Genomic DNA, 144,179 nt, shown 5'->3' with positions numbered 1-144,179 from the left:
AGGGATAGAGGCTATTAAGCTTGGAACCTCTAGCAAAAACAAGACTAGCAAGAATGATCTTCCATGCAAAATCACCAAAAGATACATAGTATCTATCATCATATCCAACTATCAACTAAAATAAAACTTTTAGTCAAAGCAAGAACATAACATATATCATGAAGCACCAAGGGAGAACTAGCACCAAATTGCAATCTAACATCACCTATGCCAATGATATCCAATACAATGTTATGTCCCAATCCAACAAAATGCATAATAGTATAATAGCTATGAAACCAATGATTATGTGGGGTAACATGGAATAAAGCCCCTAAATCAAGAAGCCAATACTGAGAGAGAAAGAAGATGGAGCATTAGTATCATCAAGTGATAAAGCAACATGTATATAATGATCGATACTATACTCAAAGGCATTTATCTCATTTAGCTTCACACTAGACTTTGGCACAATCATAGTGGACTTTGTATTTTCCTACACTTTCTCTTTGCCTATTGTGTAATTTATGGCACTACAACCTAATGTGACCCTACTACCCACAATAATGACATATCATAGAGGACTTACAACTACTAGACTTACTGTGGGATTGCCCATGAAACTGAGACTTGCTCCTATAATTGGACTTTGAGTCTCTATCGCAATTATTATTGCCATTTTCACCATTTCTACATCTCATTCTAAGTACATAAGAAGTGTGGATTTTGCATCAACATTCTTCACATTTACTTATTCTATAAGTAAAGCACTCTCTATGTCATTGTATTTAAAACTAACTTCAAGAGGATTAGCATTCATAATAATGTATCCCATGACTCTAGCATTGTGATGACAAGTAAGAATAGGGACGTTATATTATCTTCGAACTAAATGCCTTACATGATAAGCTTGTTGAAAATAGAGTGGAACTCATTCAAATGAGTAGACATATGGGGTGCTCTCTTTCATATGCGAAGGTCCTTAAGCTTCTTGTGGGAGATTTCACTCGAACGCCAAGACCCATGGACCACTTATTGCTCAAGCATCTCAAGCTGAATACCAATGGCTACCTCTCACATAGCCATATATGCTCTCAAGCCTATGAGTGTAGTAAGCTTACCTCCACTTATTGCTCAAGCATTTCAAGCTGAATACCAATGGCTACCTCTCACATAGCCATACACGCTCTCAAGCCTACGAGTGTAGTAAGCTTACCTCCATGCCCAATCGAGTACCCTTCTCTCACACACCGATAGCTCTACGATCCGAGATGTGAGCTCAAGTAACCTCAATCCTCCACCTTCAATCTCCATGCTTCATAGATGTGTATGAAAAATAAGAGAAGAGATGAGAGATGAAGAGAGGAGAAGATAGAGAGCTTCTCCACCACATCCCTCACCCTCACACACTCACTCTCTCTCTCAAGCACAAGCACACGCAAGCAAGAAGAAGAAGAGAAGAGGAAGAAGAGAGCCACTTTTGCTACACACCAAGAATGAGCTTCTGTATTTACTTTTTGGCTTTTATACATGCCCTTATCCCTTTGGACACCCATCCCCTTTTTTGCATGACTGGCCATCTTGTCAAGGTCCTCTTTTTCTATTCTCTTCTATTTACATTATGCCTTTACCTATGCTTGGCTACTCTTTACAACTTGCATAGAAGGGAGCCTAGCGCTCTTTTACAAAACTATGGGAGCACCTTTACATTTTAAAATACGCCTTTGCCTTTGCCTTGACTTTTAAGGTTGCCCTTGCGCTCTTGGCCTTTTCTCCTCTTATCCTTTTGTTGGACCACCTTTTTCCGCTTTGCTTTGCATTTTTAACTTTTCTTTTGCTTCCTTTTTCTATCTTGTACTGGGATTAACATTACCCCCCTCCTATTGGAGTGCCAGTCCCATGGCACTTGCAAGACTTTGTTGATGAGGGCTCGAGTGATTGAAGGAGGGCGGTCATGTGAGTCGATGATGGGGTGTTTATGGGATTGTACATGTGAGAGAAGTGTATTAAAATGGTTGAGATTGTGCAGACAGAGGGTATATTAAGTGCGTGATGGGTGCCTCCAAAGTCAGTGGTTAAGCATGGGTTGTGAGATTCACCTGAGAAAAAAAGAGAGTGCACTACCTGGGGGGAGGGTGTGCCTACCTCACTAAGCATTGCATTGTGTTTGTGCCAGTGGAACTGGGAGCTAGGTCAAACACCTGAGGAGTTGTCCCACACTTGAGGACCAAGTTCGTGAATAGGAAAAGTATGGTGGATGTAGCTTAGGGGGGGAGACAAGTCTAACCATAGGTGAGTGTGACCTTTCTAGGTGTGTCTTGCCCTAGGGAAATCATAACAAAAGTGGATATCAAGGTTAAAGTCCACTCCTCCCCTTCTTGGATACAGCATGTATGTTGGGTCATTTCTCTCATAGGGTAGGGTGTTACAAAAGGACATCTGTGTATCCATATTCATGTCCTAAATTCTTCTTCTCCACTTTAGCTGTGACTCCTAGCCCTTCATAGTCTTGGGAACCTCCATAACTTTGTCTCATCAATATTCTTGTGCCTCCATCCCCCATGTTATTAGATTTTTCTCTCTTTCTGTGCTCCACCAATCTCCAAGCCTTCTGCCCATGCTTATCACCTCCTCCATCACTTTAGGGGATAAGTCTTGGCTCGGTGTGGGTGGGTATCAGAAAGTAAACTCAAAGGGATTGCACTTATTTTCCCACTATTCTCATACTACGAGTTCCATGTTCTAGTTGACAAGAAAGCATTCTTCTTTTTGTGGGATAGCTTTCAAGATTGCTAGGGGTTGCGCCCTTAGCATACTTTGTGCTTGTTCCAACATCTTCTTTCTCTTTTTCCTAACTTCTGCTTTCCTTTCCGTAGTTGTATCCTCTCTAGTGGCAGTTCTTGTTAAGCTTCTAATCTTGGAGAGGGTGGTTGTGGGACTTGTTCTTTGTCTTGTTGCCCCACCTCAAAGTCATGCCCTACTTCAGGAAGTGATATCTGCTATTCTTCTTCTCTTGCGCAAGGTTTGTTGGCAAGATAAAGCAAGGCTTGATGGTCAACAAAGAAGGTAAAGGACGTAGCTAAAAGATAATGCCGAAATTTGTTTACAGAAAATACCATGGCCCTCCATTGTGAACTAGTTGATCTCCATATCCGTGAGTTGTCTACTAGCAAAGCTCACTAGATAATCAAGGTTATGTTCGCTAGGCTGGCAAAAAATAGCTCCAACGGCAAACTTTGATGGATCAATATGCACATGGAATGTCATGCTCTAGTCTAGGGCTCATAAAATTAGTGTAGTAGTGAGATCCTTTTTCAACTTTTCATAAGCGCATTGACACTTCTCGATCCACTCGAATACAATTAGAAACTTGTAGAGTGATCTAGCATTCAATGCTAGTTCAGAATGAAGGGTTGATAGTACCCTATGTGTCCTAGGAAGCACTCAACTCCCTTATAGTTAGTTGGTAGTGGCAAGTTGACAATAGCCCTAATCTTAGATGAGTCACTCGCAATGCCATTCTTGGATGCCACGTGCCCTAAGATACATTCGTGTTTCACCTAGAATTGGAACTGTAGGGGGTTCAAAGAGAGACTATAGAGTCTACCTCATTCATAGATTGTGTGAAGCTTATCTAGGTGTTCTTTCTAGCTAGAGTGCATGCATAGATTGTCGACAAATTCTTCTAGCTCCCACCTAAGCATGTCTTTGAAGATGGCATGCATTAGATGCTAAAAGTTAGCATGTGCATTCTCATCAGCCCGAAAAAACTATGTACTTGAATACACCACCTCATTACATGGAAAATGCAGTCTTATGCTTCTCACGGGGTGTACTTGAACTTGGTTGTAACTTGAGAAGCTGTCCAGGAAATTGTAGGCCTCTTTTCCTACCATTCTTTCAAGAATATGCTCTATGTAAAGAAATGGATAATTATCTCTCTTAGTCGTTGCTTTGACTTTCTTGTAGTTCATGCACACTCGAATATTTCCATTTTTCTTCAAGATGATCACAATGGGTGACACCCGGTCCATGTGCTCAATCTTGTAGATAAATCCAACCTTCACAATGGGTGACAACCGATTTGTGTGCTCAATCTTGTAGACAAATCCTACCTTCACAATAGCTTATTGATCTCTTCCTTCATGGCAGGAGTATGCTTTGGACTCATCGAGTAAGGTTGTTGCTTTACTGACATTGCATCATGAGCAATTGAGATGTTATGTGTTACGACCCTCGAATCGACTCCTTTGAGCCAAGTAAACACACTATATACTCTCGCAAGAGAGCAATAAGATCAGTCTCCTCTTTCTTGGTCAAGTTCACTACAAGATACAGGCCTTATACTGACGTTCAAAGCAACGAAAATGTTCATAAAGAAATTGGCCCCTGTTGTCGCAAGAAACGTCAGTATTAGTGATGCCATAGAATTGTTCCTATCAGCATCATTATTAGAGTCGCTATTTGCATCGCTATCAATGTTGCATCAGATAGCGGCGATGATAGAGATGCTTTGTGATGCATATAGCGATGCGTGCAATAAATTTGCAACACTAATAGCGATAGTAACATATAAAAAAATGTGTGGCAGGGGAGCAAGTTACCCCGCCACAAATAGCACTATGTGCTTTATTTGGGTCATATAAAAGAGTTTCAGTAATATGTACAATGCTCATATAAATAAAGGCAAAGTGTACTTGAATCATAACACTAATATATAAAATAAATACAAGATCGCGTAATGAAAGCGTCGATACAATCATGGCAAGATACTACTACTACATAGAAAATGCCTACACAAATCACATGATCAAAAAAGAAGAGCATGTGCACTCCACGGATCCAAGGGTGAGGTATAGATCCTTGTCATCCAAAACCTCATCCTGCCCCATAAAGAAGCATGAAACAAACTCTGAAAAAAAAGAAACAACTACACATAAGTTCACTATACAAAAATATATTTTAAGTAAAATTAGTAACTACGGACAAGAAAGATGAGTGACTTACAGGGCTGTCGCGTCCATACAATCGGTCGATCAATGCAGTGAGACCGTGTCTCTCTGCATATCGAGTCTCTACGCCGGTGGGATCCCGATTTGTAATGAAGTGCTGTAAAGAAAACAAAATACAACTGTTAGAAACACGATTGTTAGTACAAGGGATATTGCAAAAAAATAAGTAAGTGGAACAAAAGAAAAACTTACAAAGTCCTCTAGATATGTCCTGTGGCCACCATCCCAATATGATGAACCACTCCTGCCTCCAATCGTGCCCTCGCTGCCTCGCACTGCTATCTCCAATGCCTTGGAGAATCTATAGCCTCCTCCCTGAGTCAGTGTGAGTCGTCCACGTCTAGCGAGTCAGGCTTTGAGGCTCCACTCTTAAGTGCCTTGCGTGCGTTCGATCGTCTCTGTGACATGTACGCACGCATGCACTCCATGATCCAACCTATGAAAAACTTATCTGCTGCGATAGGTACCAAAAACTCCTCATGCAAGGATGCTACTATGTAGTCCTTGCTCTCCTTCGATATGTTCTTCCAATGATCCAAGACGTTATGCCGAAAAACTTGTTGGCACAACTCTCTCATACGAGTCATCACCCTCCTCTCCTCATCATTCATGATGATGGCTCTTGTTCTATCATCTACAAGGTATCCATACCCCTTTGGGGTATACCTAAGATGTGTCCTCTCGCACCTACGACCACGCTCCTGGGCATATCCAGAAGACCCATATACATCTGGTGTAGCTACGGGGGTAGTATTTGTCGGAGTAGTACCCATAAGAGCGCCACATGCGGATGGTTGAGAAAAAGCTGGAGTGACTAGAGTAGACGTCCCCACAAGTGTGACAAATCCCATAGGTGACACAACTCCAGCAGCACGACGAGATAGAGACACTATGTCGGTACCTCCACAATAACCACCTGAGCCATGATAACTACCACCCACGAGAGATAGGAGTAGCACCTATATCCCGAGTCGATTGTCGACTCATTGCATCCATATCTCCGCAGCATCCACAAGAATCACTCCCTCCGTCTCGGCCCAAGTCTAGAGTGTCAACCTCATCTACTAAAAACTGAAGCATCAGAGTGCACCGAAGAAGATCTAACATAATGGCCTCATGGTGTCCGAGACAGCTTCTAGTCCGCCATATCTCTGAATCGAGTCATTTGATCTGGAGACATACGCGGAAAAATCTCCTATAGCTCCTCGTTGCTGATCCCTCGACTCATCGTGGTGATCTAAATACCCATAAATATCACCTGCACAGACAAAAATTGATATTAGCATAATCAATATAAATCAAGCAAAGCACTGTAATATAAATCTTTAAAAAATGATCTTACTTAAAATGCATATCTTATGTACCCTTATAAGTGATTCGTCAACAAATTGAGTAGATAGATGCTCCACGTATGAAGTATCATATGGTCCCATGTCAATCTCTTGACACAACTCCGCATACGCTGAAAGGTCAATAGACATGTCATCACAAAAGGATGAGTCCACCTTGTTCTCAATCTTGGGCTCTTGTATTTCCATCATTGTTACCCGATTCTAGCTCCTATACATGCTCCAAGCTTTCGATGGCCTCCATCCCTTACAATATCGACCCCTCTATTTACATATTGTCCTCATCTACGCTTGGAACATCGATTTGATCATATACTCTCATACTTCAGGAGCTAAAGATAAAAGATACCACCATCGAGGTTGTCGAGGGTTTGGATAGAAAATTACCTTTCAAAATCACATATAAGAGAGATTTAACTTTTATGATATGTACCATGTCATAATAAAATTTAAAAAAACATGAGTTCATGCACTTATTCACAATAGACCGACAACATAAATGTATCGTGCAAATCCGTCCATATTTTTTCGAAATCTATTTTGAGAAATCCAGATGGACCTCGTCGAACTATTGCCCTAGCTCCTTCAAGTACCACTTTGAACCACTGCACATCGAATAGGATCATGGAGAAGCTGCGGTAATCCACCGTGATAATACTTTGCAAGTTTCCAAAATACTTCATCTCATCTATAACTGTGTTTGGATCTATTGCTCATCGTCGGCTCTATTGCTCGAACTTTACCATGATACCACAATTTGTTGTGGAACGCATTTTGTCGATACGCTCCACGCAGAAATGTCGTCCGTGCGACCATGCCACACTATATATTTTGTATTGTACATTGAAACACTCAATCAGTTGTCGCATATAAAATATAGATATGACAAACCCTAAACACATTGTCACCTTTGGACTACATCCCCTTGAGAATTTCCACTCAATTAGTTGTCGCATATAAAATATAGATACGACAAACCCTAAACACGTTGTCACCTTTGGACTATATCCCCTCGAGAATTCCCACTTCTCGGTTGAGACCTCCGTCCCTTTGCGAGACGCTACAGTCAAAGCTCCATGCAACCGTCGCATTGACATAAACCACGACATCTCGTCCATGCCCTTGGGATATCGAATCGGTCAATGGCACATACTACGTCAAAATTTAGATCGCGCTTCTTCCCAATCTTTCCTAGCTTGCTCATATCTAGCGAGCCACATCTCCATGGAGGCATGGTGCAACATACAAAAGTGATTCACTTTCTCCTCCATTGCAACATCCATTCTTTTTTCTACCCCATTTTCAACCACCACATCTTCGGTCAATCTATCATCCTTCAACGACCATAGCATACCGTTGTTTGAATCCACCATTAGTAGCCACTATGAAATATGCATTAACGCCTTAGACACCAACCAACCTTTAGCCATGCTACCTTTTGGCCGAGCTCGTTGTCGCACAAAGCCTTTCAGGGTTTTCATGAAGTACTCCAAGAAGAACATCCATCACATATGGACAGATCTAGCAATCTCCACTTCATCTACAAGATGCACAAGAACATGGATTTGTATCGTGAGCATGCTGGGAGACGAGTATTTCTCAAAGAGACTGACTATCTCCACTGCTTCCTGCCTTGCAGATTCAATAGAGGACGTCTTAATCTCCTTCTGTGAGATCCATTGCACTAAGTTGACAACCTATAAATCGTCCTGCGTATTTCTAGAGTAAGGCATCTTGGGATCACGATCGGTAGTACAAACTGCCACAAATGAGGAAGCATTATGAACAACGAATACACTCCAAATAGCAAAATATACAGGCCACTTACAATCCATTCGTAGTACAAACCTGATATATCTTATGTTAATCATGGGATTTTAGCCCTGATAATTAGTCATCTTTAGAAAATGCGGACATAAGAGTACGCATCATACCCGTCAAAGTACAGATAGACTTGATTATTTGCTTCACAATACACTCTTCTTTAGTGGAAAAAATCCAAGGAGCGCGAGATAGCTGCAAATGACAATCAGCACTCGACTGTAGCCAAAGTACCTTGCCTACCTCCTTCAAATCCATTCGTGTCCCTACAGTGTCTCTCTTTCCTGTGATGTGGTCCCATAATAAGCTACCCACATTCTTGAAAATATGCATGGAATCCAACAAGTGGTTGATCTGTAAGTGGGTCCAATACGGCAACTCATAGAAAACTGAGAACCATCGCTTTCCATTTGGATGTTGGATGTGACTTTGTGTGGACGATTTTCAGCTCGTACCAGCTTTGGGCATTCATATGTGCTAGAGATCATCCAAGAAAACCTTCCCTGAGTTCACGATCCTCTAGCAAGAAAGCGGCATGTCCTTGATATACCATCTTCTTCGTGGTTCCTAACCTTTGAGAGTCTAGCTGTGGCCCACACAATGGACATGCATGATAACCTAAGGTAACCAAACTTGTCCCAACATCTCTATCTGGTGAATACAAACTTGAACATGCTATGATAGATATTACCAACCATAATGGAAGCCTACTTACCTAAGCACTCTCCAAATCTCGAAAAGTCATGCATGGTCCACATGAGAATGGCCTGAATATTGGTGGACCGTCGCCCATCGCGCTTGCTCATGTCTTCCACGGTGACCCCCTCCTCCCACAAAATCTTAAGCTCATCGACTAATGCACGAAGATACACGTCCATATTTTTAACTTTGTAGTGGCCAGGAACAAGCAAGCTAAGGACGAGATGTCCTTTCTTCATAGAAAGCCATGGAGAGATGTTGCAGTTGACAAGGACTATAGGCCACACACTGTAAGAAATTGAGCACAGACCGAATGGGTCCACGCCATCCATAGCAAGACTGAGCAAAAGATTCCTTGGCTCTCGCGCAAAGCCTGGAAAGGTAGATTCAATGTGGCTCCATGCGCATCAATCCTCTGATATTCGTTGAACTCCATCTGTGGATCTATTGTATGCATGCCACATTGTCAAGCTCACCATGCTGGACGTATGAAACATGTGGTTTATGCAGGGGATAAGCAGAAAGTGTCTAATATTTTTTTGAGGGATAGTTTGCCCTTGCAAGTCCTATCAATTCCTGTGAGCACCACACTTTGGATATGTCTCCATAGTCTCGTATTCTCCTCGAAATAGTATGCAATCATTGATACATGCATGGATGCTGTTGTAGTCCATGCCAAGCTTTCGTAAAACATGTCGTGCATCATCATGAGACTCAGGCATGGTATTTTCAAGTGGTAATATATTATACTTCAATAACCTGAAAAAAATCATAAAACACCTTGAAAAAGTACAAATATGTTTTATGATAGTGCCGAAAAGAAATCAACAAAGCATACGTACAAGATACCTGAACAACTCAGCCACACTCGCACTGCTTCACCCGTATTTTGCTTGCACACTTAGGAGTGCAAGCAGTGTCTTCAGGCGAGATACTCGGCACCCATCATATAATGGTATGGATGTTTTCTCTCTAAGTGGATCATATGTCTCAACATCCATGGGCATCAATGCATCAATCATTGCCTCCATCTCAAGCTCCAAGATTATAGGAAAGTCTAGAAGGCTGCCTCTCTCCTCTGGTATTGACGGTATAGATTGGGTAGTACCTTCCAAGTAGTGGATTGGCTCAGGCACTCCATCCATTGCACACCCACGAACTCTTCTATCTGGCCGCAAAGGGTGCACTCCTCCTTGTTTGGGACGAGATGTCACCTCCCTGGATAGAAAATTTTTCGGCCCCACCCAATGTTTTTGTATATGATATTCAACTAGCTTACAAATACAATGCATGATTGATATACACTTTTCTTATCATTTGCTCAAAATCTGAGATCATCTGATCAATTATCTCTGATTGAAACTCGCCGAAGCGTCGTATGTGTTCTATAGACAATCGACATTTTCATCTAATTGCCAGCTTACATTGAGAGCAAGGACATGGAACACACTGATTAAGATACACCTCATGATCTTGAACATCACGATCTTCATCGTTTTCCATTTGGTCTACATTACGACAAACAATTTGTTTTTGTTATCATTCTTTTTTTCTTTCTTAAATTGTTTGAGAAGGGATTTCTTCTCTTGTAACTCAACAAAATTAACGCATGTAAAGTCTCCATCCACTCACAAATTAACGTATGTCAGAGTGTTTCCCATCTCGTAGTATTTAACCGGACCTCGCTACCACCACCACCACCACCACCCCTACTACTACTACTACAAACAAGAAAAGAAGAAGTTAAAGAGCAAGATCTTATCCTCTCTTTGTTTTTTATCTATTCATTCTCTTCTCTCCCTCCATCTCTCTCTCTTTCTCTCTTTCTTTATTATGTTGTATGTTTATTTCCACTCTCTCGTTCATTCTTTCTTTTTCTCTCCCTCTCTCTCTCTCTCTCATTTTCTTTAACAAAATCTCTCTCTCTCTCTCTCTACTACTACTACTACTACTACTACTACTACTACTACTACTACTACTACTACTACTACTACTACTACTACTACTACTACTACTACTACTACTACTACTACTACTACTACTACTACTACTACTACTACTACTACTACTACTACTACTACTACTACTACTACTACTACTACTACTACTACTACTACTACTACTACTACTACTACTACTACTACTACTACTACTACTACTACTACTACTACTACTACTACTACTAGGACTACTACTACTACTAGAACAAACAAGAAAAGAAGGAAAAACAACAACAACAACAACCACTACCACTACCACTACCATTACCACTACCACTAGGACTAGGACTACCACTACTACTACTAGAACAAACTACTACTACTACTACTACTACTACTACTACTACTACTACTACTACTACTACTACTACTACTACTACTACCACAACTACCACTACTACTACTAGAACAAACAAGAAAAGAAGGAAAAACAACAACAACAACAACCACTACCACTACCACTACCATTACCACTACCACTAGGACTAGGACTACCACTACTACTACTAGAACAAATAAGAAAAGAAGAAAAAAAACAACTACCACTACCACTACCACTACCACTACCACTACCACTACCACTACAAACTACTACTACTACTACTACTACTACTACTACTACTACTACTACTACTACTACTACTACTACTACTACTACTACTACTACTAGAACAAACAAGAAAAGAAGAAAAAACTACCACTACCACTACCACTACCACTACCACTACAATAAAAAACAAAAAAATAAGAAATTAAACAATGACTACCACAATAACAACAAACAAGAAAAGAAGAAATTAAACAACTACCACTACCACAACAACAACAAACAAGAAAAGAAGAAAAGAAGAAATAAAATAACAACAACTACTACTACTAATACTACTACTACAAAAAAAAAGGAATAAATTAAAGAACTACTACTACTACCACTACTACTACTACAAACAAGAAAATAAGAAATTAAAGAACTACTACTACTACCACTACAAACAAGAAAAGAAGAAATTCAAGAACTACTACTACTATTACTACTACTATAAACAAGAAAAGAATAAATTAAAGAACATGATCTTACCCTCTCTTTGTTTTTTATTCATTCATTCTCCTCTCTCCCTCCCTCCCCCTCTCTCTCTTTCTCTATTATGTTTAATGTTTTTTTCTCTCTCTCATTCCTTCTTTCTTTTTCTCTCTTCCTTTCCCTCTCTCATTTCATCTCTTTCTCTCTCAATACACATGATTTTTAACAAAAACAAGCAAAAGAAAAGGAGAAAAAACAAAAACAAAGCAAGGGGGAACAATGCACTCACCGCAAAGGCCCGAGGATGGATTCGGCGGCTCCTCTTTGCCCTCTGTACACTTCCTCCTCTTCTTCACAAGCGGTGGCGGCGGCGGTGAGAAGTTCTCTGTCCCCCTCTTTCTCTCTTTCTCTCCCTCTCCCTCTCAAATGCAAGATGCAGTTCGCTCTCCCTTTCGCTCCCTCTTTCGTTCGTTCGCGCAAAATGACGCGCTTGGGTTTTGGCCTGCTTTTTTTCGCCTGACTACCATTGCTATTTGTGATGCAAATAGTGACACCACTAATTTTCATCAGAAATGGTCATCGCTATACTCCTGTATCCTTGTAGTGGTTGTTAGCTATAGACAGGGGTCGAGGCTTCTTTCCTTTCCCTACTAAGTTGACTTCCTTGACTTTGGCAGGTCCTTCAATCAATTCACTTATATGTCCTTGTCTCTTTATGCCCAAAAAGATCACTACCTTGTCCCCTTTCTTGAATTTAGCAAAGCACTTTGGTAGTTCTTGGGATTTCTTTTGTTGTTTGGATTTTAACCCTTTTGGTTGTCCTCTCTTTTCCTCCTTCAACCGTCTATATCTTAGGTGGACTGGCCCCTTTGGTACATCTAGTTTTAGGTGGTTGAGATATCTCTAGATCACTCTCAGAGCTTACTTCTAATTTCTAGTTGAACTTATAACCCTTACTGGAGGATGGAGCTTCCCCTAATAGTCACAACTTTGAGATTGACTTTGTCTTAAAGAGCGATGTGACACTTGGTTGGACTAGTCCTATGCTTGCTCATAGTCTATCACACCTGGATGATCCAACCAAGTGTGATCACAGTCAATTTTGAAGATTCCTATTTTAATTTTGAATGCATTGGCTCTTCATGGCTTGTAGTCTACCTTTATTTTTTCAATTACTCAATTTTCAATGTTGTACTCTATTGTCTCGACCTCTTCTGCATTGCTTTCATTTGAGGAATAGCAATCCTTGTACTCAACATCTAAATTGCTACATTATTCTGACTTCTTGTTGTCATCTAGGTCTCCATTCTTGATTCTATTTTCATTCGTGATCAATGTCCAATTGTACATAAGGTTTAGGCCGTGTACTTTAGTCCATCACCATTTCAATACATCCATGAGATCTTGGAGCAACTTGAGATTAGCAGCTAGTTGACTAACTAGCTCCCTTGTTGGATATTCAAGAATCTCCTAGAGCTCAAGTTTGTTAGGTTGAGATATGGAAAGGGGTGGGTATTTGTTGTCTACTAGGGTTTTTGGCCATCATACAGAGTGGCAATGATGGTAGGGTCTTACCCCTTGGAGTTTGAGGTGAGGTGGCTTTATGGGACTCACCAGCTGTAGTTGCAACCTGCCTATAATCTTCTTCCTCATTAGAAAAGGGGAAGTTGATGGCGGTTAGTGAATACATCCAATCCCACTTTTCTTTAAGGCAGGGAATGTACTTCGTTAATGGTCCACACAGATTCCTAGCTTGGGTATCTCCTTTTAAGTTAGAGGAGATGGTATCTAAGTCAACTGGTGTGGTCATCTAGGTATCCATCTCAACTCTTACTGCCTCCAATCTCTTACCTAGGAATATGAGGCCGTTACCCCAGTCTTTGATTACTCGTGCATTCCTCATCCATGGTCAGCCTAGCAAGATATTATAGTCTACTCCCTTCATAACAATGAAGTTCATCTCCCTTCATAACAATGAAGTTCATCGAGAATCGAACACCTGCTATCTTCAAGGGCCAGACCTTCAATACCGCGAATGGCTTGACTTTCATGCCATTAGCCAACATGATGTTAAACCTTGTGGTCTCCACTGGCAGGTTACCCCAAGCCTACAGGACTAAATGGCTAAGCCCACTAACTCACGCTCCTATGTCTACAATCCCCTTTCTCGTGACATCTTCTATTGATGCTGGTAGGACCGCATGCATCTCTGTGCCTTCCTAGAAAGCATTCACATTCAAGGACTTAGGCATTGAGTTCAACGTGAGGCTGGGTATCTATGTGGTTGCATCATATCCGTGCAAGTCAGCTACTCTTAGCTCATTAGATCCCTCTACCCACTACTTCAATTCTCTCCATAATGAAGGCCTTTGCCTAAGTAGATCCCCAATCAGAAATGTTACAGGGGGCGATAACAATGTTGTAAGTAGGCCATTAGTTGCTCGCCTTTTATCTTGCCCTACACTCTTTTGCCACTAGTCTTGGGTAGCTTGCCTATTGATGGCGTCTAAGCCTTGTCTTTGTGGTTTTGCATGAGGTGCAAATGCATCCCTTGAGTTTGTGTGTGTCAGTGAGATAGGTGTGCTTACACTGGAGAACTCGTTGATCTTGTCTTCTAGGATGGGCTCGACATCCTTTAGATGCTCTTGGGCTTCTCTCACCCACTCCTTAACCTTGTCAATTATTTTCAATTGGTGCTTTGGATCAAGATACTCCCCAACCATGGCACTCCCCTTCTTCACTATTTTAGGTGCTAAAGCCTTGGCCTCTACATCTGCCACTTGCTTTCCTCTTGTTAGTGTGGTCGCGATGTCCATTTTTAGTGTCACCTCAGCATCAACCCTCTTTTTCTTCCTTTAGTGAGTCTTCTTTCCTATTGAGGCTACATCTAGATTGATAGGTCTTGACAAAATGAAATGCTCGCCTACTTCATTTGTGCTCTAGTTTGTGACATTCAATGAGATGGAAGTGGCCTCACCATCAAGTGTTTTGACTCCAAAACAATCCCAAAGGTACAAAATTTATGATCGTGGAGCTAGGATGGATTTTACCTAGGACATTCGGCATATAAGTGAGTGATTCCACACTGGGAGCATCTCAAGTCAGCCTTTTCTTAGTTAGCTTGTTCTCATTTGGGGAAACAAGATGAGATATGTCCTGGGTGGCTGCAAGTCAAGCATGATATTGGGTCTTGGCTTTGCCCTCCTAGGCCTCTACCCCTTCCCCAACCTAATGCCATCACCGATACTGGTCTAAAGTCCATTAAGATGGGATTTCCCTAATTTTCATACAAGATGTAACAGTTTACGTATGTCTCATCCTCATTTATCTCCTCCACATAGTGTATTGGTAACTGGGTGGATGGGTTATGAAGGGTCCAGGTGGTCTAGGTATGCTTATAGGTTGATGTCCATTCTGGGGACAGCTGGCTTGGCATCATTAGACATTGGGAGAGCTAATGGAGCTCTTCTTTCAAATTGCTTTGGTCTATTTCCCAAGTAGTATGAATGTTGTAATGATGTAGATATGGCAATCGTCGGCAATACATAGCATCATGACCGAACCTATTCTAGTTGGCACAGGGTCTGGATCTAGGATTTGTGCACTCGAGCTGGAGGTGGTTTTCTCCACAATGGACACATTGCACATGAGTTCACGCATGTCTTCGAATCATTTCTTGGAGCTTGGCTAGCTCTAGCTTCACATCTGCCAATTCTTGGCTCGGGTCAACACTCTTCATTTTCTCTTGGTTACCATGACTAGATCTCTCGCTAGCGGTGGTAGCTCTCTTTGAGGATCTAGAGGCTACATTATCTCAGCTTATGGCTCTTGATCTTCTCTCCTTGAGCAAGTCGTCTACACATATGGCTTCTTTAAAGACCCTAGCATGTCCCTTTGCAGGTTCAAGTTACCTACCAAGGCCTTGTAGAGCTTCTTTGCAAGCTAGGATTCTCTTAAAGAGACTCCGCACGTGGGTGACATAATCTCTAATGTCCTCCTTGTCCCTTTGACTAACATTCATTAGCCGAACAATAAGGTTATCCGAGTACCCTACCTCACAGAATCTCTTCTAATGAAGAGACTCTTAAGAGTATTGAAGTTGTTGCACTCGGTGTTATCTAGACTAGTGCCCCACGTCCATCCTTTATCTCTGAGACAAAGACTAAAAGCTTGCGTACATTGAGTAGGGTCTATTGGGCCATTCACCTCGCACACCTACTCGAATTGCTCTACAAAACCATACGGATCATTGTCAGGATGGTACTTGTCGAGTTGCTTGGCAACTATAGGTATCTTTGTTTGGCTCTTTGAATTTGGTGTGATTCATAGTCTTGCTAGCAACGAAGTTGCTAGGGCCACTCCACTCTACTTTGCAGCCGTGTTGTCTATGAGTCGCTTTGTGAAAATCTTGCTCAAAGTGAGATAAGCTTCTAGCGCTCTTTCCCTCTCTGCATTGGTCCTATCCTATTCCAACTGGCAAGCGCTAAAATTCACTAGACCTCTCGAAATTCTATTTCCTGCCTCAACCTTTGAGCTCATTGTTCCTGGTTGTAAGTAGCTATACCTTTCAGTGCCTTCTTGGCTAATCTCTACTCTTGCTCAAGGTCAACTATGATATCCTCAACCAGCCTATTGTGATACTCCATCTTGGTTTGTAAATCATATTGATTGATCATCTGCTAGATTTCGACTAGAAGATCTCCCAAGACGAGTTGGTCATTTTCATGATTGGAGCTTGGTCCTAACATCTGGTCAGCCTCTTGGTCCACTAGGCTATCAATTAAAATTATCAACTTAGATAAGGTTGAGTCCCTAATTGTGCTAGTTTTCTCACTCTCCAAGAGGCTTACTTTTGATACTTGGTATCCTTGGTCATGCATTTGAGATTTAAAGATCTTCTCCTATTAGTGGGTTCATTCAAGTCGCTTATCTTGCACGTGAGTTCCTTGTTAGTTCAACTAGTCCTCAAATTTAAGTGCGCTCAAGTGTTCATGGGGTACTTCTATTTGTGCATAGTGCAAAATCAGGCTTTTTTCTTTCTCAGTGCACTTCAAGTGATTATTCATGCAGTTCATACAATGTGTGACTGTGACAAAAACAATGTGATGCAACACACTTTTCTAGTCCAATCCCTCATGTGGTGGTCACACACTTTTCTAGTCCAATCCCTCATGTGGTGGTCACTCTAACTAGTTTGGTTTGGTCCTTTAAGACGTCTCAGATGGGTAGTCTGAGAGGCTTTGTTCGAGGTTGCTTCTAGCTAGGTGGCTGAGTCCCACCGACCTTTGAATTCTGGAGGCTCTATGAGCCATCCGATGTGTATGGATGTCTATAGGGGTGTTTCCTTGTTTTTGGGTCAAGCTCTACCTAGCCTACAATGTGTGTTGGATTGATCAGTTTCCAAGCCTTGGTCATTGTGTCTGATTATCATATGTCGGATCCCCAAAATAAAACTATCTGATTCTAGATATGTTCAAGTGAGAAAGTAAAATTGTTTGAGTTTGAGCTAATTGTTCAAATTGAGCAGCCATGCAATCAGGTGGGGTCTGAGTCTAATTGTCCAAGCTGTCTGGTTGTCCAAGTCCGCATCTATCTGACTTGGACTGACTAGTGACATCTGATCGGACGAGAAAGTGTAGGTGTCTGAGTGGGTCAAATGGGACTCTATCCAAGTCTGAGTGGTCCGATTCTAGGAATCAGACCCTGCGACGTGTGTCTGATTTTGGTGGTGCGAACAACTCGAGAGGCCAAATTTTTATTCGTTTGATCTCTGTAGTAGTTGATGCTAGGCCTTGGGGAATTTCAGAATCAATGATCAAGTGCTAACTTAAAGGAAGGTTTGTGTATACCTAGGATAGTCAAAAACCTCCGAATTAATGAAGTCGATCTTGTCTTTTCCCTGGAGCTCTCTCTCTCTCTCTCTCTCTCTCTCTCTCTCTCTCTCTCTCTCTCTCTCTCTCTCTCTCTCTCTCTCTCTCTCTCTCTCTCTCTCTCTCTCTCTCTCTCTCTCTCTCTCAAAGCCCTAAAAATAAAAATGAGCTCTCATCCCCCTTCCTCAGGATTTTAGACCTCCTCTCCAACACTCCTTGGATACCTTTTCCTCTTCTTTGCCAAATTTCAACCTTGTTTTCCTTCGATTTAGCTTGTTGTTACACAAAACCCTACTACGGTTTTATTTCTCTTCCCCCTATTTTTCCTACCTAAATGCTACAAATGCCTATAAATCACAAGCTAATGCTAATGCTAATCAAACCAACATATTTGAACCTCAAAAATCCAAAAACACTTACTTACAACGAAGATCAAATGCCCTTTCTTCCTACCTATTTACCTCGAGTAGCGATTTGTGGAAAACCCTCCAATGCTCGATTCAAAGTGTGCAAGCACTCAAGGCTCGAATCTATTGGTCCCGACAGCCAACAGAAACCAAAATCTGGAAGCTTTTGCTCGACTACCAAGACCCACAGACCGCTTATTGCTCAAGCATTTCAAGCCGAATGCCAATGGCTACCTCTCACATAGCCATATGCACTCTCAAGCCCATGAGTGTAGTGAGCTTCCTTTTTCTCTGTCTTGTACTGGGGTTAACACTTCTTCAATCAATAAAATTGAGATGCATGACTCTACTTGTCATAAATATGATGTGTTTTTCCATAAGTCATATACACTACCATCAATTGAGATAACATTGAAATACACCTACTTTGACAAAGACAATATGATAGTGGACTTGCATAACTCATCAATCTCATCCCAATCATCTCTATCCTAATTTTTTGGCTTTCTACCCTTGGCTTTACATGGCCTAACTTGCTTCTTCTGCACCAATACATGCTATAATTGAACCTTCTAATATTAGAGGTTGTTACTACTTCCATTATGTCTGCAAATGACTACAAAGTACAAGATCATGAGCTATTATAATCACAACAAAATAGATCCAAAAATGTGCCAAAAGGGACAAAAAAAGTGGAAAACAAAAAGGTATATAGCTATCCACAAATAGTAGACAGTAGAGTGCTCAAACAACACATCTACTCTCAAAGAAACTGCTCATAAAAATAGTATTCAACATTACAATGAATAAAACTATAGTAAATGAACATACATTTACCGCAAATCTATAGGTGGATGACCAATGGAATAGGCTCCCATTTCTAGGAATATTCGAGTAGTAATCGGGATATATAAAATCAAATAGCAATGTAGAAATCAAGTATTAAAGATTATCAAAACGTACAAGGTGTCAAATATATAGATGTATACAACAATGCATATGATGCATGTATCCACCACTAACAACCCGTTGAGAATGATAGGTACAAGGCATCCAAGTGCTCAAAAGAAAATCAACCCACAAGAGTCAGTATCTGCAAGAATAGTATATGCATAGATCAAGTGAGCATGTACATAAGCAAGCGATTCTTGACTGTCTCTATTAAACCAAGCTCAACAATGTAAATACAAGTGTCTCCCACCACTAGAAAAAAATCTAGAATGTAAAGTGAGTAGGTAAAGCTCTAGATATAAGTGGCATATCATCCAAGAATACCAAGTACATCATAAATACTTTCGAGACTATATATATCCAATATGTCTTCAACCCACAAGTGAAAAATAATTAAAGCAAATGTCCAAAGCCCAAATATGTCCAGTGGAGCTCAAAGCACATCATAAGAATATCCATGCACATATATTAATGTCAAGTATCGATATAAACATGTAGAATCCCCAAATGTCCGGCAGACATTCAAAGCATCAAGCCACTACTGTATGCTTGCTATCCAAACTATATTACAATAATAAACCTTGCTAAAACTAAGCTAAATAAGCTCTATCCAATAGAAAATATCACCTCAAGGCATTAACATAACATTCGAGCATTGAAATAGCATTCCAAAAGCATCAAAGAAGAATGAAGGAAGTAAATGCTTACTATCTCATTATGTAAAAAGCATATCAATCCACTGTAATAGCAAAGAATTGAGTTCTTTCAATTAATTATAGTGTTGAAATGCAAGTTACTAAACCGAAGGATTAATCCCAGTGATCTTCTAAGGTGCCAAGAGCAATGGAAGTGATCTAGAGTAGTTGTAGGTGAAGAATAGATGGTCTTCCCTATAAGCATAGCCCACAATGATCTAGTTGGGGCTATGGCACTAGCCATAAACCACAATGGGGCTTCAACCAATTCCCAATGAGTCTCCATAAAGCCCTAGAAGAAGCTTTGATAAGCCTTTAGAAAGTTAAGACTCAATGCATACCTCAAAAGAATGAAAATCGAGCTATCATGAAAGCTTCAAGTCAAGCTTTTCTTCCCAAGCTAAAGCAAGTCATGAAGAATCTCCTTGAATGCCTGCTTTGATACCAATTGAAAGGTGGAGCAGAAGTGCCAACAAGAGTGGAAGCAAGAGCTATGGAGGTTCAAGTAAGAAGAGAGAGGTAGCAAGGTGTGTGGTAACTCCAATAGTCATAATATGGGACTTTCCTTCCCTTATTCTATTTCCACTAAAAGAATAAATAATAAATTAATAATGATGGATGCTCACTACCTATAGTGTATAGGTATGTAGGTACAATGTACAAGCAAATGTAGGTGGCTACTCACAAGTAGCCTTTGATCCCCAACTTTTCATACTCATGAATCTATGCAAGCATCTACTAGAATAGTGTACTTGTAACACATATTTACTTAATAGCATAAGAGACATATTTATGGTCAAGTTCTTACAAATCTTGTACACATAGGGTATTTATGGGGTCACAATTGTAAGGGAATTTATAATACATATGAGCATGTTTGTAAATATGGCTACAAGTACATTTATACTAAAGATGAGTGCATTTATAGTCACGACTATGGCTATGTTTAAAACACATTAATAAAAAAATTGCAGCATCTACTAGAATAGTGCACTTGTTACACATATTTACTTATTAATAGGATAAGAGACACATTTATGATCAAGTTATTACAAGTCTTCTACACATAGGGTATTTATGGTCACAATTGTAAGGGAATTTATAGTACATATGAGCATGTTTGTAAATGTGGCTACAAGTACATTTATACTAAAGACGAGTGCATTTATAGTCACAAATAAGGTTGTGTTTAAACAACACATTAACTGAAAATATTGCACCCATAACCACATCTTGTAGGTAAATATTCACAAATATGAAAACTACAAACAAGAATAGAAATCTACACTTAAGCTACAAGCCCTAAACAAAGAAAAGAGAAACAATATAAACCATGGATTATCAAAACCAACAAAAGAAGCCATACCTTGGATCTTTCAAAATGAGTTTTTTCTTGGCACGAAGGGAGCTCTTGCATCTTGCATCTCTTATATGTTACACACACACCTCTCTCTCTCTCTCTCTCTCTCTCTCTCTCTCTCTCTCTCTCTCTCTCTCTCTCTCTCTCTCTCTCTCTCTCTCTCTCTCTCTCTCTCTCTCTCTCTCTCTCTCTCTCTCTCTCTCTCTCTCTCTCTCTCTCTCTCTCTCTCTCTCTCTCTCTCTCTCTCTCGTTACTAAAGGTGTGTTATTGTGTTTTTTTGCTTCCTTATTTGGATTTTTGATTTTGAAAAGAAGAAGCCCAAATCCAATGCAATAGAAGTGTAAAAATTTTCACATTTATAATTTCCTTTATAAGTATAATCTCAAATAATTATGCATTTATGGGCATGTTTAAATGTGCATGAATTCTTTTAAGTTGCTTATGATTTTCAATACACTTTTAAGTCTATGCTTTCATTTTGTTGAGAGAGAGAGAGAGAGAGAGAGAGAGAGAGAGAGAGAGAGAGAGAGAGAGAGAGAGAGGATCCAAACATCTTTACTAGATGTTTTGAAGAGATTTGCACAAATACATTAACTAGGAATCTCACACACTCCTTTGTGAAGCCAATATCCAAGATGAGATACATGTTCTCTTGGGAGAGCTATAAGGAAAGAATGTGAAAATGTTGAGATAGATGCTAGAGTCACTTTTGCTACCATTTTCCTTTCATATGATGAATTAATTCAAGAAAATAAATTGAAATGGTGTTTTAATTATTGATGTAATGGAATGCAGAATCCATGCTATTAGGTAGGCCTCTGTGACGGCCTATTAGCATAAGCATACTCAACACTATTTTACCTGCAAAATGCAAAAGGTAAGGAGTTTTTATGTTTTCTATCAATGAAAAACCAACTAATGTGAAAAGTATGTAGGATGAAACACTTTGTAATTCTTTAATCTTGGTTCATGATATACATTTAGGTAACAAGTAACTTACCAAAGTCACTCCATTTACCCGAAAAACTATAGGACACATCCTTGCAATTAATTGCACTTTGTGACACTAAGTGCTGATGGGAATTGTTTTGTAATAGTGTTTCCTTTTGTTGTTCTACATGCAACATAGCCAATTGACAATTGTACCCAACTGATAAGCCTACATTTCCATAAGCACTACATATACAAATTAAGATATGTTAATTGTAATTGGTAGCCTCACACACAATCACAAACATGATGATCATACTTAGGTAAAATGCAAGAGGCGTTAAATTATGCACCATAAATGAAATGACTATACTTGGGAGAAATTTACCTCATGATTTCAAAGACCATATTGAAAATGGAATAATTGAGTGGATCTCCAACCATATTCTCCTTCTCAATAACACATATAAGTACAAGGGAAAGGAAAAAGTAGGTTGAATCAAGTGCCAAGAGTTTCCTTGCTTGCAAAATAATCCTAAGATCATAAGTTGCCTTTCCACTTGGGATACTTATCGTACTTTGTCTAGTTAAGAAGACTGGATAAATTGACAAGTACCTGATTTTAGAATTACAATCACAAAACGTACTAAGATTTTTTATCATTCCTATTCCATATATTTTCATGCTTCACTTTTTAGGAGAGAGATATCAATTAATATTGTATCGATTTGTTTCTAGTCTTTCTAACATACGTTTTTTATTTTTTAATTATTACACCCAAAAATTTTATAAATAGAAATATTGAATTTTTTTTGTTGACCTATTCAAAACCCCTCAATCATAATTGGCACAATGTTAAGTCTATATCTTAGATAATCCATTGTGCAAGTGAAATTTTACAGGAATCATGTGGCTTTATTATGTGCTCCATGTGGATGTCAATCTAGTTTATGATGCATTACAATAACTACATGAAGTCTAACTTGCAAATATCAAAGTAACATACATTCATTTGAATTAAAGAATGATTTTTATCTTCTTACTACACAAAAAGACGATGTAAAATTGATTTTGCAAAGTCAAAGTGATATCTAAGGCTTATGCTACCAAAAATCTTGTGTACAATACGCATTTGGAGTTATTCAAGAACCCCTCACACTACCATGTTGTTGTGAATAAAATTACCCTTTGGTTTACTTCGTAAGTGCCATAATGTGATTAACCATGACCTTCTTGTCATAAAAGGATGCACTTCTAGCTCTCCACTAAATGTCGATAGATGTACATACAATAAACATAGCCTAAAACGCACATCTATAGCTTGAACTAGGCCTCAAGTTTGAAAGTTTCCCATTAAGCATCTTTATGCAACTTGAATTAATTGTATTTGGAGATCCCCCTACCACTTGATTAGGATAATATGAGATAATTGCCACTATCACATGAAAAGGCCTTTCTATGTTTTCTTGCCATCGTACAAGCTTCACTCTTGCATTTATAACCAATCCTAAATTGTAACATGCTTAATCTTATGCATTCCATCGAGAGTGCAACAAACCTAGTGTGGCTAGATATCTTGTGCCAAATCTTGTTAATTCTTACTTTGATGATGGACCATGGTTTAACTACTTTGATATTTCATATGTTGTTCTTAGAATTTTTTGTAAAGAAAAACACCATTCCTCCTGAATAGTCATCCATTAGGATGCACTAATGTCTACCACTTTTGAAATGCCTAAGTTAAGGAATACAAGTCTAGTTATCTTCTATTATTTCTTTGCCCTTATATTAAAATACTGAAAAATAAAATTGTTTGGCAACCAAATTGGTACTAAATACAAACATAATGTCCACTTAATGTTAGTACAATGCAAACATTTTATGTTAATATAATGATAAGAATTACAAAGTTAGTACACATATGAAAAATATAAACTAAATGTGCCTTTACTCATAGTTAAGCATTCTTTCATTGTTTTGAAATAGAAATATTATAAAAGTAGTGATGACATGATAAGGATGAGGACTATGATTCTTAGGATCACCACATTATCAAAGCTGTGACAATATCAATGATGCAAAAGATATTTACATTCATTAATTTAAACATTTTAATGAGAGAGAGAGAAAGTGTTAATGGGTGAGTGTGGGTATATCTATATACAACTACATAGATGTGTGTGTGTGTGTGTGTGTGTGTGTGTGTGTGTGTGTGTGTGTGTGTGTGTGTGTGTGTGTGTGTGTGTGTGTGTGTGTGTGTGTGTGTGTGTGTGTGCACGCGCGTGCGCGCTCACACACAAAATGCATCCATACACATGTGCACACTTACAACATGCATGCACATACACAAAATGCATGTATGTGCATGCATGCACATGTGCACACACACACACACACATAATTATGTCTCTTAAGGAAGAAACATACCTTATATACCGTTTACAAAAAACTATGTAGATAATAAATACAACATGAACATTTTCAATCAACAACTAATGGGGAAAGTGGATGTCTCCTCCTACACATTTGCACACTAATGTGATTCACTAGTTCCATTAAATGCTCATATGTGATAGTTGCATATTTTGGGTAACATGTATGTGCATGTTACATCACTATTCAAAAAATGGAAGGTAGTTATTGTGAATGAAGCCAACCTAATATTTAACATCTAAAGACTTATATGGCATGGGATTTTGAGGATTTGATTATATTTTCCTTATATATGTGAGAACATCCATGAATATGTATTATAATGTGCAAAATGTTGGGTCGAAAATAGGGAGTACCAAATGGTAAGTGGGATAGTCAAATCATTTAGAAATCCCATTGATCAAGTGGACACAAATTTTATCATTGGTTTATTGAGGACAAGGAGAATGATGAAGCTATTAGGGGGTAAAAATGGATAAGATAACATAGGGGGCCTAAAGGCAAGTGAAGTAATACAAATACTTATTAAGAATTGGTACAAATGGCATAAGTTGCCTTAATCATTTGTACACACAATCCTATTCAACTCTTTAGGTTGGAATTGGAATTTTTCTTGGAAATAAATTTATCATAAAGTCAAAAGGAATTTCTAGGTTTCAGGAAATTTACAAAATTTTGATATCCTTCCTCATTAAGGAAATCAAAGATTTGTGTTTTATTTCTAGTAAAGGTACACAAGGAAACAAAAGTAACCTAATTTACAAGATAAAAGATATGTGATGTTTTTTAGTTAGGGTTCACAAAGAAATACATATAGGTCTAAGGGCCATCAATCACTTGTAGATATGAAGTGGAAGCTACCAATTTACAAGGAAAGCTTGGATGTACCATGTTAAGTATCAATGTTGGTATAACTATGGGTTGTTGTGGTGACAATGGACATCCCATATTAGTTTGGCATAACCAATGGAGTCATCACAACTTACACATAAAAATTTGATAATGAATTTATAATGATATTGGCATGTGTCCAAACCATGGAATTATCACATAGATGGGACACTCAATGTTGATATTGTTTAGTTTATCTACCATGTTTGTCACCTTTAGAAATTAGCAAAGCATCATTAGCTCAGGTTTCTTTTATTGAGCCTAGTCTCAATCACATGAATCTTATTAGTTCTACAAGCATCTCATTAGATTTTTTTGTATAAGTCTAACCCTTCATTCCACTATTCAATAATCATAATGCTAATTGATGAGGTTTTGATGTGGGATGGATGCCTATATATTGAGTCATACATATAGTTTGGGTTTCTAGGGAAATTTGTTGATGGGATTTTTGGATTGGGCCCATCAAGTCTAAGGAGGAAATGTATGTATGTGTATAACATGCTTCATGATTGGTGGATGGGACTATAGATAATGTCTCCTTTAACTTGTCATGTATCTTTTTAACTATGAACTACAATGCATAATAAAGGCTTGAGGTCATGTTGCTCTAGTCCTATCTAAAGTGCTGCACCATTTGTGTAATATATACCCAAGATGTAATGATAACAATTCGATAAACATGATAATTCTTCATATTGAAATAGAATGATACAAGTGCATTTTTTTTTAATCTAATGACCATTGAGATTGAGTTCATGAAGATGTCTATAAATTGATTTTTGGTGCTACACTTAGACATGATGATAAAAAATGTACGATGCTAAAGGGCATGATATCAATTTTGTCACAAGCCCTCAAGTCTTTTGAAGGTTCTTTGTTTGTTCCACTTCTTTTTTACTAAGTTCTAGCACCATATAGGGACAAAACTACATGCCTTCCTATAGTCATCAAGCATTTTCAAAGGTTGAAAACTACCATTCTATAAGTCAATAGGGATTCTATAGTCAATAATCATTTTATAAGTCATAATGTTATCATACATATTACTCTATAACAATATTTTTGACCTTCTCTATGCCTTAGAGCAAAATAAGAGGTCAAGTAACATAATTTACATTACATATACATGGATGACATGTGTCTAAGCACAATAGATGTGATTGTAGGAGGCTAGGTAGGGTCACATGCATAAATGATTGGTAGTCAAGGAGCATACATGGTTAGTAGTTGAGGCCAATTCCAAGCAAAGCATGGGATGGATTCACAAAAGTTTTTCAAGTCATTGTATGACCATTGGTTGTAGAAGGCTCCTACATTAGAGTGGGATCCAAATATGATGGCCTTGGATGTATGTGAGAATATGGGTAGATGGAGAACTCATTCTACACTCGTGATTTCTCACATAAGTATTAAAGAAGTTGTAAGCTTGAGTTAGGAGACTGGCATTATGTAAAAGCCTTAATGAATAAGAGATAACATCATTTTGTTATATGCACCCCTTGAACTTGGTTTTATTCTATTCTTTCTTTCATCTCTTCATTTTTTGCACATGCACCAATAAGAAAAGTACAAAGTACATCACAAAACAAGTTGACCAACTACCAACCACTAGACAACACAAAAACAACTACCTAGTAGTAGGATGGGATAGATTGCATGATTTTAGGATATCATGACCAAGGAATAGATTCATCTTACACGTGAGGCTGAACACCTTAGTCGCTCAAACAATTCAAATTGCTAATGGATAGATTCCTCATCTCTTGAGTAAAGGTTCTTGCATATGTTTTTTTTAGTGACGTGTACTCATGTTATCTCTATAGCTATGACATTGTCAAGGAGTGTAAATGAGCATCCACACAATATAATGAAAGGTATTTGAGCATGTTGACAAAAAAGAGCATGGCATTTTTTATCTTTAGCACACATTCCAATGTGCTTTATAAGTGTGTATGTTTCAAATAATCAATGTATTTTTCTCAAGTTTTGGATTAGATACATATATTAAGCATAACATCTACCTTAGGGCAATAATATTTATTTTAAGGTAAAGGGATAATTGACAAGAAAGGTTCATCTAAACCTTTATGATGATATGTCATCATGAGTGAGATTTAGACAGAGAAAAGCATGACATAAATGATGGTCTAATGGTCACACAGGAGTTCATTCATCTTGAGAAGAAAAATCGCGCCATTAACTTGCAAGTGAGAGAGAGCTTGAAGCATTTGAAAGAGATTATTTCCTTGAGAAACCAACCTTATGAAACCCACCTACATATTACTTGTATTCAAGGCCTATTTAAAGACAAAAGGTTTATCTAACCCTTCATGATGATAGTATCATCATGTAGAAAAGCATGACATAAATGATGGTCCAATAATGTCCATGAAGCAGTTCACTTATGTTGAGAAGCGAAATGGAACCATTAAGTTGCAAGGTAAAGAGCGCTTGGAGCTTTTGAAATAGATTATTTTCCTCAATGAATTCACCATTTGTAACTTGCCTCCATAATATGTGCCTTTCCTCAATGAATTCACCATATTATGACTAGCCTCCATATCACTTGAGTTCAAGGCATATTTAAATTTGTGAACTTTTTCATAAATAAAGTACACCTTTTTCTTTCAATCACGAGTACTCATTGATAATGGTACCATTTTGTATTAAGAAAGTGTAAGAAGGGATTGAAAAAATTACGTTAGTTGAACCACACTAATCACTTACAAAGTTTTGAGGGACCCCTTACTCAATCCAACTTACATAAATTCATTATACAACACATGAAAACAATGTCCTAATAAAAGCAGTTGATTCTCTTTCTAGTACTTTTTGCAATACTTTTATGAAGGGCCCTTGCTATCTTGTGGTAATGGAGAGAAAAAGAGAAAAATGAAGGTGCAATCAACATTTTCTCTTAAGGTGGAAGAACTTCCAACCCTAGTCTATCTTTGCATAGAGAAGTTTATAATTAGTGGGTGAAATTTCCATATTTTAGGTCAATTTAGTAAGACTTTGGAAATTTAGTTCATTAAAGCATTTCTTCAACCAATTACTCATGAAGAAGTCAAACTTGGGCTAAATGGGATTGTTGTAAAACTTGATAACTTATCACTCATGCAACTTGTATCACCCTATAGAGAAGCCATCAAAAATATTAAAGGTACCTTGATTTATATGTTGTCAAGTTTTAACTACTTTACGAAAGATGGAGTGGTTAGAAGGTTGGATGGCTTTTGTTGAGTTGGAAACTATGTTTGATCATGAAACATTGCTATCATCTTGTCATGGATTTAGAGAACTTGTTGAAAGCTATAAAACTAACTAAAATACGATTGTTTGGCATGATTTCACTTATTTGATCATATATTTCATATGCATTATAATTTTTTTCAATCGATTAATTTTTATATAAGTATGATTGAAAATTTGGATGATGTTATTTCCTAAATGTGGTTGATTTTAGAAAATTGATAGTATAAAGAAAGTCATATAATAGGTGGTCATTTGTGTTATTTTTTCCTACTCCTCAAACTTTAAATGCTTCATATAGTAAATGGTCTCTCTTCTAAGAGAGATATTATCTATATGAAAGACTATAAATATATCAATTTTTTGTAAAGGTTATCCATGGATTTTTCAAAAGGCATATGACAAATTTGGGTAACCACATCCCTAAAAAATGTATTTCTTAAAATATCCGAATGTTTTTGCAACTTCTTTCTTGTTTTTAATAGTAATCTCATTCTCTAAAAGTAATCTTATAAGTTTTTTTAAATAAAGTATCCCTTTTGTTGATTACATGTGGTACACTTACATTTTTTGGATGTGCCCCCGAAGTTAAGTGGTTGGCTAACAAATTAGAGGTGAATTTAGGGAAGCTTGTTGAGCTTACATCAAGAAGAGTGTGATATGAAGCTAAGATACATTATGTGAAATTTCAACATGATTATTTATCCATTAATATCAATGAACCTAAACTTTAGACTTAAATTCATCTAGTGAAAAAGTGGTATATTTGACCTCATGAAACCCTTATATGAGTAGGATGTTTTAGATGGTGACATATAGAAAGTCAATTTTTTAGAGGGGAAAAGGATTGAGTTTCACCAAATGCATATAAATTCTCTAGCTAGGTCTTAAGGATTCATTGGCCTAGAAAGGGCTCAAATACAATAATCACATTGTTGATGATAATTTACTTTAGTATTAAGGTAAATTTGAAATTTGAAATCCAACATCACTTGCATTGTCATATTCTTGCCATATTGTTGGGATGAGATCAAGCATGCAACTTTGCTTAACATATACATCTCAATCCCTATTATGTAGATTTCATAAACTTGAAGCAAACTTTAGCAAATGATCTTGCTTCTCTAAAAAATAAGCCAAAATATTTAGCCATATAGTATACTATCTCACCAAAATGAGCATGAGTAACCAAACAATACCAAGATATTCAAGTAAATGAGGTAGTGCATATATAGTTAATGTAAAGAAAATTTTAGCAAGACAAACATCTAATGGTAGCAAAATGGTAAAATGTATATAAAGGGAGGATTCTACAAGTAAAGGTTCCCCCACTCACCCTACTACACTAGTACATGACCAAGGTAAAAGTGGGATCTAAACTTATCCCCCTACTCATACCATATATTCCTTTGTTAAATGTGGTAATAAGAATGCTTATAACTAAGTTTAAGCAACATTGCATTGTTACAACTGCTTCAAAATCTTTTTAGAATGTTAGATGTTCTCAATATTTCATTAATTGTATTTATGATCAACCTAGGGTGGTTAAAAGATGACCCTTGCCCACTCATCTTATATCTTTTGGGCAATGTGGTAGTGAGAACACACATAATCATGTTTAAATGTGTTCTATAAATGTCTCAAATTCTTCTATAGCAAAGTTAGACACCTCAATACCCTAACTACCATTTGGGCTAAATCGAGGGCGGTTAAAAGATGACCTTAAAGCCCTTGTCTTAATAATAGGGTTTATGACATAGATATGCCCTTTTAAGGACATGGATGATTGATGAGTGTTTGACATGTAACAAGTACTTTCGTTGGTGTTATTGACAAGGTGTCCCTAACTTAGCCTAGGTATGATACGGGGCAATAAGAAAATAGTGTAAAGTACTACGAGTCTAAGAGCAATTTTACATGGGATCTAATCTATGGAACCACCTATTGATGAGCCTATTGATGCTTTTGCCTAATTTTTGGGCCTTGAAGAGGTGGGTGTGTTGTAACTAGTGCACATGTCCTACTTGTTGGATAATGATGGCTAGTTGCATTCTAGCTTCGCCAATCAAACTTAAAATTTGAAGCCAAACTCAAACCTTCATTTTGAAGGCCTAAAAATTGCAAAGTGCTTATTTTATCTTTAAATTTGATCATTATGTGGAAATTTAAATCTTCCTCAAAAATTTAGCCTTCTTAGGCAATTCAAGTTTTCATAATGGTCTTCATATGAAGACTTTTGACATTGTAATGCCATAGGAAGGCTTCACATTCCAACACTATCTCCAACATCCAATATTGCCAACCACACATTAAAAGCAACATCTAGGAAGTGATGGGAATCACTTCCTTTGCTTACACAACTTCTAACAAATGCAAGGCAATCTAGAAGGATATATCATTTGACTCTTTGAAAGGAGACTCCTCATTGGGCTAGTGAAATGAGTCTTTGACTTGAGATGGGTCACCAATTATGATTTCATGTTGGCACTCTCAAAGGCATTTCATGTGAAGTTGCTGTAAGAGCCATTGGGCATCCTCCCCCTCTCTCTCTCTCTCTCTCTCTCAAATGAAACTTCAATTGGCTAAGCCATCTTAATTTTAAGGTCAAGCTAAAAGATTATTGGGTGAAACTTGCACAATACCATGCTGCCATTATCGAAATGCCTAAAGTAAACACTCCCTAATCAATGGGCTCAACAAGAGATGGCTCATTAATTGGAATAGACAATACTAGGGACTCTTATTCTAACAAATTTTGTTACCTACAATAGCACCCAAAATTTAAGGTCTATTATGGATGATTTTGCATAAAATGTTTGAACCCGAGATAGGGCAATAAGGTTCGGGATTGACAATGTAGTATGTGTTGAATGTCGATGGGAGAAAGAAACCAAACACACCTCCTTAAATAAGGATGGACTACATTGGCTACATAGTGTGATCTTACTAGTCCACCCTTATAGGCTAAGTTGGAAGGAAATTCTACTAAGAGAAGCTAATTCTTATATCTTTTCTCTTGTGGATATGCATAAGAAGCATCTACTTATGGAACATATGGTTGAACAAAAACACAATTATTCTCTCAAGTACATACATCAAACAAAAATTTAGCAAACTTAAGAATCAATTTTGTGGTGTAGGCTCGGCAGAGGTATTAAGATTGGGAGATAAGTGCATTCAAAGCATACTAGAAAATACTATTTCCTTACATACTATAACGTAATAGAAGGATCCCTTTTCCTTTAAGAAACTTACAAAGTTTTTTCAAGTTGTAATTAGAAAACCCCTTTTATAAATATAATCATGTAAGTTTTACTAAATAAAATAATATTTCTATTGATCGCATGTGGTACACTAACATTTTTTTAGGTGACCCTCCCACCCTCGAGTAAGTTACTCATGAATATATGTGTGCATCACGTGGGTTCAAAATAAAGTATTTTTAAAATACTGTTTTTATACATTTTTTACATACAAAAGGGTGTAGTATAAAGGAGTTATTTACAAATTAAATAGAAAAGAATTATATTTTATTCATGAAAAAATTACACACAAGGATATTTATAAATAGGCCTTGAATGCAGGTGATGTAGAGGATATACATATAGTAACTTCCTCTCCCTCCCTCCCTCCCTCCCTCCCTACTCCTCCTCCTCCTCCTCCTCCTCCCAAGGACACCCCACAACAGCAGTAACAAAGATGTTCTATTTACATCAAAAGTATATACAAATCCCTACATCCATGTTAAGTAGCCAGCCTAATTTTTTGAGGACTAGGGCATGGTCAACTTCATATGTGCCCGACCCATTACAAGAAGCTTTTGACATATTTCATTGGGACAAAAGGGGGTTTTTTGCTACGTTTTTTCTTGTAGTATTCAACATTATGAGCTTCTACTTGGGAGGCACTAGACACCTAGCTAGGTGCGGTAGGGGGTCAATGGCTTGGCAAACCCCACCCTAGGCCAATGGCCCCCGGTGCCCAAGAGTACCTAGCTAGTTATGCAATTCTTCCCTCGAAGAAACTCATGATGTGGACATTAGTGGGAATTCGTAACTCATGATGTGGACATTAGTGGGAATTCGTAACGAGAATCTATTTTGAAATGGGCAATGCCGCTACTGTTGTAAACATTTACTCTAATTCCCGAACACATCATAAATGTAAGCTTTTCTTTAAAAATCAATCGGCAAACTAGCACTTACATCAGTCCGATGTAGAGGATGAGCACGGGAGGAGAGAGCAACGTGATGTTGAGGACGTTAAAACCGGCGTTTCGGTTAGCCACGGATTGGAAGGTGATGTCCATGAGCTTCTGCCACCACTCGGTCACTCCATCGCCGAACGCCTCCGAGCGCCAGTCCAGCAAGCAGAGCGCCACCACTTGAATCGCAGCCAGGCCGGCGGCGCAGCCAACAAGCCACAGGGTCTGCTGGCGTGGGAACAGGTGCGTGTAGCACCGGCGGGGGTGTCTGAGAAGGTATGCGTAGGCGCAGCGCCTGGAAATCATCATGGCCTTATGGTCGACGTCGTTGTTGCAGTCGTCATCATGAGTTTTACGGCCCTCATTATTCTGACGATTCGTGTTTACACGGCCCTCATGCTTATCATCTTGCTCCGTCTCACGTGCCTGATTATTGTTTGTATCACACTGCATTTTGATAGTGTGATGATTATCCGCGCCTTTGATAGCGGAATGATCCGCCCTGAGAGTAGGAATATGGGGTCGAATCTGCAGATGATTATCGGTTCCGTCGATTTGTTCCTTTATGATGATGTCGGAGTACGGATGTGTATTATAGCAATCTGTACTCTTACGGTCCTGACTATTCTTATCATGATCGATTTTGATAGAATCATGACGGTCCGTTTTGGTAGTAGAATGGCGCGCTTTGATAGCAAGGTGATGTTGAATCTGCAGGTGATCATGATCGGTGCAGTCGATTAGGTCCCCCATGATGATATCGGACAACGAATCGTGTGGCGCGCACGCGTGGAGGAGCCACACGAGGAGGCGGAGGCAGGGGGGGAAGAGGGCGTTGCCCATGACGATGAGGGCGGAGAGGGCGAGGAGGAGAGGGAGGGAGAGGCGGAACTGCACAAGACTGTCGTCGAGAAGGCTGAACCCGGAGTTGCCGAAGGCGGAGGCGGCCAAGAAGGCGGCGAAGAAGCCTCGCGGGATTCCCTTGCGACGCAGAAGGTGGTGCGCCGGCCGGCTGAGCGTGAGGCCCGCCTCGATCGCCGCATATCCCAATACGTAGCCGGCCACGAGGTATCCCGCCACGACCGACATCACGACCCCCAGGGCCTCGTACTCGATGCGTGCCGTCATCAGGATCTTATCATAGTGATCACGATCCTGATCACGACCGACAACAATATGGCCATGATCGTGATATCGTGCATCGTGATTTATGATCCGATCGCGCAGCAGCCTCCGAGCCATCGCCACTGGCCCCAGCGATGTCACCGCCTGGCTTCCCAAAATGGAAAGCGCCAGCACCACCAGCTTCTGGGACAGCGCCAGCGTCTCCATGCGCACGCACATCAGACCCGTCAGCGTCGCCGCCGACACCGCCGTGTACAGGGCGTCCACCCAGCTGATCAGCCCCTCATCATCACGACGATCTGTCTCCGTACTGATATGGGCGGCGCCGTACTTCTTCATTACCCTCGGCGACAAGAAGATCGCGAGCGTCCCCAGCGCCACCAGGATCAGGAAGTAGAACACGTGGAGCACATACAGGACACTCGTCTGCCGCAGCTTCACGAGTCTCCATAAGAATAATCTACTCCACCACCGGCAGCCGAACTGCTTGTCCCGCGCCATCGCATTATTGTCTCTCCTTACTATCCCATCATCGGCCGCAGTATATATTTTTCCTGTGTAGCCGCCTTCAATGCATCCATTGCTGCTGATCATAGTGCGCCTTAGTACATCATCACTATCATCGCTACCATCGTGGCCTGGATTACCCCTATGACTAATCACATTATCGCTTGATACAGCTGCAGTATCATGATCATGACCTGGACTATAAGCTGCCCTATCCAGCTGAGCCATCTCACTGCAGCTATGATGGTACGATTAATTCAATCCTGGCTACTGAAGAACTTCTTTAGATTATCTGAACTGACAATTGGATCAGGGCCGCCAACTGATCAGCTATATGAAGCAGCTCATGAAACGACATCCATGAACCAATAATAGAATCATGGTGATTCGTCAGATTACTTTATCTTGCGCAGTAGCTGTGGATGATAATTGATCACTGATAGTGGGTACGTCCACCTCCTCGTGCCTGAATATCGAAACGCCCCGCTTCCCTTTGATGTGAGCTAATGATGCCGGTGATGACGATTATAATAATCGGATAACCTACCACACCCACCATTCCAATAATCACACCCACCCTCCGACGTTGCTGATCCGATGTGTACCGGCCAGTACTATAACCTTTATGAAGTGCACCACAGTGCTGGGATGATCACGCCGATCGCATGCGAGCTCCCTGGATCTCTATTCTCACATCTTTGGTTCTTCATCACAAACTGAGGCCTGACGAGGCGGCATTTTAGACTAGTTTATCTCACAATTGCAAACCGGCAACGCCGGGCGGCACAGCGGCAGGCCTCTGCCTTTTGATTCGTGTTGGGAAAAATATATTCGATAAAGGTACAAAGTCTCGAGCAATTTGGACTTTAACGTATTCGTATCTGATTATTAATACCGGTTGGAAGTTTGTTATGCTTTTTCGAGTATTTTATATAGATTTTCAATATTAGAATCGGTTGTATTGGGAATTTACTTTTATTTTTACCGTCGGGGAAAAAATTTTAATGAGCATTGGGTTACATGTTTTGCAAGATTACCCTATTTCCAAAACTTATAGAAGAATTTATCGAGCAATTTGGATATATATTGTTCAAAAACATTTACACTATTTTAAAATCTTCATTTACAAGTTAAATTTCTTGAAGGGTTTATGTTTCATAAGAAAACGTAAAAACTAACCAGCCTTGTGATAAAGTGAGACACTACCTTCTTGAATAGTGAAGTTTTGAATAACAAAATTAAACTTCCACATGATGGAATTGGTAATTTACAAAAGAAAAATATGCAATGCATTTTTTCCTTAAGATGCAGTGGTTTTTAAATGTGAAGTTCTATTAAAGCAATAATATTTGCAAACTTGTAAAGAATAGTGTGAAATACTCAAGAAATGAATCCAAGATTGAACACCACAAAGAATTGCTATTTCCTTCCATTTAGGGGTGTTTAAATGATACATGTTTCAAAGTTGGGCCGGCCCAAAATACCTATATTCAATTACACAATAGGGCGCCTGTTAGCTTTTAGGCAGGCCCTTTGTCCTCAACTTAGGAGGCAAACTTCCTCCATGTGGATAGCCTTTTGTCTTGAACTTCCTCCATCATATAGTTGTGGGACATGAATGTTAGACTATTAAATCTTCTACAAGAAATTTGGTGAAATTGCGTCTGATAACGCTTTTAACTTTGCACCCACATGTAAGATACTCCTTTACTACTATGATATATTTATTTCCTTTGTATGTTTATGGTACTAGGGCTATGATGTCCCATGCTAGTAATTCAAATGGCCTTATCACTTTTATAAGCTCGAGTGACCCTAACTATTTGCCCATAAGAGGTTTTAAGGTCTAATAGTTTGAATAACTTTATAAATACTAGGCTATGGATTGAGAAAGTTTTCACTAATAGAATTGTTTCTTTATGGATTTTAAGCATTTATGAAATCCAAAATGCTCATGGTTTGTAAAGATTTGGAAATCACTATTTTGGATTCTTTAAAGAAGTAATCTACATAGTACAACACATTATTTTTAATATAAGAGTATTTTTATATTTTATTATTTTTACATAATAAATAATATTTTCTATTTTCAAGATCTTATTATTGATATCACACATCTAAGTGCCATTGGGTAGTGGTAGACATTTTAAGTTTCATATTTCCACCCTATATTGTAGGACCTTTAGTAGCATGTCAGCTATAATAGCAGACAATAATGAAACTAGTAAAGGGCACTCTTTTTGTATTGATCTTTGTAGTTCAAATAGATCTGACATGAAACCATCTACCCCTAAATTTGCCAAGGTGTTGGTGAATAATGTACTTATCATTTTGCAAAAATTTGCACCAGCTAACCCTAGCTTCTTCATTACATTCAATAAGAAATCCCACCTGAGCCTATCACACTACAAGGATACGGAGGCATAATGATGGCGCTTTCTGACGCAAAATAGTGGCATCGCTATGATACTCAGACGAAAAAACGCAGGTCGAAAACCGAGCGTTTTATTTTGCGCGAACGAACGAAAGAGAGTCAAAGGGAGAGCGAACTCCATCTTGCATTTGAGAGGGAGAGGGAGAGAAAGAGAGAAAGAGGGAGAAGGAAAGCTTATCACCACCGCCGCCGTCATTTGCGAAAAAGAGAAGAAACTATACGGAGGGCGAAGAGGAGCCGCCGTGGCGAAGAGGAGTTGCCGAATCCATCCTCGGGCCTTTGCAGTGAGTGCATTGTTCCCTCTTGCTTTGTTTTTATTTTTTCTCCTTTTCTTTTACTTGTTTTTGTTAAAAATCATGTATATTGAGAGAAAAAAAGAAGAAATGAGAGAGTGAGAGGAAATGAGAGAGGGAGAGGAAGAGAGAAAAGGAAAGAATGAATGAGAGAGAGAGGGACAAAACATTAAACATAATAGGGAAAGAGAAAAAGGAGGGGGGAGGGAGAAAGGGAGGGAGAGGTTGTTGTTATTGTTGTTTTTTTTTTCTTTTTTTTTTCTTATTTGTTGTTATTATGGTAGTCGTAGTAGTAGTAGTAGTAGTGGTAGTGGTAGTAGTAGTGGTAGTGGTAGTGGTAGCGGTATAAGTGGTAGTTGTTTAATTTCTTATTTTCTTTGTTATTGTGGTAGTCGTAGTAATAGTAGTGGTATTGGTAGTGATAGTAGTAGTTGTTTAATTTCTTCTTTTCTTGTTTGTTATTGTTGTGTAGTCGTAGTCATGGTCGTAGTTGTCGTAGTCGTGACTGTAGTAGTAGTAGTAGTACTATTAGTTTTCTTATTTGTAGTAATAGTAGTAGTAGTTTTTTTTCTTTTCTTGTTTATTGTTGTTTAGTTTTCTTGTTTTTTGTTATTGTTATTGTTATAGTAGTAGTAGTAGTAATAGTAGTTTTTTCTTCTTTTCTTGTTTGTTGTTATTATAGTAGTAGTTGTTGTTGTTGTTGTTGTTGTTTTTTTCTTCTTTTCTTATTTATTGTAGTGGTTTGTTATTGTGGTAGTCCTAGTCGTCATAGTCGTGGTTGTAGTAGTAGTAGTAGTTTTCTTGTTTGTTGTTGTTGTTGTTGTTGTTGTAGTGTTAGTAGTAGTAGTTTTTTCTTCTTTTCTTGTTGGTTGTTGTAGTAGTAGCTGTTGTTTTTTTCTTTTCTTTTCTTGTTTATTGTAGTGGTAGTGGTAGTGGTAGTGGTAGTGGTAGTGGTAGTAGTAGTAGAGAGAGATGTTTTGTTAAAGGAAAGTGATAGTAGAGAGAGATATTTTGTTGAAGAAAATGAGAGAGGGAGAGGAAGAGAAAAAGAAAGAGGGAACGAGAGAGAGGAAATAAACATACAACATAATAAAGAAAGATAAAAAGAGAGAGATGGAAGGAGAGAAGAGAATAAATGGATAAAAAACAAAGAGAAATTGATGGCGAGGTCTTGTGAGGTCCGGTGCAATACCACGAGACGGGAAACACTCCGACATACGTTAATTTGTGGGTGGATGGAGACTTCACATATGTTAATTTTCTCGAGTTACAAGAGAAGAAATCTCTTCTCAAACAATTTAAAAAAGAAAAAAAAATGATAACAAAAACAAATTGTTTGTCGTAACGTAGACCAAATGGAAAACGATGAAGATCGTGATGTTCAAGATCACGAGGTGTATCTTAATCAACGTGTCCTATGTCTTTGCTCTCAATGTAAGCTGACAATTAGACGAAAACGTCGATTGTCTATAGAATACGTACAACGCTTCGGCAAGTTTCAATCTGAGATCATTGATCATACGATCTCAAATTTTGAGCAAACGGTAAGAAAAGTGTATATCAATCATGCATTGTATTCCCGTAAGCTAATTGAATACCATATAGAAAAACATTGGATGTAGCTAGCAAATTTTCTATTCAGGGAGGTGATGTCTCATCCCAAGGAGTACACCCTTTGCGGCTAGTTAGAATAGTTCATGGACATGCGATGGATGGAGTGCCTGAGCCAATCCACCACTTGGAAGGTACTACCCAATCTATACCATCAATACCAGAGGAGACATGCAGTCTTCCAGACTTATCTACAACCTTGAAGTCTAAGATAGAGGCAATGATCGATGCATTGATGCCCATGGATATCGAGACTTCTGATCTGCTTAGAGAGAAAGCATCCATACCACTATATGATAGATACCGAGTATCTCACCTAAAGACATTGCTTGCACTCCTAAGTGTACAAGCAAAATACGGGTGGAGTGATGCGAGTGTGACCGAGTTGTTCATGTACCTTGTACATATGCTTTGTTGATTTCTTTTCGATACTATCATTAAAAATATTTGTGCTTTTTCAATGTGTTTTATGATTTTTTTTCAGGTTACTAAAGTATCATATATTATCACTTATAAATACCATACCTAAGTCTCCTGATGATGCGCGATATGTTTTACAAAAGCTTGACATTGACTACAACAGCATCCATGCATATATCAATGATTCTATACTATTTCGAGAAGATTACGAGACTATCGAGGCATGTTCAAAGTGTGATGCTCACAAGTATCGACAGGACTTGCAAGGGCAAATCATCCCTTAAAAAGTTCTTAAACACTTTTTGCTTATCCCTCACATAAACCACATGTTTCATACATCCGGTATGGCGAGCTTGACAAGGTGGCATGCACAGAATAGGTCCATAGATGGAACATTCTTAGCTTACTCGTTCACGGCCCTTACAAAGTCAAAAATATGGGCGGGTATCTTCGTCCATTAGTCGATGAGCTTAAGATTTTGTGGGAGGTGGTCATCGTACAAGATATGAGCAAGCGTGATGGTCGACGGTCTGCCAATATTCGAGCCATTCTCATGTGGATCATGCATGACTTTCTAGGATTCGGAGAGTGCTTAGATTAGTAGGCTTCCGTTCTCGTTGGTAATATCTATCATAGCTCGTTCAAGTTTGTATTCACTGGATAGAGATGTTGGGATAGGTCTGGTTACCTCAGGTTATCATGTATGTCCATTGTGTGGGCCACAGTTAAACTCCCGAAGGTCACGAACCATGAAAAAGATGGTATATTAAGAACATATTGCTTTATTGCCAGAGAGTCATAAACTCAAGGAAGGTTTTCTTGGACAACCTCAGCACGTATAAATGCCTAAAGCTGGTACGAGCTGAAAATGATCCACACAGTCACGTCCAAACGGAATGCGACGGTTCTCAGTTTTCTACGAGTTGCCATATTGAACCCACTTACAGATCAACCACTTCTTGGATCCCATGCATATTTTTAAGAATGTGGGCTGCTTGCTATGGAACTACATCACACGAAAGAGAGATACTATAGGGACATGAATGGATTTGAAGGAGGTAAGCAAGATAGAGTCGCTCTGGCCACAGTCGAGTGATGATGGTCGCTTGCAGCTACCTCGCACTCCTTGGGTTTTGTTCACTAAAGAAGAGCGCATTGTGAAGCAAATAGTCAAGTCTATCCGCACCCTGACGGGTATGATGTGTTCTCTCAGATCTACGTTTTCTAAAGACGACCAATTATCAAGGCTAAAATCCCATAATTGACATAAGATATGTTAGGTTTGTACTACGAATGGATTGTAAGTGACCTACGTATTTTACTATTTGGAGTGTAGTCGCTTGTTTGTGACAGTTTGTACTATCGATCTTGATCGCAGAATGCTTTACTCCAGAAATATGCAGGGCGATTTATAGGTTGTCGAATTTAGTGTAATGGATCTCACAGAAGGAGATTAAGACATCCTCTATTGAATCTGCAAGACAGGGAGTAGTGAAGATGGTCTATCTCTTTTAGAAATATATGCCTACCAGTATGCTCACGATACAAATCCACCTCATGCATCTTGTAGATGAAATGGAGATTGTTGGACCTATCCATACGCAGAGGATGTTCTTCTTGGAGCGCTTCTTGAAAACCCTGAAAGGCTTTGTGCGACAACGAGGTCGGCCAGAAGGTAGCATGGCTGAAGGTTGGTTGGTGGGTGTCTGAGGCGCTAGTGCATATTTCACAATGGCTACCAACGGTGGATTCAGACAACAGTATGCTATGGTCGCTAAATGACAATGATAGACTAATCGGAGATGTGATTGGAAATGAAGTAGAAAAAATAATGAATGCTACAATGGAAGAGAAAGTAAATCGCTTTTATATGTTGCAACATGCCTCTATGGAGATGTGGCTCGCTAGGTACCAGCAAGTTAGGAAAGATCGAGAGAAAGCGCGATCTGAATTTCGATTTAGTATGCGCCATTGACCGATTCGATATCCCAAGAGCATGGAGGAGATGCTGTGGTTTATGTTAATGCGATGGTTGCATGGAGCTTTGACCGCAACATCTCGCGAAGGGGCGGAAGTCTTAAGCCGACTAGTGGGAATTCTCGAGGAGATGTAATCCAAAGGTGATGACATATTTAGGGTTTGTCGTATCTATATTTTATATGCAACAACTAATTGAGTGTTTCAATGAATAGTACAAAATATATAGTGCGACGTGATCGCACGGATGACATTTTCGTAAGGAGTGTATTGACAAAATATGCTCTCCACAATAAATTATGGTATCATGGCAAGGTTCAAGCAAGAGAGCCGACAACGAGCAATGGATCCAAACATGGTTATAGACAAGATGGAGTATTTTGAAAACTTACAAAGTATTGTCATAGTGGATTACCGTAGCTTCTCCATGATCCTATTCGATATACAGTGGTTCAAAGTGGTACTTGAAGGAGCTGGAATAACAGTTTGACGAGGTCCATCTGGATTTCTCGAAATAGATTTCGAAAAAAATGGACGAATTTGGGTGACACCTTTGTGTTGCTGGCTCATTGTGAACATGTGCATGAACTCATTTATTTGTTAATTGTATTACGACATAGTACATGTCACAATAGTTTAATCTCTCTTGTACGTAGTGTTGGAACATGTAATCTTCTATCCAAACCCTTGATAACCTCGATGGTGGTATGTTATACCTTCAGCTCCCCGAACTGTGAGAGTATATTATCAAAGCGATGTTTCGAGCATAGATAATGACTGTATGCAAATAGAGGGATCGATATTACAAGAGATGGAGACCACCGAAAGCTTGGAGCATATAGAGGAGCCAACATCGGGTAACAATGATGAAAATATAAGACTCCAAAAATTCTTTTAGAACGAGATGGACTTATCCTTTTATGGTGACATGTCTATCAACCTTCCAGTGTATGCGGAGTTGTATCAGAAGATTGACATGGGACCATAGGGTATTTCATACTTAGAGCATCCACCCACTCAATTTGTTGACGAATCGCTTATAAGGATACATAAGATATACATTTTAAGTAAGATCATTTTTTTAAGATTTATATTACCGTGCTTTGTATGATTTATATTGATTATGCTAACATCAATGTTTGTCTGTGCATGTGGCCTTTAGGGATATTTAGATTATCACAATGACTCAAGAGATGAGCGACGAGGAGCTACAAGAGATCTTCACATATATATCTCTAGATCACATGACGAGATTCAGATATATAACAGAACAAGAGCTATCTCAGACACCATCAGGCCGCTCTATTAGATCTACTTCGACATGCTCTGATGCTCCAGTTTCCAGTATACGAGGTCGATCCTCCAGACTTGGGCCAAACGGAGGGAGTGGTTTAGGGGGATGCTGTAGAGATCTGGATGCAGTGAGACAGTGGTCGGCTTGGGATACAGGTGCTACTCCTCGCTCTCATAGTGGTTCGAGAGAGCGTGGCTCATGTGATTGCTGTGGAGGTACCGACGCAGTGTCTCCATCTCGTCATTCTGCTAGAGTTGCATCACCTCCGGGATTTGTCACAACTGTGGAGACGTCTACTCCAGTCACTCTGGCTTTTGCTCAACCATTCACAGGTGGCATCCATATGGGTGCTACTCCGAGAGATACTACCCCGGCAGGTACACCAGATGTATAGGGGTCTCCTAGACATGTCCAGGAGCGTGGTCGCATATGGGAGATGACCTATCTTAGGTATATCCTAGAGGGATATGCCTACCTTGTAGATGATAGATTAGGAGCCATCATCATGAATGATGAGGGGAGGAGGGTGATGGTTCACATTAGAGAGTTCTGCCAATAAGTTTTTCGACACGTCTTGGATCATTGGAAGAACATACCGGAGAGGAGTAACGACTACATAGTAGCATCCTTGCATGAGAAGTTTCCGGTACCAACCGTAGTAGATAGATTTTCTACGGGCTAGATAGAGTGCATACTTGTCACACAAATGATCCGACACATGCAAGGCATATAAAGATTGTGGAAGAGAAGGAAGGAGTCTTACTTGTAGCTTTCTTGCTTGCAGAATGGGAAAATACACACACAGGTGGAGGCTGAAAACAATTTTTCTCTTTTTAGTTGTGTAAGCCAAAAGAACTCTAGTACAGAGAAATAGAAGAACCCTATATATGGGTCTCAAACCAAACTCAACTAACTAAGGTGGCATACTAACTGAGCCACCAACTAGAGTAGATAAGGATGGCTATCATCTAGCTATTATTCACGGGCGGTGTACCAACTGCATCTGCAGCTAACAAGTCGGTGACATAAATGCACAACGGTCATCCTCGCATGTCACGAGTGGAGCTCGATATCTCAACAATCCCCCTCGAGCTCAACCCCAATTCCTGCACACCAAGCAGGTCTCTGAACTTGCGCAGCTTCTCTGCGCTCAATGCCTTCGTGAATATGTCAGCTACCTGATCCTCTGTGCTGACATAAACTAGATCAATAAGACCTAGTAAAACCCTCTCCCGCACATAGTGATAATGCACCTCAATGTGCTTTATTCTAGCATGATACACTAGGTTATTTGCCAAGTGTATACTACTCATGTTGTCACAATAAATGACAATTGGCCCATCTGTAGGCTGATGCATATCATAAAGTAGCTTATGCAACCAAGCTACCTCACATGCAGCCATTGCTACACCCCTGTACTCAGCCTCTGTGCTCGACAAGGCAACTGTAGGTTGTTTCTTGCTGCTCCAAGTGACTAGAGCACTCCCAAAAGAGAACACATATCCACTAGTAGATCGTCTATCAGAAATACTACCAGCCCAATCAGCATAAGTGTATCCATGCAACTGTATCTGAATCCCAGTCTCATAAAATAGTCCATACTGCAATGGGGACTTCACATACCTGAATATGCGTCTAGCCACATCCAAATGTGGTTTCCTCGGAGCCTACATAAACTGACTTATCAATCCAACAGCATAGCTCAAATCTGGCCTGGTAATAGTCGTATAGATCAAACTTCCTACTATGCGTCTGTACATAGTAGGGTCTTCCAAAAGCTCACCTGCATCTACGCTCAGCTTTACATTCCGCTCCAAATGAACTGAAATAGGCTTACAACCTGTCATCCCATATTTGGACAGTATATCCAATCCATACTACCTCTGCAAGAGCCGTATCCCACTTGGTGATCTAATCACCTCAATGCCCAAGAAATAACGCAGTTCTCCCAAATCCTTCATCTCAAACTTTTGCTTCAATAGCATTTTCACATGAAAAATATCTTCATCACTATCACTTGTCATAATCAAATCATCAATATAAATGACAAGTATAATATATTTCTCTGTTTTTCTCACATAAAGTGAAAAATCTGCCTTGAAAATCTGAAAGCCAATAGTGATAAGATACTGTCACATCTTGTCACACCATGCTCTAGGTGCTTGCTTCAAGCCATACAATGCTTTCTTCAACCTGCAAACAAACTCAGGATGAACAGTATACACATAACCTGGTGGCTGCTCCATATAGATCTCTTCTTGTAAATCACCATACAAGAAGGCATTCTTTACATCCATCTGATGTAAAGACCATCCCTTTGATGCAGCTATAGCAATGACTGCTCTTACGGTTGCCATCCTTGCAACCGGACTAAATGTTTCTTCATAATCAATGCCATATGTTTGTGCATACCCTTTGACTACTAATCTTGCCTTGTATCTGTTCACAGAACCATCTGCATTGTGCTTCACCTTATAAACCCACTTACAACCAATTGCATTCTTATCTTTAGACAAAGGTACCAATTTCCATGTAGCATTTGCTTCCAAGGCATCCATTTCTTCATCCATGGCTTTCTTCCATTTTTCTTTTCCCATGGCTTGCTCAAAAGAAGTGGGTTCTAGTTCTTGTATCACTTTGACCATATACGCATAGTGAATGCCTGTAAACCCATCATATTTCAGCCTATCCACAGGATACCTAGCTCTGGTAGACCTGCACAAAGTAGGTTCACTCCCACATGCTCTCAAAACATCCCTGGTCTTCCTTACTTCAGGTGTAACGATAGAAGGAATACCCAACTCATCATCAATGCTCTGTTCTGAGTCACTGGATTCACCATCCATATAAGAGTGACATGTATTCATATCAAACATGGACTGATCTACCTTCTCTTTTCCTTTTCGTGAAACCTGCATACCACTATCTGCATTGTTTTGAGGAGATTCTCTTTATCTCAATCTGCCTGTCCATGGCGAAAAATGTGAACCACTACTAGAGGACACTTCAGATCCACTAATATTTTGTGATTGCTATTGTGAATTCTGTGCAGCATTACCATATTGTGCATCTACATTATCAATCACATTTACTGGTTTATACCAGCTACTCATCTCATCAAAAACATCTCTGCTCACTGTAAGCTTACGAGTAGAAGGGTTATAGCATCTATACTCTTTCTGCGTGTAGAGTAACCAGTAAAGATGCACTTCTCAGCTTTTGGATCCAACTTGGATCTCAACTCATCTGGCACATGAACATAGCCAATGCAATCAAAAATTTTCAAATGAGAAATATCTGATTTCCTACCAGTATACCTCTCCTCTGAAGTCATCCCATGTATTGCTGCAGTGGGAGTCCTGTTCATTATGTAGACTGTTGTAGCAACTGCCTCAGCCTAATAAAAATCTGACATGTCTTTTTCATTGAGCATGGCACGAGATACCTCTCCAATATGCCTGTTTTTCCTTTCTGCAATTCCATTTTACTGTGGGATATGACTATATGAATATTACTGCTTTATGCCATGCTCCTGCAAGAACCTTACAAACTCATTTGAGAGGTACTCTCCCCCTCCATCTGACCTTAGGCATTTTATTTGCATGCCTATTTCTTTTTCAACCATAGCTTTAAGAGTTTTGAAATGCCCAAAAACTTCACTTTTTTTTTTCATAAAATACACCCAAACTTTTCTGCTATAGTCATCAATAAAAGTGACAAAATAATGACAGCCTTTAATAGATGTAGCTTTAGTAGTCCACACATCAGAGTGGATTAATTTCAATGGCTTATTACTCTCTTGAACATGTCTAAGAAATGGTTTCCTTGCCTGTTTTTCAAATTGACAGGCTTCACATACCTTATGCATTTCTGCAACCTTGAATTTAGGCAATCCTGCAACAATATTTTGGGCTTGCATTGATTTAAGTCGCTGTATATTAACATGACCAATGCGTTTATGCCAGATATCAATATCTGCAACTACACCGGTCCCATGTGCAAACATTGTTGCACTCAATTCAGGCATGTCTACTTCCAACGTGAACATTCTGCCTTTCTTCTTCCCTTTTGCTATCAAGCGACATTTATTTTTCATATCCTCAACAAAGCATCTATGAGAATTAAATCTGATCTGCAAGCCTTGCTCAACCATTTGACCAATAGAAGCCAGGTTCTTGGTGGTATTCGGGACATGAAATACATCCGACAGGTATTTCTTTTTCCCAGCCTGCATAGACAAAGGAACTTTTCCAATCTGCACAATAGGATATGCAGTATCATCACCGGTCTCCACAAATCCTAGTTTTTCCATTTTCCTTGCATCTTGCATCCATTCTGCATGACCTGTCATGTGGTTTGATGCACCTGAGTCAACATACCACACATCGTTGCTTTCTTCTACACTTGTCACAGAATTGATTATGTGCTGCACCATAAACAAATGCTCATTTCTATCATCACCTTGTCTACTAGAAGATGCATAATTTCCTTGTTGCAATTTTTCATTCATAATGTCATTCTGCTTTTTATAGCAGTCTTTAGCCATATGATCCATTTTACCACAGTAGTAGCATTCAACATTGCTGTTTGCATTTTGCCATCTTTGCCATCCACCACAACCTCTTTGGCTCCCCCTGCCTCTAGAGTTACCACGTCCTCCTCCATAGGACTGGTTTTCTTGAGTTTACTGCATATTCTGATTTCTACCACGGCCTCCAGATTGACCTCCTCTACCTCTGCCTCTACCTCTTCCAACATTTGAGTAGAACACAGCTTCTTTTGAAGTTCCTCCTGAAGAAGATGCACCACCATTTCTCTGCTCCTCAGAAATTAGAAGAGCAATCAACTCCTCAAAATCAGGAAATCTTTCACACACGAAAATGGATGTTCGGAACTGTGCATAATCCTTTCCTAGACCATTCAAGGTCACAGAAACTAAATCATTATCTTCCACTAGCGACCCAATGGAAGAAAGTACATCTGTAATCTTCTTCATCTTCATGTGGTAGTCATTGATGCTCATACTTTCTCTTTGCACATTGTGCAACTCTTGCTTGAGCTGCATTTTCTTGGCTTGCGTATTTGTGCTATATATTTTCGACAGAGTATCCCATGCCTCCTTTGGCGTACTTCCATCCTGAATATGCACAATCATAGAGTCTGAAATACTGATAGACAGCCAGTACATAACTTTTCTGGCTCTCATGCCATCCTTTAAATGCATGCATTTGCTGTTGATTGGGAACATCAGGAAGAACTGGTTCTTCTTCATTTCCTGCAACGAATTCCCAATATCCTTTTCCCATAAGGAAATTTATCATTCTAAACTTCCATGCTTGAAAGTTGTTCTTGTCAAGCTTTTCAATGACAATCTGTGAAAGAGAATCAAACGCCATTACAGAACACTGCAAAGAATTCTGTCACTGCAAAAATCACAGCTTCAGCGTCACAAGGGCAAATCTGCAAAAATGACGAAAGTGGTATTTGACCACACAGTCACTTAATGACGATTTTGCATTAACAAGCAACAAGGATGATTCTGTAACTCCCAATATCTCTGCGCACAAGCATATGATGTAATTTCTACAGTAACTTTTCACCGACCTGTAGAACAGTGGTCGCACAGCAAAAAACATGGCATTTTCTTGAGTGCGTGCGGAAAACTTCCGCCTCCAAAACAGGTCCTGAAATGGTCTCGAATCAAAAAAACAAGGCAACCATGGGCTAAAGCCCTCTCCCGCAGCATATGCTGCCCTCTTGCTACACCACGAAGGGCGTCTCAATCTGAGACAATGCACTCTTGCACTTCCCGACTATGCTACCTGCAGAGACTTGCTCCCAAACTCGAAAAATGAAAGCAACACTGGTCCTCTTACCAGAACACCGCGAACTTGGTTTACTTTCTTGAGCTCCTTACCATGAACCAGGCTCTGATACCATTTCAAGATTGTGGAAAAGAAGGAAAGAGTCTCACTTGTAGCTTGCACAATGGGAGAATACACACACAGGTGGAGACTAAAAACAGTTTTCCTCTTCTTAGTTGTGTAAGCCAAAAGAACTCTAGTACAAAGAAATAAAAGAACCCTATATATGGGTCTCAAACCAAACTCAACTAACTAAGGTGGCATACTAACTGAGCCACGAAATAGAGTAGATAAGGATAGCTGTCATCTAGCTATTATTCGTAGGCGGTGTACCATCCGCATCTACAGCTAACAAGTTGGTGACATAAATGCATAACGGTCACCCTGGCATATCATGAGTGGAGCTCGATATCTCAACAAGGCACTCAAGAGTGGGGCTTCAAAGCCTGAGTGGCTAGACGCGAACGATTGGCACCGACTCAGGGATGAGGCTATAGATTCTCTAGGACGTTAGAGACAGCAGAGCGAGGCGGTGAGGGCATGATTAGAGGCCGGAGTGATCCATCATCTTGGAGTGGCGGACATAAGACATATCTGAAGGACTTTATAAGCTTTTCTTTTGTTCTACTTGCTTATTTTTTTGTACTAATAATCGTATTTCTAATAGTTGTATTTTATTTTCTTTGCAGCACTCCATTACAAACCGTGATCCCACCGGCCTTGAGACTCGAGAGGCACAGTCTCACTACATTAATCGACCGATTGTATGGACACAGCGGCCTTGTAAGTCACTTATCTTTCTTGTCCATAGTTACTAAGTTTAATTAAAATGCATTATTATATGATGGACTGATGTGTAGTTGTTCCTTTTTTTGCAGAGTCCGTTCGATGCTCCTTTGCGGCGAGAGAAGGTTTCGGATAATGAGAATCTATAGCTCAATCTTGGATTCCTAGAGCTCACATACTCTTTTTTTTTTGTCACGTAATCTGTGTAGACATTTTTTATGTAGTAGTAATATCTTGCCATGATTGTACCGATCACTTTCATTACGTGATCATGTATTTATTTCATGTATCAGTATTATGATTTAAGTACACTTTGACTTTATTTACACGAGCATTATACACATTATTGAAACTATTTTATATGGCCCAAATAAAGCACATAGTGCTATATATAGCAGGGCACCACAAAAAAAAAATCATGTTACCGTCACTATTAGTGTCGCAAATTTACTATACGCGTCCCTATTAGCATCGCAAAATGCATCGCAAAGTGTCGTTATCAGCATCGCTATTTGTGTTTGTAAATGCGACGCTGATACCGACACAAATAATGATGCTGATAATGACGCTAATACCGACTGTTTTATGGCGTCGCCAATAACGATGTTTTTTGCGACAACGGGGGTAAATTTCTTTATGAATATTTTCGTCGCTTTAACATTGGTATAAGGCCTATATCTTGTAGTGTCATAAGACTTCTCTAGATCCATATTTAGTAAAATAAGACTTCCCCCCATCTCAATTGTGCTCTCTATAGCCACTAGCAGATTCAAAATAGCATACTGGATTTTTTGCACATCAACATTGGATTTTGATGTAATATTCTCCCTAACAAGAATTTCTACCTAAGGACTATAGGTTTAGAGATTATCATGTATGTGACATTGAGAATTGACAATGGTCTCCATTGTGATGACTTGATTCTAACATATCCTTTGGGGAGTAGCTTTATCCTTCCTTGGGTGATGGCATGGGGATTGCTCCTCTTCTTATGTGTGCATTGTCAAATTCCACAATGCCTCTCCCATAAATTGGCCAAATCTCTTGGAACACTTCTATCAAGATGTCATTGTTGGTTCTAGAGACTTTCATCTTTTCATAGTATGTTTGTCAAATGTCATCCACATGTTATCATGGAGCGCTACCTTATCACGTAGTATGTCTACCGAATGTCCTCTTGGTCAACACTACATATAATGCTTATAGGATACATTATATAACAATTTTATCTCAAAGGGTGAAAGCTTTTAGAGATACGCAAACAGCCTAGAGAGGAAATCATCAGTCAAGGAAGACTAACTCTTGTGTCTCCATGAAGATTGATGTGAAATACTCAAGAAATGAACACAAGATTAAGTGACAAAAAGATCTATTATTTCATTTCAGTTAGAAGCATTTAAATAATGCATGGTTCAATGGTGGACCTCTCTTGGGGTGGCCGAATGTACCTATATTCAATTACACAATAGAACACTTGTTAGACTTTTGGAATGCCTTTTTTCCTCAACCTTGAATGAAGGACTTCGTCCACATAGGTGTCCACATCACAATGTTCATGACAAAATATATTTTTCTCCAAGTCCCAACCATGAAAAAAGATAAGCTATTACATGGGTTGTTTTCTTGTGATTTTGTGCCACTTATATTTAAAAGTTTCAATTGATTTTCACACATCTACATTCCAAATAGCATTTCATGATTTGGACTTCTAAAATAAGCTTTTTGATAGTGTTAAAAAAAACGATAGTCCTTAGGCATGTGAAAATGGTAAAACCCTTAGGCATTTGAGAAGATGTAGAAGAACAATACATATACATTGATTAAAAGTGAAAATAAAATGTAAATAAATATATGGACTTATAAATGATGCATAGTTGTTTGGAAGTTATGAATTAAAAATTGATAGCAATTTGATCAACTAAAAACCATGTAGGTTAGATAGCTAAGTTTGCTAGATTCATACATATGTTTCTCTTTTGTTGGGTGTCCTCACAAAGTTCCTTGAAAGATAATTGTGATACTTCAGCGCTTCATGATCAACATAAATAGTAAATGTATTCCCTAATAAATAATGACAAAAATTTTCCACCGCAAATACCATTGATAAGCATTCTTTCTCAGTGGTAATATACTTTCTTTTCGCATCACTTAAATTCTGACTCGCACAATAAATCACATGATTCACCTTATTATCATCTCCTTGACATAAAACTGCTCCCACAACATTCATAGATGCATCTACGTGGATATAAAATTCATGCATCCAATCCAAGGGTGCCAATATAGGCCCCTCAATTAATTTTTCCTTAAGAAATTAAAATGCTTCTTAACAAGCAACAACCCAATTAAAAGGAGTATCCTTTCGCACCAAATTTGTTAAGGGTGAGGCTACCTTTGCGAAATCGAAAATGGATCGTCAATAATAATTTAGATATTTCAAAAATCCACACAAGTGCTTAAGGTTTGTTGGAGGTAAAAGTATAGAAAACTTAGAAATTTTAGCCAGATCCATAGCAATGTCTTCTTTAGAAACGATATGCCCCAACAATGTTCCTTTTGGTACTCCAAAAACACATTTATAAGGGTTCAAGGAGATACCTACCTCGTCACTATGTTCAAACATTTGCACCAATTGATCAGGCATTTCTTTTGCTATCCCAAAGATGCAAAAGTCATCTAGAAATTAATGTCCATCCATTGTCGAAGAAAATCTTGATAAGCTACAATCATAGCTCTTTGAAATGTTGCGAGTGCATTACATAAGCCAAAAGGCATCGCTTTATAGGCAAATGTATCCCATTCAGTGGTAAATGTAGTTTTGGATTGATCTTTGGGATGAATTAGCACTTGATTGTAGCCACTAAACCCATCCATGAAAGAGTATAGCTCATGGCCTGCAACTTTATCAAGTATCCGATCTGTAATGGCAAAGAAAAATTATCTTTATATATTTTGCTATTTAGCTTTCTATAATCAACACAAATGCAGATTTTCTTACTATTCTTCTTTGGTACTACCACAATAGGAGAAACCCATTCACTATATGCAATAGGATAAATAAATCCTGCATCAAGAAGCTTAGTAATCTCAGCTTTAATTAGTTTTGCATACACATGATTTGTTCGTCGTTGGCGTTCACAAATGGATTTTGTGCCTTATTTTAGATCAATATAATGCTGACAAAGTTCAACTTTAATACCTTTAAGGTCAGTATAAGACCAAGCAAATTTCCCAACATGTGCTCATAATACTTCCTCAAACCTCTCTCAATCTTGAAATTCCAATTGAGCTCCTAGATTTAAATATTTTCCTTCTACCATTTCTATTTTAACTACTTTTGCTTCAAGATTTTCAATAAAGAAAGAGGCTATTTTCTGAGGCTTGATTGTAGGTATGTCCTCAGATATTCCCATTAATAGATTTTCAAGCAGACTATTCCTAGTACTAGATTCTGGTTCTTCTTTCCTTGCCTTCACAGAGTGTACCAAGGGTAAAGCTTTATAAGGGACAATACCTAAATTATCTCGAGTACCCTCAGTCATTTCTATCATATGGACATTCAAGATATCAGAAAATAGCTTACCGATATGACTTCCTTGTCTTTTACTCAAGCCATACTGCAAAATAGGTCTCAAATTTATATTATACTTTGTTGTGAACATGGTATTTATAGAGCCTATTATCTGAAAAATATGCTCTTGATCACATGAAAATTGGTCATGTAATGTTCGACGATAACGATGCAAAATTATATTTTGCTTTTCCAATCATTCTTGGTCATTCGAATCCCAATACCATTGAGTACTGCTAAGCTTAAGAATTAAGAAGTGTAAATCTTTATCTTTCTCACCTTGAATCCGACACCGTAAATAGTGTATAACCCATTTTGGCTCCAGAAAGTCCTTAGGAGCTAGAGATTCAAACCCTCTAAGGTCTGGTTCAACTCCATCCCCATAGATAGTAAAATCCATCACTCTCTCTTTGGGATGAGCTAATACAATCTCACATACACTTGGCAGGCGAGCTTTGCTTGCTTTCGATTGCCTTCTATGATATCCCCCTAGCTGCCCTTTAGAATAATGATACAGTTTTTGCCTATTGCTCATAGAGTGCTTGAGGGACTAATATAACCAAGGAGTGGTAGTGGAGTTTTTCTTTTGTAATCCAATGCCAGAAGTAGACAGAGATTTACTTCTTTTATAATATTCATTTGTTTGCTCACATCCAATTGAGCACTTCCTAAGAATAGGCTATATTTGTTTCATCTATTGCACACCATTATTAATTTTAGATTCTTGCTATTCTAAATACATCTCTAAAAGTGACATTTCTTCTAGATATCGCCTCTCCCTAAATTGGAATTCTGACTTTTCTTTTTGTAACTCGGCAATTCTCTTCATTGCTTCATTCACAGCTGTCATTGTTGCCTTACATTCTATTTCCAAAGCCTCATTTAATTCTCTGATTATCCTATCATAATTACCATGACCTTCATTAAAAGTCTATGCAAATCTATTTAAAGCTGAAGATGGGTCGTCTCTATCATGATGTAATATCGATTGTTGCAAAGGTTTGTAACTATCCTTGTTTTTTCTCTCTTTCTTTCTTTCCTAGCTAACAATAATAAGTTCTTTTAGCAACCACTAGAATGTGTTCGAACACAAAAGGTAGATTATCTACATCGTAAGGAAATATTGTAACTAAACTCTCCTCAAGTTCGCTATAATCATGCTCAATAGTATCGACTTCCTCCATAGTTATTGAGGAGCTTATGGAATTTTCATCTAGGTTGGATGTTCTTGTCTCGTTCTCCTCTCCCTCTAGCACATTAGGTGAAAAGATTTCCAATCTGTTAGATGCAAAATATATATCCCTAAGGTTACCTTCTTCCTCATCTTTATAAATCCAAGACATGCTTCAAGAAATAAACCATTCAAATCATTGACTTCATGGATTGCATCCTCCGAATATTTATCCTCCATTACTAAAACCATTAAACAATCTAGGGTTGTGCCTTTTGAGGTGAATAACCAGTGAGTAATATCACTGTCGGAGTCATTATCTGATGAAAATTTAACAGCATATTCACCAATACCCACTTGTTCCATTTTGTTAGGCTAAAGCACAACGTTCACCTCTACTTTTCTACTCTTACTAGTCATTGTGCTTTAAATAAGCAAGCATAAGACCATTCATTATCGATCCTCTCTACTTCTGAATCATAGAATTCACTACTGGATTTTTTTATCCATCTCGCTAACTACTTCGTCTCCTGACTCTCTCAAAAACCCTTTTGTGATAACTTGTATCTTAACCCGATCATTTCGAGGACCAATCACAATTGAACCTTTATACCAATCCTGAGTGCACTTTACTTGGTATAACCAAGGTCAACTCAGCAACATAAAATATAAAGAGATATTTGACAATGAGTGAACTACTAAGTAATTCACATAAAATTCTAGACCATCAATTACAGATTTCACATTGCGAAGTCACCCCAAAGGAATCACTTTCCTTTGATCAGCCACACGTAAAACTGTATGAGTAGGTTCTAGATTCTTCAACCCTAATTCTTGCATCATTTTTTCTATCATTAAATTGACTGTTGTTGAGCCACCATCTAATTGTACTTCATTCAGCAAGTGGCCATTAATAGTAGTATCTATAACTGGAGCTCCTGGATCCACAAATAAATCTACTATTTTTACATCTCGAGTTTTTTTTCTTTTGGAAGCAATTGCGGTTACTTTAGAAGCATTAGTCTCAATCCTTTTCCTTCAACGTCGAACTAATTTATGATAAAGCTGCTTTCATCATGTAGGCACTATTTCCAGCAATTGTCGAAGGTTAATGGTCAAAGATACTTGTTCTAACACAATCCAAATATCATAGGTCTTGTTCATAGATTCTACCTACTCTTTACTTCCTTCGTTAGGAGGTATCAGTCTTTCGAGAAAAGGAGCTACCCTAATTGAATCTTAAGATTTGCTAAGGGCACAAGTAATAATGGATGGTCAGAGGAATGCTGTGGAGAATCTGACTCAGGTAGCTCTATATTAGGATCTATATCCTTAGATTTCTCCTTCACAGCTCCTTTTAATTGTAGACCCTCTTCCTTTAGACCTTGCTCCTCTTGTTGCTGCTTTTGCACTCTAGTAACCACACCAATCATGGGATCATCCTTAAAGGTCACCCTACGGGATATGAATTTAGACCTAACCCCATTCTCTTGCCTTGTTGTTTCTACTTCAACTAAATTTGCGAATGAGGTTGAGGATTTATTAGAAACTTGCTTACCCATGTCATTAGTTTTGTTATCTTCACATTTAGGGCAATTCTCTTTGTGATGCCCTTCACCAGTACCCCTCCTACAAAGAGGAGTGTGAAGTCTTTATTTTTACGCACATTTGGATAATATGTAGCTATATGAACTTCATGTTGGCATTGACAACAAATTACTGGTCCCCTAGGCCTTTGTTGTCCATTTTGTCTCATTGGATTACAAAAAGTATCATTATTTCTCCTAAAATGAGAATTTCTTCCTTGGTTTCCATCACAATTGTAATTATTTCGGGGTACTGTGGGTCTACCTTGGGTTGGAAATCCTCTCGACCTAAAAGATTGATTAGGTGGTCCAATTGCATGTCGTATTATTACGATCCATGTAATTATAATTTGTTTGCATTGAACAAGCTTGTTGCTCTTGACCTATCTTATACCAACAATTTATATCTAGATGTCTCGTCTTAAGGCAAAAAGTGCAAAATGGTGGATGGTCAAACATTAGTCTTGAAGGCGTTGGACACTCTGTAGCCACATGGCCATACCCATGACACTTACCACACCAAATATTGGATCTAGGTGGGCTTGGACTTGAGCTACTCGAGGATTGTTGTGCACTAGAAGATTGTGTTGTTATCGAATAAATTTCTTTCAAGGGTGCTTGCACTGCACCCATGATTTCCTCCTGCAACTTTCCTAGGGATTTTGCAATAATATCAGTACTTTCACTTCATCAAGAGGGGACTAAGATTGAGGCATGGAAGGCATTCATGTCTGCATCATATAGGCTGGAATTAAAGTATATGGATTTAAAGGTACACTTGATACATTGGAACCTGCAGTTACCGATGGATTTAAAGAAACGGTCACATAAGACACATTCTTAGATATCCCACTTAAATTGCTTGGATATTCCATTTGAGATTCTTTGAATAAATCCCTCCATCGTTGTTAGCTAAGTTGTACTTCTTCCCACCATTTATCATGTGTTTTAGCATCTGTCAATGTAGCTGGTCATTATAAGCTAACATGTTGACGAACTTCAGGATTAAGCCCATCAATAAATTTATGCTTTTGTGTGGGCTTATCAAGGGCTGGATTCATCTTTCAAATAATTATCTCCATATGCTTAATGTAATGCTCAACACTTCCCAATTGAAGGGCTAGTCTATCTTGGAAACCTTGCCATCAAAATTTTTCTAGAAACGCTCTTGATAAGGCAGCATAAGTCACTTTATGTTGAGCATCTAGATTCCCATACCACCTCGCTACTTCATATTTTAGTATTGCAGGGAAGATATGAAACTTTTGGTCATCGTCTACTATCTCATTGGCGACATAGGTCACCTCAAATCTTTGCAAATGCACATCGTGATCCTCCTCCCACAATCCCCCAAATTGCGTGAAGTCAGCTAATCTGACTGGGTTGTGAGCCATTGTTTCTCTAAATAATATCTCTAACCCTAAATCTTGGGTAATATCAAACCACGCAGGTTCCTTGGGCTCCTTAAATATTTATCTTAAACCTAGATTAGGTACGTCTTGAATTGAAACTCCCTCTTGTGAAAAATTCTAAACAAAGATCCTAATTCGAAATTTGCTACTCGATCTAGCCATGGAACCTCTTTTGGCTCCTTAAATAATTTTTCCAATTTAAAATTCGACTCTAAATCCAAATCAAAGGGTGATTAAGTACTCCCTACTGTAGCATTAGCTTCACTCTCTTTAGTTTCGCTACTCTGTCTACTCCTTTTCCCAATGACACTACTGGTGCCGCAGGCCACTCGATCCCATTGATATGAGTCTACTTCACTTTCTTTTGATGATGTTCTATCGAATGATATGCTAGGCCTAACAAGTTCTACGGTTGAGTTAGCCACAGTGTTTGTCCCCAGGTTCAATAATGTATTCACCCTTTCAAGCCTTTCTAATAGCCAAGTCTCCTGTCGCATCGCGCGTTCTCTAGCTCGTTGATTTTGAGCTTCATTTTGTTGTCTCTATCTCTCCTATGAATATTAATGAAACAACCATTACTATCATACTCCAAAAGTTCACATGTTTTATCTAGTGATCTAAAGTTAGGTTCTTGTTTTGCACGTGTGCTTAGAAGTTTAAGAATGATTGGTAACTCTGGGACTATTTCTCCATAAGGCAACTTTTCTTCTTGCTCAAGAATTAGGCCTAAAATTTCAGCAACCTCTCTAACGTCTTTTGTATCAAATGTAACTTTTAAACCTCTGGATACACATATGCAAGGCAACACCTCGTCCCATACCACTCTTCTAAACATTCGACAAGAATTACGATAATACCAATCAAAATGGTACGACACACTAATTGTATTTATTTCAACTGCATCTATTAACCCAAAGTGCACTGCTAATAAAACTATGATTTGCGCGCAATCGTTATAGCCCCAACTCTAGGAAGATAACTGTTCTACATCCACAGTTGATTGCGAGTCAAAATATTTACCCTTCTCTACTAATTATATGTCTCTTATCCAATCCAATATTCTCCTCTAGCAATCTTGGGGCGAATTCAGAAAATAGTCCCTTAGAAAAGAAACCTCATGTTCACTCATAAATACCTAGGATTTAAATATCCTGAGGAGATCAATCCCCCGTTCGAGTACACTTGGCTCCCAACAGACCCACCAAAAAATGACCGACCAAAGACCAAGCCACTTTTAACCAGGTTTTCAAGCCAACTCCTAAGAGTTGTTGTATTAGATATGTTATTATTTTACCACCAACTACAATAACTCTATCTAGCCTTCCTCGATATTTACAACACTCGTTCGTAGTAGTCCAACTATTCTGGTACAAATATCTAGACCTTAGTAAGCTTACTTAGTCTTGCACTTCACTTTTGTTTTTAACCTTCACTGCTATGTCTTTATATTGGACACTAAAATACTAAGCCTAGGATGTTTATCCCTTAGAGAATTGGTTTCAAGACATAGATAAAATGGATCAATCTACACATCTCCATTTAAGTTCCTTTAAAGTTATCTCTTCTCTATCTTTATATAAAAAATTCATTTTCTTATTTACTAATCAGCAAACATTCAAAACAATCAACTAATGATCCACAAACCCAGAAACTTTAATTTTCCTTTTAAACATTTCCCTTATCCCATATAGTATAACATAATACTATGTGAACACTCTTAATTTACGTAAAGTCAAAAATACCATATTTTATCTTAATAGTGTTTCAAAGTAATAATATCAAATTGATTTTTTTAAAATCCCAAGAAAGTTTCATACAACAATCAAAAATCATATTTTTATTTTTTTTCATAAAAGATCCTAAATTTTTAAGTTAAAAATATGCTTTTTGTTAATAAATACTATAATTTTTATTCAAAATAACTATTTTTAATTTTTTAAATATATTATATATTTTCTAAAAATTCTAAAAACTCTTTTAAAAAACTATTTAGTAGTGTAGACTTCATTAGAAAAATATTATATCTCATAAAGATTCAATCAAATATTTTATAAAGATTTATATATCATTTTAAATTTTTTATTTTATTTTTTTATTTTTAAAATATACAATTAGACATGCATAAATATTAACAACTATTCAGAGTTGAAAATCATGTTTTAAGTCATTTTATAAAAATTATAAACCAAAGAAATATTTATCATCCATAGTTTATTTTTGTTAAACGATATAAGATACTTAAGTAATAGTATGAGAGTCGTAATTATGTCTTTGGAGACTGTATTCTCTACAGTCCCGCCAAGGGATGTCTACCCACTCATTTCGAACACGTGATCTTCATTTCTCGCTTCCTTGAGTTTCCATATACAAATTGCATTGTTGCTATAGGAATGGCCACTTACAAACCTCTTAAGTTTTAATCTTGATTAATTCTAAACTTAAGAGTTTAGCTTCCATGGCTAAAAATCGACATCTTAGGACGAGCAAGAGAGTAATTCAAGATCTCTATCATACTTTTGCAAAATCAGGAACCGAGCAGAGCGATTGAAAGGCTGAAATTTGTTCTTCTACCCTATCACTTCAGATTAGGTAGATATATTGAAGCTCCAATTCGGCATCAAGAGAAGGTCATGGTCATAATCATCAAGAGGAAGGAATTGATCACAATTCTCTCCTCTTGATCTTCTTAATTGAAATTCTGGTTAACTCCCCGGCTATGTGAATAATTTTGAAGCCTCATATCTCTCTTCTTCTCCAAAACTGTTGTAGCAACTAAGATGTCTCCTCATGTTAGCATTGGCGTCATGTAGATAAAGCGCCCCCTCCCCCTCCCTCTTCTCCTTTAGCTTGGCATTCGATTCATCTTCATCCTCATCATCTACTTTAGCTGTGCAATTTCCATTCTCATTCATTAGGGTAAAAAAACTCTTCAAAAAAGGCACTTGTAAGAAAGTGATTAAGTTACTAATTAGTTGAGGTTTAGGAAAAATGAAACCTCTAAATTTGGTTGTCCAAATGTGATTAATGAGAGAATATTTGGTTCATTGAAGAGATCGGTCATTAATTGCCCTCATCTTTTAATCCAGGTCAGGGGTCACCTTTTCGGTCGTTTTTGTCTTGGAACTTGAGAGATTTTGTATTTTCGAGATTTTTGCAAGAAAATTACATTTGTTTGCTCCCGCGTTTTCTTTCTACACACTATTCTCTTTCGCCATTCTTTTGGTTGCGCTTGCTTCCTATCATTGTGAGATTCTTGCTCAGTTCATTTGCTAAAATGTCTAGCAATACCTCTTCAAATAACACAAGCGCAAGCACACGTAAATACAAGCTAACTGTTTAGCTAGATCCGATTTACACATCCTGGAGAAGTATACATCATCGAGTATTGATAGATGAGATCGAAGCCAACATGTTGCAAACACAAGGAATGAAGCATATAGATTTGTGGGTGGACGGAAATATTTATCCCAGGGATCCTTCTACAGGTAAACCACCTCCTTTTTTCAATGTCCATTACTATATAAGATATATTGGAGAAGGTTACAATGGGATACTTGGCTATTGTATGAGGTTATACTCTGCATCTTACACATATATAGCTCAAATGCACGAAATGAAAAAAGCACTAGAAACTGCACAAAAAAATATTTTAGAGTTAACAAGTCAGATTGATGTTTTGAAAAATATTAACAAGTCATTGCAGGATAAGCTAACGCGCTTGAGAGAAACTCCAGTAGGATTTAGAGAGAGGAAGAGACCATTAAAAAATATAACCAACTTGTGTGAGAGAGCAAAGAAAAGGAGACTAAATCTTACAAAGAAATATGTCTCTAACATATTAGGCATCAATATCCGAGAGAATGAGGAAAAAATCAAACTTTTGAAGGAAACCACGAATAAGAAAGATATTTTGAGGATTCTTAAGTCACCCGAAAATGCGGATTTGAGAGGTCCAACTCTCAAAGAGTTAGTGAAGGACTTAAAAGGCACGGTGAAAGCAAATAAAATTGTAGAGACGTGTGATACTGTGGATATAAGTCGGAAAGGTTATCGTGCTATCTCTGGATTATGGTTTAAAAATCATAGACGCAATAGGGTAACTGCATTTGGATTGCCCCGAGCCCTTGCAGTTTCGACTGCAAGAATTGTAATGAATCGCAAGATTCCACATGTTTTTGGAGAGTACATTCACATCGAAGGGTCTATGTCCTATGAAAAATTTAAAAAAATATATAATTTTTTATTACAATGCATTTAACAATATATAGGTTGATCTAAACAGGTGCAAATTGCAATGGTTCACATGTATAAAATCACAGTAGAAGAAAGTTATGGCGTTCTAAAGTTTACATTGAAGTTGGATGAAGCACAGATTCAAAAGTGACAGAAGCTGGAAAGAGTTAGCATTTCCCTCATGAACATGGCATTGGACCACAGCAATGGTGAGGGCCAAGCTCCATTGCATAAGGTCCAATCCGAGATGGAGATTTGGTGGATTGGTATAGCCTAGGTACCAATTAAAAATAATCAAATGTTGAAATGGTTGTTCAACCATACAGGTATTCCAAATATCATTAAGTCTCAAAGTGAAGGCGAAATGTTGGTAGTTGATGGGGTTGGTAATTTTAATGTGAAATGGCATATGAGTGCTGATTTAAAAACTATCAAATGTATGCTTGGAATATGTAATGGTGCAAATACAAAATATCCTTGCATTTATTGCATGGAATGTGTTGGATCTAAATATAGGAGTAGTTTGCGGCCAGTAAGAAGAGCCCCAAATAGAGACTATAGATTTGAGTAAATTTAAAAATATAGAAGACATTTGGGATCCCATTCTTTCAATCTCTCTTAAGAATATTCATATTTGTACTTTGCATACAGAGATTAGAATAATCGATAAGCTTCTCAGGTTTGCATCTTGACTACGCATATTTCATTAAGCCATTATCTTTATCAGATGAGTATATTGATAAATACGAGGCATTACTATCGAAAATGGGATTTCATGGAAGCCAAGTTTACTTGAGAAGGGATCCAACACTTTCAGAAAAAACAAGAGATATCTTGGCCGATGTCTCTATGGGAGGCTCAAAAGCTAGACAATTCTTAGGAAACTATTCAGAAAAGCAGCTGAATGCAGCTTGGGAGTGTTGGAGAGAGCTATGTGAGATCACAACAAATGTTGCAAGCACGCCGAGGCTTGCATTGTCAAGATTGTGGGAGAGAAGGAAGGAGTCTCACTTGTAGCTTTCTTGCTTGCACAATGGGTGAATACACACACAGGTGGAGGCTGAAAACAGTTTTCCTCTTCTTAGTTGTGTAAGCCAAAAGAACTCTTGTACAAAGAAATAGAAGAACCCTATATATGGGTCTCAAACCAAACTCAGCTAACTAAGGTGGCATACTAACTGAGCCACGAACTAGAGTAGATAAGGATAGCTGTCATCTAGCTATTATTCATGGGCGGTATACCAACCGCATCTGCAGCTAACAAGTCAGTGACATAAATGCACAATGGTCACCTTGGCATATCACGAGTGGAGCTCGATATCTCAACACTCCCCCTCGAGCTCAATCCCAATTTCTGCACACCAAGCAGGTCTCTGAACTTGCGTAGCTTCTCTATGCCCAATGCCTTTGTAAATATAACAACTACCTGATCCTCTGTGTTGACATAAACTAGATCAATAAGACCTAGTAAAATCCTCTCCCACACATAGTGATAATGTACCTCAATGTGCTTTGTTCTAGCATGATAGACTGGGTTATTTACCAAGTGTAACATTGTTGCATCCTTGTACTCAGCCTCTGTGCTCGACAAGGCAACTGTAGACTGTTTCTTGCTGCTCCAAGTGACTACAGCACTTCCAAAAGAGAACACATATCCACTAGTAGATCGTCTATCAAAAATACTACCTTACGAGTAGAAGGGTTATAGCATCTATACTCTTTCTGCGTGTAGAGTAACCAATAAAGATGCACTTCTCAGCTTTTGGATCCAACTTGGATCTTAACTCATCTGACATACGGACATAGGCAATGCAACCAAAAATTTTCAAATGAGAAATATATGGTTTCCTACCAGTATACCTCTCCTCTGAAGTCATCCCATGTATTGCTGCAGTGGAAGTCCTGTTCATTATGTAGACTGCTGTAGCAACTGCCTCAGCCCAATAAAAATCTGGTAAGTCTTTTTCGTTGAGCATGGCACGAGATACCTCTCCAATATGCCTATTTTTCCTTTCTGCAATTCCATTTTGTTGTGGGGTATGACTGCATGAATATTGCTGCTTTATGCCATGCTCCTGCAGGAACCTTGCAAACTCATTTGAGAGGTACTCTCCCCCTCCATCTGACCTTAGGCATTTTATTTGCAGGTATGTTTCTTTTTCAACCATAGCTTTAAGAGTTTTGAAATACCCAAACATTTCACTTTTCTTTTTCATAAAATAAACCCAAACTTTTCTGCTATAGTCATCAATAAAAGTGACAAAATAATGACAGCCTGCAATAGATGCAGTTTTAGTAGTCCACACATCAGAGTGGATTAATTCCAATGGCTTATTACTCTCTTGAATATGTCTAGGAAATGGTTTTCTTGCTTGTTTTCCAAATTGACAAGCTTCATATACCTTATGCATTTCTGCAACCTTCAATTTAGACAATCCTGCAACAATATTTTGGGCTTGCATTGATTTAAGTCGTCGTACATTAACATGAGCAATGTGTTTATGCCAGATATCAATATCTGCAACTACACCGGTCCCATGTGCAAACATTGCTGCACTCAATTCAGGCATGTCTGCTTTCAACATAAACATTCTGCCTTTCTTCTTCCCTTTTGCTATCAAGCAACTTTTATTATTCATATCCTCAACAAAGCATCCATGAGAATTAAATCTCACCTGGAAGCCCTGCTCAACCATTTGACCAACAGAAACCAGGTTCTTGGTGATATTCGGGACATGAAATACATCAGACAAGTATTTCTTTTTCCCATCCTGCATAGACAAAGGAATTTTTTCAATTTATACAATAGAATGTGCAGTATCATCACCAGTCTCCACAAATCCTGGTTTTTCCATTTTCCTTGCATCCTACATCCATTCTGCATGACCTGTCATGTGGTTTGATGTACCTAAGTCAACATACCACACATCGTTGCTTTCTTCTACACTTGTCACAGAATTGGTCATGTGCTGCACCATAAACAAGTGCTCATTTCTGTCATCACCCTGTCTACTAGAAGATACATAATTCCCTTGTTGCAATTTTCCATTCATGATGTCATTCTGCTTTTTATAGCAGTCTTTAGCCATATGATCAATTTTACCACAGTAGTAGCATTCAACATTACTGTTTGCATTTTGGCCTCTTTGCCATCGACCACGACCTCTTTGGCTCCCCTTGCCTCTAGAATTACCATGTCCTCCTCCATAGGACTGGTTTTCTTGAGTTTGCTGCATATTCTGATTTCTACCACGGCCTGCAAATCGGCCTTCTCTACCTTTGCCTCTACCTCTTCCAGCGTTTGAGTAGAAGACAGCTTCTTTTGAAGTTCCTTCTGAAGAAGATGCACCATCATTTCTCTGCTCCTCAGAAATTAGAAGAGCAATCAACTCCTCAAAATCAGGAAATCTTTCACGAACGGAAATGGATGTTCGAAACTGTGTATAATTCTTTCCTAGACCATTCAAGGTCACAGAAACTAAATCATCATCTTCCACTGGCGATCCAATGGAAGCAAGTGCATCTGCAATCTTCTTCACCTTCATGTGGTAGTCATTGATGCTCGTACTTTCTCTTTGCACATTATGCAACTCTTGCTTAAGCTGCATTTTTTTGGCTTGCGTATTTGTGCTATACATTTTTGACAAAGTATCCCATGCCTCCTTTGGCTTACTTACATCTTGAATATGCACAATCATAGAGTCTGAAATACTGATAGACAATCAGTACATAACTTTTCTAGCTCTCTCATGCCATCCTTTAAATGCTGCATTTGCTGTTGATTGGGAACATCAGGAAGAATTGGTTCTTCTTCATTTCCTGCAACGAATTCCCAATATCCTTTTCCCATAAAGAAATTCGTCATTCTAAACTTCCATACTTGGAAGTTATTCTTGTGAAGCTTTTTAGTGACAATCTATGAAAGAGAATCAGACGCCATTACAGAACACCGCAAAGAATTCTGTAACTACAAAAAACACAGCTTCAACCTCACAAGGGCAAATCTGCAAAACTGACGAAAGTGGTATTTGACCACACAGTCACTTCCTAGTGACGATTTTGCATCAACAAGCAACAAGGATGATTCTGTAACTTCCAATGTCTGCGCACAGGCATATGATGCAATTTCTATAGTAACTTTTCACCGATCTGTAGAACAGTGGCCGCACAGCCAAAAACAGAGCCTTTTCTTGAGTACGTGTGGAAAACTTCCGCCTCCAAAACAGGCCCCGAAATGGCCTCGAATCAAAAAAACAAGCAACCATGGGCTAAAGCCCTCTCTCGCAGCATATACTGTCCTCTTGCTACACCACGAAGGGCGTCTCAATCTGAGACAATGCACTCTTGCACTTTCCGGCTGTGCTACCTACAGAGACTTGCTCCCAAACTCGAAAAATGAAAGCAACACTGGTCCTCTTACCAGAACACTGCGAACTTGGTTTGCTTTTTTGAGCTCCTTACCACGAACCAAGCTCTGATACCATTTCAAGATTGTGGGAGAGAAGGAAGGAGTCTCACTTGTAGCTTTCTTGCTTGCACAATGGGTGAACACACACATAGGTAGAGGCTGAAAATAGTTTTCCTCTTCTTAGTTGTGTAAGCCAAAAGAACTCTCGTACAAAGAAATAGAAGAACCATATATATGGGTCTCAAACCAAACTCAACTAACTAGGGTGGCATACTAACTGAGCCACGAACTAGAGTAGATAAGGATAGCTGTCATCTAGCTATTATTCATGGGCGGTGTACCAACCGCATCTGCAGCTAACAAGTCGGTGACATAAATGCACAACGGTCACCCTGGCATATCATGAGTGGAGCTCGATATCTCAACATGCGTTTCTTAGAATGGAGGTTTGGATACATCTTGATGTTTTTCTGAAACTCCTCAGGTAACATAAGATAACATATACATGTGCGGAAGAGTTTAAAAGATCAATCACAAAGCGATAAAAGAGGCATGGAAAGAAAAAGATATCATTTTTTATCTGGTAAAATAACAACTATGTAATATGGGTTTATTTTGACAAGTTTTTCAATTGGTATAAAATGAGTGTTACTTTGTATTGCAGCATATTCTTCATATTCATGGGCCTTACTTTGTGAAAGAGCACGGCCCCTTAGCAACTTATAGTAGCCAAGGCATGGAAAAATCCCACTATCAAGCACACATAAGTTATTATCGAAGCACAAGGCATGGGGGAGGAGTTACAAAAAGCAATGCTTTGGAGGAGCTATTCAATTGGTTTTTTCAACGACAACTTCAAAGAATGCATATAAAAGATGGCAATGACACATGAGCACTCACACTTTTATATATAAGATAGAATATATACAAAGCTAGCTTTCCAAAGCTCTCACATTCTCTTCCTCCTCAGGGATCTTTCTTCTATAACGTAGAAATTTTCTTCTCTTGGAGCCAGCTATGAATTTTACATTAGTTCGGTTTGCAGCCAAGGCGTAGGATGTGAAGGCCAAAAAGTATCCTGCTCTAGAAGGAGAGTAACCTGGACCGTAGCCAAAAATCCTAATTGCTGTAGTCTTTTTCAAAAACATTACTTTGTGGACATTATATTATAATCCTAAGAAACCTAGAAGCCTTGTAAGAGCTTTAATACAAAGTATGGGCCATGGTGCATCCTCTAAGAAACTACTATGAAGTACTAAAAAGGAATTAGGATCAATCCTAGCTAACTAGTGACCAAGTGCAATGTCTTTCAATGTACTACCACTAGCTCTCGATCCTTTGCCACGTCCCAAGAAGTTATCTGAATCAGCAATCTCCAACTGCAAATAATACCCATATCAAATGAGCGTGGAACTCAAACCTACCAGTGTGTAAAAGCAAATTCGAAATAATCTTACCACTTGGTTTTCATCGTACTCCAATTTAACTGGATTCCATAAATTTATTGATGATGATGTCTCGTTGGTGTTTATCAATTCTTTAACGTACTCAGACTTCTCTCTTCCAAAATTGGAAATCCCAAGTTGGCTTTGCATGCGATCGAACTCCTCATCAGTAATACTTAACTCTTTCTCAGCATCTTTTGCCTTGTCAAAACAAAGAGAGAGGGCTTCACCAGCATCAATAAACTTATCATCTCTAGTTTCGGTATCAAGTTTGAGTATCTCTTCCTTTGATTCATTCTATGTGTCAACTACCCATTTGCAGCATCAGAAGCCTCTACAATAATGGCTAGACAATAATCTTCCCTAAGATTGAAAAGTTTTTGAATATCGAATAGTAATATGTACTCCTTCTCCTTAAAATGTATAGATGGTAGAGAAGGAACAATATAGTGAGAACTCTCATCAGTTGCAGGGTTTACATTTCCTTGGCTCTCCTCAATGATGGTCTCAGCTTTGAACTGAGCAACATCCAACTTGTCAGCATCTACAACCTCCTCTGTTTCCTTTTCATCTACCAGGTCATTTAACATACAAAAGCCAACAGACTTTGCTCCTTCTAACTATTGCTCATCAGCTTTCATAGGATATTTGACAAGGGTGAAAACAATAAAAGCAGTAGACTTTGACATAATCTTACAATTCTTGGAATGAGTGGAGTACAATGTCTCTTGCATAAAACCTGTCCAGAGAGTGGACACCACATCTCCTAGTAAACACTGACTTTTCATTGCCTCTTGACCCAATAGGAATATGGACATATTCCTTTGTATCAACTTCAATAGCAGGACCTGCTAGATTTTCAAACTCCAAAAAGTCTTCCAAAAAATATTTTTTACAATATTGCAAAACACTGTCAAGATCCCAATCAGGATTAAAGACATTCTTAACAACTCCATAGAAAGAGAGATCCATGCCATTCCAAAGGATAAAGTCAAGAAGCCTCTCTGATGGAGTGACATCAGTAAGCTCTGATACTCCAAGAACTCTCATTGCAGACTTTTCCTTCCCTGGAGATGTCCTTGGCATTCTAACACTGGTGGTGGAGCATGGAGAAGAAACAGAATGCACAGGCTCATCACATGTTGAAGCCCTTGAGCCTGTAGAAAGCCTTCACCTTTTCCTACTCCCTGGCAGAATCTTAGAGCCCTCAAAATCTCTAGGTTCAGACATATTTGCAAGGCCTACACGATATGGCGTGATGAGACGCAAACGCTAAAGACGTATGTTGCTACTCACGCTGTATGGTCAAAATTACAACAAACAGTCAAAGGCGAACGAAAACAAACGAGAATCTGGGAAAGCAAAAGGCCGCGCCAAATTGAGACAGAAAAAAAGCTATGTTCGAAACGACGCGAGAAGGCAAACCGGAAAAAAACAATCGCCCTCGTGCCGTATCGAGAGACGAACGAAGAAGTCCAAAAAGACAGCCAAAAAAGCCGTACATGACCGACAACTCCTTATATAGGGCATGCAATTATGCCATGTGGCACTAGCCGTTGGACACTGACACGTGGCATCCACGTGGCAGCCGCATGAAACTAGCCGTTAGGTCAAGACACGTGGTCCTGCCATGATGCGACACGTGGCCGGCAAACATGTGGCAAAACCGGGGTGTGACACGTGGCAAGCCCGAGTTGCGACACAAGCAAACAACACGTAGGATGAGACACATCAACAAGGCACGTGGCTAAATGACACATGGCCCGATCGTTAGTTGACACATAGCATATAGACGTTAGACGAAAATGTGGCACAATTAATGCGAGACACGTGTCATGACACATGGCATGGTTGAGGAGGGCACATAAGGGACTCTTTTGCTTACGTGTACACTTTACATTCTCTCAAGCTCTCATGCCGTGCTTATCCGATACTGAGAGATCCCACTTCTGCGCCTATTGTGTTCCTCTCCTATCGCGTTGTATCGGTTGCCCTCACCCGATACGGAGCGAGGATACTTCTACGTCTTTCTCAGTTTCCTCCTATCCAGTCGTCTCATGGCCCCTTGTTCGATACAAAGCGAGCGCATCTTTCGGTGGTCCACGTTATTGCCCTCTCGCATCATATCGGGCTGGCTTTTCCTGGGCTTTGGAGTTTTTTGCTTTCGCATCTATTGTGCTCGTCTCCGATACGGTGCGAACGCTCAAGTGTCGTCTTCCGCGTTTGTTCCTCCTCGCGCCGTATCATGCCTGCTGTCCACCAAGCAAATGCTATCTTGTCAAATTTTCTAGAAAATTCCTCTCTCTTTTGTCTTTTTGGCTCTTTTATTTCCTTCTCTGCATGGCAAGGACAATACAAATTGCAAGAAAAGTTTATGTAGATAGGAAGAACATTGAGGGTAGAAGGAAGTTACAAATTGATGAATCTAAGGAGGAACTCCCTTCAAATATTGTTAAGGCTGGGCCATCAGAGGCCCCAGAGGATATTGCTACAGAGATTCCCCCTACACCAGGTGTTGGCCAGGCATCTTCCATGGAGTCAAAGCATTCCAGTGCAGAGAATATTTCTTCTCCGGAAGTTGAATAAGCTAAGGGTGAGGCTTCCCCTATGAAGGATTCATCCCCTCCAATTGCACCCGAGCCTACTTTTGCTACAGCTAGTGAGCCTCCCAAGCCACAAAAGAAAAAGAGGAAGCCTCGGTTCTTCTACATGCAGAGGTGTTTCAGTGAGATTAGAAAAGCCCAGAAAGCCATAGAGCAGGAGATTCCAAAGGCTGCTTTCATAAGAGTTGTAAAAGAAATCTCTAACAGATTGTCTAGAGTGACAACTATCTCTGGTCTTCATAAGAAGTTGCGACTCTCAGCAATTCTTGCTCTACAAGAGGTGGCAGAAGATTTTCTCATTGATTTCATGAATGATACTTACATTGCCGCTGCGCATGCTCATAGAATTACCCTAATGAATAAAGATTTTAGCATGATCAGCAGAATCAAGTATAGGTTTGATAAAGTGTTGAGGCCCTTTCCTTCCACCGATCAAAAAGCCTATGACATCCTTAACATTCCCCCGAAATTGTCCAAGAAAGGAAAAAATCCAAAGCTCGAGGATATCACTCACCTTTACTCTATAAGGGGTGCCACTCAGTAGGAGTCTGTCTTAAAAGAAAAAAGGTAGGAGGTCTTGAAAACTGAAGACGAGGTTTACAAGAGGAAAGCCGCATCACTTGGTCCCATGAACTACGAGAGGATGGGTAAAGTATATGGGCAAATACTTGTGAATGTTTCTGCAGAACTTGAGAAGGAGGATTACCTTAGTATATCTCCCGAGGACAAGCCCATATTTGAGAAAATGGATGTGCAACTATCTGACTCTGTTGTTTTTTGTTGCATAAGATAAGGCTTATAGGTTCAAGTATATTTTATGTGTAATTTGTATTGATTTTGATCGATTCAAATAGCTTTTGCTATTGACTGCAGGGCATTCGTCTCCTCTCTCACTCCTGATATCCATAGAGCCATATATGTTGTTGATCCACTTCTCTCAGTGGAACTATTTGCAAGATATGGGTTTAATATTGCACCATTCTTTCGTAATTTTGATAATGTGGCAAATTACCACATCTTTTTCCCTTATGTAGAATGTATTTTTCTTTTTTATAGAGAAAAATTTATATTCATTTGTTTTCACCTTTCTGCTCACCTCTATTTTGAATTTGCAAATGGCATTGGAGTCTTATCTATATCAATTGTCTTACTAGAGAAATTATCTTTATGAACTCTCTCAGCGGTGTTCATGGCCAAGCACGAATGTATGTTGAAAGAAAATTACTTGCTTTGATTATATTTACAAATTATATTTTGAACTAACAAAGCTTCCTTTTGTAGTGCTGGTAGACTTGTTTCTACGTTTTTGGATACTACATATGAGGATCTTGCTGATCCTCAAAAGCCTTATAAGTTTCTTCTACAAGAAGTACCATTGCAAAGTGATATGCATTCTTGTGGATGGAGAGTTATATCAAATATTTGCAGAATAGTGGATTCAAAGTTACTACAAATAGAAGGAGTGAATGTAAGTTATTAATTTCATTTGATTTTTGTTTAACCCTTATCATGATTTCTTTTCACTAACTTATAACATTTATTCTTATAGTGTAGAGACTATCCTGATTCGTATGTTTGGTGGATAAGGGAGAGATGCATTGAGTTGATTTTGGACAAGATAATCGCACCATATGATCCTGACTCCCCTCTTCCTCCCAAAACTTCAATGGCCAAGGATACAAGCAAGGGAAAGGGCAAAGGCAATGGTAATGGCAATGGCAAGGAAAATGACAAAGGCAATGGTAATGGCAGTGGCAATGGTAACGGCAATGGCAAGGGCAAGGACAAGGGCAAAGGCAATGGCAATGGCAATGGCAATGGCAAGTCAGCCACAAAGACCACTACTGCCGAGTCTAAAAGAAAAGGAATGCCAACGCTTTCTCCTCTAAAATTTGATCCATCCCCTCTTAAGCCCCAAGAAAAGAGAGTACCTGTGAAGGTGAAATTCTTTCAACAATCAAAGAAAAAAGGCCCTGTGAGAAAAAACATCTTTCAAGAAATCGATAAAGAAGCCACAAAGCCAACAAAGGAGAAGACAGCAGATAAAAAAGAATAAAAAGAACAAACATAAGCATACACAAGCCTTATTATTTTGGCTTTGTACATTTATATGACATTTTTGTACCTCATGATATAATGAACTTCTTTTTCACTTATAAATCGAATGTAATATACATTTATTTCTATACATTCAAAAGGTAGCTTGCTTCGTGATAGCTTATGAGTTCCCACTAAGAAATATCTTAAGGACAGTCACTCAATTAAGATAAATTCCTGCAAAGTTTTCATTCTCAAGGCTCAAAACTCACAATTGTGGGAGACAACCAACTCGTACAAGAGAAAGAGTGCTCGGCTCTTTTACCAATTATTACGCCATTCACTTTGAACTTATATCTAGGGGATGTATTGTCTAACAATTCCAAGGTATCCCTCACATCTTTCAGACTCCAATTGAAAGTAACATTCACCTCCTTTGCTTCTTCATGCGGCAAAACATACACCGCAAGTTTATACGGTGTGCAATCTATATCGGAATCCAAGGAAACCCAAATACCCAATCTTAGTTTGTATCTCCTGTAATCAAAGCCCAAAGCAAGAGTTTGGCGCGAGGGATACTGTAAGCTAAAGCCAAGGACTGAGGGCATGCATTGCACCTCAAGATATCACCCTTATGGTCACACTCTCTAGATTTCCAAAGCATCCCTATAGTGTTGTCCAAATCCTCTTTCGAAAAGTTTCTACTTAGCTAGGATACCTTTATTCTTTGTAAATTTATTGTTTTAAAGCCAGCCACGAAGATATGGAGGGGTACAACCCATGATAAACATATTCTTCTTGAGATCCATTTATTCTTTGTAAATTTGTTGTTTTGAAGCAAGCCACGAAGATATGGAGGGGTACAAACCATAATAAACGGATCTCAAGAAGAATACGTTTATCATGGTTTGTACCCCTCCATATATTCATGGCTTGTTTCAAAACAGCAAATTTACAAAGAACAAAGGTATCCTGGCTAAGTAGAAACTTTTTGAAAGAGGATTTGAACAACATTATAGGGACGCTTTGGAAATCTAGAGAGTGCGACCATAAGGGTGATATCTTGAGGTGCAATGCATACCCTCAGTCCTTGGCTTTGGCTTACAGTATCCCTCGCCAAACTCTTACTTTGGACTTTAATTACAAGAGATACAAACTAAGATTGGGTATTTGGGTTCCCTTGGATTCCGATACAGATTGCACACCGTATAAACTTGCGGTGCACGTTTTCCCACATGAAGAAGCAAAGGAGGTGAATGTTACTTCCAATTGGAGTCTGAAAGATGTGAGGGATACCTTGGAATTGCTAGACAATACATCCCCTAAATATAAGTTCAAAGTGAATGGCGTAATAATTGGTAACAGAGCTGAGCGCTCTTTCTCTTGTATGAGTTGTTTGTCTTCCACAATTGTGAGTTTTGAGCCTTGAGAATGAAAACTTTGCAGGAATTTATCTTAATTGAGTGACTGTCCTTAAGATATTTCTTAGTGGAAACTCATAAGCTATCATGAAGCAAGTTGCCTTTTGAATGTATAGAAATAAATGTACATTACATTCGATTTATAAGTAAAAAAGAAGTTCATTACATCATGAGGTACAAAAATGTTATATAAATGTACAAAGCCAAAATAATGAGGCTTGTGTATGCTTATGTTTGCTCTTTTGATTCTTCTTTATCTGCTGCATTTTCCTTTGTTGGCTTTGTGGCTTCTTTATCGATTTCTTGAAAGATGTTTTTTCTCACAGGGCCTTTCTTCTTTGATTGTTGAAAGAATTTCAACTTCACATGTACTCTTTTCTTGGGGCTTAAGAGGGGATTGATCAAATTTCAGAGGAGAAAGCGTTGGCATTTCTTTTCTTTTAGACTTGGCAGTAGTGGTCTTTGTGGCTAACTTGCCATTACCATTGCCATTGCCATTGCCCTTGCCCTTGCCCTTGCCCTTGCCATTGACGTTACCATTGCCACTACCGTTACCATTGCCTTTGCACTTTCCCTTGCCATTGCCATTACCATTGCCTTTGCCCTTTCCCTTGCTTGTGCCCTTGGCCATTGAAGTTTTGGGAGGAAGAGGGAAGTCAAGATCATATGGTGCGATTGCCTTGTCCAAAATCAACTCAATGTATCTCTCTCTTATCCACCAAACATACGAATCAGGATAGTCTCTACACTATGAGAATACATGTTATAAGTTAGTGAAAAGACATCATGATAAGGGTCATACAAAGATCAAATAAAAGCAATAACTTACATTCACTCCTATTTATAGCAACTTTCAATCCACTGTTTTGTAAATATTTGATATAACTCTCCATCCACAAGAATGCACATCACTTTGCAATGGTACTTCTTTGTAGAAGAAACTTATAAGGCTTTTGAGGATCAGCAAGATCCTCATATATAGTATTCAAAAACGTAGAAACAAGTCTACCAGCACTACAAAAGAAAGCTTTATTAATTCAAAATATAATTTGTAAATATAATCAAAGCAAGTAATTTTCCTTCAATATACATTCTTGCTTGGCCATGAACACCGTTAAGAAAGTTCATAAAGATAATTTCTCTAGTAAGACAATTGATATAGATAAGACTCCAATGCCCTCTGCAAATTCAAAATAGATGTGAGCAGAAGGGTGAAAACAAATGAATATAAATTTTTCTCTATAGAAAAGAAAAATACATTTCTACATAAGAAAAAAAGATGTGATTTGTCACACTATCAAAAGTATGAACGAATTGTGCAATATTAGACCCAGATCTTGCAAATAGTTCCACTGAGAGAAGTGGATCAACAACATATATGGCTCTACGGATATCAAGAGTGAGAGGAGATGAATGCCTTATAGTCAATAGCAAAAGCTATTTGAATCGATCAAAATCAATACAAATTACATATAAAATATACTTGAACCTATAAGCCTTACCTTATGCAACAAAAAACAACGGAGTCAGATAGTTGGACATCCCTTTTCTCCAACATGGGCTTGTCCTCGAGAGATATACTAAGGTAATCCTCCTCAGGTTCCGCAGAAACATTCACAAGTATTTGCCCATACACTTTACCCATCCTCTCGTAGTTGATGGGACCAAGTGATACGGCTTTCCTCTTGTAAACTTCGTCTTCAGTTTTCAAGATCTCCTGCCTTTTTTCTTTCAAGATAGACTCCTGATGAGTGGCACCCCTTGTAGAGTAAAGGTGAGTGATATCCTCGACCTTTGGCTTTTTTCCTTTCCTAGACAATTTCGAGGGAATGTTAAGGATGTAATAGGCTTTTTGATCGGTGGAAGGCAAGGGCCTCAACACTTTATCAAATCTATACCTAATTCTGCTAATCATGCTAAAATGTTTATTCATTAGGATAATTCTATGACCATGCACAGCGGCAATGTAAACATCATTCATGAAATCAATGAGAAAATCTTCTACCGTCTCTTGTAGAGCAAGAATTGTTGAAAGTTGCCACTTCTTATGAAGATTAGAGACAGTTGCCACTCTAGATAATCTGTCAAAGATTTCTTTTACAACTCTTATGAAAGCGGTCTTTGGAATCACGTGCTCTATGGCTTTCTGGGCTTTTCTAATCTCACTGAAACACCTCTACATGTAGAAGAACCGAGATTTTCTCTTTTTCTTTTGTGGCTTGGGAGGCTCACTGGCTGCAGCAGAAGTAGGCCCAAGTGCAATTCGAGGAGATGAATCCTTCACAGGGGAAGCCTCACCCTTAGCTTCTTCAACTTCAGGGGAAGAAACATTCTATGCACTTGAATGCTTTGACTCCATGAAAGATGCCTGGCCAACACCTGGTGTAGGGGGGATCTCTGTAGCAATATCCTTTGGGGCCTCTCATAGCCCAGCCTCAGTAATATTTGAAGGGAGTTCCTCCTCAGATTCATCAATTTGTAATTTCCTTCTACCCCCAGTGTTCTTTCTATCTACTTAAACTTTTCTTGCAGTTTGCCTTGTCCTTGCTATGCAGAGGAGGAAATAAAAGAGCCAGAAAGACAAAAGAGAGATAGAAATTTTCTAAAAAATTTGACAAGATAGCATTTTCTTGGTGGACAGCAGGCACGATACGGCACGAGAAGGAACAAACACAGAAAATGGATCTGAGTGTTCGTGCCATATCGGAGACGAGCACAATAGATACGAAAGCAAAGAACTCCAACGCCCACGAAAAGCCAACTCGATATGACGCGAGAGGGCAATAACTTGGACCACCGAAAGACGCCCTCGCTCCGTATCGAACGAGGGGCCACGAAACGATGCGATAGGAGGAAACTGAGAAAGATATAGAAGCACCCTCGCTTCGTATCGGGCGAGGGCAACCGATACAACACAACAGGAGAGGAACGCAATAGGTGTAGAATTGGGATCGCTCCGTATCGGGCAAGCACAACGCGAGAGCTCGAGAGAATATAAAGTGTATATGTAAGCAAAAGGGTCCCTTATATACTCTCGTCAACCATGCCACGTGTCGTGACACGTGTCTTGCATTAATTGTGCCACGTGTCTATCTAATGTCTATATACCACGTGTCGACTAACGATCGGGCCACGTGTCATTTTGCCACGTGCCTTGCTAACGTATCTTATCCCATGTGTTGTTTGCCACGTATCGCAACTCGGGCTTGCCATGTGTTGCACCCCGAATTTGCCACGTGTTTGCCCGCCACGTGTCGCATCACGGCAGAGCCACGTGTCTTGGCCTAATGGCTAGTTTCACATGGCTGCTACGTGGATGCCATGTGTCGGTGCCCAATGGCTAGTGTCACGTGGCATAATTGCATGCCCTTTATAAGGAGATGTCGATCATGTACGGCTTTTTTGGCTGCCTTTTCAGACTTCTTTGTTCATCTCCCGATACGGCACGAGGGTGAATGTTCGTTTTTTTTTTTTTGCCTTCTCGCATCATTTCGAGCGTAGCTTTCTTCTTGTCTCGATTCGATGCAACCTTTTGCTTTCCCAGATTCTCATTTGTTTCCGTTTACCTTTGATTGTTTGTTGTTGTACTTTTCCCCATACGGCGCGAGTAGCAACATACGTCTTTAGCGTTTGCATCTCATCGCACCGTATCGTGTAGGCCTTGCAAATATGTATGAACCTAGAGATTTTGAGGGCTCCAAGATTCTGCCAGGGAGTAGGAAAAGGTGAAGGCTTTCTACAGGCTCAAGGGCTTCAACATGTGATGAGCCTGTGCATTCCGTTTCTTCCCTACGCTCCACCACCAGTGTCAGAATACCAAGAACATCTCCAGGGAAGGAAAAGTCTGCAATGAGAGTTCTTGGAGTATCATAGCTTACTGATGTCACTCCATCAGAGAGGCTTCTTGACTTTATCCTTCAGAATGGCATGGATCTCTCTTTCTATGGAGTTATTAAGAATGTCTTTAATCCTGATTGGGATCTTGACAGTGTTTTGCAATAATGTAAAAAATATTTTTTTGGAGGACTTTTTGGAGTTTAAAATCTAGCAGGTCCTGATATTGAAGTTGATACAAAGGAATATGTCCATGTTCCTATTGGGTCAACAGGCAATGAAAAGTCACTATTTACTAGGAGGTGTAGTGCCCTCTCTAGACAGGTTTTATGAAAGATACATATTGTGCTCCAACTCATTCCAAGAACTGTAAGATTATATCAAAGTCTGCTGCTTTTATTGTTTTCACCCTTGTCAAATATCCTATAAAAGCTTATGAGCAACAATTAGAAGAAGTAAAGTCTGCTAGGTTTTGTATGTTAGATGACCTGGTAGATGAAAAGGAAATAGAGAAGATTGTAGATGTAGATTTTGAGGCTTCTATTGCTGAGAAGCTGGATGTTGCTCAATTCAAAGCTGAGATCATCATTGAGGAAAGCCAAGGAAATGCAAACCCTGCAACTGATGAGAGTTCTCACTATATTGTTCCTTCTCTACCATCTATACCTTTCAAGGAGGAGTACATATTACTGTCCGATATTCAAAATCTTTTCAATCTTAGGGAAGATTATTGTCTAGCCATTATTGTAGAGGCTTCTGATGCTGCAAATGGGATAGTTGACACATAGAATGAATCAAAGGAAGAGATACTCAAACTTGATACTGAAACTGGAGATGATAAGTTTATTGATGCTGGTGAAGCCCTCTCTCTTTGTTTTGACAAGGCAAAAGATGCTGAGAAAGAGTTAAGTATTACTAATGAGGAGTTCGATCGCATACAAAGCCAACTTGGGATTTCCAATTTTGGAAGAAAGAATTCTGAGTACGTTAAAGAATTGATAAACACCAATGAGACATCATCATCAATAAATTTATGGAATCCAGTTAAATTGGAGTACGATGAAAACCAAGTTGTAAGATTATTTCGAATTTGCTTTTACACATTGGTAGGTTTGAGTTCCACACTCATTTGGTATGGGTGTTATTCGCAGTTGGAGATTGCTGATTCAGATAACTTCTTGGGACATGGCAAAGGATCGAGAGCTAGTGGTAGTACATTGAAAGACATTGCACTTGGCCACTACTTAGCTAGGATTGACCCTAATTCCTTTTTAGTACTTCATAGTAGTTTCTCAGAGGATGCACCATGGCCCATACTTTATATTAAAGCTCTTACAAGGCTTCTAAGTTTCTCAGGATTACAATATAATGCCCACAAAGTAATATTTTTGGAAAAGACTGCAGCAATTAGGATTTTTGGCTATGGTCCAGGTTACTCTGCTTCTAGAGCAGGATACTTTTTGGCCTTCAAATCCTACGCCTTGGGTGCAAACCGAACTGATATAAAATCCATAGCTGGCTACAAGAGAAGAAAATTTCTACATTATAGAGGAAAGATCCCTGAGGAGGAAGAGAATGTGAGAGCTTTGGAAAGCTAGCTTTGTATATATTCTATCTTATATATAAAAGTGTGACTGCTCATGTATCATTGCCATCTTTTATATGCATTCTTTGAAGTTGTCGTTGAAAAAACCAATTGAATAGCTCCTCCAAAGCATTGCTTTTTGTAACTCCTTCCCCATGCCTTGTGCTTGGATAATAACTTGTGCGTGCTTGATAGTGGGATTTTTCCATGCCTTGGCTACTATAAGTTGCTAAGGGGTCGTTCTCCTTCACAAAGTAAGGCCCATGAATATGAAGAATATGCTGCAATACAAAGTAACACTCATTTTATACCAATTGAAAAACCTGTCAAAATAAACCCATATTAAATAATAGTTACTTTACTAGATAAAAAGTGATATCTTTTTCTCCCCATGCCTCTTTTATCGCCTGAACAAGATTTTTTATTGATCTTTTAAACTATTCTGCATATGTATATGTTGTCTTATATTGCCAGACACTTATGTGCTTGTACGAGTCACAATTACATCTTTGGAGGCCGTGTCATTTGCAATCCGGCCAAGCGAAGACTACCCAATCATTTGAAACACAAGATTTTCATTGAGTTTTAATATACAAATTGCATTGTTGCTATAAGAATGACCACTTACAACTCTCTTAAGTTTTAATCTTGATTACTTCTAAACTTAAGAGTTTAGCTTTCATAGCTAGAAATCGACGACTTAGAAGGGGCAAGAGAGTAATTCAAGATCTCCATCATACTTTCGCAAAATCAGGAACCGAGTGGAGCAATAGGAAGGGAGAAAATTATTCTCTTACCCTATCACTTCAGATTAGGTACGTATATTGAAGCTCCAATTTGGCATCAAGAGGACATGGCGATAATCATCAAGAGAAAGGCATTGATCACAATTCTCTCCTCTTGATCTTCTTAGTTGCAATTCTGATTAATTCACTACATCCGAATCTCTGTAGAATCTCCATGAACCACTCCGTCCGTCTGGCCCAAGTCTGGAGTGTCAATCTCGTTTGCTAGAAACCGAAACATCAAAGCCTGCCGAAGTAGATCTAATAGAGCGGCCTAATGGTGTCTGAGACAACTCCTAGTCCGCCATATCTCTGAATCTCACCATCTGATCTAGAAACATATGCATGAAGATCTCCTATAGCTCCTCGACGTTCATCCCTCGACTCATCCTAATTATCTAAATATCCACAAAGGTCACCTCCACAGACAAAAATTGATGTTAGCATAATCAATATAAATCATACAAAGTATGATAATATAAATCTTTAAAAAATGATCTTACTTAAAATACATATCTTATATACTCTTATAAGCGACTCGTTAATGAATTGAGTAGGTGGATGTTTCAAGTATGAAGTACCCTATGGTCCCATGTCAATCTCCTGACACAACTCCGCATACACTGGAAGGTTGATAGACATATTACCACAAAAGGATAATTCCACCTCGTTCTCAAAGAATTCTTGGACTCCTATACTTCTATCATTGTTACCTAATGTTGGCTCCTCTACATGCTCTAAGCTTACGGTGTCCTCCACCCCTTGCAATATCGACCCCTCTATTTACATATTGGAGGACCTCATCTATGCTCAAAACACCGCTTTGATCATATACTCTTGCACTTCAAAGAGCTAAAGGTATAACATACCACCATCAAGGTTATTGGGGGTTTGGATAGAAATTTACATGTTTACAATCACGTACAAGAGAGATTTAACTATTGTGACATGTACCATGTCGTAATACAATTAAAAAACACATGAGTTCATCCACATGTTCACAATGGACCGATAACACAAACATGTCGCGTAAATCCGTTCATTTTTTTTCACAATCTATTTCGAGAAATTCGGATAAACCTCGTCGAATTGTTGCTCCAGCTCCTTCAAGTACCACTTTGAACCACTACACATCGAATAGGATCATGGAGAAGCTACGGTAATCCACCGTGACAATACTTTGCAAGTTTTCAAAATACTCAATCTCATCTATGATCGTGTTTGGATCCGTTGCTCATCGTCGGCTCTCTTGCTCGAACCTTGCCATCATACCACAATCTGTTGTGGAGCACATTTTGTCAATACACTCCACGTAAAAATGACATTCGTACGACCACACCGCACTATATATTTTGTATTGTATATTGAAACACTCAATTCGTTATCGCATATAAAATATAGATACGACAAACCCTAAACATGTCATCACCTTTATACTACATTCTCTCGAGAATTTACACTCCTCGGTTGAGACCTCCGCCCCTTTGCGAGACACTGCGGTCAAAGCTCTATGCAACCATTGCATTGACATAAACCGCGGCATCTCCTCCATGGCCTTGGGATATGGAATCGATCGATGGCGCGTACTACATCGAAATTTAGACTGCACTTCCTCTCGATCTTTCCTAGCTTGCTGATACCTAGTAAGCCATGTCTCCATAGAGGCGTTCTATAACATATAAAAGCGATTCACTTTCTCTTCCATTGCAACATCCATTCTTTTTTCTACCACATTTTCAATCATCACATCTTTGATCATTCTATCATCATTGTTCAGCGACCATAGCATACTGTTGTCTGAATCCACCTTGGTAGCCATGGTAAAATATGCACTAGAGCCTCAGATACCAACCAACCTTCAGTCAGGCTACCTTCTAGCCGAGCTCGTTGTCGCACAAACCCTTTCAAGGTTTTCATGAAGTGCTCCAAGAATGATATCCATCGCGTATAGATAGATCCAACAATCTCCACTTCATCTACAAGATGCACAAGGTGGATTTGTATCCTGAGCATGTTGGTAGACAGGTATTTCTCAAAGAGACAAACCGTCTCCACTGCTCCCTACCTTGCGGATTCAATAAAGGACGTCTTAATCTCCTTTTGTGAGATCCATTCCACTACAGTCAACAACTTGTAAATCACCCCGCGTATTTCTGGAGTAAGGCATTCTGCGATTGTGATCGGTAGCACAAACTGTCACAAACGAAAAAGCATTATGAACAACGACTACACTCCAAATAGCAAAATATGCAAGCCACTTACAATCCATTCATAGTACAAACCTGATATATTTTATGCCAATCATAGGATTTTAGCCCTGATAATTGGTCTTTAGAAAACGTAGACTTGAGAAAACGCATCATACCCATCGGAGTGCGGATAGACTTGACTATTTGCTTCACAATGCACTCTTCTTTAGTTAACAAAACCCAAGGAGCATGAGATAACTGCAAGCAACCATCAGCACTCGACTACAGCCAAAGCACCTTCATCTTAACTAGCTCCTTCAAATCCATTCGTGCCCCTACAGTCTCTCTTTCATGTGATGTGGTCCCATAGTAAGCTGTCCACATTCTTCAAAATATGCATGGGATATAATAAGTAGTTGATCTGTAAGTGGGTCCAATATGGCAACTCATAGAAAACTGAGAACCGTTGTATTCCGTTTGGATGTGACTCCGAGTGGACCATTTTCAACTCGTACCAACTTTGGGCATTCATACGTATTGGAGGTCGTTCAAGAAAACCTTCTCTCAGTTCATGATCCTCTAGCAAGAAAGCAATGTGTCCTTGATATACAATCTTCTTCATGGTTCGTGACCTTCGGGAGTCTAACTAGGTATGGCTTACACAATGGATATGCATGATAACCTGAGGTAACCAGACCTGTCCCAACACCTCTATCTAGTAAATAAAAACTTGAATGAGCTATAATAGATATTACCAATGAGAACGAAAGCCTATTTACTTGAGCACTCTCCGAATCTCAAAAAGTCATGCATGGTCCACATGAGAATGACCCGAATATTGACGGACTATCGACCATCGCGCTTGCTCATATGTTGCACGGTGATCCCCTCCCATAAAATCTTAAGCTCGTCAACTAATGGACAAAGATACACATCCATATTTTTAACTTTGTAGCGGTCGAGAAGGAGTAAGCTAAGGATGAGATGTCCTTTTTTCATAGAAAGCCATGGAGGGATATTGTAGTTGACAAGAACTAAAGGCCACACATTGTAAGAAGTTGAGCGCAAACCGAATGGATTTATGTTATCCATAGCAATATCGAGTCGAAGATTCATTGGCTCTCGCCCAAAGCTTGGGAAGATAGAGTCAATGTGGCTCCATATACGTGAATCCGCTTATATTCGTTGATCTCCATCTGTGAACCTATTCTGTGCATGATATATTGTCAAACTTGCAATGTCGGACGTATGAAATATGTGATTTATGTAGAGAATAAGCGAAATGTATGTAAGAACTTTTTGAGGAATGGTTTGCCCTTGCAAGTCCTATCAATACCTATGAGCACCACACTTTGGACATATCTCCATAGTCTCGTATTCTCCTCGAAACAGTATGCAATCATTGATACATGCATGGATGTTGTCATAGTCTATGCCAAGCTTTTGTAAAAAATATCATATATCATTACAAGACTCAAGCATGATATTTACAAGTGATAATATATGATACTATAATAACTTGAAAAAAAATCATAAAATACCTTGAAAAAGCACAAATATTTTTAATGATAGTGTCGAAAAGAAATCAACGAAGTGTACATACAAGATACTTGAACAACTCGGTCACACTCGTATCGCTCCACCCATATTTTGCTTACATGCTTATGAGTACAAGCAATCTTCAAGCAAGATACTCGACACCCATCATATAATGATATGGATGCTTTCTCTCTAAGCGGATCAGAAGTCTCAATATCCATGGACATTAATGCATTGATCATTGCCTCCATCTCAAGCTCCAAGATTGTAGGTAAGTTTGGAAGGCTACCTGTCTCCTCTGGTATTAACAATATAGATTGGATAGTATCTTCCAAGTGGTGGATTGGCTTGTAAAGCACTCCATCCATCACACGCCCATGAACTCTTCTAACTAGCCACAAAGGGTGCACTCCTTGGGACGAGACGTCACCTCCCTGAATAGAAAATTTGCCAACCACACCCAATGTTTTTGTATATGGTATTCAATTAGCTTGCGAATACAATGCATGATTGATATACACTTTTCTTACCGTTTGCTCAAAATCTGAAATCGTCTAATCAATTATCTCAAATTCAAACTCGTCGAAGCATCATACGTGTTCTATAGACAATCGACGCTTTCATCTAATTGCCATATTACATTAAGAGCAAGGACATGAAATACGCTGATTAAGATACATCTTGCAATCTTGAACATCATGACCTTCATCATTTTTCATTTTGTCTATACATTACGACAAATAATTTATTTTTGTTATCATTCTTTTTTTCTTTCTTAAATTGTTTGAGAAGGGATTTCTTCTCTTGTAACTCAACAAAATTAACGTATGTAAAGTCTCCATCCACCCAAAAATTAACGTATGTCGGAGTGTTATCTCTCTCTTTTTCTCTTTCTTTATTATGTTTTACGTTTATTCCCTCTCTCTCGTTCCTTCTTTCTTTTTCTCTTCCTCTCTCTCTCTCTCATTTCCTTTAACAAAATATCTCTCTTTACTACCAATTTTCTTTAACAAAATGTCTCTCTCTACTATCACTACCACTACCACTACAATCAACAAGAAAAGAAGAAAAAAAATTAACAATTGCTACTACAACAATAAGAAAAAAGAAAAAAATGCTACTACTACCACTACTACAACAACAACAAACAAGAAAACTAAACAACAATAAATAAAAAAAGAAAAAAAAACTACTACTACTACTATAACCATGACTACGACAACTACGACTACGACTACCACAATAACAAACCACTACCACTACAATAAATAAGAAAAGAAGAAAAAAAACAACAACTACTACTACAATAACAACAAACAAGAAAAGAAGAAAAAACTACTACTACTACTACAAAAACAAACAAGAAAACTAAACAACAATAAACAAGAAAAGAAAAAAAACTACTACTACAACAACAAACAAGAAAACTACTATTACTACTAGTATTACTATTACAATCACGACTACGACTATGACCACGACTACAACTATCACAAAAACTCTCTACCACTACCACTACCACTACAATAAACAAGAAAAGAAGAAGAAAAAAAAAACTACTACTACTACTATTACTACTACTACTACTACTACGATAAACAAGAAAATAAGAAAATACTACTACTACTACCACTACTATAACAATAACAACAAACATGAAAACTAAATAACAATAAACAAGAAAAAAAAAACTACTACTACTACAACAACAACAAATAAAAAAACCACTACCACTACCACTACAACAAACAAGAAAATAAGAAAATAAGAAATAAAACAACCTCTCCCTTCCTCCCTCCCTCTCCCTCTCTCTCTCTTTCCCTATTATGTTTAATGCTTTCTCCCTCTCTCTCTCGTTCCTTCTTTCCTTTTCTCTCTTCCTCTTCCTCTCTCAATACACATGATTCTTAACAAAAACAAGTAAAAGAAAATGAGAAAAAACAAAAACAAAGCAAAAAGGAACAATGCACTCACCGTAAAGGCCCGATGATGGATTCGGCGGCTCCTCTTCGTAATGGTGGCTCCTCTTCGCCCTTCGTACACTTCCTCCTCTTCTTCGCAAACGGCGGCTGCAATGGTGAGAAGCTTTCCTTCTCCCTCTTTCTCTCTCTCTCCCTCTCCCTCTCAAATGCAGGATGAAGTTCGCTCTCCCTTTCACTCTCTCTTTCGTTCGTTCGCACAAAATAATGCGCTCGAGTTTCGATCCGCATTTTTTCGTCTGAGCACTGTCGCTATTTGCGTCGCATTTGCGACACAAATAGTGACGCCGCTATTTTGCGTTAGAAAGTGCCATCGCTATGCCTCCGTATCCTCGTAGTGTTTCCAAGGCCCATGCGGCCCTTCATGTGGCCATCTAGATGATGCCTCGCCTGCATATTAATTCTCTCCTCCCTAATTGATTACTTCCGAATGTGGTGAGCAACAGTACACTTTACGGCTGTGGCTATGGTGATTATGATGACGAGGCGAAGGAGATTTAGACAAATCTAGAGACAATGTTTATTCATACATTGTGAATGAAGACAAGCAATGGCAGTCAATGAACATCAAGAAGAATGGTCATAATCGCCATCTCTCTATTTTTTTATTGAAAGCTCTCCCTCCATCTTTTTTCGAGATGATCACGATCACCCTTCTTCCTTCACACAAATCCCTAGATCGTAACCGATACCCCCTTTTAATTATTCACCAAATGTAAAAGCAATGTTGCTTAATGTTTTCTAATATCACCATACTCCACCACCAAAACAGCATCACTTTTACCAAACATATCCCTACTTTCAAGCTGGACTTCATAGACATCATGCATATCTTTACCAAAATCTAGTGTGCTATCTCCATAGAAATTTTTGTGTCTGATAGAAGCTCTAACCCCATCTATATTGAGTTTTGTGATTTTGCATGCTTCTGTTTCTGATACATTGTCTTTGTCAAGTAGTGATGAGCTCTCCTTGCCAATGCCATTTTCAAAATCCTTAACAAATGACACTCTAAAAGAAGCAAATTTATAGTCTTCACATTTCTCCACTGAGAAGTCCAGTCTTCTTTCAGATAATACGTCTCTAGAAAACTCCCACCTAGGGCATTGGGCTGGCTTCTAAGTCCTCTTGATTTGTTCCTAAATGCTCTGTTCCTCCAAACGTTTTACACGTTTTAAAATAGACATACTTATGGCTTCTAGACTTTGTTCTTGCGAATGTATTTCAATAGTTATTTCATGCTCAAAAGGGCCCAAACACTGCACTCCATCTTCCTCTTGTACAAGAACTTCCTTGTACCGACATCTCCTTGTAAAACTGCAAAGACACGACCTCCAAAGACAGTAACAATGAACATCGCATCTACATTGAATTAATGTAAAAATTTGGTAACAATGTGCCAATTGTCTACAATTTTGTGAAAAAAAAAATAGCAATGTATGACATATATCTAGATATTGTCACAATCGAAGTGAATGCAAAGGTCATCAACAGACACTTCCTTAACATGTCCTTGAATATTATGCACATCAATCACATTGTGAAAGGTAATGGGGGCATTAGTTAGTCCAAAGGGTATGATTATATAAGCAAACACTCCCCATTTATATATAATGTTGTTTGGCGCCTATAGTTCAAATGAACTTGCACTTGATTGTATCCTAAAAATCCATCCAAGAAGTTATAAGCTTCCTTTCCAACTACTCTCTCAAGCATATGCTCAATATACGGTAAGGAATATTGTCTCTCTTCATACCAACATTAACTCTCTTATAGTTGATGCACACTTGGATCTTTCTATTCTTCAAGAACATAATAACAATCGATAATAGCCAGTCCGTGTGCTCAATTTTGTAAATGATTCCAATGCTCAAGAGTTTGCTAATCTCTTCCTTTGTTGCATGAGCATTCTTGGATTCATGGCATAAGATCTCTACTTTACTAGTGCGGCATCTAGAACCATAGGAATGTTGTGGATAACAATGCTAGGGTGTATTCCTCTCAATTGCTCTATAAACCAAGCAAACACATCAAAAAACTCTTTTAAGAGACAAGTGAGATTAGTCTCCTCCTCCTCTGTCAAGTCATCTGCTATGAACATGGGTCGGGGCTTCTCCTCACCACCAACCAACTGACTTCCTTGACCTTGGCTTTTCCTTGCCTCTTGGCTTCTAGTAATACCAATATCCTTTGATCTTTCTTGAATTTTGTGAACTGCTTTGGCAAATCTTGTGGTTTCTACTCTCTTTCGGCATCTAAATCCTTAGATTGCTTCTTCTTCTCCTCCTTCTCCTTCAACCTTCTACACCATAAGTCGGGAGTGGAAGGTCCCCTTTGGTGTGTCAAACCTTTGAGGTTCATGAATTTGAAGGACCCCTTCGGTATGTCAAAACTTAGAGGTTCATGGGATCTCAAGTTCACTATCCAAGCTAAACTCAAATTCAAAGTTAAATTTGCATCCTTCACTAGAAAAGGGTATCTGAAGTGGTAGTCATAACTCGAATGCAATTTCTCATTTGTACAGAGATGTAGACTCAACCTCCCTTAATCTTGCATGTTCATAGTCCACAACTTCTAAATGTTCTAGCCACATTCGATCTCGGTCCACTTAGATCACTCCTTTCTCAATATGCATCACATTGGTTTCTTGAGGTTTAAAATCCATAATGATTGGCTTGATTATATATATGTTTATGTCATAGTGGACAGTTTCCACTTCATTAGATGTTTCATCCTCAAAATCATAATCCACATATTTATCATTAGAGTTTTCATCATCAAAGAATTCATTGTCTAGTAGCTCATATGCTGTGGAGTTTTCATTTCCTTTGATAAGTGCTCAATTGTACAAGAGATTTAGATCATCCATCTTGGTTCATCTCCAATTTGAAGTTTCCATGAGATCTCTAAGAGGCTTTAGGTTGGCCACAAAGTTATTGGCTGGTGTCTCATTACGTACTCAAGGATTCTATGCAACTCTAATTTGTTCATAGGAACTTGGTAGGTGATAGGGTGGTTTCTTACTCAAGTTGCTAGCTAAGGTGGCAACCTAGTCTTCCTAGGGAACATGGATGATCTAGTATGAGTTGAAGTGGAGGCTTGAAGAATCTCTCGAGTCGATCTGGATGCAATCTCCAACATGCTATACAGAGATACTAACTGTACTCCTACCCAACAGCATCTCCCAAAATACATTCCATGCCTCGAGGACAAGCAAGATTGAATGCACATCCTTGCCACTCTCAAACTACCATGTATCATAGTATCGAGAAGCTTATAAACATGTGAATCACTAGAGGGAACATAAAAACCCACTATTTAAATTATCAATCGTCAATTAGAGTGTCTTAATGCATTTTTTTATGATGGTCCCTAACCTAGTGCTGCAAATCTCTATACCAACAGCTAATCTATCCCTATAAACATGTTTGAGTTGTGAAAGGTATTTAGCAATGGTAGTTGTATTTTTGTGGAAATTTTGAAGCTAATATCTTAATCTTTAAGGAGTTACTCAACAACCCTAGTTGGCACTCCATCAAGTCCTACTTAATTATCATAATGACCACTTTGTCTTCCCAATGCGAGAGCAGGGTGTAGATATCAAGGAAAAAGTGAACTCGAGGAAGATGAAACGACAAACAAAGACAAAGAAGACACTAATACTAACTCCATTGACTATGATACCAATTGCCAAATGATAAAGCAAACCTTAGCAGATTCGAAGCCCTTGTAGACGGAATGTTTTCTTACTATGATGCAAATGCAGCCAGTATTAGATCAGAGTTGGAATGGATAGAGCACTTAGAGATATTAGATTATGAATGAATAGGATATCGTCTAAAAGAATTTATGTCCAACCATGAGGTACTTATGGCCAATAATTAAAAGGATGCAACTTTTGGTTCTCCACTGATGAGATAGAAAATATTGACTCAAGACGAAAAAGAGTGATGACTCAGGTTGTAAAATTCCACCCCCTCTAAGTCTCACAAGGTTAAGGTAAATGTCATGCTCTAGGATCTTGACATTGGGATCATTGAACATACTCTCATTATTTCAAGAGTTTTGACCAATACAACCTCACCATGACAAGATGAAGAAGAGAAGATAACATGCAAAGAAATTTCTACTCCATGTCCCCCTCGCTCTCTTACAAGCTCTCAACACACTCTCCTTTACTCCCACTCTCAAGTCAACAAGTTGCAAGAAATCAAGAAGACAAAGTTTGCATACACATAAGTAGCCTTTTCCATTAGTTATTTTCCTTTTTATACATGAAATTTAGGGTTAGGTTTTCCTCATGCCCCTTCGGCATCCTACCCCTTTTGTGGCATTTTTTACCAATCATGGCTTCTATTCATGCTTCTAAACCTTAGACTTTGGCCAAAATTTAAGTAATACAAAAGATAACTTCAAGTGCTATTAGATTGTTACAATTTGTAACAAGTAGGAGTCCAATTCTCAACAAAATAACACAATTTTTATAAAACTATTTCTTTTTCAAAAATTTATAGGCCCATTTTATCTTTGTAATTAGCATTATCCCCTCTCCTAGATGAGTGCTAGTCCCATGGCAATTATGCCAAAGGTATGACATTGTTGCTTGTGAGAGGTATTGGGAAGTTCAATCAGGGATTGTGGTAGGGAAGGATGTTGTATTGTTGAAGAGAAATTGAGGAGAAGGTTTAGAGTGGTGATGCCAAAGAACTTGATGCTAGGTAGATTGTCTTGAAGAGAGGAGTGGTGATAGACTAATGCTCAAGGATCATGAGGCCACCGATATTAATGGGTCTTCAGGAGCCCCAACATACTTGTTAAATCACTCGTATCCCACGCTTGAGGACCCAATTGATGAGAAATTGTGGTGCTATGTTTTTCTCATGGTGATAGGTCATCGATGCACGCTCGAGATGTCCTTCTCTTGATGTGTCTAAGGCAAGCAAGATACAAATTCAAAAAGTACAAATGAGCAAAGACCTATAAACATTTTTTAGCTAAGCAAAGAAGCATAAGTAAGAGAAAAAAACCATGTGAGACGAGATCTAAAGCGGGTGCAGGAGCCAAAGACAACAAATAACAAGGACTCTCAAAGCACACTACATTAAAAAATTTATAAAATTAAGTGATCAAATTTTTTAAAAAACTTTTAACTAATTTTTGAGCATCGAGCTCTCTTATTAAAATTGTAAAATTATTTAATGCACAAATAAAGCATATGAGAGGAGTGAGTTTTTAAAAAATTAAAGACTATCGAACAAGTAACCAAAGACCTGGGAAACATGTATAAGTAAATTTGGTGCACATGCATCTCCCACAAGTTAGGCCCTATCCACTTGTAGGAAAAAAGAAAGGACCCCATATTTGTAGAAGAAACCTTAGTGTGAGGCATTCCAAAGTGTGAAAAATAAAAAAGACTTATCTTCTTCTTTTGGCTCTCGCCACATTCTCTGTTATCTTCTCTTAAGAATCTCCTATATCTATGTGCTGCATATAAGCTTGAAGGAGAGGTTCTATGTGTGAGGCCAATAACTTACTCTCTTCTTTGTGATCCTCATCTTGGTTGCAAGACACCCCTATCACATATTGTCACTTCCTTGAGTTGCACTCTAGTTTGTGAGACATATAGGTACAGAATTGTAATAAGAGCAGGACTTGAGACCTAGGTGAGAGGGAGAAGAACAAGGGGGGAGAGAGAGAGAGAGAGAGAGAGAGAGAGAGAGAGAGAGAGAGAGAGAGATTGCAACTACATAGATTGGTGGTTCAAGCACATCAACTCCCTCTCTTGCAAAACTTGTGGAGCCGAGATCAATAAATCCAAGTGATAGCAAGCATGGTGGAGTTGTGGAGTGAGGAAGACTTGTTAGCATACTAGACTACAATAATTGGTGAGATTTCTATTGTTCTATCTACTGTTTGATAGTCCTCTATTCTCTTTTGGAACTTGTGACCAAAATATCTTGTGAGATTCATAGGGAATGGAAACCATGAAAGGAGTTGTCGCTCTATGGAAGGCTACTAGAATCTCAACTAAAGAGAGTACATGACTGATATGTATATTTCCGTCTAGGTTGAGCACATAGGCAGAGCAATTTACATTTTGATTTTATTGCCGGGACTTGATAAAAACACTTTGGTTGATTCTCTGACCATTGGCAGAATACACCGAGCTCGAGCGAGATGGGTCTTTTTGCCATGAGTAGGTCAATATGGAAACCTCACACATCTTAGTTTAAGAAGACAGGTTAAAAGGGAGTCAATCCATGAGAGAATCATTTATTTCCCTTGAATAGAGTAAGATCTTAGACGGGACTAATTAAATTAGGAAACTTTCTTTTTTATTCATAAAATTTAGAAAATGCCCCAAAAAAAGTATTACTAGTTTTGAGCAATCATCTTTACTTGCATCTTAGGAACGTTAAGTATTTTGAGTGGTGATATGCTTCATGATTTGAGGAATTGAGAAAAGATCATGTTTTTTCTAATTATGTATTGATTCTTTACCTATTTTTATCATGGGAATACTAAGTATGACATGGTAAGTGCTTGATTGCAACTAACTATATGTGGTCTACATTTAGGTGGCAAAAAACATCATGTGTGTGTGCATTTTGTGACTAGTTATTGAAGTTAAAAATCACTTGCAAGTTGCATGAAATCTTGGTTAATTTTTTGGTTTAATTCTAAAAAATTTTATTGTTCATGGGGTTTAGAAATACTTACATGACGAGTAGTGCCAAACACTATCTTGCAAGGAATAACATAGTTAAAGAAAAATTGTATGGAATGAGAATACTATAAAAATTACTAAATTTTTATTGGTGTTTCTTTTCAATTTTTAAGAAATTTCTAAAATTTTGGTATATTGGAGTAATCAATTCATAGCGATCAACACAACTAGGACTAGTTAGTCATCAAGATGTTGATGGGCTTGTGGACTAAAAATTTTGGTATATTGGAGTAAGCAATTCATAGCAATCAACACAATTAGGACTAGCTAGAAATTGGGGGGTGATAATGGCCTTCTGAACTAAAAGTGGTATATTGGAGTAAGCAATTCATAGCAATCAACACAACTAGGACTAGCCAGTCATCAAGGGTGCTAATGGGCTTATGGATTGAAAATTTTTCGTGTTTGAGACCTGAATCGAAGTTGGCTGAAAATTTTTCATATTTCCAAAAAAAATCACTGAAATTTTTATTAAAACTAATGCAATATTGTAAGCTCAAAAGTTGACCTTGTCATCTCTATCCTCTCAAGCACTACCAACATGAATGTATGGTGAGTATCCTGACAAGAATTGACTTGGGTCAACATGACCCGAGTCTCATATGCATTCCCTCAACTCATCCCATCATCATTGTCTTGAATACATTGAGCTGGAATACACTGTCCACATTGTCTTGAGTGCATTGAGTATGCTACCTTGTCTCTAGCCCGGGACATAGGCTAGTCAAGGTAATTACACTTTGGGCCTTCATAGATACAATGTCTCTAGGCCTTTGAGCCTCAAGGAATATTCACATAGCCTTCTTATCCCACAAGTACTCAAGACCAAGAATGTTCTACTCAACTATAGCACTATAACCACCTTACTCAACACCTCAATTCGATGCATAATCCACCACTTACTCAAGGCATCATGCTTTGTAGATGCTTGGACGACTCGAGAAGGACATCCTACTCGCCAACCCAAGACATGGGTGCATAAAGACTCCAATTGAGGTACTATTGGATATAGTTGGAACACCCCTTTGAAATCAAGTGCTAGATAGCACTTGAGACATTATTGTTTCCTCACAAAGTGCAAGTGTTGTGTTTTTCCCTTAAGAACAAGAAGCTTTATCTATCATGCCAAGCACAAAATATGCATGAGAAAAAGAAAAGTGCCAAACTTGAGCACTTGAGATGAAGTGTTGAATCCTTGCCCACAATCTACTCATAGCATCATCCCATTTGCCACCTCAAGACAAAGCACCATGAACCACTCAAGACAAGAGATCAATAAGGTCTTATGAGTAATCTCAATTCACATTCTTGCAACCTACATAAAGTGTTGAGGTTATGTGAGTAATCTTGCACTTGTGACATCCACTCACAACAATAGGGAGTCTTCCCACACCCCTTGTCTTGAAAGGTTTAGCATTACTAGGTTAGCATAGAGACACCATTGTCTTGACCCACAACCACCATTGTCTTGAGCCCTCCCCTTGAATGTCATAGGTGCCTAGCACATCCACCAACTTGAAGGTCTTGCCTTGAGTGTAACTCCACATCTCACCTCAAGCATGTATTTTTTATCACTTCGCACATCACCTCCATGAACACATAGGTAACATCTTCTCAGGATCTTTGATCTCGAGCAATCATCCACATTAGCAAGCTTGATGATGCCATCACCCAATGTATGGCAATGTTACCCAACACCATAAAACATTAACCAACATTGTGTTCTCTTGGGAAAAAAGCACACAACTATCGTACCATCGCTATCACCTCAATATCCCTTGAAGCATCATCTCCTCAAACATACAATGCATCATCTCCTCAAGACATAGCTCACATGGTCTCCTCAATGTGGTCTCTGAGAGACATATGGACATAGTCTCCTCGAGACATAAGGTGCATTGTCACCATGAGCCTTATATGCATCATATCCGCACAAGCCATCATATGCTCCACATGTCCTTGAAACACACATATAGAAAAAGCCACCATACCTTGCCAATGTTGCCTACCAGAACCATCACACACACCTACAGATGCACTGATGATGTCATCTTCTCGAGATCATCAACCCATCAAATCGCAATCGAAACACATCACCCACATGTCCTTGAGACACAAGCCTACATACCCATCAAGTAAGCATGACAACGAGTCAGCCATTTGTTGGGATAAAAGGCCCTTGGGCCTGCCTGTGTACAGTGACCGCCCATATTCTTTATTCATATATATATATATATATGAAAGTGCAATAAGGCTGTAACAACATTGTTGACAGCACCTACATTGTGTGTGCTCTTCACTCCTGCGTCTTCTGCATCCCTTTCAAATAGTATCAGAGCCACTCCTTCGTAAGCTCTCCTTGGCATCTACACGAGGTATGAGAGCTTGCTTCTCACTCAGTTCTCAGCCATTCTTTGACATGAACAGTAGGGTTCCATGAAGAGGCAGCCATAGCTTCCATCATTGAAGCTTGTTCTCTTCACCTCTTACTTGGACTTGTCCTAGGCTTCTGTAGGCCTATTGTAGGCCTTCATTGGGCTCTTGCTTATCCCCTACCCACCCTGATTTGGCCCCTCAAGTACAGTAGTATGCTCACGTTTTACTTGCACATGTTTGCAAAAATGGCTCAAAAATCACTCTTTTTATCATATCTCGGGCATTCGCAACCCGATTCACGCAAGATAAGAGCCTAAATTGGAGTTTTGGCATGCTCTGGATGCGATGGTGATGTCGGATTTGCCAAATTCTAATGATAGAATATTTTGCAACAGATTTCAGGTCTGAGACAGCATGCATTTGTATGCATATGGCTTATGTGATGCTTCTACTGATGTCTATTGATACCGGATCACTTATGGATGTTATGTCTCTTATGTGAGACGCATTTGGAGCTGATTTAGCTCAGCCATTGACTATTTTGAACAGTCCCAGATCTGTTCAAAATAGGCCAGTCACCTGTTACTTCAATTTTATGCTTACAGGTCTTGGCATTTGATGCCTGATTATGCCTGATTGGTACCTATAAATATGGGAACGTATGCCTATGGTTTGCCTATGGATTTGAGCTTGAATTGAGCACTGATTTGCTCAGTTTATAGAGGTTATATGCTATTGGAAACTTCAGGGCTGAAGCTATTTAATGATTTGCCAGGTTACCCCTATTGCGTACGGGGTGCTCCCAGCTACTTGGGTTGATGTATTCACGCATTTGGATGATGCCACATGGTTCTCCTATGCTCTGAAATTGTTTGGAGCTGAGATTAGAGCTCCATTTTAGGGTTTGACTATCACTTCTTTGCAGCTGGCATTTCATCTATGACATGGTTTATGCCTAGGCTACCCAGTACAAGTTATGATGTCTTGGTGAATGTTTTATGCTTTAGCTGTGGATGGCAGTTGTTTGAGCTCGTCTCGACATTCATTTGAGTATTCCCTTGAGCAGTTGGACATTGACTCGGCTTTTTCCATTACGACCTTGGATGCTATATGGGATTTGAAGCACTGATTATGGATCTTGGCTATTACTTGGATGCACTTACAGGTATTGAGCAGTGAACTGCTCCCTTGTTTTGGCAGTTGTCTATTGAGCTGTGATTGCTCGTTTGCATTTGATATGCGGGATACTTACTGATCAATGGACTTGGATAGTGCTTGGGATTTACACTTATGGCCGTCGTGCTTCTCTGTTGTATAGCGTCTATGCTATTTGGGCTGCTATTGTCCGTATATGTCAAGGAGCAGTTGATCTTTATGGCCACCCATATATGTACATGGTCTGCTGCTATGTATTTTACAGAGCCACTTACCTGGATAATTTTACACAAATCTTTGGGCTTTCATTGAAGCTTGATTCTTTCAGGTTTATTTGCCACCTATCGTTCTTGGCTGAACATGTATGTCAGTACACGGTATGAGACACTGCAAAGTTATGTATACTCTGCTTTTATGGCTGTGAGCTACAGTGGTTGGATATATCATACTTTTGTATGCTAGGCTTGTCCGTGTGGGAGCTTTTGCCTCCGCGGTCGATGCCTTTGTGTTCTCCCCTTCTGGTTTGGATGAGTCCCCTTTACAATATGCTATGATGACTTCCAACTCTTCTAGTCATGCAAACAGACCTCTTGATGAGCTTGTTCTCTCTGATGAGAGCTCCCCTGCTTCTTTGAGCTCCTTGGATATATTGGACAACCCTACTCATGTTATTACAAAATAGTTGTCCTCTTCTTCAGGTTTTACAGGTTCTATTTGCTTTCATTGTGGAAAGACAGGGCATGCGAAGCGTAAATGCTTCAAGTGGATTAGAGAGCAGAAAAGATTGCGCCGCACTAGACATGAGAGCAAAGTCAGTGATACAGTAGGTGAGACCACCCATGATTATGCAACTAAGCCTAGACTCCTGGCATCGTGTTACCTTGCAAATTACTTGCTCAGTGATATGGCCTATACCTTTGATTGGCTTTTAGACAGTATGGCATCTTGTCATGTTACTCCACATAGAGCTTGGTTCTCTTCTTAGAGGGAGGTTGACGGATGTATTTCTTTGGTCCTTAACCAGGATTGTCATGTTATTGGTATAGGGGATATACACTTGGCTTTGCCAAATGGGTCTCCTATTATGCTCTATGATGTCTTGCATATACCTACGCATAGTGAGAGCCTGATCTCTGTCAGTCAGTTGCATGGTGCAAGATATTATGTCTCTCTTGGGGATACTTCATGGAAAATCCATCGTGGTTGCTTGGTATTGGCCAGAGGTGCTAGATATGATAGTGATTATGTAGTGCATGTCTCTCATGTGGGAGATTCTATGGTTGCAGTTATGCAGATACCACATGCATTGTTATGGCATTGTCTCCTAGGCCATGTATGACACACTGAAATGGATGCTTTATGTGATATGGGCTTATTGCCTACTCTTCCCCATGCTACTTGCCCTCATTGTACTCATGGTCCGTGTAGAGCCTCTTTGGCTTATGGTGATCGTGTGAGGCATGCTCCTCTAGATCTAGTCCATGTTGCAGTATATGGACCTATGCCTTCACAGTCACTTGGTGGAGCGTCGTATTTTGTGACCTTCATGGATCATGCTACCCACTGTATTTGGGCTTACCCTTTGGTATAGATTGAGGATGTTGTTACAATGCTTGACAGGTTTATGGATTATGTTCGTAGTAGGCCTAGATGCTTGCATATAGATTATGAGAATCATGCTATCTCTCCCAGCTTCGGATCTCTTGTCAGCAGTATGGCATTGATTTCTTATGCCCCCGGTATTATGGCATTGCTCATGGCATGTGCCTGACCTTACAGGATTATGGCATTGCTCATGGCATGTGCCTGACCTTACAGGCGAAGATTGATGCTATGCTTACCACAGCTGGATTGTCTTATGGCTTTTGGGCTGAGGCCCTTATGACGGCAGTCTACTTGGTTAACACGACGCCGTGCTTGACTTTGGACGGTATTACACCGCATGAGGCATGGAGTGGTATGAGACCCTCCTATGATCACTTGAGGATATTTGGCTGTAAGGCCACTATCAGTATGCCACATGAGCCTATGTCACACAGATGTCTTCTCCTTGGTTATGGATATGGTAACTTTACGACTTACAGGTTTTGGGATTTGAATGCCTAGCAGGTTCTACGCAGTCATCATGTTGTCTTTTATGAGATGCAGATACCTCTTAGGCCTCTTGATGCGCATTCAGTGTGTCTTTATGGCTGATTCTACAGCCGTATGTCAGTCTTCTGCTTCGTTGAGGCCGCATATTATCTTGAGACCCCGTCTGACTTGTGCCCGGGATGTTGGCCCTCTTTCAGTGATTGACTCTGGAGAGTTTGGATACTCTCCGTTGTCTTGCATGCGCCACGCTGATGCTATGCGCTACTCTGATAATGATGATGTACAGCCTTGCACCCATGAGTTGTGCTAGATTGCTCCGTTGTATGGAGCTGTGGGATCACTTGCCTCCTGGATGTCTTGAACTCGGAGATTGCCGATACTTATTGCACAGCTCACTTTCCGATTGGGCATTGGGTGAGATGTCATGATTCCTCACCCTATCTCTTTTCTTTTGTTTTGTTTTTTCACTCCCTGGCCCATTAGCCTTCTAGTGGGAGGTTGTTGGGGTAAAAGGCCCTTGGGCCTGCCCGTGTACAGTGACCATCCATATTCTTTATTCATATATATATAAAAGTGCAATAAGGCTGTCATAACATTGTTGATAGCACCTACATTGTGTGTGCTCTTCTCTTTTGTGTCGTCTACATCCCTTTCACCATTTGCCCCCTACATCACATTGGGTAAGAAGCATGTGTTGCTTTTTTAAATAAAAAGCACTTTCATGTGCATATACTTAACAAATGCACTACGAGTGCTTATGTGCACACAATATATTCCCAAAGAAAGCCAAACACAAAAAGATAAGGCAAAAGCAAAAAAATCAAACACAAGTGGCTTTTGATTTCTCACCTACAATAAACTTTAAGAGTGTGATCTTCATTACCACATACACACCCACAAACCAAGGCTATCATGGCTTGTCAAGAAGAGTACCAAGAAGAGAGCCAATGAGTAGCCCAAAGATCTACGAATTTAGCAATTCTGCATAGTATCAAATCTAAAGACCATTACAATTTGGGTGTATAGGCAAGAGGCATTTGCCAAAATCTAAACCCATTGTGCTCAAAAAGTTTGTATTGTAAGAATTTGTGTTTGAGAAGTTTCTTGACTTGAGGGGCAATTTTGAGACATGTACTTCTCTTGAACATCCATGAAATTCTCACATAGATGAAATCCCTAGAGACCATTTATATTAAGGAAGAAACAAATGAGTTGCCTAGCAATATAATGTTGCTTAGCACCACTACTAATCAAGGCTAAACTTTAAACTAGACATCTAGTGCACATCAATTGTTGGGAAGCACATCTAAAATTATTTATTGCATGTAGATTGGCATGTTGGATAATTTAGAACTATGAGTGTGCTTGAGAGAAGGCTTGCTCCAAACAACCCTAGTCTACACAAGTTATGACAAGTGTGGACATGATGATACTTAACACAAAGAAGTGCTAAGCTAGCATTGACCCGTAGGCTAGGTAGTGCGGCTCGAAAGTCTAGGAGACTAGCATGTCTCTTGAGTCTTTGCCCTACTCATTAAGTGAATTACTTAGCTAGATGAAAAATTCTCAATTATCATGGGTCACACCTTTCAAGTATAGAGACTTGCATTCACAAGACAAGCCTCATAACCTTGGTTGAAAGCCTAGAAGGATCTATCAACACCTCCAGAGTGTCGCATCACTTGAGGGCCATAACTTTATTGTAAGGTCAGTGTTAAATTTAGTTCTTAATCCCAATAGCACCATTGCACCCTCATGTCTCAATGAGTGTCAAGAAAGCCTAGACCTTCTTGAGCTTGGATTAGCTGGCAAGGGAACGCGTGCACAAAAAAAAAAACCAAGTAAAATTGAAATAGCAAAAAACCACTACCCATAAGGAACTTTCCAAAAAGGGGATGAAAAAGAAAACGAGAAAATTTCTAAAGACATCTAAGTTATTGATTGAGGGAAAACACATAGAGAGTTAATCTGCATATCCACCCAATAGGAACTACTAAGACAACAAATCCTTGGCACTTTATGTGCTACAAACTCACAAGTTTTTGAGCCAAATGCATTATGTCACACTAAAAGAGACCAATAGGAACCCTCATTTATTTACCAAATCTTGTCAGCCTCATTGAGGCATTGGTTAGCCATGAACCACTAGAGACCATGTTGAGCTCTAGCTCAAACCACAATAGCCTAGAACTTGAGGCAACCAAGTTCCCATTGGATATCTAGAAACTTATTTCACACTATGACCAACATACTAAAATGGAACATGTTGGAAGGCCAATAGAGGAAAACATCATTGATTTGGAATCTAAGAGAAGGATAGGAAAAGATCTTATAAGGCAAGTGGCCCTATTCACTATAGCCCAAAAGATAGATACGTGTACGAAAGAGAGCGAGCTAAACTAGGTCCACCAGCACATATTGGATTTGGCAAGTGAAACCACAACTCAACATTGTGCAAGGGAGGCTGAGGCATCCAAAGCCAACCTTACCCCTTCCGATCTGTTCAAGTGATTACTAGATAGGACCATGGTAGAGAGGAACAATGCTACCTTGGCAACCTCACTTCTAACCAGACTCAGGGTAACACCTAGGGCAAGAAGCCTAGAATGAAATATTGATCATCATAAAGCAAGTTACCAAATATAGGGTAGGCAATGACCCATATAGCTTTGTTGAACAATTCGAGCAAGTTTGCTAGGCAAACACTCTTATGGACATTGACAAAAGGGCTCAAGCCTTTGGACTTTCTATGGGAGAGAAAGGTTGAACATGGTTCACAACACTGAGAATAATGACTTCAATTTGCTTAAGAACTTCTCACAATTAATTTTTGAAAGTAGGATATGTAGATAACTTGATTGTCAAACTCATGAATGTGAGCCAAAAAGACAAGGAAGAGATTCAAGACTATGTTAGACATGTACATAGTCTCTACAAAAGAATCCTTTCAACTGAAAGACCCATGCCTATGGGAGTGTCTATCTCTTTATTAAGGACACTAGAAATGAGGAGTTGCACAAAGCCTTGGTTGGTAATTCAAATGTGCAAAGAGACATATTAGCTTGCATGTTTGAGGAAGCCATAAGAGTTAATGCCTTATCAGAAGAGGTGTATTAAGCATCTATTGACAGCCCCTTACATCCCACCCTAGAATGGTGTTGCAAAGGTCATGAATTAGACTATTCATAAAAGAGTTTGTATTATGATTAGTTAAATAGGCTTATCACAACAATTTTGGGGTTGAAGCAATTGCAATTGCAATTCCAATTCCTTTGATTAATAGATCCCTATGCATGCTCTTGGTGGTAGAATTATAGAGGAGGTATAGTTTGATAAATCTCCCTTGTATGCACCCTTGTGAGTCTTCAAATAATGTGAGGCTTTTTGCAATATTCATAAAGATAAATGCAATAAGTTAGGTTTGAAATCCATCAAATGCATCTTTCTTGGATATGGTGATGCATGTGAGATGGGCTATTGCCTTTGGAATCCATAGGCTCAAATGGTTATCCACAACCATAATGTTATATTCGATGAGAAAAATATGCATATGAGACTAGAGTAGGTAGTCGAGGTATGCAAGGAGATCTTTCAAGAGGAACCTCCTATTACATTACAACCAGCCCTAATTTGACAGCTTGCAACAATAGCTAGTAATGTAATGGTCCAAGATTTGCATGTTGTGTAGGATCATGATGCTAGACAGACAGACCCCACAACCAACTTTGAGATGCTCTACTAAAGCCTCGCCTTCCCCTTATTGTTTTGAGTCCTCTATGCATTATGTCATGGTGGCAGGTTCTAGTGAGCCCCTCAGTTATGAGGAGGCTATGTACAGAGGTGATAGTCACTCTTGGGAGAAAGCCATATAGTCTGAGTTTAACTCATTGTAGAAAAATCATTCATAGAATTTGGTTTCCTTGCCAAATGATAAACATGCATTTCCATGCAAGTGGATGTATAAGTTGATGAGCATCAATCATCCTCCTAAGCCAACATACAAGGCATGTTTGGTTACTAAGGGTTTAAAATAAGAAAGAGAGTTGACTTTTATGAGATATTCTCTCTTATGGTCAAAACGACTACCCTTTGCTTAGTATTGTCTTTGGTTACATAGATAGATCTAAACTTGTACCAGATGGATGTTAACATGACTTTTTTACATGGGGACCGGCATGAGGATATCTATATATGGTAGTCTAAAGGCTTTGAGTAAAAGGATAGGGAACACGTAATGTGCAAGTTAAGGAAGAGTCTTTATGGACTTAAGTAGGTACTTATGGAATGTTATAATGCCTTTGATATTTTTATGTATTCACAGTTTATTCTCGCAGTGATATTGATCCGTTTCCTTACAAGAAGATGACCTTATTGTGGTAGCATTATCATTTTGGTACTATATGTTAATGACATGCTATTTGCTAGGGGTGCTCATGATGAGTCAGATGCTTTGAAGACTCAACTCAAGAAGAGATTTGCAATCATAAGTTTGATGCATTTATGCATTCACAAGGTTATTCCCATAATGATATGGATTCATGTCTTTATAAGAAGAAGACCCTATGATAGTAGTCTTATCATTTTGTATTATATGTTGATGACATGCTAATTGTTGGAAATGCTCATGATGAGTTGGATGCTTTGAAGACTCCACTCAATAAGAGTTTTGAGATGAAGGACATCGGGCATGCCTCTCACATACTTGGTGTGCATATTATACACAACCGCTCTAAGGGGCTCCTCTACTTATCATAGAAGGAGTATATTCATAAAGTCCTTAAGTGGTTCCATATGTAAGATGGTAAGCCTATTGGCTGCCCATTACCTTCTTATGTGAAGGTCAATCATGCAGATTGTCTCCAATCACATAATGAGAATTTTAAGATGGCCAAGATCACATATGCATCTGCAATGGACACCTTCATGTATACCATGATAGTTACTAGACTTGACATAGCATTTACAATGGAAGTTGTGGCTCATCATATGCCGACACCTAGCATGCAACATTGGAATGTCATTAATGGTATCATTAAATCCGTTAAGGGAATTGTAGATATATGCCTTTTCTATGGTGGCTAGGATACTAGATTCATGGTCTACATAGACTCAAATCATGCAAGATATGTAGATAGTAGGAAGTCCATCTCTTGCTATGTCTTCATCTTTGTTAGAAGTGTTGTTTCCTACATGTCCAAGGTACAAAAATGCATGGCCTCGTCTACTATCAAGGCTAAGTACATTATAGTCACTAAGGCTTGTAAGAAGGCATTATGGTTAGGCCATGTGGCTACAAACCTTCGTATGACATATGTAGCAACCCACCCCTTAGGAGAAGTAATATGTAATTATACTCGTGGATTAAAATTCCAATCTTGATGCATACGATCATTTGTAACAACCAAGAATGCATCTCCAAGTAAAGAGATATATCACATCACCATCACCACTACATATAATATTGAACTCTTCAATCTTTATCTTATATTATTCCCTTATTTTACTATATTTATCACTCTCTTGCTTCCTTTTTTATTTATTTTTGCTTTTTCACTTTAAATAATGCTTCTTGATGTGACCCTTTTTGTTGTTGCAATAAAAATATTCCATTACTTTTTTTGTGCAAGACCTACTCGTTGAGTTCCCCATCTCCAAGATTTTCCCCTTGCATTTAACCTCCTCATTATAAGTATAGTGGAGCTCTTAGAACTTGCATTATTTTTCCTATTCATCTCTTTTGTAAGCAAGCTGCTTTTCACATTAGTACTAATCAATCCATTAGCAAGCACCAAGTTACTTATTATAGTTCTAAAAGTATCCTAGTTTATTGCAGTTCTAAAAGTATCCAAACTTCTAAGCAAAGTGACAAGCAAAAACATTGCCTTCATTGAGTCCAAAAAAGTAAGCTTTTGTGCTCAGAGCAGACCAAAAATAGTATTCAACTCATTTAGATGATTGGATATAGAATTCCCTTTCTCCATCCAAGGGTTAATGAGTTTCTTTAGCTAATAAAGTTGTGATATAGCATTTGCTTCTCAAAGCAAAACAATAGAGCATGTAATCTCATTCATCATGTATAACATACATTTATAACCATGTCTTTAGGCATTGTTTCTTTGCAATTGATAGGCATAACTTTCTTATTTTGTAAATATATTCTTTCCGCTACAAGAAATTGATTTGATTTAATTTCTCAATGTTAAACAATGAGTTTTCCAAACAAAAAGAATATGTAATCATTGCAATATGTGCCAAACAACAAGTAACCAAGATAGTATCAAGTGCCAGACCAAGAGGACCAACAAACAACAAAAACGAGTGCTTGTCACAATTGTCAACAATTGGCAAAAGCAATATCAAAACAAACCAAGCACTCTTCAATACATACTAAAATTTTTATGGATTTGCCTCTTAAGTTATTGGCTATTTAGCTCAACCAAAACTATCTCCAAAATGTGAAAATGGTTTTGTCTTATTTGACTTTAATCCAAAGTTCAACAAAGAGGATAAGTTTCATAAAATGAATATTCTATAGCTTCCACAACATTAAAAATGTAAGGAAGATGGTGTAACAACTCGACCTCTAGCTCCCCTCCTCAAGCATGCCTCTTTATTATTTTAGCAAAGCAAGCCCCTTGTTTTCAATAAAGAGACCCCTTAGTTTTCAAAAAACAGGTTGTCCTTATGCTTAACCAGTCCTCATGCTTGCATTCATCAACTACATGAGTCAAATTCTTTGTTGAGTAATCTAGAAACCAACTAAACTACCTTGAATCCAAGCACTATGGTTGATCAAATACTCCAAAGTCGAGCCATGTAAGCCCCAAATTGAGCTTCAATGGCTCCCTTAATCAGAGTACCTATTTGACTTAAACGAAGAATTTAACGATAGAATATGTACCTCTTTTAAATCCAAATAGCAAGCACAAATATTGCAATGAAGCTTAAATATTTAACCTTAGGATAAACCTTGACTCCTCACATGCCCCACTCTAAACACAAATGCCCATGGATACAACTCTAATACCAGTTGAGTGTGAAGTGATAGAGGGATGTGGAGTCAATGAGAGAGAGAGAGAGAGAGAAGAAGAAGAAGAAGAAGAAAACAAGAAGTTTTTGTGGTTACAAAGATTATACTTAATTTTTTATTATCTTCCCATATATATGATTGTATAGTGTGCATGGTACCCTTTGGCCATTGGTCCTTATCCTAACACTTGCATCCATATCGGAGCCTTCACTAGCTCGACCATCGAACTTGATAGAGTATTTATTATTTCAACTGATTCATCGAATTTAAAAATGGCCACCTCTCACATAGCCTATACATCCTCCAAACTCATCAATCTATCCATTCTTCTTCCAAACGACATGAAAGAATGAATGAACAAACCAAAAAGGGTGTAGTGAACTCACTGCCTTACCTCCTCCTCAATGCCGTGAAGCAAAGACTTGATGGTGGCTTCACAATTTGTGTGGTGGTACTCGATCTGCAACCTCTACTCCATAGCTACTGATCTGATTCGTAAGTACCCAATCTAGAGAGGAAATGCAAAGAAGAAAGAAGACACCCAATCCCTCCTCCAATTTGCTTCTTACCCAAGAAGGGAAAGAAAAAAAAAAGCACGTATTGAAAGGAACTTCATCTCTCAAGTCTCATACTCTCACTCTCCCTCACTCTCAAGATGGAGCACATGAAGATACACTAGAAGCAAGAAGAAGAAGAAACATGGTCTCAAGTTTGCATACCACAAGAATGAGTTTATCCATTCACTTTTCAATTTTTATACATGAGGTTTTGAGTTTAAGCTTCCACTTAAGTTGGACGCTTGTCTCTTCTATTTGGCTCTTGGCTGGCCTTTCCTAGTTTAACCATACATATTAGATTTTATGGATTGTCATGAAAGTAAATGAAAGTTAGTGCCCCCGCTCTTGTCAAGCTACAAGCCTTTCTACCTGGCAAAAAATATTACAACTTGCACGGGTACTACGCTCAACTTTCCAAATAATGTTACAATTAATTGTATAATTGTGGCCTTTGATAAAAAATTATACCATCTTTACTTTTTTTGGCTGTGTGTATTTCCTATATTGTTGCTAGAGATGTGAGAGATTGGAAGAATATGTGCAAGTGACTTAGGGAGATATGTCCAAACCAAGGTTCCCTAGGTGTGTCCTACCCTTGATGGACCCTAACTTTACGTGGGGGACTAGGAAGTGGAGCAAGGGGGTTAACAACAAAGTCGGCCAACCAAGGTCACCATGTATATCTAGCTTAAGGACCCCTAGATTTGATGCCATATTTGTGTATGCATATTTTTCATTCCGACTCTTCTTTATTTTTCTTTTTTTTTAATTTCTTTTGAAATATAATGTAGTACGGAAGGAATTTCCAACCTCAATAAGAAGAATACAATACAATGGCAAGCTCAAGATATTTGAGGAAGCTCTTAAGAAGGGATGGCCTAGTCAAGATGCAAGAAGTAATGATGGTGGGTTTTATGGGACTCATGAAGAAGTATCACTAAAATTATGGTTTCATTGATAAAGGAGCTCTCAGCATTGATAAGAGCATGTCTTCTTATTGGTATCGTGCCTAGTCTATTGGTAGAGAGAGTAACTAGCAAAACACCTATGGAGACACACTTGTAGTGGAGCATGATCTTGCATATGTGATTTTTAAAGTCTCTCCCAATAACATGTTTGGACTAGGCCTTCATTGCTCACTGTTGCTTTTGGTCATTCTTCCAATGGATGGTAGTCCTTGGTGGCTTCAAAGATCTGATCTACCTACGTAATCATCTAAATATACTGCATTCACTTGATAAATATATGAGAGTACATGTAGTTGATGTGCTTCAAAATCCATTCATAAGACTCTACTTGAAAAAATACCACTTACTTGACTGTAGTTGTGTTGATCTTGATTGTGGTTATCTCTGCTTGACAGTTATTGCTTGCAGTGTGTGCATTTTTTCTTTATTATTTATATTTATATTTTTTTAAATTATCATCAATAAACAAAAATCTGATTGATTTATACATAATCAATTTATGTACATGTTTACAACTATGAATCCATGTCACTCTAGGATGTTAGAAGCCAATTGTAGAACTCAATATATACTCTAGTACAATACAAGTATCAAGGAGTCATGGAAACTTTACTAAGAAGGATAAGTATTGTGCAACATCGAGTAGTATTGTTCCTTGTCCTATTCTACTAGCAATATGAGGTTCCTCTTTCGTTAGAATTTTATCAAGTATGCGATAATCTAAGAAGGATAAGTATTGGGCAACATCGAGTAGTATTGTTCCTTGTCCTAGTCTACTAGCGACATGAGGTTCCTCTTTCGTTAGAATTTTATCAAGTAGGCAACAATCTAGGATGGGTCTGGTGAAGGCCATACCACGAACAATAGCTAGTATATGAAAGAAATGGGGACTACATAGGTGGGGTCTCTTTGAGACCGCCATATAGCTTGTGGCTCCTCTAAGATAGCCATTAGCTGGTCTTCGAGTTCAGCCATTGTATCTCGATTAATAAACCACCATTTCTCAAATTGGATTCATCCCTCAACCAATTGTTTGAACTCCTCAACCACGAGCACATCATGTTGATAAAGCACTTCAATGAATGTAACTATTAAGCGGTGTTGTTCAACTTCCTCATTTAAGATGTGCTATAAAAGATTGTCTAGAAGACCATCATATTGTTTACTAAGATGATCTTGATTCTCCCAAGTTAGCAAACAACCTAGGTATTCCTCATGTTCTTTAAGCAATGTGCCCATGTCAACATGGACATAGATACGTGCAAACAACTTCAACCTAACATTCAATTCTATGAGACACATAATGGCATTCCTATTTTCGAAGCATGCTTGCTCTGCTAACATTTCTTCTTAAGGTTTTGATAATTACTTTGGGCTTTAGTTTGGCAACAAAAGGCTCGATGCAAGATTGAAGGAGTGCAGGATTGCTTGTGCTTTCAAGATTCTTTTGTTTATCTTAAGTCTCGATAGCCACCATGTCTTGTTCCTTATTGGATGTGATAGGTGTAGTCACAACTAATGGGTGTGACTATTATATTTCCATACTTCATTGGACATCATGTACTTTGCTATCTGTGGATTGAGTTTTATCTACAATAGTTGTTGGAAACCATGCTCGAAATGCTTGGAATTCTCAAAAACTTTCACAAGTTTAGTGCTTTCAAGAGAAGCGGGAATGGGAATATATATGGATTGTTCGTGTGTCAAGACTATTGGCTTCTTGCTAGGTTTTGAGGAATCCTTTTTTGTGGCTTCTATAGCTACTTGCTAATGTTGTTGTTTCTTTAGCCTCCTTTTCTTCCTCTTAGACAATGAAGGCACATACTTGGGGGATTTTGTGCCTTCCTAGTTTGACAATTGTATTATCAATTGACTCATTAGTAATCTCTTCTTTTGTCCCATCATGGGGTTTCCCTATGTCACGTTGGACAAAGTTGCTAGATTACAATGATTCAATTGCCTCTTATTTTGGAGAGTCCAGCATTTTTATTGTTTCATCTTCATCAAGCATATTAATTATGGGTGCTAGCAATTGTTCCTATTTAGTTGCTAACTCTAAAACTTTATCATGTTCAAGTATGGAAGGCTTGTCCTTAGGGATTGTATTTAACATCGCCTCCTTCGACTCTTTCTTTTCATGTTGTGTTTTATGTTTAGGTTTGTCTTTTTCTGTTGAGGAGGCACCCATGTGTGGTGTGACAAAGGTGGTCATGTAGGTGGCTTGGACAACCAAAACCAATGATTTCCCACATAGTGCCCTTGAGCGAATAGGAGGGGTTGTGGAACCCATCGTTGTATATTAGCCCTCCATCAATGCCTTTGCCAACAAGGTTTGGGTCTTTTTCGAGGTTTCCTATGATGTCTATACATCCATCTTATAACCTTAGCATTGCTCTTTAGATTATTCATTTGGAGAATAGTTTTGTTGGTAAGTTCTCCCTCTTCATTGTGTGCTCGAAATAACTCCTCGAGTGTTTCCTTACTTCTCTCACTTGCTAGTGTCTCTTTTCGGTCATGGATTTTCTCCTTGCCTTTGCCTTGTGGTTTGACAAGATGACCCTTGCTAAAAGTTGTGATTATCTTCATATTCAATAGTGTCAAATGTATATATTGCATTGCGGAATCAACCTCACATTTTTTGCTCACTTGAAAGCTCTACAAAGAAGTGATTCCTTTTCTACGTCCTCACGGTTTGGGAGCACATGGAATAAGGTGGGTAGGCTTTTTGTTTCAATAACTATGAGGATTTTGCACTTCCCTAGGAGAGAACATGGTTTCCCCCCCCCATAGGAATTGGGGATTGCATTTGGAAATATGGATTAATGTGTGGAGAAAAGAATTTGTAGCCATTCCTTCATCATTGTAGAAGAAACTATATAACACATTAACCTTGGGGAAAAACTTCAGGCCGATCTCGCACTCTCCTTGAAACTTTCCATCTGGCCGTTGGACCTCATACTTTGCAACAGGAAGGTGTCTTTCTGTGAATAGCTTCAACAAAGGGATACTGCGGCACTAAATTAACACAACGGGGCTGAGTGAACTCTTGCAGAGGCATACAACACCCGTGGATGAGCATTTACGCTAACAATCTCATGACTATAGACGTTTACCATCCATAAACACTGCCATAAACGGGATTTAACATGCAAAGAAATAGGAAGTGCACTGTGACTGAATCATCAAGACACTACAGCAATTACAAGCTTGAGCAGATTTCTGATAGACAAATACTTTAAAGATGAAATGTGCGCAAATATGCTGCACCTGACACTTCCAATGGCTTCATCAGCACCATGCCTCTCCTGATCGAAAATGGGAAGTCTAGCTCTTGAGGCCCATCCGGTATTTCCACGAGAAAACTCTGGTTCCAAGCAGGACTACTGACTCCATCTAAGGGACAAAATTCACACACATTGATCAAATCACCGATATATGCCCTGTATAAATACATGCAGACATCCATGTTCACATAGCTATGCGTAGGCAGACGTCAATCTATTGGCACATAGTAGATTATCTATGGACGAGTGTAAGACAACGTACCTGGCACAGTTCTAGATCTATGCTTTTGACCTCCGGTTGCAAGGACTGCGTAGGGGTCCGATTTACCTACAGAACAACCGGGAGGGCATTAGAATTCAAAAATGGCTACCACTTGACTTACCAGCGGGAAGAGAGAGCAAGAAGAGGGGAAGAAGCAGACCAAAAGCTTCGACGACCTTCAGGTCGTGGCCTTTGATCAGCTCGATCTCGACAGTGCCTTCTGAGGGAAAATGAGAGAGACTTACCAGCGGGAAGAGAGAGCAAGAAGAAGGGAAGAAGCAGACCAAAAGTTTCGACGTCCTTGAGGTCATGGCCTTTGATCAGCTCGACCTCCACAGAGCCTTCTGTGGGAAAATGAGAGATTATCTGAGAGAGACAGACAGACAGACAGACAGACAGAGAATGTGTTGTGTGTGTGCGACTTCGTGCTATATGTTTGTTTCATGGAGAGGAACATCTCAACTTGTAGGCTCGGATCCGAGCCTTAGCAGATATTCCGGGACCTGTCCCCTCGTGCGTGCCAAAGCTCGATTGGTCCACGTGGCCCACCAGCTCGAATGAGTTGTCTTGCCACGTCGTCCAACCTCGGGAGTGAAAAAGAATGTTTGTTTTATAGGTATCCCAATGTCCCACGTTTGCACGGAGCACTATTGGCCAATGGCTACTAGCGTGGGTAAAAATACTTCTCATGTGATCATCGCAAGGTGACACCTCTTTTAGGTCCTTCCACACACAAGCAAGAGTGCTAACAATCATCTTAGTTGATGCTTGGACAGTCACTGTGTCTTTGGATGTAGTATGGAGTACCCCATTAAAAGAGTAGGAGTGTTGCATCTAGTGAATGCCACTTGGCAACATCATGTTGACACAACCCGAACTAGTTTCATTGGTCCCCCCTCTCTCTTCGCACCTAGAGGACCTTAACTATGTGGACTTCCACATGGTTGCACTAGCACCATGTTAAAACAATCCTTCCATTTAAGTCAATTCACCTACATAAGGAGTGGCTCTTAGGAACTTATGAGGACCACCAGTGACAACTTGGGTAGAGTGGTGGTTACTTTAAACGAAATAAAGCCCTTCCTTTGGTTGTTTTGAGTGCAATACACATCATATCACTAGTCCTTTGTTTGAACTTAGAATCTACGATGCATTCTCAAAGCAACAAAATTACGATACAAAAAATGCTAAATTTATTCCTTTGAGAGCAGCTTTGCCAAGCCATGCATTCATACGGCAACACATGGTTAAGACCATTCATATGGATGTGTTTTGCAAGTGTCAACAATCGTTATCCATGTCACATCCCAAGTACTACTTAAAGAATAATTATACAACTACTAAAAATGTTTATATGCAATTCTTAATGTTATTCCCTTGATTGTATAAACTATCTCTTGAATATCTAGATTGTTATGAGTAGTTGTATTATTATTTTGGGTTTGTAAAGTCTAGTAAGTTTATATCTGTTATGTCATGAGTATCTAGATTCTCTCTTAATGTTTGCTAGGTTTTATATTATCCTTTTAATACTTGTCTCATTGATATTGTCTCTTGAGACTCCAACCTTTTGATCTATGAATTCGACCACGTAGCACAATATGCTTGAAAAGCTCTTCCATAAGAGAGAGCTATTTTAGGGAGCATCCTTTTAGACGTGAAGCACTCATTTACTTTAAAGAACAATTCATCAATATTAAACTTTGAAGTACATGCTATTGAAAGCATTTAGTACATTGTATTGTCTCATCTTCATTCTATTAAGGGCTTGCTATTTAAGCCCTATGATTAAAGACTTGAGGTTGAAACATTTTCCCATGTTGAGTGTGGCCACATGAAAATAAATCCAAACATAGTAGTGCATGTAGGTAGTGTCATGGCTAGAAAGCTAGGGGCAACAAATTAGTACTTGGCAACTAGCATATCAAAGAGTACAATTATATCAACCCATCATAGTGATCAACACTTGAGTGTGGGAAACAAAAAGAGTGTGTCATAGGCAATACTCAAGCATTAGCACCTTCAATTACAAACCATATTTAGTTTACTATCACCAAAATCTCAAAAATGATATTGCTTATCAAACACTAATATTCATGTCATGTGTATGCTTATCAAACACTAGTATTCATGTCATGTGTATGCACATGCATCAATTTAACCTTCATGGAAAGTAGGGTTACCAACTAGTGGCATTTGCACACAATACTACCAATTACCTAACCTAAATATTCTTTGATAGATTATGGTTATCCCAATTTTAATACTTGCTAAGCTAAGTGATGCTTTGAATCCTATTGGACCACAAGTTAGTCCACCAACCATTAGCATGATGATCAACATTTCAAGATCACTATCATCTTATATCAAGCACAATAATAGTAGCAATAAAAGTTGATGTGAGGAAACAATTCCACATGTCCCCTAATCAATTTCTTGCAAGATGAGATGAACTCAAAGTTTCTACTATGATATATTGACTCTTGAGTGATAAAAAACACTTGCAAGTATATGTGTGTGAGCACAAATCCTAGCTCAACAAGTAGTCATATAGTAACTTTTTGAAAATCTAGCATTGGGGTGACTACTTTGATGCAATAATTGCAACAACACACTAAAAGAGATAGTTATCTTGACATTTGTCATCTTTCTTAGCAACCAATGCAATACTATATGAAGGGTATTCATCTTACTACTAGTGAGATATATCTCATCAAAGTCTATCCCTTTCTCTTGCTTTGAATCTCTTGGCTACCAATCTTGCCTTATACTTAGGCAATGCATCAAATGGAGAGATTTTCATGTTGTAAATCCATTTGAATTGTAAAAAAAGAATTCCCGTAAGCAACCGAACCAACTTCCAAAAGTGAGCAAAGAGTCCATCTTTGATTGCATAACTTTCTTTCACTTATGACTGTCATCCCTGCTCATAGCATCAGCATGACATAAAGGCTCTCCACAATCTATAGCCATGATATAGTCAAGAGATAGAGTGTATCTATTTGGTGCTCTATGATGGCATTCCAATGCCATCTGCCAAGTGTAGCCATATAGCATGCCGAAACTTCCACTGCAAATGCTATGTCAGGACGAGTGGCTATCATGGCACACATCAAACTACCCGTTGCAAATGCAAAAGGGATCTTGGCCATCTCAGCCTTCTGTTGATCACATTTCAGGCACTCAACCTAATTAAGCTTTACATGAGAAGGTAAAGGGCAACCAATAGGATTAATATCCTACAGTAGATGAAACCGCTCAAGGACCTTCTTGATGTACTCCTTCTATGACAAGTAAAGGAGCTTCTTAAAGTGATCACATGTAATGTGCATCCCAAGAATTTGTGAGGCTTGTCCCATTCATCTCAAAGCTCTTCTTGAGATGACCTTTCAAGGTATCGAACTCATCATGAGCACTCTCGACAATCAGCATATCATCCACATAGAGTATCAAAATCATAAGGCTGTCATCATGAGCCTTCTTTGTGTGTAAACATGGATCCATATCACCGTGGGAATATCCCTGTGAATACACAAAATCATCAAGGTGGGCCATGCCAAGTTCTATAAAGCCCTTAGGTGCCTACTTCAGGCCATAAAGGCTCTTTCTCAATCAGTACACTAGGTGGTCCCTACCAAGTTCTGCAAAGCCCTTAGGTTGCTCCATGTAAATCTCACCGTACAAGCCCCCATGAAGAAAAACCATCTTGACATCCATTTAATAAAGATCCAAGTCAAGCTGAGCAACCAAAGCTAGTACCAAGCATAGAGTAGTCATCTTCATAATAGGATAAAATTTTTCATCAAAGTCCAACCCATCTGACCTTGTATGCCATCTTAGGGCATCTAGGGGTACTTTTCGACTTGTACACCCACTTGCATGGCAAATTGCACTTTCCACTAGGAAAAGGAACCAAATCCCACGTAAGATTTTTCTGGAGTGAGTCATACTCTGACTGCATGGTCCTCTCCCAAGAGTGACTATCACCTCTGTGCATGGCCGCATCATAAGTAAGAGGCTCACTAGCATCTATCACCATAATATAATCCATATAGGGCTCAAATCATACAAGCCATCATCTATCTCTAGTAGACTACCTCAAAATAGGCTATGGGGCCTATATATCATGTGGAGTATCAAGGACCTGGGCCACTAAAGCATCGATTATACTGTTGCAAGTTGTCGAGTCGGCTGTATAGTAATACGAGGCTCCTCTTGAAATATTACCCTATGTACCTCAAGGACATGTTCAATCTGCTTATGCATTTTCTCTTCATGGAATACAACATCATGGTTGTAGATAAACTTCCAAGTTTGCAAATACTATAGGCGATAGCTCACCTCACACCTACATCCCCATAACCAAGAAAGGTGCATCTTCTAGACTTAGGATCTAACTTATTACATTTGTCCTTGGGAACATGGCAGAAAGCCTCACAAGCAAAGATATGAAAATGAGCATATGAGGGAGGTTTTCTAGATCGTACCTCCTCTACAACAACCTAATAGTCAAGAGGAGTATATGGGGACTATTTAATCAAATGTATGATAGTAGTAATCACCTCAGCCCAAAATATTGTGGTAAGCCTACTTGGCTAAACATACTGTGAACTTGCTCTTGAATTATCCTATTCATGCACTCAGGCCCCATACCATTCTGGGGTGGGGTGTACGGGGTGATCAAGTGATGCTTAATATCTCTCTCATCAAAAAACTGCTCAAAGTCTTTCAAGACATACTCACCCCCATTATCTGACCTTAGACATTTCAATGGAAGATACTACAAACGGATAAGCGTTTTCATTCCTTTCAAAGACATGTGCCCAAGGTGACAATCCCAAAGAGATACATATGGAACTACATCCATTGCTAAAATATGGTCAACTGACCCACATATAAGCAAGAGGTAGAGAGTATTGGACTTAGCACTATATGTAATGACAAGATTTCCATAGGTAATCTTCCATGAGGAATCACCAAAGGAGATAATATAGCATGCATCTCCGTAGTGCCAACAGCAAACAAAGATAAGGTTCTTCATGAGAGCTGATACATGACATACATCATAAAGACTATCTCTAATGCCATGTCATTATCCAAATGGATATATCGAGTCAAACTGTGATAGGAGATGAACTATTCTCTATGAGGGGTCACATGAAAAAAAGCCTGTGAATCTATCAACCAACACTAAGTATAGCTTGAAAAGGCATCAGCTAGCTATAAAGTATCAAGAGAAGAAGCCACAAGTATGAAATCAATATCAAAATTAGTCTACATGGCATTAATCTCTTCAATCTTAATGTTGGACTTGCTTAGGACAATGTTATGATCATTGTTTTTATCATATACTTTACCCTTACCCTTTTCCTTGCACTTGTCCTTATGCATTTTATAGCATTGTGGCCAAATATACCCTACTTTCCCACAGTAATGACAAGTCAATGAGGAGTTAGGGCTATGAAACTTACTATGAGACCGTCCATGTGACTAAGAACGAGATTGTTGAGAGTCTCTTCCATAGTGTTCATTACTGCTCCTACCATTATTGCCTCCAACTATCAAAACATGAGAGGTATGGGGGGAAGCATCAACATTCTTTTTGTTAACCCCAATGAGAGACAAAAAAAGAGAAAATTTAGAGTGGGGAATAATGCGAAAAAAGGCAGCCTAGCAAATGAACAAGAGAGGAAAGGCCAAAAGTGTAAAAGGTCAAGTCAAAGGTAAAGGCGTATTTTAAAATGCAAAGGCATCACCAAAATTTTGTAAAAGAGTGCCAGGCTCCCTCCTATGCAAATTGTAAAATCTAGATGAATACCGATGAAGGAATAAGGCAATAATAAGGGAATAGGGAAAGATGACCTTAGCAAGATGCCCAATCATGTAAAAAAGGGGATGGATGCCCAAGGGATTTAGGGCTTGTATATAAACTCAAAAAGTGAATGAGAAGCTCATTCTTTTGTGTGTGGCTAAAGTGGCTTCTTCTTCTTCTCTTTCTTGGGTGTGCTTGTGTTTGAGAGAGGGAGTGTAAGAGTGTGAGGGAGTGAGTGTGTGAGGGTGAGGGACCGTGGAGGAGAGCTCTCCATCTTCTTCTCTCTTCTCCTCTTCTCATCTCTTCTCTTGTCTTGCGCGTGGCTATGGAGAATGGAGCTCGAAGGAGGAGGCTTGAGGTTGCTTGAGCTTGCAACTAGGATCGTGGAGCTACCGGAGTGCTCGAGGGAGGAGGCCACTCATTCAAGCATCAAGGTAAGCTCACTACAACTATGGGATCAGAGGTGCATCGGCTAGGTAAGAAATAGCCATTAGAGCTTGCTTAAAATGCTTGAACAATAAGTAGTCCGTAGGTCTTGGCGGTCCAATGTGAGCTCCCACTACATTTTGATTTCATCAATGGATTCAAGATTGAGCACTTGCACGCTTCAAATCAAGCATTGAAGTAGGGTTTTTATCCTTGAACTGCTGCTTGATGTAGGTAGGATATTTCGGAGTTCAATCTTCAATGCAAGTAAGTATTTTGGGTTTTGATGATTAGGCAAGTATGATAAATCATTTCAGTACTTGAGTTGTGCTTTTTGTTGCACTTAGAGTAAGATAGGATCGAGAGATCGAAGCGAATCACTTCAGGGTTGCTACTGTGAACAGGCCCAAAATAGGGGAAAAACGAGATTGAAATCCATTGACAAAGCATGAGCACTAACTGGGCATTGGAACAAAGGTTTAAGACCCAAGTAAGGGGGTTGAAGGCTCATTTAAGTTTCAACAATGAGAGAGAGAGAGAGAGAGAGAGAGAGAGAGAGAGAGAGAGAGAGAGAGAGAGAGAGAGAGAGAGAGAGAGAGAGAGAGAGAGAGAGAGAGAGAGAGAGAGAGAGAGAGAGAGAGAGAGAGAGAGAGAGAGAGAAAGCTTGAGAGAGAAGGGAGATACCCAGGGCTTGCGACGAATTGATCGACTTGTGTGGGAGTTTTTTGGCTATTCCAAGGATATACCAACCTAGCTCCTTGTCTATTCTTGCATTCTGGAAGTCTGTGTGGCTTGGCATGCCCAAAATCATTGCCATTGATTCGATTTTTGCCTTGATTGGAACCACGATTGTCAAAATTGAATGCAATTGACAAAGTTTGATTCCAAGAATTGGACTCAGAAGTCTGATTGTTCGGAATCGAAACATTCAGACACCACCCAACCCGTCCACTCGGACACGTGGCGTGTCGAATTTGGACGATTGCACAATCAGATGATCAAACGTAAAAAATTGAACCACTTGAAAATTGAACACATCAAAATCAAACAAACGAAAATCAAACCACCTGCGCTCAAACGTTTGATTCTAGGAATTGGACACTAAGAATTGGACCTTGTCAAATCAGACCAAGGTTAATGGTAAAAACTGATTGATCTAGTGAATCTTGAGTGAAGCAGAGCATCTCCCATAATATAGGGAAACCTTCCAGTAGCCTTCCAAATGCGTCAAACGGCTCGTGAAGCCACCTGACTGCATGCAATGAGACTTACAGACCTAAAAGCAATGCTAACTAACTCGCTAGCTGTCCAACCTACTTAGAGCCACAAATCAGCCCAGACCTTGATTAAGTTTTGACCAAGCTAAAAGATGCAGTAGAGACCCTTGAGAGCGGGCCAACAACAACTGAATCTAGAAGCATACCTAGCTGAGAACGTACAAGGGAGTGAGAGAGCTACATCTATCATCCCTGCATTCATAACCCACACTTTTTTCGACACTTGAAGTGCACTTTTAAAAAAAAAAAACTGAAAGCCTAATTTCCCAGTGCACAATAACCACACCACGCACACTCGGAGTGTATATAATTTGAGGGTTGTTTGTAATAAAGAAAGCAACACACCCAAAAATAATAAGCAGAACAAACTCACTAATAGGAGACGACCCTTAGATCTAGGCAGGCAATCAAGAATCCCGATCTATAGGACCAAGAGAGAGACCCGAACATAGAAGGATCAACATCACTGGAGACATAATGCTACTACTGCCCAACTTAACCAACCACAGCAACAACTTGGTGGAGCATGAGGTCACTAACATGGTAGGAACAGTGCGACTCACGAAACCGACGAGCTTGACTTGGGAGATCTCCGAGTTGAAATCTAGCAAATGGTGAGTAAACATAATCTCCAAACCCATATGGACCACCATGGTAGACCATCAGAGAATATCATGGTAGAACTCGAGGAGAAGAGGAGATTAGCACATAAGGTATTGCAGAGCATCACGGCCTACAACTAGGAGCAACAAGCTAGGAAATTGCAGCAGGACATAGAGATGCAAGAAGCCAGTGCGTATTAGCTCTAGCGAATAGGAATCAAATAGGACCTAATGCAAAGAAAGGAGAGAGAGAGAGAGAGAGAGAGAGAGAGAGAGAGAGAGAGAGAGAGAGTGTGTGTGTGTGTGTGTGTGTGCTAGAGGTAGACTTGACGTTGAGCGAGCTTCTTACAAACCGGCTCATTTACAATACGTCAGTAGAGTAGAGTGTGGCAGCCTTATAGCAACCTCATTGCTTGTAGGATTAGAAGTCACCCAGGGCTCCAAGAGCCAATCGAAGATCCATGTGGTCATAAAGCAGCTAGACAAGCAATGACCCGTATAGTTTCATAGATCAATTCGAGCAGGTCTATGAGGCTAACGGCCTCATTGATCTTGCTCAGCACTAGCAAGCTTTCAGCCCATGCCTAGGTGTTAAGGGTAGGACTTGGTACACGAGCTTGGACACTTTGAAATGCAACAACTTCAACAACCTTAAGAATCTCTTTATTAAGAGATTCTCTAAGGCTGGGTACTCTGACAATCTCATAGTGCAATTGATGAATGTCAAGCAAAAGGACAAAGAGGACACTAGGGACTATGTTACCCTCATGCGCAGTCTCTATAAGAGAATCCCAACTAAATAGTGACCCGCTGAGAGAGCAGTCTCCATGGTCTTTATCAGCAAAATACGCAGTGAGCAACTCTACAAGGCCTTGGTAGGAAACTCTAGCTTGTAGAGAGATGCACTAGCTAGGGTCTTTGAAGAGGCTATATGAGTAGACGATGAGCTCAAGGAGAGAAGCTCTCAAAGCTCTAATCGAGATGAAACTAATTCTAGATCCTCAGAAAGGTTCACAACATCTAACAAACGGTCAGTCTCAAACTCTCAAGATAAAGGAAAAAGTGCTAACTAGAGTTAAGAGAGCTAAAATAAATGAAGATGGAGCTAGCTAAATTGCAAGAGATGGTAAGGAGACCTACACGCACACATGTCCAATGTGTGCATTGCCACGAAAACCACCTCTCCCAGCAGAGTGTCAAGACCCTTGGTCTAAGCCTTGTACCAATTGTGGTAGATTTGGTCACGATGCCATGCATTGTAGAATTCCAAGAAGACTTCCATACTTGCAACCTTATAACTAGCTATACCTAGGAAGTAGGCCACCAAACTTCTTTGGGAGGGGAGCCCCATTGGCTCTTCTAGCATCTAATGACGCAAAACCAACCATCCCCAAGATGGAAATTAACCCCACATGCATACCTAGGCTGCTGGACCTTTTTGTAGCCCACCCATTGAGTGATACTCCAATCCACTACATGGAGGAGCCAAATGACAAAGAGGCATATGTGAACCCTTACGTCTCATACCATGAAGAGGGAAATTTGATCCTCATGGACTATCAACTAGTGCCGATGATGGCATTATGCAGAGGTAGAGGTAGAGGCCTACAAGGAGGGTAGTCCTAAGAGCCAATTGCTTGTTAGACTTGCAGTCATCTAGGTTACATTTCTTCATGCTACCCCAAGAGGGAGCAAGCCAACCGAGAAAAGGATGACCACAGATGCGTAGAGTGTGGAATCACAAACCTATTTGCTAATTTCCCTAGACAAAAAGCACCCTCTAGTTTAGCAATCGTGCCATTAGTACCATTGGGGTTGCTTGGAATTGAAGCACTCGAGGGAGAGGCTATGCCCATCTCGTTGCATGTTATGACCTGAGCATAGACGAGGTAGGTCAACATGTCACTACTAGGGCTTAGCAATCTAGATGTAACCTCAATAGGAAAGAAGAAGTGTAGGTTAAGGAAGAATAAAAATGAAGCAACGATCGCACTTAAATCTAAGAGTGCCACAACTTCCCGAGTGACACATATGACTACGCGGATGTATACGAAGGTTGGCAAATGTCTTGGATGCTTCCAGAATGTATTTTGAGCCTTGTTTGAGCTCCGTATTGGTTGACACTTACTTGACATTGGACTACACTAGCATGCTTTGTGACAGAGGTTATACCTATAGTCTATGCATGACCCGTTGGTACATGCTTTGAAGCATATGTCAATGATGCATGCTACCTACGTTGTTTGAGCTTATTTGCTACTTAAAGCTTCAGTTGGGCTTGTACTTGGATACTTTAGAACCTCTTTTGTATGTTTCTTGGCTTGACAGAGATTGACTTGGATTCGTACATGATGTACTTGGATGCTATCAAATGCTTGATCGCTTACATGCTCTTGGTTCTCTCATAATGTACAGTCTTGGCTATGAGATGTCTTATGCATTTACATGCTATCTTTGAGCTTGATTGCTCATTTGCCATTAACTTTTGTGCCAGTGGGAGCTTTATGATTATGGTCTTGGATTTAGTTAGAGCTTGCAAGTGATGCATTTGAGCTATTACTTGAGATTTGAGACAGGGATCTATTACACATTCTTGACTATGATATTTGCTTGGTAGATGCTTCCACGTCTGCTCTTGGATGCTTAGGAGCTGATTTGATCCATCTTCATTGATCATATACCGATCTTTGTCAAGACTTGCCAGTGGTGTGTACATCTTGCTTATTACTCAGGGGATGTATTTGTTGTACTAGCAGACTCTCTTGACACATTTGGGTGTTTAGCTCATGTTCATTGGTTGTCATAGTGCCTCTGTTATGCTTGCTTGATGTAGGATTGGACTTGGCAGTCATTGTTGTCATTGGATCTCTATTAGCTCATTATTTTCTCTCATTTACTCATTGTTGTCATTTATTACAACAAGTAATTTTATGTGGATTGTGATATATTTACTAAGCTTAATCATGTCCTTTTGATGTACCTTTGGTACTATTTGGAAAACTGGTCATTCTAGTAGTTTGTCTTATTTTTAGCTTGTTTTGGCAGTGTTTTTGGCCTATTTATTGCTAATTACAATAGATTGTTTTTTGCATAGTCTACCTTTGTTTGACTCATTATGACTAGTCATCTCAAAGATATGGCTTTGTTTAACATTGCCAAGTTGGATGGCACCAAGTATGGCTACTAGAAGTCTCAAATACGGCAAGTTTTGGTGCAAAAATTGTAAATTAAGCCACTAAGAAACAAAGGTATTAAACCTAATAGTATGCATGATTATGACTAGGTTGATTTAGATGCAGTATGCAAGTCCACTATCATTTTATCACTCTCAGAAGAGGTCCATAGTAATGTTGTTGCAGATGAAGATCAAAGTGCATGGAATCTATGGGAAAAGATTCAGAAACTGTACACAAAGCAAAGTTGTGCTTCACAGATATATTGACTTAAAATAGTTGATGGATCTCCACATGAAGGAGAGGACCCCGTTGTCTGCTCACTTTAGCCAATTTCATTCTATCATGAAGGATCTGCTTCAACAAGGTGTTGAGTTTCACACTAATCTGCATCATTTGTTTTTGCTTGGCACTTTACCTGAGTCTTGGGATATATTTCGCACTGTGATCTATACCAATAAACTTGATGGGTTGAAATTGCAAGATGTAGAGAGTGCTCTTTTGACTAAAGAAATTAACAGGAAAAACAATGATGCTTCCCGTTGTTCATATGCTTTATTCATTAAGGTGGCAGAAGTGGCAAGAAAGATAATGATTATCATGGGAAGGACTCTCAGAAGTCCCCGTCTAAGTCACGTGGACACAACAAGTCCCGTGGACGTAAGTCTAGTCTTACATGCCATTACTGTGGGAAAGCAAGACACATGCGTCCCCAGTGCCATAAGATGTGCGGTGACAAGCGCAAAGAAAAGAGGAAAGAAAAAGTGTAGGAGAAATCCAATGATCGCAATATTATACCTGCAAAGTCCAGTGCAAAGATTGAGGAGATAAATGTCATGCAGCGCCTGAGGAGTCCGATGGTGACTACATCTTAGTAACCTCTTCATGTGATGCCTCTTAGTTGATTGAGGCACAGTCCATTCATGCACAGTGTTGGCTCTTGGATTTGAGTGTGTCTTTTCATGTGACCCCCTACCGTGAGTGGTTTCATATCTATCGCAGTGTATCTGGTGACGATCAGTCTCTTGCTATTGTTGTCATTGGTGATATCACTCTACAGTTTCCCTCCAATAGCACTTTTATTATGCATAATGTACGTCATGTACTCGCAATGACTAAAAGCCTTATGTCTATTGGGCAGTTTGATGATGTAGGTTATCATATATGCTTTGGTGATTCTATATGGAAGATAACTCGTGGCAAGCTTGTTCTTGCAAGAGGTGCCAAGTCTACGAGCCTCCTCTACCCCTTGGTTGTATCTGGTTCTACTCTTGAACATGTTTTAGCTGTGGGTTCTATCCCGTATGTATCTCTTTGGCATGCTCGTTTGGGGCATATGTCTCTTAAAGGAATGAAAATACTTCGTGCTTTGCAGTATATCCCGCCTTTTGACTCTTCTGACTTTGCGTCATAGATCATTGTTTATATGGTAGGCAGACTAGGAATTCACATAAGAATTTTGGTATGTCACGCATAGGTGAGCCATTGGCTCTTGTGCATTCTGATGTTTGTGGACCCATGCCCTGTCAATCACTAGGGGGTGTGAAGTACTTCATTACATTTATTAATGACTTTTCACGTAAGGTTTGGGCTTATCCCATCAAGTAGAAGTTTGATGTCTTTGCAAATTTTTTAGCATTGGCTTACTCTAGCCAACAGCCAGTCTGGAAATGCCTAAGGATAGATAATGGGGTGAGTATGTTTGTACGTGCTTTTGAGCAGCTTTGTGATGAGCAGGGTATTAAGCGTCAGTTGACAACTTCTTACACCCCTCCCCAAAATGATGTGGTTGAGCGTATGAATAGGACTATCCAAGAGGGGGTCCACAGTATTGATGGGACCTAAAATGGGCCGGCACTGGCTATAGCACTAGCCGGACCTCATGCTCATGACGCACAAACACCCTCACGGTCTCGCGGACCAGGAGTGTCAATCTAATGCTAGAGGACAAACTGTCCTAAAGCTTAATTCATGCGTTTATAGTTCATAGCCCAACGTTTCCCTAAAACTTCTCAAAGGGAGAACCCAAAGTACATAGGCATAACGCCTCGTCACACGCACATAGGGAGGCGCTCCACCGACTCATAGTTGGAGCTCCACTGCAGCTCTCCTACATTGCAGGGATTGGCCCTTTGATGCGCTGCTAGACATATAACACATACGAGCACAAACTCCTCTCAAGGTACCAATATTTTACGTTTCAGGATGTACCGTTCCTCACTACAATTTTCCCTTAGGACCCAACGATTAACCTACAGCTTAGGACATCCTCTCACGCTCATCGTTGGTCACAACCTAAGGAAGACAGGTGCCATGCATCCAGGAGGTTTTTCTGATACCTTTTAATTATTATGCTTAATGCAAATCGTGTATGGCTATGTGCTCAGACAAAAGAAAAATCAGCATCGTGCATGGTGCATAAAGCATTCTTTCCATGAATTTTACTAGCGTGTACTGCGTTGAAAGGAGGCACCGAGCCATATGCTCATGCTACCATCCTCTTTATTTAAACTGTTTCCTATATGCCAAGTGCAATGCATAAATCAAATCTTTTCTTATCTTTCAATGTTTCAGCCCCTTTTCATCCAACTCTTAGCATTTTGCATCCTTGATCGGTTAGATAAGGTTTCTATGCATTTCTCCCTTTTAAAAGAATAATAAATACGCACAGAACATAGAAATGGGGACAAACCGAGACCAACCTCGTGATTTGCCATCGTTATATATTGCACAATCATAGGTATAATTTTGCCTAACTTTCCTCAGTCCATTTTTCATTTTTTCCTATTTTTAAACCCATTTTTCCCATTTTTAGGTATTTTTTCTATTTTTCTTTAATAAATAATGATTGAAAATGAAAATTGATTGTGGGTTGTGGCCCTTAGGTTCATTGATAGAAAAAACTCAGATTTAGTTGGTGTGACATATCATATTTCTCATTTATATAGCAAAAATCCCAATTTTACCCTTAAAACACGTGTTTTTCATGTATTTTGACACTAATTCCGGCCATGTAGCCTTATATTTTCTGATTTTCAGGTTGCAAATAGTTGAAACTCATGGTAACCAATATCATAATGAACTTTCATCCCATATGAACAAGATTTCATAAAGCAAATAGCATAAAAAGATCATTTTCCTTTATAAAAATAGCATTACCGCTTATTTTCAGGTTTCAGTTTCTTGGTCTTGGTTACGGGACTGATTTTCAGCATGCATTTAATGCTCAACATCTTCAAGAACAGCACTCTTCATGTCTTCATCCATCCGGAAGCAATCCGGTCTCACCTAGACAAGCTTTCCTCCATCGTTTTTCATTTTTTCTTCCACACAAGAACAGCCCCTTAAGGGAGAGAGAGGGAGGAGAGAGAAAGATTAAAATTGGCTCTCTTCATTCAGGCCACCATTGTATGGGCGAAGATAGGCGATAAGACCAACCAAGAGAGGGAAGATCAACCCCATGATCGATTGTATGGGTTGCTTTCAGCCTGCATACTCTATCTCCATCATGAGAGGGCGCAAAAAACGGCCGCCATGTTGCTCCGCATTTTTTCTTCATCCCTTATTCCCTCTCCACGTTTTTTGCTTCATAAGGTACATAAAATTTTAGAGGGGGGGTACAAACTCAAAAGGCATGCCCAATTTTGGCCTCCCAAGTGTCCACCTTTTCATATCTTGACCATTTGTTGGCCATTTTCCCGTTAGGTGTCCAAATCGAGCTCTGAAAAATCCTGGGCTCTGGCTTGACATCCCACATTGGCTGGCAACTCCTAACAACCCGCACGGCAATCTGAAAAATTATCAAAAATCAACAAGTGTTGCTCGGACGCCTTTAAAGCACTTGACGCTTAAAATCATCCTAGCTGGAGCCGCGGCCTTCGATGTTGAATATTGTTCCCTTGATATTCGTAATTTTTAGCTATTTTTAAGCACTTCTCAGCATCAAAAATCCGCTCTCATTTGCAACCATGGGATAGGGCGACTCAGCCCGTCGAATCCCACAGCAGATCTGCACAAAACAACCAAAGGAAGAATCAAGCTGATACAAAATAGATACATATTAAAACACATCACAATGCTCACCCTACCCCCTGACAAAACCAAGGCATGACATCCACAAGGAGTAGGCCTAGCATAATCTGATAGAAGGTCCAAAGCTAGTCACTAACTGAATGCTCCAACACAGCCAAACTAAAAAGAACTATCAAAGAGATTGCCCTAAGTGGTGGTCTGAACTACCTACCTAACTAAGGACAACACAACCAGGAGCTCCTACTAGGCAAGGACTCCTATAGCCTGATCAAGAAGTGTTTTCTTTTAGCACATTTCTTCTTTTAGGTTTTTTATTTTTCCATACTCGGGCATGTAAAAAGGAGGGAGCTAAGCGTAGTGACCCAAGGAGAACAGGGCATCGGCCTCAGGTCCTGTCTCGGTACCCAAGAACCTACCAAGCACTCGCAAGGCGATACTTAATCCTTTTCTGACGCTCACTTTTATTTTCGCTCCAACCTTCCTTACTTTCTTCTTTTCTAGCAAGATGCCACCCCTAAGAAGGCAAGGCATTGGCCCCGGGTCTGACTCATCCCCATGAACCTACCAGGCCTTCACTAGGCGATGATCAACTGCTTATAAATTTTCCTTTCTTTTCTTTTCTATTTTTATAGGGGTTAAAACCCCTTTTTACACACCTTTGTATATATTTATTGTCTTTAAGATATTCAAGGTTTTTCCTTCTTCTTATCATTATCATTTTTTCTGGCAGGCTTCTCTATCTGCCTCACAACTAGGAAGAACTCCTAGAACGGCTGCCTAGCAGGCTAGCAGAATAGGGTCACTAGGACTACCTTCTAAAACAGGGCAAGGACTACTCAAACCTCCATCGGACATACTGAACCTAAACCTGGGACTTCATGCCTTGGACTCCGGTCCCCAACAAGAAAAGAAAATCCCCCAACAAGTACACAAACACATATAGCATAAAAACACGGTACTCGTAAAGGAGAGATATCACCTGGATAGGGTCACGAGAAGCTTCTGCACAACAAAAGGCTCCTTCCAAGCTCTTCTTCTTCGAACTTGTCTAGCACAAAACTAAAACAAGAAACCATTAACCACACCTGTACTAAACAGACAACTTGCCCTCTTGGCCTAATGAAATCTGGACATAATATCCAAAGCAGCTAGCCTTCCTAGCTTAAAAATAGATAGGTCATTTTAGTCCACATAATACTGATGTCCCTGGCATATACACACCTTATCAGACTACCCAGGGTGCCAAGGATAGCATATCATAGGTCGACTAACCCCATGCTACTCATGCAAGTTAGCTAAAAGCTTGATCTTGTATTTTTTGATCTTAGGTTTTTGTAGAGCTACAAGTCCAAGCCTTTCCACAAATAACTCATCAATAAGGCCGATCCCTTCTTGGGCACTATGAGCTGAATGAATGGCCTCAATGGGCTTGCATGTCCCACATTTATTGTCATCCGAATAAACTGGTCGTTCAAGCGACTGAGTGGCTCCTTCGGCAGAAAGAATCATAGCTTTGTACTCACTCGAACCTCCCCTATTTGGGTTTTCACATACATCAGTGCTGTGACCCAACCTAGGTAGAGCTTCAAGCCTAGGCACATCACATGGGTGTATCCCAAGGCAGTGTATATTGTTAGATGTATATCCAGTCGTCTTATCCTCTTGGGGGTTCGACACAATATATCTAGATGGGATCCTTGGCCTTGCATCCGACACTCCTGCCATACTGTTGGAGATTTTGGGTCTCCAAACCCATCTCACATTTCCCTTAATATTCTTGCATTCCCTCAATTTACTGCACTGGTCTAATGAACTCAATGCAAACTTATCCCTATGGCCAAATGGCCTCACATCCTTATGACCTTTGTGAAGCACAGGTGGACTTTTAGCATTTTGCATTCTCTTTACAAAAGATGTCTTTACTTGTTTATGTCCATATTGCAAATTTTTCATAAGAACCATGCTTTCACTGAAGGGAACAACATCCACCCGGAAGCATGATTCACTTGGAGACGATAAAGGTCTCTCAAAAGCTTTACTAGCAACAAAATTAGAACCACACACAGAATGCTTATCAGCACTCATAGGCCCATTGGTTCTATCCATGTTGCCATCACAACTACCTCTCGTGGAAGTGTTGCAATCCCTAATGGGACTTACATGGCTTGGAACCTTTTCACTGAGGGCCATGTCATTACTACTCATAGGATGGCCATTTTCTGCTTTGAGATTTTGGCCACCAAGGTTCCCTTCATAGGCTACCTTGGTACCACCAAGTGAGCTGTCTTCTTGTAAAAATGGTTGGAAGCTAGATGCACTTGTACTGAGCAGGAAAAACTCCAAAAGTTTTCCCAACATCTCTAAATATGACCCTCATAATCAATGGCATGCATTTTTGCTTCCCTTAACGACTTAGAATTCCGCAGTTCCACTTGGATTTGCATATTAATCTCTAAACCATTCAGAAAGAGCTCACATAGCACATCATCTGGTAGTGCACTGGCTCTTCTTGGCCAAAGCCTAAGAGTACTATCAAAGGCTCTAGCATACTCTTTAACAGAAAGATAAGACTCCTGTCTAAACTGCATAAGCTGCCCTAAGACCTAAATCATAGGGAGTTGCTTTTCATACTCATCTAGAAATCTATCACAAGTCTCCTCAAATGATCTGATCGACCCTCTTAGGAGGCTCCAGTACCATTTCCTTGCCTCTCCCTTTAGGGTACTTGGGAATACAAGCATCCAATGTATATCGTCAAACCCACTTGCCAAGCAAGTTAGGTCGTATTCTCTCAAATGCACCATCGGATCCTCATTTGGCAACCCATAAAACACTGGGAGATCCCTATAAAGAGGAGGGCATTTAGTCCTCTCCTTTGGGATCAAGACTGGGTCATCAAAATCTTCGTATTCCTCTTGACCTAATACCAGTGTGTTAGGGTCTTTAATCTCTTCCATTTCCACCTTTAGTGGTATGGAAGAGTCACTAATTTCATGAACTTCCCTTTCCACCAACTCACAAAGTGATTTAGGGAGTCCAACACTATGCAATAGGGAATCTATCCCATCATCTGCTAGTGGTGTTCTAGTAAGCTTATTCTCATTTGCCACCACTTTGCTAGAACTTAGGATAGGTCCTAATGAAGTCTTCCTTACTAACAATGGTTTCCCACACACATGGACATCATCCAATGCTTTATGGATCTTGGCAATCACACTACGGTACCCAATTGCATCGGGCACTAGCATCGGATGTATCTTTAGATCATAATCATCATGTCCTCCTATGTGCATATTAACCATCATTGTCAAAGGATTTTCTATGACATTATCATCATGAATGATCATAGATGACTGTGTCATCTTAGCACCACTTTCACTTTCCCTTTTCTCTAATCTTCATGGGCTGTTAATCTTAGAGGTAGCTTCATGGGTGTTTTCCCATAGTGACCCAAACTCAAGCATGGTATCACTTTCAGGGCAAAGGGTAAAATAGTCAATCACCCGACGTGTCAAAGATCCCACTAGACTGTTCAAGATAGACAAAGTATCCTTTGGGTATTGGGGATTTCTTGGATTGACCGTCATACTGATGACCAAGGTTTTTATCAGACTAACTTGATATCCACCGCTTCAAGGCGGCTATCGACCAATAGAATAAAGCTAACAGGTCCCTTATGAGACTAAGATTCGGAGACCGCCACTTATTGACAGCTCTCGACAACGCACCATTGATGGGACCTAAAATGGGCCGGCACTGGCTATAGCACTAGCCGGACCTCATGCTCATGATGCACAAACACCCTCACGGTCTCGCGGACCAGGAGCGTCAATCTAATACTAGAGGACAAACTGTCCTAAAGCTTAATTCATGCGTTTATAGTTCATAGCCCAACGTTTCCCTAAAACTCCTCAAAGGGAGAACCCAAAGTACATAGGCATAACGCCTCGTCACACGCACATAGGGAGGCGCTCCACCTCCACTGCAGCTCTCCTACATTGCAAGGATTGGCCCTTTGATGCGCTGCTAGACATATAACACATACGAGCACAAACTCCTCTCAAGGTACCAATATTTTACGTTCCAGGATGTACTGTTCCTCACTAAAATTTCCCCTTAGGACCCAACGATTAACCTACAGCTTAGGACATCCTCTCACGCTCATCGTTGGTCACAACCTAAGGAAGACATGTGCCATGCATCCAGGAGGTTTTTCTGATACCTTTTAATTATTATGCTTAATGCAAATCGTGTATGGCTATGTGCTCAGACAAAAGAAAAATCAGCATCATGCATGGTGCATAAAGCATTCTTTCCATGAATTTTACTAGCGTGTACTGCGTTGAAAGGAGGCACCGAGCCATATGCTCATGCTACCATCCTCTTTATTTAAACCGTTTCCTATATGCCAAGTGCAATGCATAAATCAAATCTTTTCTTATCTTTCAATGTTTCAGCCCCTTTTCATCCAACTCTTAGCATTTTGCATCCTTGATCGGTTAGATAGGGTTTCTATGCATTTCTCCCTTTTAAAAGAATAATAAATATGCACAGAACATAGAATCGGGGACAAACCGAGACCAATCTCGTGCTTTACCATCGTTATACATTGCACAATCGTAGGTATAATTTTGCCTAATTTTTCTCAGTCCATTTTCCATTTTTTCCTATTTTTAAATCCATTTTTTCCATTTTTAGGTATTTTTTCTATTTTTCTTTAATAAATAATGATTGAAAATGAAATTTGATTGTGGGCTATGGCCCTTAGGTTCATTGACAGAAAAAACTCAGATTTAGTTAGTGTGACATATCATATTTCTCATTTATATAGCAAAAACCCCAATTTTACCCTTAAAACACGTGTTTTTCATGTATTTTGACACTAATTCTGACCATGTAGCCTTATATTTTCTGATTTTCAGGTTGCAATAGTTGAAACTCATGGCAACCAATATCATAATGAACTTTCATCCCATATGAACAAGATTTCATAAAGCAAATAGCATAAAAAGATCATTTACCTTTATAAAAATAGCATTGTCGCTTATTTTCAGGTTTCAGTTTCTTGGTCTTGGTTACGGGACTGATTTCCAGCATGCATTTAATGCTCAACATCTTCAAGAACAATACTCTTCATGTCTTCATCCATCCGGAAGCAATCGGGTCTCACCTGGACAAGCTTTTCTCCATCGTTCTTCATTGTCTTCTTCCACACAAGAACAACCCCTTAAGGGAGAGAGAGTGAGGAGAGAGAAAGACTAAAATTAGCTCTCTTCATTCAGGCCACCATTGTACGGGCGAAGATAGGTGATAAGACCAGCCAAGAGAGGGAAGATCAGCCCCATGATCGATTGTATGGGTTGCTTTCAGCCTGCATACTCCATCTCCATCATGAGAGGGCGCAAAAAACGGCCGCCATGTTGCTCCATGTTTTTTCTTCATCCCTCATTCTCTCTCCACGTTTTTTGCTTCATAAGGTGCATAAAATTTTAGAGGGGGGTCCAAACTCAAAAGGCATGCCCAATTTTGGCCTCCCAAGTGTCCACCTTTTCATATCTTGACCATTTGTTGGCCATTTTCCCGTCCGGTGTCCAAATCGAGCTCTGAAAAATCTTGGGCGTTCGACTTGACATCCTGCATTGGCTAGCAACTCCTGAAAACCCGCACGGCAGTCTGAAAAATTATCAAAAATCAACATGTGTCGCTCGGGCGCCTTTAAAGCACTTGATGCTTAAAATCATCCTAGCTGGAGCCGCCGCCTTCGACGTTGAATATTTTTCCCTTGATATTCGTAATTTTTAGCTATTTTTAAGCACTTCTCGGCATCAAAACTCCGCTCTCAAGTATGCTTAGCCAACTTCGCGGTAGGCTTACCACAGTATTTTTGGGTTGAGGTAATCTCTACTACCGTGCATCTCATTAACAAGTCACCTTGTAGTGGTATTGACTTCCAAGTTGTAGAGGAAGTATGGACAGAAAAGCCTCCCTCATATGCTCATTTGTGTGACTTTGGATGTGAGGCCTTATGCCATGTGCCCAAGGATAAACACAATAAGCTAGATCCTAAAAGCGTGAAATGCATTTTCCTTGGCTATGGAGATGCAGGTGAGATGGGATATCATCTTTGGGATCCGTAAGCGTGAAAAGTTATTTGCACCCACCATGATATTGTGTGCCATGAGAACAAAATGCATATGCAGCCTGAGAAAGTTGTTGAGATAGGCAGGTTTATCTTTCAAGAGGAACCCCCTACTCCCACACAACTAGCTAGATAGCCTACACCACAGCTGAGGTCCTCATGGCCAGGATGTTAGACATGATGTTAGATAGGATATTAGACAGGTAGCACATCCTGGATTGAGGCGTTCTACTAGAGATAGGCGACCTCTTGACCGCTATGAGCCCTCCATAAATTATGTCTTGGTTATAGATATAGGAGAGCATCTCACCTACGATGAGGCTATACACAGGGGTGACAGACACTCTTGGGAGAGGGCTATGTAGTTTGAGATTGACTCATTGCATAAGAATTGTACATGGGATTTGGTTTCCTTGCCTAGTGGCAAGAGGGCTTTGCCTTGCAAGTGGGTGTACAAGTTGAAAAGTACCCCTAGACACCCCAGGTTGGCATATAAGACCAGATTGGTAGCAAAGGGTTTTAAGCAAGAGCATGGTGTTGACTTTGATGAGGTCTTCTCTCATGTGGTTAAGATGACCACCCTATGATTAGTCTTGGCTTTGGCTGCACATCTTGGCTTGGACTTGTATCAGTTGGATGCCAAGATGGCTTTCTTACATGGGAATTTGCATGATGAAATTTACATGGAGTAGCCTAAGGGCTTTGTAGAGCTTGGTAGGGAACACCTAGTGTGCAAATTGAGGAAAAGTCTTTATGGCTTGAAGCAGGCTCCCAGGGAATGGTATCATAAGTTTAATGCATTTATGCAGTCACAGGACTACAGCCATAGCGCTATGGACCCATTCTTGTATAGGAAGAAAGCCCATGATGGATCTTTATTGATTTTGGTACTCTATGTGGATGACATGCTTTTGGCACGAAAAGCTCATGATGAGCTAGATGCTCTTAAATCTCGACTCAAGAAGAGCTTTGAGATGAAAGATTTGGGATAGGCCTCTCATATTCTTGGCATGCGCATTATACATGATAGGCATCAAGGACTACTCTATGTATCATAGAGAGAGTACATTCATAAATTCTTTGAGCGCTTCTGTATGCAAGATGTAAAGCCTATTACTTGTCCATTTCCTTCTCATGTGAATGTATCACAAGCTGATTATCCACATGCAGAGTAGCAAAGGGTCAAGATGACTAAGATTCCCTATGTATTCGCAGTGGGCAGTCTTATGTATGTCATGATAGCCACCCGTCCAGATATTGCTTTTACAGTTGGTATTGTGGCACGTTATATGGCTACACCTGGCAAGCGGCATTGGGATGCCGTGAAGGGTATCATGAGGTACCTAAAGGGCATTGCTGATATGTGCATATATTATGGTAGCCAGGATATAGGAGTCGCATGATACACTGACTCTAACTATGCAGGATGTGCAGATAGTAGGAAGTCCATCTCTGGCTATGTGTTCACTTTTGCTGGAGGTGATGTTTCATGGATGTCCATGGTGCAAAAATGTATGACTCTTTCTACTATAGAGGTCGAGTATGTTGCAGCTACTGAGGCTTGCAAGGAGGCCATTTGGTTGTTGACCTTGCTATTGCAAATGCTATCCCTACACTGCATTCGGATTCTATGAGTGCTATCCAATTACCCAAGAATCTAGTTTTCCATGCGAAGATAAAACACATTGAGGTGAGGTATCACTTCATTCATGGGGTCATCGAGGACAAGTCTATTGACCTTGTCAAGATCTCAACTAACTAGAATCCTACAGACTTGCTCAGAAAAAGCCTCTCTATAGAGCCCTTTGCCTTCCTTTAAAAGTTGATGGGCATTGGATGGGATGACATCTTTTCTCATCCTCTTGTATCTATGTACATGTTGTACTGTCTTTTTTCCTTTTTTTCTTCTCACTCCTCCTCAATGAGGTAGACTCTTTATTCTATCAATGACATTTAAATAAAGGGAAGTCCAGTCACACATTGTGACTATTGGAGTTCCCACATTGTGTGTCTCTCTCTCTCTTGCTCTTACTCCTTCCACCATAGCTCTTGCTCCCGCTTGTGCTTTCACTTCAGGGCTCATCTCCCTTTATTTTTCAACATGATTGTGAAAGGAAGAGTTGCAATGTGGTATCATTGCTTGGAAGCCGGAACCATAACCATGATTGACTTATTTTGCGATCTTCCAAAGAGAGTTTGTCCCTAAGCAAGGTAGTCGGTATTGACTACGTGTTTTGAATGTAACACGTTAAGAGCCCCATGAGAATGCTTGAGCTTATGCCAAGAAACTGAAAGAGGTGTTTCACAAATTACAAACCTCTATTCCTATTCCACCTACTGCCTAATTGTAGCACTTTTTACATAGATTAGATTTCAATATCCAAGTGTAGTTGAGTAGTGTTGCTCTTACTGATATAAACACTGCTCTTACATCAGCAAAAGAGATAGAGTCTCGCTTACAAGTTGCCTACATATTTAGGGTGAACCTGAATTTGAGTCTAGGTCCTAAAAATAATTTGGCATTGACTAATGGAAGTCAAGGTGTGACTAGTACACTTATGTCCAATGAGAACATAAGAGAAAGTATAATACAGAATGTGCCCATGCTACTGGCTCCTCTTAATGTTGCTATGTCAATGGCTAGCCATATAGTTCCACTAAACGATGGAAACCAAATGACAAACTCTAATGTAATGTCAATTAATCAATGGTTGATCCCTAATCATGTGGTTAAGCTAGCTGAATAGCAAGCGGATGACCATGGTTGTGAGTCTACATCAAATGTTGTTGGTGAAATTAAGGACGTGATGAAGCATTATATTGATATGATAACCAAAAAATATAGAAAAATAGCTGTAGATGCTAATTTCTCAAAGAAGAAAGAAAATTTGATAGCAAGTCAACATCCTGAAGAGAGTAGTCCATCAAGATTTAGTTGTAAAGGGTGCGGTAGTCAACATTTTCTAAGGAACTGCCCTAATATCAAATGCAACATATGTCGGAAGTCCGACCATCTAGGTGAATGATCACTGTTAACCCCAAGTCGAGATGGCGAAAAAATGAAGGAAAAAGCAAAAGGAAGATGGGAAAAGAGCAAAGACACGCAGGCGGCCTCTAAAGATGAACCGGGGCAAAAAGCACAACCTTAAAAGAAAAGGCGCCTCAAAAAACTCAGAAAATTCTTGTAAAAGAGCGTCAGGCTTCCTCCTGTACCAATTGTAAAATATTATATGGATGTAGGCTAGAGGCACAAGGCTAGAAGAGGAAAACGGAAAAAGGACCTTGCCACAATGGCCGGTCATGTAAAAAAGGGATGGGTGCCCATGGGATTTTAGTGTTTGTATATATAAAGTTCAAAAAGTGAATAAGAGATCATTCTTTGGTGTGTAGCAAAAGGAGTCTTCTTCTTCTTCTCTCCTTCTCACCTTCTTGCTTGTGTGTGCTCTTGAGAGAGGGAGTGTGAGAGTGTGAAGGAGTGGGTGTGTGTGAGAGTGAGGGATCGAGAGGGTGAAGCTCTTCACCATCTCTTCTTCTCTTCCCTTCTCTCTTCTTGCATGCACGGCTAAGGAGGATGGAGCTTGGAGGTGGAGGAGGCTTGAGGATGCTTGAGCTAGCATCTAGGATCATGGAGCTACCGATGTGTGGGAGAGAGGAGGCAACTCATATTGGTACTAAGGTAAGCTCACTACACTCGTAGGATCGACAGCGCCTCGGCTAGGTGAGAGATAGCCATTAGAGCTCGCTTAGAACACTTGAAACAATAAGCGGTCTGTGGGTCTTAGCGGTTGAGCGAAAGCTTCCACCTTTTGGTTCCATTTCCAAGACCAACGGATTCAAGCTCGAGCACTTGTGCGCCTTATATCGAGCATCGAAGTAAGGGATTCATCCCCGAACCGGAGCTTGAGATAGGTAGGAAGTTTGGGTGTTTTTGATCTTCAAAACAAGGCAAGTGAGTGATTGGGGGCATCAACACCATACCCGGGAAGGGGTATAAGAGCCAAGAGGCCAAGGAAGCACTCGCAATCATTTCACTGTGAAGAAGAGAGAGAGTGAGAGAGAGAGCTACCGCCCGATTCGATTCAATCGCACCAAAGACGAGCCCGCCAATCCATCCAGGTATATGAATCCCTTCTCTTACCCCCTTAGGTAGGATCTGGAGGGTTGTGCCTAGTATGATTGAGTGAAGCACAAGAAACGATCGAAATCGAGCTCGCGCTGTTTACGTGCACCACCTTGGCCCGTTCGAACGGCCACTTCTGGGCTGAGTCCCAGATTCGGCCCTCAGCCCCTCGCCATTCGGCGCATCCGGCCAAAACCCTAATTGGCATGTCCGAGTCTATCATTCGGATCGTGGACAAATTCGGCCCTCTGCCACATGTCAAATTCGGCCCTCGGCCCGTTCGAGCAACATTGACGAATCAACCACTCGGCCCATCCGAGCCAATCCATCCGAGTGACTCCATCCTAGTCCACCCTGTCCAACTCCCAAATTTGGCCCTCCGCCCATGCGCCTCGGCCCGTCCGAGTAACCCACTCGGACCTTGCAATTCCGACTAGTTGGGCCAAGTTTAGTTTTTTACCAAATTTTCAGGAATTTGACCTGACCCGGCTAGAACTCAGCAGCGCAAACTGTCGAAAGCCCGTAGGGTGCTCAGAACTTGATTCTGACACACGGAATAGGCAAAATCATAGGGCGCCGCCGCTTAGCAGCTAGAACTGGGCAGTTGCGAGACCTGGAGGCTTAGATGCAAACTGCTAAGTTGTAAGGCTTGATTGGACCAAAAACGAACGAGGCAACACCTTAGAGAAACCCTAAACCCTGACAAGACAGCCAGAAAATTGACCAACAAGCCTATTCAGCCCAAAACAACGCGAGAGTGCGTAAGACATCTAGGAATTGGTTGCTGCACTCACCCTGAATTTTTGCACTTGAAGTACACTTAAGGAAACTGAAAGCCTGATTGAGCACAAGTGCACAAGGAAAGACACATTGAGTGGCCATAAATTGAGAACTGTATTAAATAACTGAAGGAACTCACCCAGATAAACCACTCAAGGAACCCACCAGTAGGAGAGAACCTAATACATAGACAAACCATCAACGCGCAGAAGTAGGACCAAGTAAGGGACACCGACGAAGTGGATTTGACGAGTCTACTGAACCTGATCGATAGCTTGGTGGAGCACGACAACTCGACAATAGCAGAAGAAAGTTCGAACCATAGATCTAACGAGGAATTCGACTTAGAAGCCTTTCCAAATGCTATTCAGAAGTTGGTCAGTAGTTACGACGCTCATGCTTGGTACGAGCACCGCAGTAGGATATCAGACGCTATCATCGCAGATCTAGAAGAGGAGAGAAAGCTGGCCCGCAAAGCATGGCTAAGTACAATAGGGATCAGCAGGCTAGGAGCCAAAGGCAAGGCATGGAGTTGCGAGAGGTGCAGCGGGTACTGAACTTGGTTGATAGGAATCGAACGGACCATGAGAGAGCATTAGAGTGAGACTTAACGCTGAGTGAGCTTCTCATGAAGCAGCTGCTCGATAACACATCTGTAGAGCAAAGTGCCACGACTCTAGTGACATCGCTGCTCGTAGGATTAGGAGCAGACCAGGGCTCAAAGAGCCAGGCTAAAATCCCTATTGTTGCCAAGCAACTCGATAAGTACCAACCCCATGACGATCCATACAGCTTTGTCGAGCAGTTCGAGCAAGTCTGCGAAGCCAACGGCCTCAACGACCTAGCTCAACGCTCTCAAGCATTCGGGCTTTACTTGGGCGACAAGGGTAGGACATGGTATACGAGCTTAGATAACGCAGGGCGAGCCAACTTCGATGGCCTCAAGGATCTCCATTAAGAGATGTGCCGAGCCCGGGTACTCCGAAAATCTACTAGTGCGCTTGATGAATGTCAAGCAGAAAGAGAAGGAGGACATTCGCGATTACGTGACCCATGTGCGGAGTCTCTTCAAGAGAATCCCTACTGGAGAGTGACCGACTGAAAGAGCAGTATCAATTGTATTCATTACCGGGATTCAGAACGAGGAACTATACAAGGCTTTGGCAGGCAACTCGAGCTTGCAGCAAGACGCGCTAGCCAGGGTCTTTAAGGAAGCCATACGAGTTGACGATCAGCTGAAGGAGCGGAGCTCCAAAAGCACGAACCTAGAAGAGACCAACTCACGAAGCTCAGAGAGAGCGTCAGCTTCGAGTGAGCGATCAGCCCCATCATCCTAGGATAAGGGGAAAACCACCGAAACGAACCAAGACTTGGCTGACGTTAGGATGGAACTAGCCAAGTTGCAAGACATGTTGATACAACCAACCTGCCCACACGTCCAATGCGTGTACTGTGGCAGAAACCACTTGGCTGGTCGAGTGTCAAGACCTTGCGCTAACTGTGGTAGGTTCAGTCATGATGTCGCGCATTGTAGATTGCCAAGGAGACTTCCATACTCACAACCATACGGCCAACCTTACCTAGTGAATAGGCTGCAGCCATTTTTCGAAAGGGGAGCCCCATTGGCCCTCCTTGCACCTAATGACATTAAGCTGGCCGTTCCTAGGATGGAAATAAATCCTACATGCATTCCTAGGCCACCTGGTCCTTACATAACCCACCCACCGAGTGACGCTCCTGTCCACTATGTGGAAGAACCGAACGAGGAGGAAGCTTACATATGCCCTTACCTCTTGCATGACGATGAGGGCAATTCTGCCCTCATGGATTACCGTCCCGTACCGGTGATGGTGTTAAGAAGAGGACGAGGTAAAGGCCTAGGAGGGCAGACGCGGGATCCAATCACCTGTTGGCCTAGGTCATGTCTCATCGTGCTGCCCTGAAAGGGAGCAGCAAAATAGAGACAAGGCTGACCAAAGGTGTGCTGAGTGCGGAATCAGCCATCTCTTCGTCGACTGCCCAAGGCGAAAGCCATCATCTAGCTCAGCCACAATGAGCCATCTGTCCCATTGGGGTTGTTCGATGTCGAGAACCATGATGGGGAGGCCACTCCTATCCCATTTCGAGTCATGACCGGTACCCAAACAAAGCAGGCTGGCATCTCTGCCAGGACCTAGCAATCTCGATGCAGCCTTGATAGGGAAGAAGAGCCATAGACGGCGCAGGAGGAAATTGAAAGCTAAAATCGTACTAAAAACGGAGAGTGCTACAACTCTGCCCGCTCGAAAGAAGGTCTTTGACACAGAAGCAGAGACGTCAGCCCCTAAGACGGCAAAAAATGGAAGTGCTAAGGTAGGGGAGTACCCGTACCCAAAGCGACAATTAGAGGCCATAGAAAAGGTGAAAGAATGGGTGAAGGAAGCCCAAGAGCATCTAAAAGACGATGAGCCCATCATAGAGGATGGGATTGATGATCTCCACAGCATAAGTACTCCAACCTCGCCCCCACAACCAAAGTCAAGAGAAGCAACTGCACCACAAGCGGTGCCGCTAAGGCCAAGCCTCGGCGCTGCTACAGGGCCGCGGTTCAGTCACGACCAATGGCCAGGACAATCTAGGTTAGGAGAGAAATGAACACCCAACAATCTCCTAGCCACATTGGTGACTACCCTTGTAACGCTTAGCCTGGGAGATCTGCTTAGGCAGTACCCCACCCTATGGCAAGATCTTAAGCAATGGGTTGAAGGGTCACAAGAGCAGGTCATGACAGACCCTCATGACCATGAGGCAGAAATGCAAATACCGAGTTTGACGCTGCACTCTATGCCTAAATCCTTGCACGTCAATGCCTTCTGGGAAGCCTCCGAGATGCATGCAGTCTTACTGGTCTTAGCCCTAGGCGATACAATGAGAAAGGGAATCGTAGACACGGGGGCTGGGGTTAGTGTGCTTAGCCACGCAGTGCTTCAGACTTGGGGAAACCCACCTATTGAGACTGCTAGGTTTAATGTCACACTAGCAAACGGTATGAGAGACTGGAGGACGAGAATCAGGAACTCGTAGAGATGCAGCGGGAGTACAAGCTCCTCCTGATGCAATATAAGGAACTGGAGTCAAAGACCGCCACCATTGAGCAGATGATGGAGGAGCTGAGCGCCAAAGAAGAGGAGAGAAGACAAGAGAGGGAGCAACAAAAAAAGGAGATCGATCAGCTACGCCTCGGGAAGAAAGAGCAAGACAACATGAGTAGAGAGCTCAAGGCCCAGGAGCAGAAGCTTGTAACCCTAGCTCAAAAGCAGGGGGAGAGCATGGAAGAAATGAGCAAAAGGGCTGAGGAATGGGCTATGCAGAACGAGACACGGGTGAAGGCACTGGCGCGGCGCCTCGCCTTGGTGGAGAAGGATAAAATCTTGGCAGAAAGCAAAGCGGATGCCGCCTAGACAGCCTTCACTGCCCAGCAAACAGGCCTTCCTCAATACACTACTGGATACAACTCAACCAAAGGGAAAGGAGCCGTTGGAGGTGGTGAAGAAGAAATTAAGCATCGCACACAGAGCCCTGCATGCGGGGCTGCATATGCCACCCCAACCTGCAGAGGTTAGACTGGGCTTAGAGGAGCAGCGAAAGTATCTACTACTGACTGGCCTAACCCGCTAGGAGGCAGATGCCCTCGGCTTTGAAGAAAGAGCACCACAAGAAAACTGGCAGGGGGAGAAAGTCGAACTCGAAGTCGACATAAACAGATTCAGAGAAGATGTAATCCTGCAGCCCCCCTCATCACACGATCAGGATCAGCAACAACCTGACCCGCCCCTAGACAGACAGGCCACCCTCAAGGAGCGAAGAAAAAAGCTGGTGGAAGAAGCCAGAAAAAGGCTGCAGGCCAAGCCAGTTGTGTGGCCATCCGCATCCCTCCCACCATGTCCCGAAGACCTCCCAATGCAATTCCACGCAGAACTAGTGGCCTGGGAACGACAGGAAATCGAAAAGGACCCTTTCTCGTTCAGCTTCCTTATGCCTGACAACCTGAGAAGGGTCCTGCCGATCAAAGTGATGGAGGAGGTGATCGCGGCTGGCAACCGACTAGGCCAAAGATGGCTGGATGACAGGGCAAGGACCCCCACCTTGTGGGGCATAGAGGAGGCCGAATTTTGGCAAGACAAAGTATATGAAGTGCCACACACAGTAAGGGGCTACGATTGCCAACCGCTCTAGAGAAGGCGAATATGTAATACCAACATGCTCGCCTGGATGGCATTTTGTAACACCCTACCCTATGAGCAGAATGACCCCACGTTCATGGCATATCCTCGTAGGGTAGGCGTGGATTTTTTCGCTGCCCTCCATGGGAGGCATGACTTCCCTGTCATCTACAATTCCAATGCCATCTCCTTTGAGGACACTCTACTTTTTAATCTAGGAAGCCTACCCGCCTCCATGACGCACTTCCTCGCTGAGTTCTCCTCCTGTTCAGATCCCGCTTTCATAACCACTTGTAATTACCTTAGGCTCCTTAAGCTCCTACTTAAGCAAGATCCGCACCGCAAGAAAACGGCTTGCCTCCCCTCTTTTTTGATCCTAATGCTATTGATAGCTGCGCTATTACCCGCTTAATGATGAGAGCTAGCCTACTACCTTCCTTTTGCCTAGCTCTCCTAGAGGATATGAGCGACAGCCAATTCACTAGGTGTAATCACCCCTTCCTATCCACCACCTCTCTCCACGTCCGCATGAACCTGAAAGGGTACATGCAAAGCCACCAATTTTTACGCAAATCCATCCACCCTCCCTCCCCCCTCATTCCGACGACAAGAATTAGACTTGGCTGTTCTGCTCCTGATATAATACTATCCCTAAATGTATAAAAAAAAAGACAAGAAACGAAGCAAAGAAACGCACGATCACTGCACCTAGGGGTCCTTAAGTTAGGCGTGTCCGGTGGCTTCGGTCAGCCAGCTCCGCTCCTAACCCCCTAGCCCTTTTTGATCCCCCACATCATGCATAGGGCACATCAACGGCAGGACACACCTAGGGAGGTAACACTCACCTATGGTTAGACCTGTCACCCTAAGCCACTGGCACCACACCCCCTTGGCACAAATGGGGTCCTCAAGTGTGGGACATCACCCGAGCTTGCCTGTGGTTAGACCCACCTCCCCATTCCACTAGCACGAGCACATTGCACCAACACGCTGAGGACAACACTCCCCTTAGGTAAAGCACCGCACCCTCTTCTTCAGGTACACCAAAAGCGCACAACCACCAACTTCGGAGGCCCTCGTCCACCCATGCAATCCAATGAGCTACTCCGACGAACATCATTCTTGAGCTTCCACAAGCACCTAAGTCTCCATGTGGCCATCACCCTTGCACCAACGCCAAAGTGCCATGGGATTGGCACCCATCTAGGAGGGGGGTAATGTTAACCCCAAGTCGAGATGGCGGAAAAATGAAGGAAAAAGCAAAAGGAAGATGGGAAAAGAGCAAAGATATGCAGGCGGCCTCTAAAGATGAACCGGGGCAAAAAGCGCAACCTTAAAAGAAAAGGCGCCTCAAAAAACTCAGAAAATTCTTGTAAAAGAGCACCAGGCTCCCTCCTGTGCCAATTGTAAAATATTAGATAGGTGTAGGCTAGAGGCACAAGGCTAGTAGAGGGAAACAGAAAAATCACCTTGCCACAGTGGCCGGTCATGTAAAAAAGGGATGGGTGCCCATGGGATTTTAGGGTTTGTATATATAAAGTTCAAAAAGTGAATAAGAGATCATTCTTTGGTGTGTGGCAAAAGGAGTCTTCTTCTTCTTCTCTCCTTCTCACCTTCTTGCTTGTGTGTGCTCTTGAGAGAGGGAGTGTGAGAGTGTGAGGGAGTGGGTGTGTGTGAGAGTGAGGGATCAAGAGGGTGAAGCTCTTCACCATCTCCTCTTCTCTTCTTCTCTTCCCTTCTCTCTTCTTGCGTGCACGGCTATGGAGGATGGAGCTTGGAGGTGGAGGAGGCTTGAGGATGCTTGAGCTAGCATCTAGGATCGTGGAGCTACCGGTGTGTGAGAGAGAGGAGGCAACTCATATCGGCACTAAGGTAAGCTCACCACACTCATAGGATCGACGGCGCGTTGGCTGGGTGAGAGATAGCCATTAGAGCTCGCTTGGAACGCTTGAAACAATAAGCGGTCCGTGGGTTTTGGCGATTGAGCGAAAGCTTCCACAATCACGATTATGAGTTTAGTACATAAAATGTTCTTGGCAAAATTAAGGATGTGATAAAGCATTATATTAATATGATAAAGGAACAATATAGATAAATAGCCATAGATGTTAATTTCTTAAATAGGTAAGAAAATTTGATAGGAAGTTGACGTCTTGAAGAGAGTGATCCATCAAGATTTAGTTGTAAAGGGTGTGGTGGTCAACACTAAGGAACTGCCCTAATATCAAATGCAACATATGTGGAAAGTCCAACCATCTAGCTAGTAGTTATTGGAGTAAGATCAACTCTTTTCAACAAGGGAGTAAGGAACTAGGTCCAATTAATCATTGAGCACAAGGGAATAAACTTCAATAGGATGAGGGTCCAAAGCAAATAATGCAAAGAGAAAAAGCTACCATAGAAGATTTGCCTAGTGGTTGTAGTGTTAGCCTTATCGAAATTGCGTGTCAACACCACTTAGGCTTCTAATTTACAAGCCATTACAAGGGGACAGAAGGCTAAAGAAGGCGTTACAGATAGTGTAAAACTTGTTGAGGAAAACCCTAAGTAGAATGATAAGAGGATGCAAGACATTAACCCTAATGTGGAAATCGGTCCTTTAAAAGCTGATGGTGTCAAAGGTGACTCCAATAAAGAGCTTCCAAGGAAGAAGATAGAAGCCAAGAAAGAGGCACCTAAGCTTGTTCAATGACCAAGAGAAAGAATGGTCTGGTAGGAAAAGAGAACCATTGCTAATTATCATGAGTTTGACTTAGCCAATTCTCTTTTCAAGGTAAAGCCTAATGTGAATCTCTTGCACTGATCAAGTTATCTCCAAAACTATGTAAAGAGTTTAAGAAGATCCTTCACACGGGTATATTGTTGAACCTTTGGGAATAGCCCGTGTGGGAGATGACTGGTTTGAACATGCTGAAAAGCATTGTCCAAGGGTGGCAACATATGTTAATGGCATATTAGTGGATCATGCAATTGTGGATATGGGATCCTCTGTCAACATTATGAGTTCAGAATTGATGGAAAGGTTGGGACTAGAAATCCAAAAGAATGCATCTATAATTCTTCAAATGACTAATGACTATTTAAGACAACTAAAAGGTTGCATTATCAAAGTCCACATGATTGTTGCTAATGTGGAAAGCATTCAAGATTTTATTGTTATTAGTCTTGCAAGGCAGCCAAGCTATCAAGTATTATTAGGAAGGCCATGGATCTTGCAATCAGAATGTCAAGTTGATATACTTGTTGGTCGTCTGATTTTTTGTAGAGGTGCCAAACGCGTAAAAGTGGATGCATACCCCGAGTGGGAGAGTATCTTTATCTTTGATAAAATTGATGCATTAGAGGATCCTTCTAGGAGTGAGACTTCATCAAGCAATGAATCAAGAGAGAGGTCCACTATAGAAGATATCTATGAGGTGACTCTGAATGAGTTGATAGAAGATGTCTATGAGGTGACTCTGAATGAGTTGATAGAAGCTCAAGATAGAATCAGAGATGCAAATGTGATTGAGCCGAATATCAATATGTTGGATGAGCCACGATCAATTAAATTAGGAGCTATGTTGCTTAGTTTTGAAGAGAGAAAGGACTATATGTCCTTAATTCAAAAGTTTTGTGATATTTTTGCCTAGAGCTATGATGAGTTGAGGGGTATTCCTCCTAGTCTGGTTGTGCATACTATGGGTAGTCATCTTGTTTGACCAAAAGTGAGGCATATGCCTTTTGAGCTAAGGGACAGACTATTTGAGAAGCTATAAAATTTGCATAAGACTGGACTAATATTTCTTGTATAACACATGGAGTGGTATTCGCCAATAGTTAACAAAAAAAAAAAGAAAAATAATCAAACCTAGATTTTTGTAGATTTTAGGAAGCTCAATAAACAAATGGTTAAAGATTACTATCCACAACCATTCATTGATCAGATTCTAGATTAGCTACTGGGTAGGGATATCTATTTGGTTATGGACTGCTTTGTCGTTATAACCAAATGGCTATTGTAGAGAAAGATAAGTTGAAAATAACATTTATCACTATATTTCGTACCTTTGCATATCATGCTATGGCTTTCAGTCTACCCATTGTGCTAGGACCCAAAAATCTTTATTGATGATCTAGGGGCAGCCTCTCAACCCAAGAAAATGTGTCCTTGGAGTGCCCTATGGATTGCTATTGG

The 144,179-nt window shown here is 39.9% G+C and overlaps 2 protein-coding genes across 4 annotated transcripts; both read right to left on the bottom strand.

Annotated features, from left to right (window-relative positions):
* Positions 1-21,930: 21,930 nt before the first annotated feature.
* On the bottom strand, positions 21,931-35,128 carry LOC148031296 (uncharacterized). Its single transcript, XM_087684815.1, has 2 exons — positions 32,879-35,128; positions 21,931-22,025 (listed from the first exon to the last, which is right to left on the bottom strand). Exons 1-2 carry the CDS (start codon positions 34,735-34,737, stop codon positions 22,022-22,024), a joined length of 1,863 nt encoding a protein of 620 aa, XP_087540941.1. The 5' UTR covers positions 34,738-35,128; the 3' UTR covers positions 21,931-22,021.
* A 16,721-nt stretch (positions 35,129-51,849) lies between these two features.
* LOC148031295 (uncharacterized) lies at positions 51,850-109,874 on the bottom strand. 3 transcript variants are annotated; one of them, XM_087684817.1, is made up of 5 exons: positions 109,600-109,874; positions 109,440-109,505; positions 109,161-109,286; positions 84,982-85,076; positions 51,994-52,106 (listed from the first exon to the last, which is right to left on the bottom strand). In XM_087684817.1, exons 1-5 carry the CDS (start codon positions 109,748-109,750, stop codon positions 52,029-52,031), a joined length of 516 nt encoding a protein of 171 aa, XP_087540943.1. In that variant the 5' UTR covers positions 109,751-109,874; the 3' UTR covers positions 51,994-52,028. The 3 variants fall into 3 exon arrangements, with proteins under 3 accessions (XP_087540942.1, XP_087540943.1, XP_087540944.1); XM_087684816.1 differs by lacking the exon at positions 84,982-85,076 and having other exon boundaries at positions 51,850-52,106; XM_087684818.1 differs by lacking the exons at positions 51,994-52,106; positions 84,982-85,076 and adding an exon at positions 89,526-89,916.
* Positions 109,875-144,179: the final 34,305 nt, after the last annotated feature.

The sequence above is a fragment of the Lygodium microphyllum genome, chromosome 9, assembly GCF_053477565.2.
Source record: "Lygodium microphyllum isolate KBCC chromosome 9, Lygodium_microphyllum_v1.1.10, whole genome shotgun sequence".
NCBI lineage: Eukaryota > Viridiplantae > Streptophyta > Polypodiopsida > Schizaeales > Lygodiaceae > Lygodium > Lygodium microphyllum.
Note: the sequence above shows the minus strand (reverse complement) of the source record. Positions and strands in the feature narration are given on the sequence as shown.

Bases quoted from the DNA above. Each gene is read 5' to 3' on its own strand.
- LOC148031296 (XM_087684815.1), bottom strand. From the start codon at position 34,737: ATGGCTCAGCTGGATAGGGCAGCTTATAGTCCAGGTCATGATCATGAT.
- LOC148031295 (XM_087684816.1), bottom strand. From the start codon at position 109,750: ATGACCTCAAGGACGTCGAAACTTTTGGTCTGCTTCTTCCCTTCTTCT. The intron at 109,506-109,599 runs GTCTGCTTCTTC...GTTGTTCTGTAG, and splicing joins GAAGGTCGTCGAAGCTTTTG to GTAAATCGGACCCCTACGCA. The intron at 52,107-109,160 runs GTGCAGCATATT...TTGCCATTACAG, and splicing joins GAAGCCATTGGAAGTGTCAG to ATCGGATACTTGATAAAGTT.